The 118853-nt window shown below is 32.8% G+C and overlaps 9 protein-coding genes and 1 long non-coding RNA gene across 20 annotated transcripts; 4 read left to right on the forward strand and 6 right to left on the reverse strand.

Annotated features, from left to right (window-relative positions):
* Positions 1-4230: 4230 nt before the first annotated feature.
* Positions 4231-7522, reverse strand: LOC129800845 (uncharacterized). The gene is made up of 2 exons (XR_008751654.1): positions 7063-7522; positions 4231-6838 (listed from the first exon to the last, which is right to left on the reverse strand). It is a non-coding gene; the product is annotated as an uncharacterized LOC129800845 (long non-coding RNA).
* Positions 7523-14290: 6768 nt separating this feature from the next.
* On the reverse strand, positions 14291-16296 carry LOC129800847 (uncharacterized). Its single transcript, XM_055845540.1, has one exon. It carries the CDS (start codon positions 15055-15057, stop codon positions 14377-14379), a length of 681 nt encoding a protein of 226 aa, XP_055701515.1. The 5' UTR covers positions 15058-16296; the 3' UTR covers positions 14291-14376.
* A 7674-nt stretch (positions 16297-23970) lies between these two features.
* Positions 23971-51280, reverse strand: LOC129800846 (uncharacterized). 3 transcript variants are annotated; one of them, XM_055845537.1, is made up of 11 exons: positions 51119-51280; positions 43657-43969; positions 39239-39397; positions 36492-37264; positions 35067-36320; positions 32276-32993; positions 32009-32210; positions 29769-30006; positions 29101-29361; positions 28781-29009; positions 23971-25002 (listed from the first exon to the last, which is right to left on the reverse strand). In XM_055845537.1, the coding sequence occupies exons 1-11, from the start codon at positions 51134-51136 to the stop codon at positions 24725-24727; spliced, it is 4443 nt and encodes a 1480-aa protein (XP_055701512.1). In that variant the 5' UTR covers positions 51137-51280; the 3' UTR covers positions 23971-24724. The 3 variants fall into 3 exon arrangements, with proteins under 3 accessions (XP_055701512.1, XP_055701514.1, XP_055701513.1); XM_055845539.1 differs by lacking the exon at positions 39239-39397; XM_055845538.1 differs by lacking the exon at positions 39239-39397 and having other exon boundaries at positions 36492-37285.
* A 141-nt stretch (positions 51281-51421) lies between these two features.
* On the reverse strand, positions 51422-52121 carry LOC129800849 (NADH dehydrogenase [ubiquinone] 1 alpha subcomplex subunit 13). The gene is made up of 3 exons (XM_055845543.1): positions 51961-52121; positions 51674-51894; positions 51422-51613 (listed from the first exon to the last, which is right to left on the reverse strand). The coding sequence occupies exons 1-3, from the start codon at positions 52046-52048 to the stop codon at positions 51476-51478; spliced, it is 447 nt and encodes a 148-aa protein (XP_055701518.1). The 5' UTR covers positions 52049-52121; the 3' UTR covers positions 51422-51475.
* Positions 52122-52152: 31 nt separating this feature from the next.
* LOC129800848 (SKI8 subunit of superkiller complex protein) lies at positions 52153-53469 on the forward strand. The gene is made up of 3 exons (XM_055845541.1): positions 52153-52283; positions 52378-52902; positions 52963-53469. Exons 1-3 carry the CDS (start codon positions 52281-52283, stop codon positions 53419-53421), a joined length of 987 nt encoding a protein of 328 aa, XP_055701516.1. The 5' UTR covers positions 52153-52280; the 3' UTR covers positions 53422-53469.
* A 3322-nt stretch (positions 53470-56791) lies between these two features.
* On the forward strand, positions 56792-63971 carry LOC129800852 (uncharacterized). The gene is made up of 4 exons (XM_055845550.1): positions 56792-56979; positions 61785-61939; positions 63273-63551; positions 63617-63971. The coding sequence occupies exons 2-4, from the start codon at positions 61822-61824 to the stop codon at positions 63712-63714; spliced, it is 495 nt and encodes a 164-aa protein (XP_055701525.1). The 5' UTR covers positions 56792-56979; positions 61785-61821; the 3' UTR covers positions 63715-63971.
* Positions 63972-63987: 16 nt separating this feature from the next.
* On the reverse strand, positions 63988-67039 carry LOC129800851 (mesencephalic astrocyte-derived neurotrophic factor homolog). The gene is made up of 5 exons (XM_055845549.1): positions 66878-67039; positions 66632-66733; positions 66446-66570; positions 66239-66380; positions 63988-64377 (listed from the first exon to the last, which is right to left on the reverse strand). The coding sequence occupies exons 2-5, from the start codon at positions 66711-66713 to the stop codon at positions 64211-64213; spliced, it is 516 nt and encodes a 171-aa protein (XP_055701524.1). The 5' UTR covers positions 66714-66733; positions 66878-67039; the 3' UTR covers positions 63988-64210.
* Positions 67040-67136: 97 nt separating this feature from the next.
* Positions 67137-90949, forward strand: LOC129800850 (transmembrane and coiled-coil domains protein 2). 5 transcript variants are annotated; one of them, XM_055845544.1, is made up of 9 exons: positions 67137-67475; positions 79178-79294; positions 80048-80263; positions 80344-80532; positions 83942-84325; positions 87601-87820; positions 90095-90428; positions 90509-90684; positions 90753-90949. In XM_055845544.1, exons 2-9 carry the CDS (start codon positions 79204-79206, stop codon positions 90877-90879), a joined length of 1737 nt encoding a protein of 578 aa, XP_055701519.1. In that variant the 5' UTR covers positions 67137-67475; positions 79178-79203; the 3' UTR covers positions 90880-90949. The 5 variants fall into 5 exon arrangements, with proteins under 5 accessions (XP_055701519.1, XP_055701520.1, XP_055701522.1 ...); XM_055845545.1 differs by having other exon boundaries at positions 67144-67475; positions 87613-87820; XM_055845546.1 differs by lacking the exon at positions 67137-67475 and adding an exon at positions 79447-79647 and having other exon boundaries at positions 79250-79294; positions 79945-80263.
* Positions 90950-97965: 7016 nt separating this feature from the next.
* Positions 97966-102194, reverse strand: LOC129800853 (transmembrane protein 170A). 3 transcript variants are annotated; one of them, XR_008751656.1, is made up of 2 exons: positions 101419-101482; positions 97966-98318 (listed from the first exon to the last, which is right to left on the reverse strand). XR_008751656.1 is itself a non-coding variant. In XM_055845552.1 (2 exons), exons 1-2 carry the CDS (start codon positions 101698-101700, stop codon positions 98636-98638), a joined length of 321 nt encoding a protein of 106 aa, XP_055701527.1. In that variant the 5' UTR covers positions 101701-102194; the 3' UTR covers positions 98423-98635. The 3 variants fall into 3 exon arrangements, 1 of the variants encoding a protein (XP_055701527.1); XR_008751655.1 differs by lacking the exon at positions 97966-98318 and adding an exon at positions 98423-98674 and having other exon boundaries at positions 101153-102194; XM_055845552.1 differs by lacking the exon at positions 97966-98318 and adding an exon at positions 98423-98674 and having other exon boundaries at positions 101419-102194.
* A 4762-nt stretch (positions 102195-106956) lies between these two features.
* On the forward strand, positions 106957-108335 carry LOC129800854 (craniofacial development protein 1). 3 transcript variants are annotated; one of them, XM_055845554.1, is made up of 2 exons: positions 106957-107085; positions 107155-108335. In XM_055845554.1, exon 2 carries the CDS (start codon positions 107194-107196, stop codon positions 107953-107955), a length of 762 nt encoding a protein of 253 aa, XP_055701529.1. In that variant the 5' UTR covers positions 106957-107085; positions 107155-107193; the 3' UTR covers positions 107956-108335. The 3 variants fall into 3 exon arrangements, with proteins under 3 accessions (XP_055701529.1, XP_055701530.1, XP_055701528.1); XM_055845555.1 differs by having other exon boundaries at positions 107161-108335; XM_055845553.1 differs by having other exon boundaries at positions 107183-108335.
* The last annotated feature ends 10518 nt before the right edge of the window (positions 108336-118853 follow it).

The raw sequence follows: 118853 nt of genomic DNA on the forward strand, positions 1-118853 counted from the left end.
GGAAATGAAATATATCTTAACATAAAACATTTATACAAATTATACCTGAAAATAAGTTCTGCGAATGCGGAAGTTTTATCGACGTTTTATTTACATAAATACATTAAAATGCTAATTGGGACATGCATTTTAAAATTGGGAATATAATTGGATAGATTGCCAAAATTTAAAGCAGGGCTGTATTTAGAACATTACCTTTAAATGCTTCTTGGCGTGGTGAGAACAGCTAGTCCTATTTGATAAGACGAATAAACCTTTAATATGATAGACTTACTGATGCAGGAAAAATAATTACCTATCCAAATTTAAAAATAGCATCCTTCCTAGATAAAAAAATATTCTTAATTGAAACAATATTCATCTACCATTTCGTCCATGTATTCTGCAAGAGTTCCATATTAAATTTACATAATTAATAAAGAATAAACGAATTCTTAAATTAATTAAATTAAAAAAAATTATAAAGCTTATGCAGTCTAAAAATATAATATACAATAAAACAATATACAATAGAGGAGACTGGGGCAAAAAGTCAAAAATCGAAAAATTCAAAATTCAATACAGTAGCAGTAGACTCTTCGATATCCAGCACTTCGATATCCGGGTGACAGCTGCCAAACGCTGGCGGTTGATATATTCAAAATTATTTTTACTAAACATGAAGTTTCTCCAGTGTGAATTAAAGTATTATTATCATTGTATCGAAGTTTTTAATACATAATTGTGATAAAAAATGAAACATAAGCACACCATGAAGAAAATTCTCTTTTTCTTTGTCAGACAGAAAATAAATTCACACTGCACAAAATAGAAAAACCGTTGATCATTCAAAAAACCTAAATGTCATTTTGTCCCCCAGTCAGCCGGATATCGAAGAGTCTACTGTATCTTCCAAGGTAAAAAAGATAGCGGCTCAAATTTTTTTCTATAGATAGCCTCCAGAGACCTTCTTCAATGTTGTAAGTTTCTTAGAATTCGAACAAGGAATTTAGAAAATAAAAAATATCGAAATTTTTAGGCCTATTTTTCAAATATTTTCCTTGCAGAAGATAACAATTATTACCTCTTATTTTCCAAAATTGATACACTGGTGAATATTTTCTCAATAATTTGGATTTTTTGAATACGAATCCGCTATCTATTTTAGAATTTCAAGTTCTTTTCTCCTGAAATCCTTTTATTAAAAATGGCCACTTGGGGTAAAAAGTAACAAAAAAAAAGTTTGTGTTTTTTTTTCTAAAATAGCTTGAAAAGCGCTTTTCTCGTTTTCTCACTTTTCTCGCAGAGAAAACTGTGTTTTACAAAGGTGTAGATCAGAGGTGTGCAAGAACCGTTAAAAACCAAATAAACGTCAAAATAAGTTCGTTCTGGTAGCGTTTTGACCATTGACGTACATGTTTCATTTGACGTTTATTCGGTTTCAACGGTTCTTGCACGCCTCTGGTGATCACCAACGGCTTTTTTCCGCATTTTTGAATTTCTGATCAAGTAGCCTTTCCATCCAGGCAGTCACGTGGTCTACATTGGAAATGTCACTGAAAATCTGGCGCAATTGCGCGTCAAGTGTCACATAACCTCAATAAAGTGTGTAAATTGTTTTAACTCCGCGGAAAAGCCGATTTTTGGATGTCAGGTAGGTCAGAGTGGATAAAAATAAGTTCAGAAACCAAGTTCCTTGTTCTCAAATGGTAGCCGGTGTAGCACCCTCCGTGTAGACCATCTTGATTCATGATCTGTTGCCAAAAGTTGAGCATGAAGCTGCAAGCCTGTAGTTATAGATGACTTTATGTAGTGCCTTTGAACATTTTGGGCATTGGAGAATTGCGGGCTAGAACTTCTCATCTAATTGCCAGTGAAGTTGTAACTTCTCTTTTCTAACAAAACATTAATTTCTGTTTTGTCTGGGCTAACTGATAAGGACTTGGAGACTGAGTCGAAAGCTCTGGAAATAATTGATCTTTCCTAGCGTTTAAGTAACCTTGGACTCACGCTTGATAGGTCCTTGACCTGGAAAGCTCACTGTGAGGACACAGCCTTGAAAGCTCTAAAGTTCATAAACATCCTTTATCCTTTCATTAATCGGAAATCCCAATTAAATCCTAAGAATAAATTCCTTATTTTCAACTGTATATTTTCAGACGTCCCCTCTTGCATGAAATGCTGACACAAAAGAAATGCAGATACGACAGAGGTAGACGCAACCGCCGATGGGTTAATTCGTTAATTGTCTATTATCAATTTTGATCTTAATCATCTAGACCAGATGGTTGAATTTATAAAAAAAAGAAATCCAGGGATAAACCCAAATAAGCTTAAGGGGTCTTCAGAATAGAGGTTTAGCCCAGTTTCCGAAGATCTCAAAATTCTAAATAGCAACCAATTTTTTTGATTTTCTGAATTTAATAGGTCATTTTTCCTTAATAATCCAATCCTTAATTAATCCTTAAAGGAAATCCAAATATGGACTAGTGTCTCAAATTTTAAGCTATAAATGAAATTAAAATTTTGCAATAGGGTAAAGCGATATAATTTGGAATTACTGTTACAAGTTGGACAATTCGCCGGTATAAGTTGGACATGGCTGTTTTCTTGATAAATACAGTACAAAATTTGTTTTTAAGCACAAGAAACCAAATTATAAAACTAAAGCATTAAAAATATACAAATAAAAATGAAGTACTAAATTTATCAAAACAAAAAGCCCTGTCCAAATTGTACCATTGTCCAACTTGTAGCCCCCCAACTGTCCAACTTTTACCCTAAAATATTTTTTTTTAATTGGCTAAAAAGGTAATAAAAATTAAAAAAAAAAAATAAAAATAAAGCGCAGTCTTTGATGCTTAGAGTCAAGCATTTTGACAGTACCTGTCATCTGTCGTTGTCTAAAACAATTTAAAGATTTAAAAAGAAATTTATTAACCTCTGTCTTAATTTTTCAGCTATAAATGAATTAAGAATTTGTAATAAAATAATTCTTTTTGATTGCCCAAAATGCTAACATGATTCTAAAAATTAACATTCCCCGATGCCCATACGGAGACAGTTTGACAGCACCTGTCATCCGTCGTTGTCAAAAACAATTTAAGTCTCTAAATTCAATTAATTTAAGGATCCTAGGAAATTCTTGGTGCATAAAACGGTAAATTTTTCCAAAAAATCTTGATTGTTGAACAATTAGAGCAGTTAAGTCGGTTAAGCAAGTTAAGCCATATGACTAAGTCTTAGGTCTGAAGCCCGTATTATAGTAAGGTGCAGTAGACCTCGAAATTCATAAAAATTCGATTGTGAGTTGAATTTCAAGGGAAAAAATCGCATCAAGCCAAATTGTCTTGATGGTAGCAATGGGTAAAATTGTCTCAATGTGATTTTCCATTGTCGCCTGTAAAGCCTCAGCTTCCATAAGATAATCTAGGCTTATCAGTGCTTAAAATAGAACAATCGACCTAGATTTAATTAAAAATAAATAATAATAACAGGGATTTTTGGATTTCAATTATATAAAGCAACTCGGGAAATTAAATCATTCCAAGTCGATCTTCTATATTAGAGTCGACTGTATAGCATTACATGTTTTTAGCTGAAAATTTTATTGATTCAGAATGAGCCAAATGTTGTCTGAAAAATTTAATGATGCCAATTATACTGAGACATTATTATACGTTTTATTTCCAGGAAGTAAATTTAAGACGTAATTAGACCTCATTCGTGTGATTCTGTCCATGGAAACACAAATATAGAATTCATAATGTTGGATTTAGATGAAGGGAAAATATTCTCAAAAGAAAATTCTAATAGAAGATTGTGAAGACGGTGAATGTTGGGGTGGTTACAGAAAGGGCGATAATGAGCAGAAGCGAAAAAGTAACGAAGGGGTGTATAAAGATGGATATATGCAAGAGCAAGATATTAGATTTACATCGCCCTTCTTTTCTCAGGCATCTTTTTCTTTTCCTCCCAAACAGCATAATGCTGCGAATGCGCAACCCCGCGAATCAAATGAAAAGGGGCAAATCTCCTGAGCGTGCTAATGAGAAAGTTTTGTGTGGAACATTTAGGGAAGACATTTTTAAAAAAGCGCGTCTTTCATGGCGACATTTTTATGTTGGCGAAATTAATTTTTAAAAAAAAAATCTGTTTTTCACAGACTAAAAAAAATAGCAATTAAAAATTTTTAAGTTGCAAAAAGGGAAGACTTGGGAGAAGTTGAAGAAAAAATAAAAAAACAACATCTTTTGAGGTTTTTTCTCTCGGACATTTGTCCGGATCTTATATTCATTTATTGATTTTCTCTCATTTTATAATTTTTTTTGTTCAATTTTTCTTCAAGTTCATTGATCTCATAATTATGCTTTTATTACCTTCAGAGCCGACAGCACAAAATGTATACCTAAAAGCATAATCTCTAGTACATTAACATTTTTCAAATTATCATTAATTACAGTGTCTTCTCGTACGAAAAAAAATATATAATTATTTTCTCAACAAAAGGAAATAATGCACGACTATGCGATTAAATAATTATCACCAATTTCGAAAATTTTCCACGCTCCTCTTCACATCTCCTTTGTGTGTCTCTTCTCAAAATACAACGCACACCAAACAATAACCAGATACCATTTAGTGGGATATATTTAAAGAATAAACTCACTCTTGAAAATGCGAGGGCAAATTAGAAGTTTCCGGACTTGATGAAAAAAATATTCCTATCCCAATCATCGTGCCTATCTCTTTTTAGTTTCTTTTTTTCTTTGTCATTCACTGTACAAAAATCAAAAAATTCAATAAATTTCTTTTATCATGTTCTTTTTTCAACAGAAAACATATTTTATCAAAAATAATAAACAAAAAATATATATCGTCAGACTCGAATTTTCATTGTCTTCTTATTTTCTTTTGCATTTTCTTCATTTTTTCTTTTTTTTTCACTACATGTTATCATGAAATTCAACGACTCAAATTTTTTTTCACACATATGTATTTTTCTGTTTACATCTAATTTACTTGTTTTTTTTTCCTTTATTCAATGGATTTTCTGCTCATCTAATTTCACAAATATTTATTTAGTTACTTTTCTGATTTCTTATGTTTTTTTTTATTCATCTTTCTTCAAAATTCACTTTTAATAAGTTTATATATTGTTTTCAAACATTTTAAAATTTTACTTCACAATACTATTTTTATTTTTTTTTACTAGGAACTTTAAGTATTTTTAAATGACATTTTTCATCTTATAGTTTCATTTGGATTTCTTGTTATTTTTTTAATTTTTTTTATCTTAATTTTACTTAGCTTTTTTCATTTTTTTAAGGATTTTTTATAGACTCTTATGTAAATTTTAGCTCAATTCAGTAATTTTTCATAGATCCTGTTTAGACCTATGTCAATTTGCAAATCAAGCAATTTTTTTTCTTTTTTCTGCTTTTTTTTAGGATTTTCTTCATTTTTTTTCTTTTTGATGTTCAATCCATTTATTTGGATTTAAATATTCATGTGTTTCATTTCTTTCTGTTTTTTTTTTGCATTAAAAAGTGCATCATGTGTTATCGTTTAGGTTCCATTGCTCGTAGGAAAACCTAATTTAATAAAAGTGATTTCTAACCGTCGTGTATTAACCATCTCATTCATGAAATTGATCTCAGTTGCACACAATTTTTATACTCAAATCATGAAATCGATTGTTAAATACTTTGAATCAATGTTAAATCTATTTTATTCATGTGTATCTTTTTTTGTTTGTTTATAGCATGTTTTAAGATTTTCTTGCTTAGTCGTGTTGCATTTTTTTTTAATATTGCGAGTACCATATTCTCCATTTCATTTTTTTTTGGGTAAATTTTTTTTTCACCATTGTGTTCGTTAAGTGGATATCTTGGCATGCAAATCGTGTCGGTATCAACAGTCATCGCTACCCACCTACGTCCGCCAAATAGTGGTATTAGGTCGCAAATCAGGCCGTCCCTTACCTTCATTGCGCCCAATTGGAATTCCTAGGTGGTGTTGCCTAATCACCATCCTAGGCCAGTTTCTTTTTTTTTTGTATAAAGCTCATTTGGCTTTAATTTTTCTTCTTTTCAATATTTACCATTTTGTTTTTCTCACCCTTGTAAATCAATCAGTAGCATATATGAATCATTTTTTTCTTTTTCTCAACAAGTTCCTCGTTTCTTTATAAATTTATCCATTGTGTTCATTTGATCATTTGCTGCTGCTATTCAAGTTTCTTTTTTAATATCTCAGCGCATTTTTTTTTTTTTTTGGAAATTTCAACACTATATAAATGATTTTGCATACCTTCGTCGTCATGTAGTACCTTTATAATATTTTTTTATCATGTTTCTTCATTTCAGCATAGTATTTTGCGAATATCAAGTTATAAATTCATTATTCATCAGTAAATATCATTGATCTTACGTATAGTTCATTAAACATTTTGTATAATTCTGAATTATTCGCTCAAATTAATATTTCTACTTTATGCTTTTTTCTCTTGCTCATTATCTCAAATAGCATAGTTTTAATAATTCCCCCAGATAGTCTCATCTCAATAGGGCGGTATCAAATATTTCCTCAAATATACGAAGTATTTTCTACAATAATTTCCAAAAATATATACAATCTAAGTTGCGAGGATTAATTATTGAGAAAGATAATAGCTCAAATTGTACCTCTTCAAATGCAGATGGGGTTGCAAAAAGAGCCACATCTTCTCACTTCGTTCACACTCCAAAAAAAAATCCACCTCTCTGGCCAACGGGAGTTTCTGTTCCTGACGTCATGGGCGTCTTTCAAAATGGCCGTTCAATTGCGCAGTTCTTTGTCTCCGAAGAGTTTTCTCTCTCTTTTGGTGCGATGTCCAGCCAAAAGAAAAAATTAATTTAACTATCTCTATCGTTTTCTTCCTTATCTTATCAATTTTGCCAAATTTTCCGTGCAATGGACTCAGCACAAAGAAAAATATACCAACTCCAAGAGACGTTCAATTTTCATTTTAAGAGAGGGGTAGTGAAAATTGTAGGAGGTGAAGGAGAGAAAGAGACAGAAAAGTCATGAATAAAAACCTACCTTGATCAGTTTTTCTCGAACACTCTGCATTATAACAGCAGAAAAACTCCAATCAGAGCAAATTTTCACAATTAAAGATGGTCTAAGAAAGGTATACGCGTTTTTTTTTTCACCAGACTGCTGACGTGGCCGTTGGCCGGAGAGGGTGCCCCCGCCCCCCAGTTGGGGGCCCTCTGCGATGTTAGTGCACTACGTTGCCACACACACCTATCCAAGACGCCACAGAAACTGAAGCCAAGCGCTCCCGACCACCTGTACATATACCCATATCCCCACCATAACTTATCGACATTGTGGTCATTTTCATGTGGTTCGTGCAATCGGCCAAAATTACCCCACTCTATATAGCACATTGGATGATTCAAATTTTCTCTGAGAAAATTTCCAATGTGTATGACAATGTGAGGGTGTCGGTTTCATTCAAAAAAATGCCGATGGATTTATTATGATGTCATCGGGGAATTTCTTCTTGTTGTGAAATTGCATTAGATACAATAATAATAATTAAAAATAAATTGAGTAAAAATATTGTACACGTATTTTCTCTCTATTTACATCATGTTATGCAATAATAAAAAGGTGATAATTATTACCTGATATTATTATCCGGTGAAGAAGGATCAAATCCTAATCAGACTGTAAATGCATCTCTTATCTCTATTATCACTTATTATCTAAATTGACCACAGGAGGTAAAAAATATATTATATATTTTTTAATTACACTTCACGTTTAAAAAAAATTAACGGAAAATACAAAATGGAGGCGTCGGTCGGTTTAACGGTCCCATGCGGTATCGCCACTACCGCCACTACAATTCTAATCTTATCTAATTTTTAATCAGATTTGATTTATAAATTACTCGATACAACGCCAAAAATAGCTTAAAATAAATATAATCGAATTTCTGATAAAAATTACCTAACCGATTGCAACAGGTTCAGAGTACAGACCTGTTAAAAATTCCAGGACCTTTCCAATGAGCCCAAACATGACCCTATTCGATTAGGTAACATGCTCTTTATAACTTTTTTTTATAATTTGACCTTGAAAAATCGTTAAGGAATCACTCAAAGTTGTTTTCGTATGTCAACGAAATATCCGTCCGGGAAATCTCTAAAAAAGAAAACATAGTTTTGGAGTGGAAGGGGAGGGTTTGAGAAAAATGAAGGACATGATCTTTACGTCGACTTGTACGCGAGTCCCCTGAAGATCCCAAGTCTCTATCTCTAACCGTTTAGCATACACAGATTAATATTAATTGTATCGAGATACTTAATTATGTAATACAATATAATAATTACAATCGTATTGGAAGAATCTGCTAATCATAGATCTCCCAGGAACGCCTTCCCCGTGGTGAATTCTTCTTCTTGTACTGCCTGTACAGGTGCTAACTTACAGACATACATACATTTAAATATGGTTTTAGAGAAGAAGGGAAAGGGTGGGTGGAAAGGTGGAAAATAAGAGGAATTTTAACGGTCACTGGGTCGACTTATGTGGGGATCTCCCGAAGATCTCAAGTCTCTATCTCTAACCGTTTGGCCTGTAGCGGTGATAACGCACACGCAAACGGATGGATGAACGAACAATCACCATGATGTCTGTGATGTTTGAGTATTAGAATGGGCCTCATTTATATAATTAACATCAAAGATAGTTATACGCAATGTGAAAACCTATTAATTTCTAATTTCTAAAAATTCTAATTTTCTAAAATAATGCTTGCTGACCATATTTATTTATCTATTTATCTTTTTAATTATTTTCGTATTAGGCTTTCAAGGGCCCATGCTCAAAAGCAATTAATTAAATTAATCAATTAAACAATTTCTATAGTCACAACATGCATAAAAATTTCATTGTTTTAAAAGTTCTAAATTGAGTGCGCATCAACTTTGGTTTTTTGCTGACCAAGTACTCAATTATGATGTGCTATTTTAAAAAAATGTTCTTTATAAATTAAAAAATATAAAAAACAAGTTTTTTTGTTTCTGATCGAGACTTAGAACTATGTTTATTTTAATTTACTTTTGAATATCTCGTCGCGATGTGGTATGAAAATTAAGAACTATCACTCTAAGAAAGAACTTTAAGTACTTTAAATTATTTTATTTAAGAATCCAATACGTTTTTCATATACCGAGTTGCGATTGTCAGTCTATGGCCTACGGCCCGTAAAATCAAGTGCAATTAAAACTCATTGGATTCGATTTAACAATGTTAATACCGGAAGAACTCTGATATAGTCAAAGGAAGATTCAAATCCAGGACACTTTTTTCATAGAACGAGGGCTCTACTCCTTTGAGTTGAGCCATTTACTTGATTTTTTTCAATAATTTACTTTAACTCCAGAAAGCAGTAAAAAATGTAGTAAAAATTAGTTTGAAAGTTTTCTTCAATTCATTTTCTAGTCATCTTCCGCCTTCTTGGTTCATAAATTCCGAATTAGGTTTTTAAGTTTTAGAAAAGGATTATTTTTCATGGTGTATCTTTTGACTTTTTTGGCGAATTCTTTATTATGCAAATTTAATAAAACCAATTAAATTGGAATTAATTTTTGAATTCGTTTCTAATGTGTAGACTGTAGACCGTGACTCATTCGCCATTAAAGAATTGAAACACTATTTATCATATTTTGTAAAATATAGGTATGATAGAAAAACAAACACATGTGTTCATATCTCAAGTGCATACATTGTTTTTTAGTTTAGAGTATTTATTTAATTCTTATCTATTAATTAGCAAGAAAAATTGTCATGAAAGTCAAGGATGGGCTTGAAGTTTTATAACTTACATAATATTATGAAATGCATTTCTTCAGTATTGTTAATTATTCAGGAATTGTGCAATATTATTTTCTAAAATCCAATTCCCGAATGAAACAAAGAGGATATCAGCAGACTACAGTGCGTATACTTTTGGAGAGAAGTCCTAAAAATAGTTGTGATGCTTGAATCTTTTACATCACTCTTTATTCCTTATAACATTTTATTTTTTTCATTCTGTTTATAGAAACAATTTTTACTCTAACACATATTCTAAAGCTTTTAAACTTCTTTGTATTGTAAAGAAAGAAAGTTCTAAACAGATTAATTAGGAAGTGGAAAGTCCAATTTCACCTTGAAACCCTTCGCATGACTATTGATTAATACTCTATTTAATAAAAGTAGACACACTCCCTTTACTCACGAAAATATTGATTAGTCTATTAGAAGCACTTTTCCACAAATTAATACAGAAAAAAAACATCATTTGCCGACTAATTCAGCCCCCATCTCCTTTAAGTTGATAAAGTCATAATTGAGTAATATAACGCAATAGCAATAATGAACGCTCTAAAAAAAGTATAACAGCAAAAGATTAAGCGTTAGATACCAGTAAAAAGCTCTGATCTAGAACATTGCTTTATTTAAACTTTTATTTATTTTTAAGGATCAAATAGACTCAGGCTGACCCTTGAGAACGTTTAGTCCGTAAAATTTTGTGATAGAGAAGCAGGCAAAGGAAACACATGCGAAGAATCTCTAATTTATTAATTTTTCCTTAATTTTGAGATAAATTTTAATCAAATGTCACAATTTCTTAAGTTTTCTTTATTTTTAAAGCTTGTCGACAAGACTTTTTATATTCAAAAATTTGTGAGGATATTGAAATAGAAGATCGCTATTTCACAATCTACATAAAAAAAAATTCTTCCGGGGAAGCCATGGTCTAATTAGAAACTTAACTAATTTCCAAATACTAAGCAATTTAAATTCAACAAAAAAGCTCGAGGTTTAGTAGCTCAACTCCGACTAATTTAAAACGACGCTTGTGATCGCACCGGAAATTAGTCACTCCAAACTAATGTTTTTTTATCGGAGAAGACCAGTATATGTATAAGATATTTTGGTGGATATGTTTTAATTTTTTATCTGAAAATTCTGGACTAAATAATTGTTGTTTCTGGTGATTGCGCAATGGCAAAAAATAAATGAACAAGATTAAAATTTGTCAGAAAAAAAAATTAATTTGATAATAAAAATGACCGTAAAAATAATCAATTTTGCCAGTATAATAAAAAAAAATTCGGTCAACTATATAATTAAAAATAAGCAGCAAAAATAATGCGTGGTTAGTAAAAAATTAAAATTACGTAGAAGAATATTAGAACACAGCAATGAAAATAATCAATTTGGTCGGTTTAATGGTAAAATCGGTAAAATTAATTTACTTTTTGTTTGCCAAGTTTTTTTTTTGTTGCTTGTTTATTCGATAACTTGTGTAGGGGAAACTGGGAAAGTCATAAACACGGGGCAGTCGTAAATAATGCTTTTTTAATCCTGAGTATTTTCCGACGAATAATTTAGATAATAGTGAACCGGTGAGCGTCGGGGGATGGGGTAGCTTAGAAAAAGACGATTCTTCCCAGAGCTTTCGGCTCGAACTCCAAGCCTTCCTCAGTGGTCAAATCTAGAATTTTCTTGCTTTGTCAATTGATCTGGGGTTTCACAAGGCATGGGGTTTGAAGCTCTGCACTTTGAATTATTCATATTTTCTTTAATTAAAGCTTTTAAAGATTTTTCTTGCTATCTTTGATATGGATTGATAGGGATTTGTAAGTGTCTCGCAAAGAAATCCACATCATAAAACAATAGAAATCTTTAAAAGCTATAATTAAGGAAAATATCAATAATTCAAAGTACAGAACCCCAAAGCCCATATGCCTTGTGAAACCCCAGACCAATTGACAAAGCAAGAAAATTCTAGATTTGACCACTAAGTAATACGGGCTTCAGACCAAAGACTTAGCCATATGGCTTAACTGTTGTAATTCCTTATCAATCCAGATATTTCGAAAAATTTAACTTAAGATTGGATTATTAAGGACAATGACCAATTATCTTCTAAAAAGGCAATAAAATTGGTTGTCATTTAGGATTCTGAGGTCTTCGGGAACTGGGCTAAACCTCTAGTCTGAAGACCGGCTAAGGCTTGGAGTCCGAGCCGAAAGCTTTGGGAAGAATCATCTTTTTCTAAACTACCTCATCCCCCGACACTCATCGGTTCTCTATTATTGTAGAGCTTAAATTTCCCGCCTTATAGCAATAAATGCTCTGCTGAGGCAACCCTAAATATTCGAGACGCAATGTCTCCTTTCTAGGCCAGCGCCTCTGGTGATGGTGGAGACGACTGTAATAGTTTAGTCGGTCGTACGATCTCAGTGAGTACGGACGTGAGTTCGTCTCGAGTCGTACAAGAGATAGGACATAGTGCGGAGAGCTCGCGACAGTCTGGAGCCCACACCAGTCGATTGCATAAGCAGGTCACCTCCTAAGTATATTAGATTTAAGAGTAGATATTGCTTGCCCCCTATATTATCTTTTTTTTTTAATTAAATATTAGACTTTAGAGGGCAAGACCTTATAAATTCATAGATACTCTAGACTTTAGAGATCCTTTTCCACTGAAAAAATAGTCAACATAAAGGCGTCTACACATTGGGAGCAATTTTCGTCAAAAATTGCGTATTTGACAGAAATTTGACGTTTTCCCCTACAACGCTGCAGGGAATTTCCTTCAAAAACGCAATTTTTGACAAAAATTGTTCCCAATGTGTAGAGGCCATAAGTCTTAGTAGAAATTAAACGAATATGGGAAAAATATGAAGAGTGAAACCAGAGTGTGTGCGAAGCCTGGAAGCCTTTCCCTACACAGAAAAAAATATTTTGTTAAAGTTGGTTGTAAATGTTTGTGGATTCCTACTAGGATCTTGAGAAATGCTTGAGAAATGTAAATCGTATAACTCACAAAGGAAGTTTGTAAAAGTTTGTACTTTTTTTTAAAGAAAATTTCCCGTAACATGATAACTCGACGAGCATTTTTGTTTATTTACAAACATTTGTTCGTATAGTCTTGTTTATTTGGCAAAACTTTACGAACATTTACGAACAAATGTTTGTAAAACAACAAAAAATGCTCGTCAAGTGATCATGTTACGAACAATGTTTGTGAAAAAAATTACAAACTTTATCACGAACTTTTTAGTAAGTTATCTTATATACGATTTACGAGAATTTCGAAAATCCCCATAGTAGGAATTCACAGACATTTATGAAATTTTTTTCCATGTTATATCATTGAGAAAAAAAAGAGGGCGTGATTAACATTTTTTCCTCAGAAATTTAACACTTTTTAGGTGTAAAAATATATCAACATTTTTTAATGTTAATTTTACACCTTTTTAAGGGTAAAATTAACATGAAAAGGGTAACTTTAACCCCTAATACACCTAAAAAGGGTAATATTTACACTGATTTCGGATCAATACTGCAGGGGAAAATTAGCATTTCCGGAATATTATTTTAACTTTTCGGATTTCTCTCAGTGTGTATATAGCTAAAAGCTTCTTATCCTGCTCAAAAAAGAAAATTCTCATTTACTACGGCGTTATCACACTTGCACATTAAAATTTTAATGTGATTCACATTAATTGTCGCTTGTGAGCGTCCAAATATGTTATTTGTGTCTTTGAGTCACTTAATATTCGGGGTTTTTCTATTTATTGATAAAGAAGTGGACTTGGCCTGCAAAAATAAATTTGAATTTAACTAAGGCATAAATATTTTTCACATTAAAAAATTAATGCTATAAATCAACAAATAGATCAAATTTTGAATATAAAATGATTCAAACACACAAATTACACATTTGGACTCTCACCAGCGACAATTAATGTGAATCATATTAAAATTTTAATGTGCAAGTGTGATAACACAGAATTGCAACTGAAATTTTTACGAATATATCAATTGATCTGGAATGTAATTCTTTCACAGACTTCTTTGACCGAGACTCAGTTGTAAGTCTGATACATATTGTTATGTATATAGTGCATGTTACATAGAGATTTTGATCTCTCACGAAATTGGGGGGAAATACCCTGTGGAAACCATATGATTCTATAGCTATATGCACTGTATATGTTGCGTGTACATTGTGTGATGTCCCTCAATTCTTCTCAACCCACCCACAATACTTTCCCTGACCATTCTCATGAAATTGCGTGCCAAATGTGAGGAATGGTGCTCTGTGTGGGTATAGGTTTGACCAAAAGGAACAATTGTTCTCCTTCCGCCTCTCTCGTCTCACACTAACCGACTGACCGACTACATCAAGGTCGGTCAAAGTTCTCTTGACCTTGAGCATTCATTCAGCATAAAGTGAGGGAAAAAAACAGAATGACTTATATAAATCTTTATTTTGTTGATTTTGTTCTTTGTTACATATACTTTTGTGTTCTTTTTTTTTTAAAGCTATCTTAAAGTTTAGTTGTCGCCGTTTACTGAACCGGCGCCAGCATTTTCATTTGTATCACAGCCAAAGTTCCTGTTTGAATGGTAGTTACCACGATTTCCACGTCTGCCGCGATTTCCACGGCGATTCTGCTGCCACGTATTGTTTCTGTTCCAACTGTTGTAGCGCCCGTAGGATGGACCGTCCATCACGGAGCTTTCTTTGTTAACAGCGATTTCGACCGCCTTGGGCAGGGGCAAGGTCTCATCTTCCTCACAGAGACGATCGAGGATTAAGGGATTTCGGATGCCACTGATGAAGCGATCCAACAAGATGGATTCCAGATTATCACCGAACTTGCAGTCAACTGATAGGGTTTTAATACGAGCATACCAGGCTGAAACCCCTTCGTAGTCAAACTGCTTAGCCTGGTAGAATTTATTCCTCTCCCTGAAGACTGAGATTTGTGGACCGTATTGCTTCTTCAGGAGATCACAGAGCTCCTCGAAGGGTTTGTCTTTTGGTAGAGTTGGATGACAGAGATCCCTCAGGGTTTTGTATGTCTCATTCCCAATGACACTGATGAGCAGAGCACTTCTCTTCTCATCCGGAATGTCATTTACCAGGAAGAACTGTTCCAATCTCTCCGAATAGACATTCCAATCCTGCTCACTGCCATAAAATTCAGGAATATTTCCAATAAGAGCAGCCATATTTTCACTTAAAATCTCCGGATGACTCACAGAAAAATTAAATAGATAACGGAAATAATTGCAAATTTGTAACCCAGAGACTACCTTGGAACTTGAAGTGTAGTCGTGAGCAACTGCCAAGTCCAAAATATCCCCGCTCTTTTTATATCGAGAAACCGCGCGAAAGAGTACGACATAGTTATGTTGCCGTTGGCATTCGTGACTTTGGCCGAATGCTAAATCGTGTCCACTTTGAAAACTTATCGACACACGAACGTTCGACACACGAATTTCCCCTCCGGAAGTAACCAATGCGATTTGATTGCGATTTCATTGGCCAATTTTTTCGATAATTTGCGCAATTTCTTTAGTTATTCAAATTTTTCCCACTCTCTCGCACGACATAAAATATCAATACTAAATTATGTAAATTCTCTCTCTCATTCTCGCGCACTTGCACATTGTTGTGGCATCGATTAAATGAATGAAACAGACGTAGTCATCCCACATACAAAAGCGAGAATTAAATCATAAGATGAAAAATAAGAAAAGGGCGAAGAAAATCACAAGCCGGTTTTTTTCTCTTTTTTTTCTTTTAAATATCAATTACATTTATTATTTGAATTCTTTCATTTTCATGTATTTCATTTTCTTTTCACTTTATCTTCTCTCCTTCTATATGACTTCTTTGTTTCTATTTTTTCGTTTTAGTTTTTTTCATTTTTTTTTTTAAATTGTAAAAAGCAAAATACAATATAGTTTTTTTTTATACTTTTGATATTATTTCGAAGCAATTTCCATAGTTATTATCTTCAATAATTACTATTTCATATTCCCATCCTCCCATTTATTCAGAAAAAAAACTATTATCTTTTTTTTAAATTTATTAATGCCACCTTACAAACGGAAAGATACATATTTTTAATTGCATTTTTTATATATTCTACCCTCTTTCCTTTTGTGGCATCATATTTGATTACTTTTAATTGTTTTTTTTATAGAAGTAGATTCACTTATATTTTTTCTTTTATTTCTTGAGAATTGTTTTTTTTTAATAATATGTATTAATATGTTTTCTTTATCTCGTTTTCATTTATATAAGTGCACTTATCTATTTATTTTTTTAATAGTAAAATTATTATTATATTTATTATTAATATAATAAGTATTATGTGAATATTTCTGCTTCTATATAATGTGTAATGTATTAAATGATATTTCTTATGTACTTCGACTTCCCTTTTTTACTTCTCATTCTATTTCTTTTTTCTTCAATTGAATTTTATGTGTACCTTAGAGGCGATTGAATTTGGCGCGTTGATAACACTATTGAGAATTTCGCAATATTATGTATAAGTTATTGTATATCGCCTATGCAAAAAAAACTGCAATTTATTAGTGCTATTTTATTCATTATAGATTTTTTTCTTGTATTATTTTCTTCACTTTTTCTTTTTTTATTAATTTATTATAAAATTCCTATTACGCATAATTTTTTTTTGTATCGTTTTTAAACCACCATTTCTCACTTTCATATTCTCACAATATTTTTACACATTAAGTTAGTTTTTTTTTATAAAAATATATATTAAATTTTAATAGTAAATACAATGAACAAGTAACTACTATTCTTTTCTTTTTTACTTCTCCATTTTTTTTATTGTAAATGGCCTATTTGAAAAAATGTGTTGTAGCTTTTTTTCACTATTTAATTGTCTGATAATTTTGTCAGAGGCTAGTTTTTTTTTTCTTAAAAACCTCTAGCATTACTCAGTTGAAAGGTTGCTTCTTCAAATGTTTATTTTTTTCTTTTTGTTTGGAGTTTTACCATAGTTTTATTATTTACAAGTTTTTTTTCCAATTCAACACAATTCTCCATAATTTGCAGGATAATTAATATTGTTCAATTATTCCTTTCTATCATTTTCTTTTTTTTTCTTTTGGAGAAAACAATCATAAATACACAGCCTTGATGTCTCTGCTCATTTTATTACTTTTTTTTTTAGAGATAATCGTATTCACCAAATATAATGTAATTTCAGGTGAAAACCAATTTTGTTTTTAAATATAAATTCTCAACTTTTTTTTTTACTTTCTATTTTTGACTAATTTTACCATACATACAAAACTCAATATTGTTCTTTTTTAACTCATCGAAAGTCTTCAAATTTGGAGGCTAATTTGACTTAGCGATCTTTTTCGCAAATTTGAAAAAAAAATAACTTAAGATGTTTTTAAAAGAAATCATTTGATTTATGCCCAACGCACAATTACTTATGTTTTGTAAACATGTTTTTGACATTTCAGTGAGAGTGAATGAAATCTAGATCTAGTCATCTCGCTCTCTCTCATAGAAAATTTTGAAAACATGTTTACAAACAAAAGTTATTGTGCGCTGGGCATTATAATAAAAAAACAAAAAAAAATCCCGGCTAACTGAAAACGCTTCAGGGCAGAATCACATTGGCAGTAAAATGCTCACCGTATTTCGTTAATTTACGCATTTTTATTGCAATTCTTCCGCAAATTCTCGATTACCGTGTTACCCTATCTCATACTCGGTGGCCCAAAGTAAAAATAATAAAAGAAAATTGAATAAATAAAACGACAATGCGATAAACAGCGAGGAAAAAAACTGTACGAATAATTTCTCTTACAGTTTGTTTTGCTCACCGTTTATCGTATTTTCGTTTTATCTCTTCGATTTTCTTATATTAATTTCACCTAATGCCACCGAGTATGAGAAAAAGGTAATACGGTAATCGAGAATTTGCGTAAGAATTGCAATGAAAATGCGTAAATTAACGAAATACGGTGTGGCTACGGCGAGCATTTTATTGTCAATGTGCTTCTGCCCTTAGTGAGAATTACGTTTTTTACCATTCCTGAACTACTTTGAAAAAAGTTGACAGGTACAAGAAATGTTTGTCGAATGGATGTTCTCCCATACTGAATATGGATAAATTTTGTCAAGTCGATTGCCAACAGCTAAGAGTTTGTCAAAAGGATGTTTTTCCAAGTTAAATGCTAAAGAAAGTTTTGTTAAATAAATAAACATCCTTTGGACAAAATCCATTTTTCCGAAAAAGGACTGAAATTTTAAAATTGGTCAGCAAAATATTAAAGTCGGTCAGTAAAAAATTAAATGTGATCAGTAAAATATTAAATTTTGCTCAACAAAAAACCTAAATGTTCATAAAAAATAGGTCTAATTTATATATTTATGGCTCTGGCACAACTTTAGATCAGGAAAATTTCATGTAATCGAAATCCACCATCCCTTTCTTACTGAAAAACTTTGCACATGCCTATCCCACTCTTTTGGACTCTTCTTCTTCTTCTTTTCAACATCATAAGACGATCAATTTAGTTCAATCTAATTTTGAGACCCAAAAAGTGAGGTAGACTTATGCAAATCTTTTAAGAAGAGAAAGAGACACGAATTTTAATTTCATTAAATTATACCGAGCTAAAAGATGTGCCAGAAGAATTAACATCTACGACGCCTACGACAGTAACTAAGTGAAAATTGCTTGATTTTCACTTTGTCTAAACTTTCATGTACAGTAGACTCTCTCTCAATTGGGCATTTGGAGCAAAATGTCATCCGGTTTATCGATAGATTTGGGCGTAAAAGCCTTTGTAAATTCCACAAAAAACGCTCAATTATAAAGAATCACGATAAAATAGGAAGAACTACAGCAAGGCAAATGATTAACTACCTTCTGAAAAACCAATAAAATAATTGCTATTTAGGATTTTGAAACCTTCGGAAACTGGGTTAAAACCCCTTAGTCTAAAGACCGCTTTATACTCGAAATTTTTAATCGAGATGACAATAAGTCATACGTATACAATTATGAATTTGTTTTTATTTTTTACTGACCGAATTTAACTTTTTACTGTTCACTTGTGCAGCGCCTTACTTTTTGTAGCTTTCTATCAAATAATTGTTAATTTTATGGAAAATTTCCCTTGGTGGTTCCTTTCTCGGATAAAATCTCTTTACCATCTGTTATAATTCCCTCAGGGATGTCTCAGCTAAAATAGAAAGTTCGGCAGATTTTCTATTTTATTTCAGAGCGGTGTGATATTTAAAAAAAAGGCATTGTATTGACAAAAAATTAAATTCACTATACAAGGTAATTGATGATGAACTTGCAGAAGGTATTGCATACAATTTCTTTTTAATTTTATATTACACAGAGTAGTTCTTAATTGTTTCGAATTAATCCTTGTTTCTCACTAGTGCAATTGCGTTGCTAGTTCCTTTACGAAAAAAATGTGTATCTTCGCAATTGAAACGGTCAGAGCAAAAGAGGCCTATCGTATATGCATTTCCGACTGACGTTGGACAGCTTGGTTCAGTAGAAACCCTTTGTGCCCTCATCTTCCCATAATTCATTTATCCGTCTGATCCAATTTATTACAATAACATCCTTGGTGAATGATACGTTATTTCTTACATTAACAATGTAAAGAATATTTGTCCGAAAAGCTTTGAAAAAGCCCATTTTTGAAATAAATAGCCCACTTTTGCCCTGAGTGACATAATTTAGAGTTGCCAGACATTCACCAATTCGACACGAGATTTAACGAGCACATCCCTGATTTATCTATACGTAATTTTGACTTTTTAGAATTTAGAAATTAGATTTATTATGTAAAGGAGCTCAATCCTGCTTCAAAAGTCACGGTTATCGATATTTGTTGACAGTTTGTCAAAAGGATGTCCTTTCATATAAAATATGAAAAAAAGTTTGTCAACCAGGCAAAAGAACATTCTTTTGACAAACTTATACCAAGAAACGTTACAAAATTTCTGTTTTGAAGAAAGTATTATAAACAACAATTGCTTTTGAAATGTAAACATTTTTATAATAAAATAAATGCGTAACCAAAAAACAAAATTTATTAGTTCACACTCTACCGATGAAGATTATCTAGAATCAAAGCGGACCGCTGACGAAAAAGATCGCTAAATTAAAGAAACTCCTTAGTTTACTTTTGTGAAATCATAAAAAATTTAAAAATATGTATATAAATAATAGCTAACACGTGTATATATATGAAAAAACTAATAATCCATTTCCTGTATATCATCTCTTCCTCTACCAGAAGGAAAAATCTAAAATTTTGGATTTTTTTTTTTTGAAAGGGTATTCTGAACTTATCCAATTCTTCCTCAATCTATATACTTTTAAGAAAAAAAAACCTAAAAGCTTATTCTAGCCAAATTTAATTTAGGAAACCTCAAATAGGAGCACTATAAAGGAAAAATAAAATAATTCAACAAAAAGATATCCGATAGAATTTGTCATTAAAACTAACCCAAATACGAACAATGAAACATTCATAATTAAGCTGTATAGAAAAAGCGCAAAAGATGAAGTTAGAGAAATAATGTTATGCCATCCCTTTTGCAAAATAATTATAGAGAATATGCCATATAATTTTTGTTATTGAAATATTCAATGCAATGTCTCCAACTATGTCACACATATCATTTTTTTTTACACCAATCAATTTTCTTTCACATTAACAACGAATAATTAATAAAAATCTATGAAATATATGTATAAGTTTCTAGTCTTTTTCATTTAATTCACGTTATATACAAAATATTACACTCACAGTATCTCTTCATTCGTTTTTAAATGTACAAAAAAAGATGTTCGAAGAAGGAATACTCGTGAGAAAAATTAGTCCTTTTCTGTTTCGTCTTTTTTTTTATTTTAAATATTTTCACTCACTATTCGTCCAAATCCTTTGACATAATTACATTTAAAAAAAACTTTTGCTTTTGGCATCAGAATCGAATCAATCGGCTTCACCACCTTTCATTTCTATACCGCAACGCAACGATGATTTTGGGTCCTGAGGGTTATGCTTTTACTTTTGTTGATTAGCCTTAGAATTTTACAAAGATTCTTAAAATTTTGTAAGGTAAGTGAGGCATGTATCGACTACGAAGGTTGAGTCGTCAATCCAAAATTAATTGAATTATAAAAATTTGGGTAATTGCACCAAATTTCGGCCAGCTTGCAATTTCGGCCACTTCTTCTGTTCCTCAAATGTCCACGAATTAAAAAAAAACACAAAGATGTCACTTCGACGAACGAGATAATGTAAAAAAAAATCCTTAGAATAATTCCGGATGGACAAAGAACAATGAGAATCAAGGTGGCCGAAATATTACTCAAACCTATGCCTATGTTTTTATTCATTTTAAATTGTATTAATAATGATTTTAAAGAAAACAAAGACAATAAACTATTTACAAGGTTCCAAGCAATACTCCTTAAAAAGAATTAACAAAAAATCAATTTTTCAAATTGGAGACTTTGGTGCTTGCATGCAACTATGCCGAAATGTACAGTTAACCTTATTATTTTCAAAGAATCGTTTTATTTTAAGGGGACGATTCCACTTTCACGGCCTATACATTCTTCACTTACTTAATTTATTTACTTTTGCGCCTGTAACAAAGCCAAATTTTTTTGTTTCTTTGGAAGCAAAATTTGGAATTTCAGTTAGCATTGAAAGTCAGACCAATCTGTTGAAAAAGTCGGACACTTTTATAAAAATGATAAAAAAGGTTAGTTACCTTGAAATTTTAGAAACTTTACTTGGTGGGGATGTCTAGAAAATTCTTGGGAACTTAGGATTTCTCAAACGTTACCTACGTGTATTAGTAACGTGCAAGTATTCCATGGAAAAATCTCAATAATTAGTTGTCTATGCATAGCATACAAAAATTTTCCCATTATTAACTATCCAAGACTTTCCAAGTGCTTTGGATCGACTTTTCAAATTTTTGTCCGAATTTTGAGAATGTTCTGTTTTTTCAACTGAATTGAATTTGAACCGAATTAACGAGAATCTAAGGTAAATTAAGCTAATTCAAAACCTGCTCCAAATGGAAATTTTTCGCTACTCCAAATGGAGACGTCATTGTTTTCACGATAAATACAGTACTAAATTATTATATTTATATATTTTCTATACCACAGTTTCATTATTTAGTTAATTTTCCACCAAATAAAGCGAAAATCCATTCATATTCACAAATTTTGATTTGTTAATTTCTCAGAAAAATTAAAAGTGTACCTTGTCACCATTGAATTTTTCATCGATTGACCATGTTTTTCAATGAAAAACACAATGAGGTGACTGTTGTTTATTCGTTTTGTTTAACATTTATATCATATTTCTGGCTAATTTTAGTTAAATTAAGTACTAATCTTCATTGTTAACGGTACGTGAAATTTTCAAATGAAATAATTACCTATTTCGTGAACAAAAAGGGTTTTTCTGAAGTGTCTGCAAATGCTTCAATAGGAAACATCGGGAATATGATTTTTTTGGAGAGATTTTCTTATTGTTTTCGATGGGAAAGGAAAAAAGACCAGGAATAAGAACAAATCCTGCACTCAGGAGCAACTAACGAGGTTTTGGAAGCCTTTCTTCATGGTTCCACTTACACTGTCTCCAATTAGAAACTTTCCCTTGTCTCCATTTGGATTAATTTGTTTCCAATAGAAACATTTTACGCTCGCGTATTTTTCTTGTGTTTAAGAAGTTTTCAAATGATATCTAAAGAATTTTCACTAAACAGTAACATTCTATAAGAGTCAAGGAGCAAATTTATGTAATTTGAAATGGTTTTGAATTAGGACATTTACCCTACTGTACATATTGTTATCGAGATATTCCACCTTGATAGCGAAATAATCCCCGGTTGGTGGATTCCTTTCCCTATACGCGGGAAATACATATTTTACGCCTCTTGCTCCAAGTACGGATTTTTACTGACGGTATAGGTCTGTTTCCCGCCGTGTGGGAGATTGACTGACAGGAGACACTGTCAGTCAGTCAGTAATATTGTCTGTAGGGAAATTCTGTAATAGTATGACAATGTCATATGACAAATTTAATTTTTTTATATGGTGATTCCGGAAGAACTAATCATAAATCCGACAATATCTGCTACTAAGAGCTTCATAGAGCTCTTTGCAAAGGGTATTCGATGCTCACTGGGCTTTAATGTTGTCCTGCCTACAAATTTTACCATAAAACTTTACCATATGACATTGTCATACTGTTACAGAATTCCCCATCTGGAAGAGTTCGAATGGGGACACAGTGCCAAGCAATTGGTCGCGATGAGCCTTGGTCTTCCTAAGAAAACTTCTACCCTAGAGAACTTTGCAAATTATTTCGTAGATTTTATACATTTTGTATAACCAATACCTAAATATATATTTTAGGTAAAAATAAATCGTATCGATAGTAGCACTCTTGAATTTTTCCTAAATATTGTGTATTTAGTAATTAGCATTGGAAGTTCTTGAGTTAACCCCATGTTTTCTGTTATATTTGAGACTACAGCGCCTCTGGTGTCGGTTTTACGAACTTCACAAATTTTAGAGAATCGTCGGCCGTTCAAAGACCTTCAATATTTTCTCTATACTGAATTAAATTTGTTCCATGGATTTAGAGCAATGTTCATCTATTTACCAAAAACTGGCAAAGGTGATTTTGCATAAATTACGGGCGCAAAAGCAAATTAAAATCAAAATTATAACTCTTTTTTGTAAATCACTAAACCCAATAGATCAATAGCATTATCCCCTTGACCGCAAAAAAAACGCAGTGTAAATTATAAAATAAATCATCTACTTATGTAGGTACATAATATTCCTTCATTTAGGAGAAAGTGCCCATGCTTTACACGAACCCAAGCTTTACAATTACTAATTTTTTCCTATGTTTCTGAATAAATACGACTCCACAATATATTTTAAAAACAGGATACTTTCGTCTAGTTTTTAAAATATGAAAGAGATGAGTCACATTTATTGAAAAACATACGTAAAATTTAGTCATTTTAATGCTTGGGACTGTGTAAAGCATGGGCACTTTCCCCTATAGTTTTTTTTTATACATAAATTCATCCAAGTATTTATTTCATAAACATTTTCTTACAGGAGTTACTGGGATGATTCCTTTACATCATTTGTTTTTACTTCAAGTGATTTATTTCGTATGGTACCACATATTTTAAAATAATAAACTTATGACTTGATTTGTAGTTAATTCTAATGTAAATAAAAAAAACAACATAACAATAAATGAATTTTCTCAATCTACAGTGTAATTTAAAAAGTACTACCTAACTTTTAATATTAATTGAATGGTAATATTCTCTGTCAATTCACTTCCCCTTCATATATCCAAATAATTTTTTTTTTCTTTCAACCTCGTATTTTATCGAGGCTATTAACCATATTTTCTTCATTTTAATAATTTTTGTTCCCTCTTTCAAAGCCAAATGAAATATCAAGAAACATACATCGTCCAAAAATTGTGTGTAATTCAACTTTCCAGTAAAGTGTAAAACTCTAACAAAGGTTAATAATATTTACATTACATACACACATATTATTTAGATGTATACTTTAAATTTAGGGCACCACAATTAGATCAAGTATAACGAAAAGAAAAATTTTGTAGGAAAAAGGAAGATTGGAAGGTGAAAAATCAAAATTCACACGGAACTTAATTTAATTTTTTTTTCTTCATTTCACAGAATAATCTTGAAGGTAATTAAAGAATAAGATTTTTTTGTCAATGGAGTTAAGAGGAAGGACAGGAGCTTAATATAATATTTTTTGTTTGTTATTTCTTACTTGGCAGTCGATGTTGACTGACTCTGGGGCCCTATTGTATCACAACGTCTATAGTAGAGCAAATAGGGAACTTTGGGTAGATGCGGATGGAGAACTGTTTGTTCAGAAACAGATCTCACAATGCTGTCATCATATCTGATCCACGATGCGTATCCAATGTTGAAAACATCTGTTATATAGTGTCCTTTAGACGCCTCTTTGCCATCATGATAGACTACAGCAAATAATTTGTATTGGCGCTGTTTCGCCACGCATTTCTTCGATGACAGAATTTCTGCAAATGTCACAACCACCACATAAATTTTAATCCCAATCCCAATAATTACAAAAAAAAAACTATTGAGTGACTTTGAAAAAAATTTTAGCGTTTTATTATTATTAGGGCAGAATCACATTGACAGTAAAATGCTCACCGTCACCGTCAAAGCCCTCACCGTATTTCGTTGATTTACGCATTTTCATTGCAATTCTTATGCAAATTTTCCTTTACGATATTACCTTGTCTCGTACTCGGTAGTACTAAGGTGAAAATAGTATAAGAAAATTGAATAAATAAAGCGAAAATGCGATAAACGGTAAGCAAAAAAAACTGTAGGAATTTTTTGCTACAGTTTTTCGTACAGTTTTTTTACTCACCGTTTATCGCATTTTCGTTTTATTTCTTCAATTTTCTTATATTATTTTCACTTAGTGCCACCGAGTATGAGATAATGTAATACGGTAATTGAGAATTTGTGTAAAAATTACAATGAAAATGCGTAAATCAACGAAATACCGTGAGGGCTTTGACGGTGACGGTGAGCATTTTATTGTCAATGTGATTCTGCCCTTAAACTTTTAAAGCTTTGTCAATATCGCCTTCGGTTTTATGTGCTTAACCCTTTAACGACGAGACACTTTTCACGAACCGAAAATCAACAATAAAAATTTAACCGATAAACAAAACCAATGAAACGTCTAAAATCTGAATTTGGAAAATCTGGAAAACAGATTCTGATTCGGTGTAATTTGTGCTTCTATGAACGATAGGGACAAAACTAGCCCAAAAATTTAAGTAATTTTTCTGACAATACTAATGAATAATAATTTTCAGTCTAATGAAAAATATTATGTAAGAGTATTGTAGTTTCTTTTTCCAAAACGGTTTTGCTTAAAAAAATTGAAAGCATAAAAAATAATTAAAATCATTTTTCAATATGAGAATTTAAAAATTCGTCATCTTTGAGCTTAAAAATTTACTATATAGCAAATCGCTGGAGACTTGCAAAAAATATCCTAGATTCCTCCAACCTTCTACTTTGTAATTACGTACAAACATAAAAAAAGGAACTTCAGGTAATCAGGAAATATTATTTTCTTTATGGGACACCGGTGTTCCAATTGTCCTTAAAGGGTTAATGCGGTTTTTTTTATTTAATGTGTATGTAGAATTTTGATTGACTACATCTACAATGTCCATTATATTTATTTGATTGTTTATTTTACAGTAGACTCTCTCAAATTTGGGCATTTAGGATTGAAATGTCACCCGAATTAGAGAGAAATTCGGGCATCAAACTATTTGAAATGCAACGATTTCTTGCTCATCTGCATACTCATATTAAGTTCACATAATTATTATAACTGGCATTAAAACTTTTTAATAATCTAAAATCACGTCATAACTAAGTCAAAGCATGGCAAATTTGAGCATATTTGCTTCATTCAACAATAATAGTCAAAACCTGAAAAATGTCAACAAACTTATTTTCAAATTTAACTGCCGCCAGAATTAAAAAGTTGCCCGATCTTAAAAGGGCCGACTTAGCGAGAGTCTACTGTATTTTATTAATTTACTTATTTATTTTTAGTTTTATTTTTCGTATAGTTTTAGTATGGACCTTGCGTGACCACAGACCACCCGGTTAACCCGTCGGAGCGGTCTCTGGCTGTATTATTAGTTTTTTGTGTAAGCCGATCTCCATTATGAATTTTATTCAGCGGCATTCTAACGGTCAATCTTGCAAATTGCAATTTGTAAATTAAAAAAATCGTGATCATCCTATGAATGTATGACATATAACAACCTGAGAAGGAGTTTTCCACCGTTTTCACTCCGGAGTAGGTTAGTAACCAATGCTAAAACGTGTCCACTATAAAATTGTTCCAAATGATTTGATATTTTTATGACAGATGTCACTAACTCCGCATTTTCGTTGTATGTAAACATTGTAACACGTCTTTTTACCTTTCTTTTGATGAAACTCTCATCAAATTCTGTTAATTTTTCACTGAGATACGAAATAATAATAGAAAAGAGAAGGGAACTGATCGTGTACACGTATCTAAAAAATCCTGGAATCAATTACGTGGACATTAAAAAACTCACAAATACCTCACGCCAGACCGTCCGGAAGGTGATTATTCGATTTCTCTACAGTAAAACCACTGCCCAGAAACCTGGATGTGGAAAAAATCGTGGTATTGGAGATCGAGATTTGGAGAAAAAGGTGATCATGCGCTACAAGAACAATCCTTCGACATCTGTGAGCGATATGGCTAAAAAACCTTAAATGTTCTCCCAGTCTTGTGTACAAAATCGAACAGAGGAATGGACTGAAAGCTGCACGATAAGATGATGTCTGGCTGTGGGTGCATCTTGATGGATGATGAAACATACGTAAAAGGGGACTTCAAACAATTACCAGGACAGCAATATTACAGCGCAAAGTCTCACATAGGATGTAAGAAAAAGTACAGGTACAAAAATTATGAAAAGTTTCCAAAAAATACGTGGTTTGGATGACGATCTGCTCATGTGGACGTCAGAGCAAGGCGTTCTTAACCCATTCCTTACCATGGTATTATACATCATACGCAAATTGAGTGATTTTAGATGACTTATTCCTGGGCAATTTTTAACAGAATTGCTGTCGGGAATGAATTTTAGTAACTTTAGTTCTTCAATTACTTGGGAAAAATAGTCCGACAGAGATGGAAATGCATTTTGTTGTTCTTTTTTCGCTTCGCGGAAGGTCATGCAAGATTTTTGCTCAAAATGGCGGACAGAAAATGCGACATCCCGTCGAATTTGTTAAAATTGGCCTCTTTCTTCTTTCCTGATTTGAATTCTAATTACCAATTTATATTCTAGGATAGTTATTCTATCTGAAGCAATAGAGTTTGTAATAAATTAATGCACAGAATTTAAATTCAGTGACCGTTAAGACATGTGCTTGACAGGGGCTCCCCGCGCCCCCTTAATGGGTAATTTTTTTTTTTCAAAAAATTCATCTATTAATCTGTAGGAAACTAATCCCAAAATATGAACATTCTATCTCAAGTATTTCTAGTACATTGACTGAATGGGTTAATGCAGGGCAACATGAACTCGTCAATTTACATCACGGGGTGCCTCCAAAAACGCATGTTGCCTCTGTACAGAAGCCATGACATATCCCTGATCTTCTGGCCAGATTTGGCGTCGTGCCATTGCTCAAAAGCAACCAAAGAATGGTACGCGGAAAACAACGTTAGTTATGTACCCAAGGAGATGAATCCGCCAAACACTCCAAATCTCCCTCCAGTTGAAACATATTGGGCTATTATCAAATACGATCTGAAGAAGAAGGCTAAACGCGTCGAGAATATCGAGGACTTCAAGAAAAAATGGAATGAAACAACCAAGAACCGCGGTAATGATTTTGTACAGATCTCGATGAGAGGACTCAAGAAGAAGATTCGAGATTTCGCCAATCATATACTTGAATAAAAAAAACTAATATATCTAATAAATCTATAATGACTTAAAGTTTCAAAAAATATTTTTCTTTTTTTTAATATTATGTAGACTTCATTTTTAAAGCATTATTCTTGGGAACAATTTTATCGTGGACACGCTTTATTGCAATGTCTACCGGTGATTATTATTATTCGTGTCGAGGCTTAAAATTATATATGTTTTTCCAAAAAATGGATCGCCACAAAGACAATTTCTTAACGCAAACAAGGGAGATCAAAATCTGTTTAAAAAAGAATATCGTATATATATATATATAAATAAATAAACTTACTTGTATCAATTCTCAGTTCAATGGGAAATTCCACAGTTTTGAGAATTTTTGTACAGCTGTCCATCTTGAAATCGAACCACTTGAGATGAAGAATCAACACCACTGGCAATTTTTCCAATGTCACTTGCTGCCATGCTGCAACCTCTTGATTTGTCTTTGAACATGTCACACCCTCCAATTGATCCTTCACGACTAGAATTTCAAGGGCCTCCTTCACAGATTCTGCTTTCTGTAAATATTTCACAATTCACAATTCAATTAAAAATATTGGAAACTCTGTAAATTTCAATAAAAATTATGCAATAGAAAGAAATTCTTGCCTCAATATCAAGTTGAAGTGTGAAAAATGGCTGAATAACATCTGTTGAGTGATCACCTTCACGTTGAACACGAGATCTCAGCTGACCACCAAAAATATCACTGATTGGTGTCCTACCGAAATCTGTTGTTCTTGTAACAGTTCCCTTATTCCGATTGCCATAAATCACTTGCCAATCGTCACCACCCTCCTCAGTCTGCACTTCTCCATTTGCCTGCTCACCATTAGACATATTCGATTGCTTATCCACCAATTTCATCAACTGTTAAGTAAACAATTGAAGAAAAAACCAATAAGTCTCAGGTAATCTTAGAAAAATTACGTAAGATTTTTGCACTAAAAAAACGTTTTGAACTCTCCGGTAAAAATTAAAATGACTCGACAGATATCGATGTAACTATCACTCTTTTTCAATGTAAAATTTCATTTCGACTGAATTATATGCTTAAGTGTGTTTTCGTTTTAAGAGTATACTTCAGTCGAGCTGATTTTCATTTGTTTAATTTTACATGGAACATTAAACTAAGCCCCACGGCTCATGGCCTCCGAAGTTGATTCACATTACACATTCACATTGGAATATTTCTGCACTTGAGAACGTCAATAAAATCAAATTCAATTTCACTCCCCTTTGTAAAGCAACAATACAAATTTGTCAAAGAATCTTACCTCAAGCATCTCATCATTTAGTCCGTTGAGAATGAAACCAAGAAATTCTTCAGCATCTTCCTGGCGTCCCTCCACATGAAACTCTGAACGGCTTCCGCTGAGCATTTTGTGAATGACAGTTGGTTCAAAGGCCATATCACACATCAAATCAATTTCATCCTTCCCCTTGGAGCCCTTTTCACGCTTTCCAAGTCGAGCTCCTGGTGGCATTGTTGAAAATTCCGATACAAGTTCAACCCTGAAATTACCAGGAAATACAACATTTTTTTATTATTATTTTCCTTTGTTTTTCTTCAAAGCAGAAACAATAACAAGATATCAATGTTTCTGGATTTTCTTTGATTGTATTCCAAAGACTGATAAAACAATCATACACACACCAGAAGATGCTGTCCCCCTGCGTTGCACACTATCTCAAAAGGAGACCCTCTCAAGGAGGATCATTTGAGAAGCCGGCTTAATGGCAGGGGTTAACCTGGTTCACCCTCTAACCCCTTTTTTAGGGCAAAAAAAAAAGAAGTAGTGAAATAGTTCTTTCCAGGGTAAATATCGTAAATTATGGTCCAATAAACGCAACAAAAAAGGGATAGCAAAGTGCTCGAACTCGTGACTTAGATGCTATACCTCAAAAGAACCTTGGCAAAATTTATCATTTACTGGTTAAAAACCGATTTTAACCAATTCATAAATCACTCACAATATCTCCCAAAATAATTTTAACCCTTTAAGGACGATTGGAACATCGGTGTCCCATAAAAAAAATAATTTTCCTGACTATCTGAAAAATTATTTTATCTGAAGCAAAGTAGAATGTTGAAGGAATCTATGATATTTTTTGCAAGTCTCCAGCTATTTGCTATATAATAAGTATTTAATTTGATTTTGATTTGATTTTGTTTATCGGTTAAATTTTTATTGTTGATTTTCGGTCCGTAAAAAGTGTCTCGATGTTAAAGGGTTAAGAGTAATAGAATTGGTTTTAAGACAAAAATGACTTATCGGTTCATAACCGATTCACTACCGATTTGTACCGATTTGTAAATAATTTTTTTTTAGATAAATTGATTTTCAAATAAAAATCAATTAAAAGTGAGAATCAGTACAATGCACAGACTCTATTTTGAGTTGATAAATTTAACTAAAGACCCAATAGGTATCAATTTGTGATATTGTGAAAGTCACAACGATCATAAAACGGTCTTCATACTAGAGGTTTAGTCCAGTTCCTGAAGGACTCAAAGTCTTATATAGCGAAATTCATAAATTATAAATAATTAGTAAATAATAATTAATAAAATATCGAAATTTTATCGCTTTTTGAGAACCTAAAATGTGCCAAATTTCGACCAGCTTGCAATTGCGGCCACTTTTTTTGTTACTCGAATTTCCATGAATTTTTAGTTTTTGCATACACTAGATATTATACATATACAACGCAAAAAATAACAAAAAAATTTAGCTTCGACAAACGGAATGACGTGAAAAAGACATTGAAATAATTCTCGGAAAGAGAAAAACTATGAGAATGAAGGTGGCCGAAATAGGGCACCAAAGCTATGTCTTAATTTTTATTCAATTTAAAATGTAATATCGCAAAAACACATGGAGAAAGACAAAGAGAAGCCTCTACAGAATTCCCAAAGCAAGTGGAAAAAGACTTGGCCGAATCAGGTATCCAAATCTGCTAAAAAGTTGCATCCGTTTTAAAGCTTCAACTGCTGGACAGCGCGAAGCGTCTGTGAAATTTACAGAACCTCTTTTTTGGTTGGACGTCCAGGAAGTTCTTGGTAATTAGCGTTCCTCAACTGTTAGCCGGACATAAAGGATGGATTAGCATAACCATTAAATGTGCAAGTATACACAGAAAACCCTCAACATTTGATTTTCTACATATTTTGTATGATATTTTGTCATTAATATCACTATGTCCAACTTTCCAAAACATTTTGTCCCGCTTTCCAAAATTTTGTTCATCTTTTCAAAATGTGTTGATTTCTAATTTGATTGAATATTATAATTAATTGGTTGAAAATTCTAATAAAAAGTGTTAAGATTCTGTTAGAATATTTCACAAGGAATCTCATGATACCAAATAAATGAAAATAATAAATATTTATTCGGCTTAAAAATGCATTTGAAATTGAACTTTTTCTTAAGTGTCTCCCTTTCCACAATACACCCTAATCGGTAATTCAGATTCTAGATTTTTTCCAACAATTTGTATAGGTAAAATCACTTACATGGCATCAATGATGGGCGTAATGGTCTTTTGACGAAAGGCTGGCGGTTCCAGTGGTATTTTCTTCATCATGTGATAGAAGGGTGGACAAGCCACAAGAGCTTGCAGAATGGCATTGATGTAGCAGAAATTTGATCGATTTGTCAAACCACGTGGGCAGAGAATAACACTACTATTGTCAATTTGATACTTTGAGAAGAATTCTGCAATGAAAAATGGATAAAATAGAAAAATTGCAAAACTATTCTCTTGGAGTTGTTGAATCTACCTCCCAATTTTAGACTACGATCATCAACTGTGGATTTAGTCGATTTTGCAGTAACTTTAGCTGAAGCTGTCGTCTGCTCTATCGTTGGCAACCCAAGTGCAGATGCAGCTGAGTACGACAATCCACCAATTGGCAGAGTTTGTGTTGGTTCAAATGGTGGCACCTTCGCCACAGGTTTCTTATTCCCACTCAATGATTGTCCTCCACCAGATGCTGATGAATTGCTGTCAGACGAGAAAAGACTCGCCCATGATTTACTTGGTGGTGGTGCTGCAACTACAGCCGGAGCTGTTGTTGTGACTACAGCAGCAGCAACAATTGGCGTTGTTGACGTAGCTACACTATTTGTCTCCAATTTTCCTCCTTTCTCACTTGTCACGACACAATCAACTTGAGGAACACCATTTGTAGTCACTTTTTCACTACTGCTCTCAACAACGTTACTCTGTTGTTGTTGCTGAATCTGAGGTAGAACTTCCACTTGTTTCGATTCAAATGTCGTGACAGCAGCAGTTGGTATTTGTTTCGCATCAACATTTGCTACTGAATGAGCTATTGGAGGAATTGCCTGTACAGTTTTATTCAGCAACGTTGATACTTCAGTCTTTTTATCCGCCGATCCATCGGTCGATGCCACATAATTTTGTTCACTCAGATTCGGTGATTTTGTATTGATTTCACTTACCTTTGGCACTTGTGTTGTGGCATTTGACAAGGCCTAAAATATAAAAAAGAATGTTCCCTATTTATTTAAATACTTCGCTTATTTAATATAACACACTCATAATATTATGTATTTCACAAATAAAATTATGTGAGAAATACCTATGTAGATATCTAAAATTCTCATAATAGCCAATATGTATTTTTATGTTTTTTTTTCTTCAATGTTTCAAATTTTATGAAAAAAATGTCCGTTTCTCTACTAAGATCAATTTTAAGGATGATAAATCATCACGAATTGATCAACTCTCAATGAGAAACTCACACCAAATCAGCTCATTATTCACGGTATCCGAAAACAAAAATAGTTCCCAGAAATTGTGATTGAGACAGAAATGGGATTAATCTTCCACATTTGTAACACTGATTATTCTTCAATTTTTTTTCCACGATGGGAAAAATATAGAATAATCTGCTGACTTGATGTGGAATTGTAGTTTAAGTTATCTCTAATCCCAAGAGGCAGATTAATATATGGTCAAAAGCAGGGGTCTCTCGACATTCATTTTTCCATACATTTTTGCATAGAGGCATTGAAGACTAATGGCAAGTTTTTTTTTCTAAAGAGAATTGACTTATCAGTCTGATATATTTCGAAATTGTTCATTGAAAACTATCTGAAAATACATATTTCATAATGTTTGCCGAAATAATACAAGAAGTACGAGCAAATTTGTTTAACTCTTTCGTCTCCTTTGGGACTCTGGGTACCCATGGAAAAAAGAATTTTTTTAGACTATTTAGAATCGATAAAATTCCGATTCTTGTGGATGATCACAAACTATAAGGATGTCCAAATCTAGGATATTTTTTGCAGGATCCCAATTAACTCCTGAGCTTAGATATTTTTGGTCAAAAATCGTGAATTTTCGATTTTCTGCTTCCTTTCAGATATTGTGACTTTTTTGATATTTCTAGACCAGAATAAGGAAAAACCTCTCGGGGCCAATAAGTATAATAACTAACAATTACAGATTACATAAATTCGAAAAACAATTTTTTCATAAATTTTCAAAAAACTTGTTCAAACTTGATGGGAACTCTCGTCCGCATAAATCTAGAGGTCAAATGTAAGGTTATCCCGCCAATGTCCGCCATTTGCTTTTTGACACCAACCTTGTAAGAAAATTACGATCGGGAGCGAAATTTTTGTCAATATGGCCGATAATTTTGACATTTGGCAGCGAGGGAGATTGCTTTCGAGGAAGTTTTTCCTATTCTTCCAGATTTTGGTGAATTCTGATTGTCCAGGAAGTGTTTTTCTGGCTCTTGAGAAAGCTTAATGTGCCTGCAATAACATCGTGTTGAGAGAAATGTGTGTTAAAGTGTTATTGTGTGAAATATTTTGAGGAATCTGTTGGCAAGCAGGAGCTGGGTGTCCTTTTTAGCACTTCCTGGACATCCCACAAGATACTGGTCAATAATTCACCTTGTTTTAGTTATCAACATTGTAAAGGAGTCCTTTGACACGCAAAAATAATTCACAAAATTGATATTATTGGCTTTTGGAAAATTGAAGTTTGTCTCCTTTTCGTTCTTTTGGGGACGAGAGTACCCATGAGTTTTCCAATTTCCCAGAAGCGGAGAAAATTCTTTCTCTACAAAAGTATCATATTTGACCACTAAGACTTACAATAAAGTGAGTTTTACTGAAATTCGTTCGCTGGATATGTTGTGGTCCGGAAAGAGTTAACAGTCACTGAATTTAAATTCTGTGCATTAATTTATTACAAACTCTATTGCTTTAGATAAAGTGACTATCCAAGAACACAAATTGGCAAATAGAATTCAAATCAGGACAGAGGAAAGAGGCGAATTTTAACAAATTCGACGGGATGTCGTATTTTCCGTCCGCCATTTTGAGCAAAAATTTTGCATGACCTTCCGCGAAGCAAGAAAACAATAACAAAATGTATTTTCATCTCTGTCGGACTATTTTTCTACTAAAAATCTATTCCCGCTAGCAATTCGGATAAAAATTGTCCAGAATAAATCATCAAAAATCACTCAATTTGCGTATGATGTATAATACCATGGTAAGGAATGGGTTAAACAAAAAAAAACTCACCTTAGCGACAGATTTCTGATTGGCAAATGGTGGAGGAGATACTTTGGGTTGTTGTTGTTGTTTGACGTCAGCATTATTGTGTGTTAGTGACGTTGTAATTGGTGTTGATGATGGAAGTGCCGTCACTGAAACACTCGTTGTACTCTTCTTATTCCATACCGGTGGCTTCTGTCCTCGATCATTTTTTATCATCAACTTATCATTTGTCATCTTGGCCAATCGAGTGGTATCCTCTTGCTTCAGAGGCTTCACCACGTTGTTGTTGTTGTTGTTGTTGATTGCAGCAACACTTGGCACATTCTCAGGAACTGTCACATTGCCCAAAAGATTGTTTTGTTCACACGACTGTTGTTGTTGCTGTTGTTGTTGTTGTTGTACTGACTCAATGGTGACTACTGTCTCAATTTTTCCAATGTTGTTGTCGGTATTTTCTTCCCGGCATTCCTCATAGAATGCTACCTGTTGCTGCTGATGATGATGATGATGCATTTCCTGGGACATTTGCTGTTGTTCATCGTTGCTGCTGCATACTACAACTGGGGACTTGGGAGAGGCTGATGGCATCTCCTGAGCTGTCACTGATGCCACTGGGATTGTCTCTGTCACAGGCTGTGGTGACGTCACAGGTTTCACCATTGTTTGATTCTGCACAAAATCCGTTGGTAGCATTTGCTGATGTACCATTTGACTCTGTTGCTGTGCCTGTTGCTCCATCTGTTGCTTCCTCGTGATAAAATTGGCAACATCCGGATTCAGGACATGATGCCCAGTCGTTGGAGCTGGCGATGGTGGTGGTTGTTGCTGAGGTGACATCATAGTTGGCATTATCAAAGCACCGGCTGCAGGATCATCCATCATTTCTGGCTGTACGAGGTATTCTTCCTGTCCTGGCTGCATAACACCGTGATCCAGTGGGAAATCCATTTGGACTTGAGGATGCCACATTGGTCCTATCACACCAACACTACCATCACTCATAACACTCTGATCATCTCCCTTGTCATCCATCATTCCATACTCTGCCGGTGACATCATTGCCGTGTGGTACATCAACATACTCGGATGAGTCTGATAGCCCATCTGATGGCCAGGCGGATACATGGACAGGGCAGGACTCTGAACGTAGAGAGGATGTCCGGCTGCATGTTGAGCTGATAGATGTGGCAGGGCACTGTGGGGCTGATAGTAACTTGGTGGTTGATAGGGATAGTAGAGCTGAGGTGGAGCTGTTGCATACCCTGGAGCACCCATCACCTTGTTGCGAAACAAAAAAATACAATAATGTTATTTATTTTATAAATCCAGAATGGACGTAGCGCGATCGTCATAATTAGGTCATGAAATATTATAAAAGTGATCGCGCCACCGATATTCTGGGGAAGTTACTATGTAGTTGCCGAGTAATAAAGTTCAATCTATTACAACCTGATGCGGTTCCATCATGTGTGGCATCATCTCCTGCGGCTGTGGTACTCCAGCATTATTCTGCTGCTGCTGTTGCTGTTGCTGTCGTTGCTGTTCCTGCCTCTGTTGTTGCTGCTGCAGATCCTGCTGTTGACGCGATGCATAATCCCCTCCACTCCCTCCTCCGCCCCCCCTTCTATGTGATCCCCCTTTGTTGCCCCTGCCACCACGCCTCGGACCACCTCCGCCACCCATTCGCATATTCGGCATATTCACTGGCTGATGGACAGCCGACTGATCGTGTGACGTGGCCACAACAGTCTGCCCGGTCATGTCATTGGGCAGGAAAGGCGGAGCAGTTGGCTGCATATACGGCTGTGGTGGCATCTGAGCACCAAGAAAACTATGAACATTCACATTGGCCGTCATATTGCTCACATAGACATTGCCAGGCATCGACGGTTGCAGCATCTGATGATGATACATCTGTGAGCCCTGTGGTAGATATGCCGTCGACTGCCCATGTCCACCCGATGTATACATTGATGCCAATGTCGTATGCTGTCCCCCTCCTCCGGCTGCATTCTGTCCAGATATCTGCTGATGGCCCGATGTCTGTGACTGTTGATGCTGATGATGCGAATGAGGCGACATTTCCGTATTTGATTGCTGATGATGCTGATGATGTTGTCCTTGATGCGATGGTTGATGATGCACAAATTCCGTATAATCAGTCGCTACAGATGATTCCGTTTCTGTCTCAGATGGTGTCTTTTCGTAATTGTTGCCATTAACTGCAAAAACAAATTTATTGGCTATGGAAATCTTTTATAAAGTTATTAATTATAAAAATTTTTAATTGCATTACATTTGCTAGAAAACGGCAATTTGAATATAAGTGTAAAACAAAATAGATTTAAATAAATAAAAGTGGTTTAAAATTGAATTCTGAATCCTAGATCAATAATAAAATTTGTTTAATATTATTTTTTTTAATAAAATGTTTTTTCTGATGTTGATCTTAATTTTAAGACCAAGATCAAAATGTTTAATATGCCACGGATTAAAATAAAAAATTACTTAGAGCTATCAAAGTAGGGTAAGTGTGCCAAATTCCGTCCAGCTTGCAATTTCGGCCACCTTTTTTGTTCCTCGAATTTTCATGAACTTTTAGATTTTACGTACTCTAGACATTTTTTATTTTATATGTATTTTTTCTATTGTTTCAATGTTTTTCACGCGTTTCAGAAAAGATTATGAATTTCGTTGCAGAAAAGATTATGAATTTTGGAAAAAGTGACATTTCTTTATGTGGGATAATCTTGAAATCTAGATTCTTAACAAAGACACTTCAAGCTCCAAAAAATTCAATAAGCCTAATCTTATATTTTTTACGGTTGCAATTTAGGTCTTGATCTTTTATGGCTTTGCTTCTTCTTCTTCTTTTGAACATCACACCAAATTTAATTTAGTTCAATCCAATTTTGAGATTGAAAGATTGAGATAGACTTATGCAAATTTTTGAGAAAGAAAGAGAAGTGAATTTTGATTTCATGAAATCTTACCGATCTAAGAGGTGTGCCGAAAGCACTAGAATTGAAGCAATTTTAGTCTTCTATTTAAAAAAAAAAACTATATTTTTTTTATTTTATTGGATTCAAAATTCAAGCGAATATTTTATTAAAATTTTTGTATATAAGATCTAATCAGTGTAGTTAGAAAGTTCCCTAAGCAATCGCTAAGCATATGAATGTGCTTAATAAAAAACAAATTAAAAAAATCAAATCCACTGCTCTTATTAGAATGGAAGGACACTTAAGTAAACACTTGTTGTACATTTTTAATTTTGATGACATACTCGATATATTTTGTTCAATTTCCATTAAGCCTTTAAGGGCAATTACGTCACCGGTGATCCATAGACATTTTTTTTCTGATTATGTAGAGTTATTATTTTAAAGAAACTCCACTAAGGATGACGAACACGAGGAAAAGCTTGCAATAAAGCATAAAATTTGTCACCATAAACAATCCTTAGCACAAAAGCCCAAATAAAGTCATGCTCATCGAGTATCTATAGCCTGTAAAATTATACAGTAAATGATAATGTAAAATAAACTTATGTAAATGATCTCTAATCGATGATCCCGAGCTTTGTCTGAGTCTATGTGGGTCTTTAAAATCTTTAAGATCGTTTGTTGGAATCATCAATAAATTTTTTAAACTAATCTACGGCTTGGAATTATGGTGACCTTGAAATAACCTTGAAAGTAACAATTTCAAATATTTTCACAAATCATAGAATAATTATTGGAATTGTTTTCTTTTCAAATATTGTAACTAATGGTATCTACACACTAGAGAAATTTATGTCCATATTGAAGCAAATTGCTTACGCTTGTGTAGGAAAATCTCTTCAATATGGACATAAATTTCTCTAGTGTATAGAGGCCATAAGACAACGAGCTTAAATTAAGAAATTAAGCGAGAAGTCTATGAAAATTGATGGGAAAACGCATAAAATTCTTTGCAGAAAATTAAACAATGCACCACAAATGAGGAATTTGGCTGTTTTAATAGCAAATCGATTAATTCATAAATTTTCTTTTCGCGCAATTGGTAAAAATTAGTGAATTTGAGAAAAAAAAACAAAACACTAAAATAGGTAAAACAAAAAATATAAATCAAGACATTGCATGAAAATCGCAAATTCATTTTCTATCGCTCTTTTTTTTGTTTTTTGCATTTTTTTTATAAGAAAATTTTACCTGCAGCACCCGCAACGGCCGGCATGCTCAAAGGCACAGCTGCCAGGGGAGCCAAGGTGGGTTTCACAATGGCATAAATGGGGAGCGCCGCCGCTGCCGCCAATGGTTGTATCAAACGCGGCATCAAACTGCGTACCAATGGCGTAGCCGTGGCTTGCCCTAACACAACACATTTACATTCATCAATTAGGAATTATATAGAATCTTCCATTTATTAATTTTTATACACACAATGTTAAAAATTGTCAAGTTTCTAAATAATTATTCATTATTTTTCCAAAAGCATAATTTTATGAATAGGATGAAAAAGAATAACAAAATAACAATTTCAGCAAATATCTTTCAATTTTCTTATCGTCATTTTTATTTACACGTTGTGTATAATCTGTATTGCTCTCTATAGATTATGCTTTCTGCATGCCTGATCTTTAATTCCATTCGAAGTCAATCCCATGAGGGGTCATTGATGTGACTTTCTCATAGAGCTACACTAAAATTATTCTCAATGCTTTTTTCTTTCATTTTTTTTTTTTTTTTTGTAATTCGAACTTTGACTTTGTCTTTTTATTTGTCTAACATTTCTTTTAGCGATTGAAGTTTATGGACTAGAAAGTAACAGAAAATATTAATTAGCATTTGTTAAAATTCTCTGCAGTTATCTCTCAAAATTTATTTAAAAATTTAAAATTATTGCAAATTACGAGTAGAATCTAGAGTTAAATAAATAAAATTACATTCACATTGATGCCTAAAGCATCGTGTTATAGTAATTATTTTTACCATTAATCACTCATACATCAGAATAAAGTGGGTGATGGGTGATTAAAATGTCGTGTAACATTTTCTTTTTCTTAAAAAAAAATTAATGGAGTGAAGTGAATACATGAACTTGTCACGATTTCTTTGGCACTTTTCATCTGAGAAATTAAATGAGCTGAGCAATTATTAAAAAAAATGAAGAAAGAGTATTCTGTGATGGTCTATTTTTAAGATATCGATTCTTATTATCAGCCAGTGTTGTATAATTTTTAACAAACATTTCAAAAAAAAAATTGTTTTTTAGACAAAAAGTAGAATAAAATTAATCTATCAAATTCCTACACAATAAAAAAGAGTTAAATTACCAAAAATACAACGAATATTGTACCTAGAATTTCATTCAACAATCCAGAATTGAATTTACAACGATTATCCTTCAAAGTTTTCAAATTTTTAATTGAACATTACAAAGGATTATCATTTTAATTTGGGAATCCCTCTCAGAAATTTCACACGATAATCGTTGGAAATGTTACTATGATTAACGAGTTGCAGCTAATTCATACGATAATCGTAGTAATATTCAACTTGGACCAAATTACTACGATTATAATGTGTATTTCAAGTAATTTTATTGTCGTTGTAATACTTACAACGATTATCGCAACAAAAAGATCATTCTTAGGCTTTCAAGAATTTGATTCAACAGTCCAGAGTTGAATTAATTATCATTTTAATTTTGGGAATCCCACTTAAAAATTTCACACGATAATCGTTGGAAGTATTACTACTATGATTAACGAGTTGCTCCTAATTCATACGATAATCGTAGTAATATTCAACTTGAACCAAATTACTACGATTATAATGTGTAGGGTAAGTGTGCCAAATTCCGGCCAGCTTGCAATTTCGGCCACCTTTTTTGTTCCTAGAATTTTCATGAACTTTTAGATTTTACGTACTCTAGAGATTATACAATGCAAAAGAATAACAAAAAATATAGCTTCGACAAACGAGATGACGGGAAAAAGATATTGGAAGAATACCCGAAGGGCAAAGAAATATGAGAATGAAGGTGGCCGAAATAGGGCACCAAAGCTATTTTTATTCATTTTAAAATGTATTAAGAATGATTTTAGAGTAAATAAAGACAGTAAACTGTATACAATGTTCCAAGCAATACTCCTTAAGAAGAAGGAATAAAAAAATCAATTTGTTTTAAAAATATTACATTTCAAACTTGAGACTTCGGCGCTTGCATGCAACTATGCCGAAATTTGGCACACTTACCCTATTTCAAATAATTTTATTGTCGTTGTAATACTTACAACGATTATCGGAACAAAAAGATCATTCTTAAGCTTTCTTAAAAATTATTATTTCATCTCGTTTTTACTGTGTCAACTAGATTCAAACGATACACTTTGTAAAAATCAAATTTCAGTTGAAAAATGAACACCCTGTTTATAAGCGAATCACTGCCAATACACGTGATAATCGTAGTAATATTCCACTTTGAAACAAATTACTACAATTAACATATGTATTGGGAGTAACTATATTGTCGTTGTAATATTTACAGCAATTTATTAAAGGAAAAAGATCATTTTTAATCCGGAAATTGAATATTACAACGATTAGGTATCATTTTATTTTTGCGTCTACTCAATTCAAACGATAGACTTTACAAAATTGAAATTTCGGTTGGAAATTGAACACCTTGGTACAGGGGGGTGGCATTAGCTCTGAAAAATGCGACCAGTTTTAGTGTAATTTTTTTCCTGTTTCCATACACGTTTCACGAGATATCTCCAAAACTACGTAGGTTGCCAATTTAGGGTTTTTGGTTGCCTTTTTATTATTAAATTGGCTTTTATTTAGTATTAGTATTATTTACTAATTCATTCTACAGCTAATAAACTCAAAAGTTTTTTCGACACGCTAGAAACATGTGGGAAACATTGGAAACGTCATGTCCCTGCCTTGGTACGATAGTCGTTGAAAAAATTACTACGATAATGGGATTATTTCAATTACGATAATCGTAGTATTTTATAACAGCGTACCGTCAATGAACTGCCCACTTTTTTTAAATTTAGAACAAAAGATGATATTGCAGACAATCCGAAAATGCAGGAGAAACAATAAAAATCTTTAAATTCTCCATCAAAGTTACAAAAGTCTGATTTTCGGATTATTTGGGAACTTGAAAAAGTAAAGGGGATTATATCAGCATCAAAGAGTGACTTACAAAAAGAAGTCACTTTGTTCATTTTGGGTGTTCCTAAGAAATTATCAAAGTATTTTGCTTGAATTGTCTGTATCATTTATGTATCATTTATCACTTTTTTTTCCTCGTAACTTTAACACTTTTTATGTGTAAAAATATGTCAATGTTTTTTAATGCAAATTTTACACATTTCAAGGGTAAAATTAACATAGAAAAGGGTAACTTTAACCCCTAATACACTTAAAAACATAATATTTACACCGATTTTGGATCAATACTGCAGGATAAATGTTATTTTAACCTTTTCGGATTTCTCTCAGTGTCCGATAATCGTTGTAAGTATTACAACGACAATCAAATTACTTCCAATACACACGATAATCGTAGTATTATTAATAAGTTTGCAAAAAAAAATACATTTACTTAGAAGGTGAGTAAAAAGTATTTGTGAAATTCTTATCTTGAATTTTGAGATTAAAACCAAAATCAACATCAAGAACAATATTAAAAAATTTTAGTATCCTTAAATCATAAAATCAAGATGTCAAATGCCAAGAAATCTAAATCTTGGATATATTTGACAGCTTTAAATTTTCATCTTGATCTTGATTTCACAATTGAGGCCATTAATAGCCCTAAAAAAAATTTAATGGTAAATAATTATGCTACACAAATTACAAACATTAGAAGTAGTACAAATAGAAGAACTGTACCAAATTTCGGCCAGTTTACAATTTCGTCCAGCTTACAATTTCGTCAACTGCTTTTGTTTCTCAAATTTTCATAAATTTTTATTTTTTTCCTTCTCCAGAGAGATTATACAATCCAAAAAATGTCGCTTTGACGAATGAGATGATGTGAAAAAAACTGGAAGAATTCCGGAAGGAACTATGAGAATCAAGGTGGCCGAAATATTACCCAAAGTCTATGTTTTTATTAAATGTAAAATGTATTAAGAATACTTTTAGAAAAAAAAACAGAGAAGTAAAAAATCAATTTGTATTGAAAATTATTACATATCAAACTTAAGACAGCTTGCAGGAAATGCAGTGAATAAATTAAAATATTTGGAAAATCTTAACGACACTGGCTGATAAAATGGACAATATTTATAGAAAATGCACCGTAGTTTCATTAAATTCGTCTGGCTGCAAAAAAGGGACTTTACCATCGCTTTCATAAAGTTAAAATCTCAGAAAAAAACTTTTAAGCTCATATTCCTGAAAGTTTCTTTCTCACTCTTTCCATCAAAGGCACATCAACTTTCCCTCGCATTTTCTTGCCATTTATAAATAACCATACTCTCATTTCGCTTGGAAAAAGTCTGAGAATTTGTGATATTTGGCCTAGTACTAATAAATCTCTCAAAGAATGGGTCATTTATCAAAGATTCGACAAAACTAGAAAAGAATAAAGAAAATATTCTTACCATATGGAGCTTCGGGCCAACTATTGATCACCGCTGGATCATGTTCGAGCTCCTGGTGACAACTAGCGTCTCCCTGTGGCTGTTGCTGATGCTGTGGGGGCACCCTATTGGTAATAACTTCACTCCCAATATTTGCGACTCCACCAAGTGCGTGTTGATGCTGATATCTGTGTTGTTGCTGTTGCAGGGATTCATGCACCCAGGACACATGTGCTTGTTGTTTCTCGCTTGGATATAAAGTTGTCGCAAGTTGACTTCTTTCGGTATCATTGACATCAGAAAGGTCTAGGAATTCGTAGCACTCCTGTGTCGCCTGAAAAATTACCCACCCAATTACAACAACATTTAGTTTCTTTCAAAAAATACCCCTTTTTCGGGATGATTCTGTTAAATTTTCTCACATTTACTAATTTTATCTTCGGGAAAATTGTTTAAAGTCACAGAGACTTTTTTTTACTACAATGGCATACACCAAATTGAAGAAACTTTTCTCGTCACACTAAATAAGTTAAATTGAAGAGAAAAGTGTCTTTTCTCTCATCAAATTGAGAATTTGTACTCTGATTGGTTTTTTTGCCTATTTAACAACCCAAAAAACAAATCAAAATTAATAAAATAAAAAAATCCAAGTCTCTTCTTGATGCTAAAATGAATGATCATCCGTCCAATAATAATTTTTTCTGTCCTACTGCACATTTATCAAATTATACCCAGTGAAAAATTCAATTGGAAAAGCTTCACAATATTCAATGGCATTTTTATCTTATCATAATAACAGTTATTACGTGACGAAGTAAAATTAAGCGTTTCCTTTCTGCTTTGTGCACCAAACTCCAAAAAATTCTTTTAAAAAAAATATTAACTGTCTCGCAGAATGATAATGCACATGAAAAATTTGATAAACTTTCTTTTTTTTTAGAAAGAACAATACTTTTTCCCCACAATCTCAACAACATTGATAATATTAGTCATTGAATTGATATTATAGGATCTTAGATTAAATCACTAATTGCGTAGGGTGTACGTATTTAACCTAGTACGTTCCATAAAAAAAGCTACATAATTTTTAGTTTAAGAATTAGGGAACAGTAAATATTAAACTGAAGACAAACAATTCACGTTGTGAAACTTCTTTTGAAGCAAGAAAAAATTGCACTCAAAATTCTATTGAACTAAATTGAATTTGTTATGACGTTTAAAAGAAGAAGAAGAGTGTGAAAAGGTGGGATAGACATATGCAAAATGTTTGTGAAAGAAACAGATGTGAATTTTGATTTCATATCAGACACACCAGGAAAATTTCATAAACTCGAAATTCACATCATTTTCTTTCTTCGAAGTTTTGCATATTGCTATCCTACTCTCTCGTACTCTTCTTCTTCTTATTTTGAACATCACACCAAATTAAATTTAGTTCAGGCTAATTTTGAAACCGAAAGAGTTAGATAGGCTTATGCAAATCTTTCGAGAAAGAAAGGAACACGATTTTCGGTTTTGTAAAACTTTACTGATCAAAAAGGTGTAGCGGAGTCAATAGAATAAGATTTCTCAGCTTATGGCTGGACAATTACTTCATTAAGCCATTCTCAGTTTTATAAACATTTTTTTTTATTGTTCCAACATAAATTTCAAATTAAAAATTTTAAAGGTGAATGTTCATCTTTGTTTCAAAATCTTCTATATTTCACATTGCATTCTGTAAGGCTCGACACAATAAAAAAAATATATACTTTGCTTTGCAATCTAGAATCATAAATCATTTTATACTTCCCGACTTTATGATTTGTTCAGCATAAAAATTCTCTAGTGAACTATTTTTTATTTTATCTTTATGCATAAAGTGTTGAAATGAGCAATGCATAAAATTAAATTTATAAAAAATAAATAAAATTAATTGGTATATTAAAGTGTTACACTACTCTATCGATAAAACCAGTATTTTATTGTCTCGATATATTCTTTTATAGTTCAGTTATAGTAAATGCAAAGTATTTCTTTAAAATTATCCTTTTCCAGAAATTTCTTTTTAGAAATTTATTTGTTATTGTCAAATATAAACAAACTCCCCCTTCTAAGTTCTATGAAGAAATAAAAATTGTGTTCTACGTCAAAGTGATAGACCTTATCAAAAAGAAATTTCTTTCTTTGAAAATAATTTGTTAAGAATGCTTGAATTTTACTGGTAAATATGATGTGTGCTTACATTAAATCTAATTGAATCCGTGATTCCCCCCGGTATACAGAATTGAAGACTACCATTGAAATTCCCATAGTTTCCACTGCAGCCTTCTGACTCACAAAGGCAATAAAAAGGCTATCTATATCAATCCATAGTAGCTTCATGGGTGGCTTCAGAGCTTATCACACCACCCACAGAACTAGTTCAGCTTGTGCCAAGTAATAAATGAAAAATGTAAGAAATAATCAGTCCAAAGAGAATCTCTCTAAACTCTCCAAAGATGAAGAGAATTCTTAATCCCCAAGCTGCCCTGTTCTCCCCTATGAAGACTTCTTGTAAGCTTTTATGAAAATTGAACCTAATGTGATCATCGGCAACCAGTGGGGTTTATTTAAAGATTTCGATTAAATCTTTATTTGAAGATTTGAGATAAGAAATCTTTTTACAAACTTTTTTTTTTATTTTGTAAACAAATCATTTAATATTCACTCCAATTTCTCAATTGGTAAATAAAAGTTAAACCTATGAGAACCAGTGGTCGCTAGTGAACAAAATCAATTTCATATTTCATATTTTTTCCTATATTTCTTTAATAAATCTAACCCATCTATGGCAATATCACTATGATATATTTCGAGATCGTGCATTAAAAGCTGTCTAAAAATACATATTTCATAATGTTCGTCGAAATAATACAAGGACTACGAGCAAATTTGTTTAAGTCGCGGTGTAATATCTGCAAAATTTTTACAAGGAAAAGTGAAAAATAGCTTCATTTTTATTAGGCTTGATGGGCCCATGATTCATACGTAACTTTCTCCTTTATATCGCAACTTTATTTAAAAAATAAAACAATTTTATATTGGTCACTACTAAAAAAAAATAAATAAATAAAAATATAAATAAAAATAACTGTAAGCAAGGATGGGTCCTTGCTCACAGTTGTGAGTTCGAGTCCCGTCCGATGCAAGCAACTGGATGTCAAGAAAAAGACATTTTCGCACGGAATAGAATGTAATAAGAAGCATCCCCTTCCTACACTACGGGGAAGACTCTCCTGTAGCGTAATTCTGTAATTTTCGTGGCATTGTCACGCGTGAGTTCGAAATATGACAATACCAATCGAGCTTTTTTTGTCATATCATATGAGTTCGAAAATGCGATTAATTGATTTTTTAATGAAATCCCTTTACTTGATGATTTTATGAAAATACAGTACGTCTTGGTTGATTTGTTTGACAAAATTCATTGTCATTTGAATTGCCAGAAATCTCAAATATGTGACTTCTGACAATGCCATGTGAGCTGAAATGGCAATGTCACGGCTACAGAATCGCATTTTCGAAAAAGCTCTCCTAAGATTCGAACCCAATTTGCCATATGACATTGCCAGAGCGTTACAGAATTCCCCTCCTGGACGGTCTACAAACGGACTTAGCAGATTCTTCCAACACGGGATCAACAACAATATAACCATGATCACATTGTAACAATATAACCCGATACGATTAATACGATTCAAAGTCTGCCGCATACAAAGTCAGATCATTTTCCCCTAAATGTTTATATTTTGAACCATTTTTTTACAAAATAACTTTGACTTCCTTTTTCAAATTTAAAATTTCAATATAAGAAAGTTAAAAAAAAATATTTAGGTATTGAAAATGCCACATGTTGTAAGTCTGTAAAGACCAACTCTCAGGGGTAGTATCGAAAAATTTCCCCTTAATTCTGTTAATAAAATATTTTATTTATTTCGTGCATTAACGTGGTAGTTACTCCAAACGCTGAAAATATGATATTTTTGATGCGTATACATTTGTTGGCACGTGGTGGTCTAGAAAGTTAATTTCACATTACAAATACTTTTTTTTAGATCATTGTAGAAGTCTGAAACCTATAATCCCTAAATAATGATTCCTTTATTCCCTGAACTTTCACAAAACAATTTTTTTTTAGAACGCATGGAGAATTTAAAAAACATTATAAAATTTTAAAATCCACCAATTTCTTATTATTGTTGTGTCTGGGTCTCTTTAATTAAATAAAATTATGTAAAAATAAGTTTTTTCAAAACATTTTGGTAAAAAAAAATCGTACCCTCCGGTCGAATATGACAATGTCATATGACAATTTTAGATTTTTTGTATGTAAGAAGCTCTGCAAAAGTATTCGAAAATTTAACTCGAATAAATAATTGAGATGTTTATTTCATAGAGCTGCTTGTAATGGTCATTTAACATCCAGCGACCTTTAATATTATCATCCTACCCCCGAATTTATCACGAAAATTTGTCATATGACATTGTCATATTGTTAGAGAATTCCCCTACTGAAGGGTAAAATTTTCTGAATACATCCCGAAATGCCAGTTGGTACAATACCTAAAACCTTGTACACCGTCAATTTTTAGAGAGGAGATACGCTTTTTAATTGGATGGCGAGTCTGGTCTCACAGAAAACAGACAGTAGGGGGACTGAGGCAAAAAGTCACAAAACGGATATTTTATTTTTTTACAAGCTACTCGAGCGCTTTAAAAATTTCTAATTAGCGCAGTTTTATAAGAAATTTACCGCTCTACAACTTTGTGAAAGTAATTTTCCTCTATTTTGTAAGGAAATACGTTTATCAAGCCAATTTCTAAAAGGTAATTTTGTGACTATTCTCAAAAATGCTGGGGCAAATAGTACCAGACATTAGGTATTATCATATTTTGATTCGCTTCATTACGGGCTTCTGTAAATTTGAAAAAATACCTAGAGGACATATTTTCATTGAAATTTTTTTTATCTACACCATTGTAAAACACCGTTTTCTCTACAAGTGAGAAAACGAGAAAAGCGCTTTTCAAGCTATTTTAGAAAAATCACACGCAAAAGACTGCAAATCGTTCGACCAATGCAAACAACAAGCGGCGAGACATGATAATGACGTTTCTTTTCGCCATGAGACATCAGAAATTGCTTCGCTTTTTTGTTACTTTTGCTCTATACCTTTTGTTACTTTTTACCCCAAGTGAACATTTTTAATAAAAGGATTTCTGGAGAAAAGAATCTTTGTAAAATTCTAAAATAGATAACGGATTCATATTCAAAGAATCCAAAGCATTTAGGAAATATTCACCATTGCATCAATTTTGCAAAATATGTAGGTACAGTAGACTCTCTCAAATTCGGGCATATGGGACCGAAATGTCAGCCGAATTAGACAGAAATTCGGGCGACAAAGTTTTTGAAATGCAACGATTTATTATTCATGTGTATATAGATATTGAGTTTACACACTCATATATAACGTAAATTGCATGAAAATCCCTCAATATAATGCAAAATCACATCAAAACTAAGACAAACCATATCAAATTTGAACATATGTGATTCATTTGATAATCATAATCAAACTTGAAAAATGACAACAAACTCTTTTCAAACGTAACCGCTGCCCGAATTTAAAAGTAGCCCGATCTTAAAAGAGCCGAATTTGCGAGAGTCTACTATAATAAAATTGATATCTTCTGCAAGGAACATATTTCAAAAATAAGGCTAAAAATTTCGATATTTGTTTATTTTCTAAATTCCTTGTTCGAATTCTAAGAAACTTAGGACATTGAAGAAGGTCCATGGAGACTATCTATAGAAAAAATTTGAGCCGCTATCTTTTTTACCTTGGAAGATATTGAATTTTGAATTTTTTGATTTGTGACTTTTTGCCCCAGTCTCCCCTAACCAGTCCAAATTTTGTCTGGATACTTTCGTGAATTGCCCCTCAGATCTTGCCGATGAAGGCTAAAATAGTACCTAAAGCTGGGTGTTAATTAATGACTCAACACCGGTTCCCCTTACTCTGTGTCAGACGGGTCCTTAAAATTAAGGAAATGTTTTACAGTAGAACCCCGCTATAGCCCGTCGCTCTATAGTCCACAATTTATCGACCCTTTATTTCAAAACACTGATTTTAAGTTAGGTTATGTTATTTAGTACGCGATATGAAATATTGTCATAATTATTTGGTAAACTTTATTGAGTAGTTGTGATAATTGTGATCCATAATGAAGAGAGCGAGGACAAGTACCACAATCGCAAATAAAGTGGAAGCCGTCGAGCAATTTCAATACTAAAAGTCGTAGATAATTTTAAAAAATGACATGGACTATAGTGCGGCCCAAGTGTCAAATCTGGAACCAAATATGGACTATAGCGAGGCTCTACTGTAAATTAAATTTTTATTAAGGGCTTTGTATGGTCAGCCGGGTCAGTCGGATTGACTAATTTTCTAAAAATCTTAAAGTATTCCAATTGAGAGATAGTTTTTTGTCTGCATTGGGATATAATCTCTGTAATTTGACCCTGAAATATGCACAAAAACCTCATGTTTTTATGTTTGAAAATTTTGCACTTCTATAAAAAAAAATACAACAAATATTATATAATTTTGATTGGAATGTGCGAAAGAGAAAGAGGTTGCATAATTTTCATTTGGAAAATATTGTGGTTGAGAGACGAAGAGGCAAAGAAAACAGGAGAAAAATGGTTAAAGTGTTGATCTTCGAGAGATGTGACGTGGGGAAGCTTTTTCATATTCCGTCACAGAACCGCCTCCAACTTCTTTTCACCCGAAAAAAAATCGTCAGAAAATCTAAATATTCCATATTTTCCGTGTTTTCTTCTGGTTTGAAACGAATAAAAGCGTGTCTGTCGCAAGAGTTGGGAAAGTAGAAAAGAATATGAGGTGAAAAAATGAGGTGATTGCTGCGGAATTTTCAAGAAATGTTCCGGGAGAAAGCTCTTTGAGTGGCATTATTTTTTATAGGTTATGAATGATTTGCACATTGAACTACTCTGTGGTCACCGCCCTATCTTATTACCATCTTATCCGCATATCCCCATCGATAGGCCAAACTACCGAGAAGTTGATGATTGAAGGAGGAATATTCGGGAGAATCAGCCAAGGAATTTACTTTCAATTTATCAGCGTGTCACAATTTCTTTGGCATAAGTTCCGCGACTGCCACAATCGATTGAAATTTCTACAATTTTACGGTGTATTTACGGATCTATTTGTCACCATCGGGCACCGCAATCTATTCCATCCGGCTGTATCATGTATTGTGACTTGTGGCGACCATTTTGTGGCCCCTTTCAGCGCCAAAACTTCCACCAAAATGTAAAATAGTGGAGCCCGAAAAAAAATATGGGAATGAAAATTCCTACTAACACATTTTTGCGACAAAATTGTTACATAAAATACGGGTGTAGCATTTTTCTATATTTCCACCAACTCACCGATTTATCCTGATCCATGGCACATTATTTTGGACATTCCTTGTCCGTTATAAACATTTTCTTTACATCAAAATGCCTTGCACTAATTTTTCACAAATTTCTATAGCAATTACACACAGGAAATGAATGAACTTGACGGAAACTCGCACTGACAGACTTGTCGAATCGCCATTTTTGTGTCATCCAGCGGATGTACAGCAGCGCTACCTTGCGGAAAAAACTATCATATTCACCATTGCTCACCATTTTTGTTTCGAAAATGCATTTTGAAGATCTTAAGAAAAAAATAAAAGAAAATGCAAATAACGATTCGTGCTCCTTTATTTAATCAAAATTTCTCTACATTTTTCAGACAATTTAATTCCACAACTTAATATGCGCTCTGTCAGCTGCTGCTTTGTACGTGGTATGTCCGTAGAACTCCTTGAACATTGGAGTGATCAAAGTGTCTTCCGGAAGGGTTTTGTAAATTGGCTCTCCATACCAGGTACCAACCTAGAAATAAGTCAAATAATTCCACTATGTCAAGTAGATTTCCATTTACTATTAATTTACCTCCCATCCGGGAACGTTGGCCATCAATTTGGCTTCTTCGTCACGGTTCCTCCGGAGTTGCTTCAAGAACTCACGATCACGTTCTGCCCGGAGAAGCGGCAGGATTGCATTTCGCGCTGAGCGCATTTCAATCTCCTCTTTCTCAATCTGTTTGTAATTTAAGCCATACAAATAGAAGGCTCCTGCACTGATTCCCAAATAAGCAGCAAATATTGTTGCTCCTGAAAAAGGTGCACGATATGAAAAAAAAACAGAAAACATGAAAACCAATAATTCAGTACACTTACCTTTGAAATAGGTCTTTGGCGGTATTCTCTTGAACGGGATGGGGCCATAGCCCCCTTTGGGGGGCAGATCTTGGGTTCTTGTGGCCATAAATCCGCAGGAATTCTGCACAAAATATTTTTATGTAATCCCACCTTTTGACACTTTACTTTTTCGAACTAAAAAGTCAACTCGAGAATTTCGAAAATGTCACATGCTGTCAGTTGTTTATTTACATTTTTGCTATATACCGCGGCGGAGAGCGTGTTATCATTAATATTTCCTAAAATAAAAAGATTTAAAAGGATTTTGGTGGATATTTTAATCATATTTATTGCACATAATGGTAAGTAGTGAGATTCAGTAATTAGTTTTGCTTTTCCTGCTGTACTTTCAGTGATTAAAATGTTTCTTAACCTTGTTTGTTGTTTTCTTTTCAGTATTCCCTTCTGCATAAGGAAGAAAATGCCCATGAAGTCAATATTTGGTCATGTGCATGGGGCAGGACAAAGACCCCATCGAATCGCATGGATGACGATCCAGACAACAGCCGGGATTCAATGGCAAGCGACGGAGGAGAGCAAATTAGTGATTTTATTGTGACCGGAGGATTGGATGATATTGTCAAAGTCTGGGATCTCACAGACAATCGCCTCCAGTTGCGTCACCAAATGACTGGACACTCCCTCGGAGTGGTATCTGTTGCCGTGAGTTCAGACGGAAAGACAATCGTGAGCAGTTCTCTGGATTCTAGCTTGTGCTTCTGGAATTCAGAAACTGGACAACTTCTCAATCAAGTGGCTCTGGGACCTGTTGATCTCTGGACCCTTGATTTCTCCCCATGCGACAAGTACGTCATCTCAGGCTCTCACGATGGCAAAATCTCTCTGTACAGTGTAGAAACGGGCAGATCGGAACAAGTCCTGGATCCCCAGAATGGAAAATTCACTCTCAGCATAGCCTACGTAAGATTCAAAGACCCTCTTCCCCCAATCCCAGTGATTGACTGTCTCTCCCTCTTTCAGAGTCCGGATGGAAAGTACATCGCCAGTGGAGCAATTGATGGGATTATTAACATCTTCGATGTGGCTGCAGGGAAAGTAGCTCAAACCCTGGAAGGACACGCAATGTCTGTCCGGAGTCTGTGTTTCTCCCCGGACTCTCAGATGCTTCTCACAGCTTCCGACGATGGTCACATGAAGCTCTACGATGTGGCTCATTCGGATGTGGTTGGAACCCTTTCCGGTCATGCGTCCTGGGTACTTTCAGTCTCCTTCTCCGGAGACGGAAGATTCTTCACATCCAGCTCCAGCGACAAATCCGTCAAAATCTGGGAAGTGTCCAACCGAAGCTGCCTGCACACGTTCCGGGATCACGCTGATCAAGTTTGGGGAGTCAAATACAGTCCTGACAGTAACAGAGTCGTTTCTGTGTCTGAGGATAGGAGCATCAATCTCTATGATTGCCCTAAGAACGTGGTGTAACATTTTTGCGCCAAATAAATGATGTGAATAATTTTTAGTTGCATGAAACTTATTTGGTAGTTGCACGCGATTCAATTGGGAGAAATTTTTGGCGCTTTTCTAAAGCGATTTCTCTCGATTTGTCCACTAAAGAATTTTGTACTGATTCTGAGAGATTTCTTTTCAAGAGCAGCACTTGGTGAGATTCTGCCAAAGACTGATTTATTTCTTTCCGGACCATAACGACAGTAACATAATCAGCAAACCAATTACATGATTTTCTGATCAAAAATATTTTAGCTCAGGAATTATAGTGTTATTCCAATGAAAAATCAAACGGAAAAATCTTTTTCCTGAACAGTTTTTAGAACATGACTGTTCTCAACGTTCTCAAGTCCTTCTACAATATCGACTTCTTTATATTGGTTCTTATCACGATTATTTGGTGGTTTTAGGACACGACGAGGGCTAGGGAAAACAGTCGAGACAGGAACCTATCCAAAAAAAAGTCGATAATGCAGAAGAACTTGAGAACAGTCATGTGCTAAAAAAATGTTCAGGAGGATTTCCCTTTTTCATATATCTTTGGAAAAGCACTATTATCCAAGCTCCAACGAAAAATATCCGATTTTTATCAATTCTAAATAAGACAACAAAAATTCGGAAAAATCCATATTTTCCTTTGAGTACTCAGAGTTGTAAATGGGAAAGGATTCTCTTTCGAAATGAAAATTTGCCAAGATGGGTCATGGGGCTATTCCAATGAAATATTGATTTTTGTCTCGACTATTTTCCCCAATCCTCGTCATGTTCTATAACAAGCAAACACTCGTGATAGAAACCTATCCACAGAAAAATCGATCATGTAGAAGCACTTGAGAACAGTAGTGCTAAAAAAAAGTTCATTTTTTGATTGGAATAGCAGAATAATAACTTTTCTTAATTTCCGTCAAGAATTCACTATTTTCGAAGAGCATCTAAATAATAAACAAAGATATTTTATTTCGAAAACTCCATTTAGCAAACAAATCTTCCACTGAGCGCTTTAGTCCGATGCAGTTTTGCCCTTTTTTCTGTTTGTTTGTGCTCGAATATTTAGAGGGCTTCTTAACCCTCTAACGGGTAAGACCGCTTCCAGGAGGTCTTCACAAAACTCACATTTACAGCGACAATAAAGGTTTTATTTATTTAAACATGCTGTAGTGTCCTCGGTAATAGTCTTAAACACATCTTGAAAGCTTGAACTCATTTTGACTCTTCGTTTTGTTGCTATTCTCAGTTTTGTGTGACAGGTCAGAGAAAAAGCAACAAAAAATATTTGTGCATAAAAACTCATATCCAATTTCCATAAAAATACAGATTTAAAGTTATCACTAAAATAAATTTATTTTTTACTGAAAGATATGTCATTCTACTTTGTATATGTTATTTAAAAAATTTGAAGAAACTAAAAATGTGAATTTTAGAAGCAAAAAGAGTTTCAAAAAATTTTATATTTTCTCATCTAGCGCCTAAACTAAAGGAGATAATAAAGAATGGATGGTTTTTTCGACTTTATTGGACCATAATTATTCTAGAAAATATTGTTTTAGAACTTTTTTTCGCATATTAAAGAAAACACCGTTAGAGGGTTAATTTAATTATTTTATAATTGAATAAATATTTTAAAAAATAATACATTTAATCTAATTTAAATATAAAATTTTGTAGCTTTATTCTTTATTTTTAAATTTAAATTTGTTAAAAAAAGCCCATGCGACTGCATTTCAAAGTTTTTAAAAATAGGAAAATATGTCAGATTTTCTATTTTAGCCGGGACACACTTGGAGAGATTATAACATAGAATGATAAATGATGGTCTTGCTTTCTTAAATTTAATTTTTTTTGCATTAAAGTGTTTATGTACGAACCAAAAATTTAATTTTTTATTTTATTTGAAAGTGGTCGCTACAAGTCCAATCTTTGTAAAAATCTCTAATTATAATGAATTTAAGACCTCTAATTTATTGAATTCGGGAAAAGATCCTAATTTTTCTACCAGAACTGCTCAAATTCTGGGTCCATCCTCAGAATGACCATCCCCAAAATTGCCCTGCACAGAGAATTTTCCTGCTTCTTCCTGATTTTTCACTCAGAAATGGTCAGTCTTGTGTCCATCCACATGATGACTATCCCCAGGATTGTTCTAGACAAGGAATTCTTTTGCTTCTTCCCCATTTCTCTTCTAGAACTGGTTAGATCTGAGTCCATCCACATGGTGATCATTGGATCAAGATTCGTGAAATGCAAAATTAAGTGTCCGGAATCCGGAATGCACATTTGCGTGTAGATGTGAGTAGAGATATATCGGGTAGGGATAGTTTGAAACACTCAAAATGGGGTAATACAGAATGATTTCTAATTCGGAATTTTGAGATTTGTTCTTGACTGTACTCTGAAAAAAAATGTCTTGTTAAACGAACAAATGGATTTTGTTGAAATTTTGTTAAAAGTATGTTATTGACCAATTTAACAAAACTTTTTCTTACATTTTATATGGAAAACACCCTTTTTACAAACTTTTAACAAGATTCAGTTGGCCGCCGATTTGATAAAACTTTTCCATATTCTTATTCATAAAACATTTTTTTTCAGAGTAGGGCTGATAGGTCTTATACCTCTTCCTCGTTTTTTACAGGCCCACGGTCCCTCTTTGTTATTGACTATTAACTTTAAATAATTAGTATTTTGCTATTTAACTAGTATAGGGCGATACATATATCTTGGGTTAGTTTTTTTCTTTTGTTTCGCCTATCATTGTGTTTTAAAGAATCTGATAAGTAAACATTTTCAATTTATCGATTAATTATTTAAGATCAGTAATGAATATTTTCAGTAAAACCTATTAAAAGTATATTAAATTACTTTATCAATCCATTTTAATTAAATCGGGTTTTATATTTTAGCCAAATCACACTAGGGGGGTTAAAAGGGTTTATAAGGGATAATGAGGATATTTTCAGAGGTACATCCATTCATGAGACAAATGGGATTGATTTCAAAAGACCCATATTTAAATAGGCCTTAGTAAAATAAAGCACCGTATGTAACTGTTCTACTCACCGTTGAATCTTGGAAAATGAAAATCTCCTTGTGGTTCGTTTCTTTGCTTTCTGTTATAATCTCCTGAGTGTGTCTTGGCTAAAATCCGACAAACCTTCTGTTTCTGAAAGAAGTATTTTTCTTTGAAATAACTAATTGTATAAGACCATTTTGTGTATTTAGTACAGTCGCATGAGATAATTCCATGCGATTTCTCCACACTAAGGCAGTTATTACATCATCGCCAACACAACGAAAAATCTTATGCTCCTCACGCCCCCGTGCCCCGTCGCCAACCAGAGCCAGTTTGCCTTCAGAGTCTTCAAACGGCCACAGTTAGTCCAACGCGAGCATCGGAGTCGTAATAAATAAATGGATTTGCGCGAGTGATTTTCTCCCCCACACACACTCAATCATATCAAATACGAGTTTCCGAGAAAAGGCCACGAATTTAAAAGGATTCAGTGACTTCTAGTGGGAGGATCATTTCATTAAAAGGTAACGATAACCGATAGTACACAAAAAATGAGGATAGTGTTGAGATTCTACGGGCAAAATACCTCAATTATTGGCCATATGGGTGCATCATCTGTAGAATTTAGCTAACGTAATTCATCTAAAAATAAAAGAAATACAAATTCAATCTTATTCCCTCACATGTAATGATTTCTTAGTAATTCCATTGCAATAAAAGCTACATGCTCTTTAAGATAAATTGCTACAAATTGTAGATGGTATTTTGTTAATTGAAAACGCAACGAGTTGACACAGAAAAAAACGCAATAATTCAATTTCAAGTGATGCAACAAGATATTTGTTGATCTACTTTATTTTAGTATAATCGTATTTTTGCGCTGGTTAATCGACTTTATTGCTCTCTGTGAAATTTTGTCATTGTGTTCGTAAGTTCGCCAACTTCTTGGAAGTATATTACATTCATCATATCCACTGGATGATTAGAGATTCAAGAAAGTACAGGAATTGAATGAATAAAATCTTCATTAATATCTTGAGCTTTAAGTGACATTTTCCGCTAGATTAGAAATCTATGTGCGAGGAGGAGGTGATTTAGACACTATATTAGTATTTGTGTGTATTATTGCTTTGGCGGTAAAAATAGGCGCGAGATAAATACGGCCAATATTGGACTCCTCACATTCACATTCTCTGTGGCTTTTGCCATTGAAAAGCCTTAACCATTTCCTGTAAAGAAAAAAAATTGCAGAACTTGGACTCATCCACCCATCCTCCCATACCACTCATCTCTAAAACCACCAACCCAAATGGCTTACACTTCTTATACCTAACTAAATGAAGAATTATCTATAGACTATCTCTTTTCTATATATTAGAATCAGCTGAGGTTCTTTTAGAAAGACTGATATTGTAATGATGCGGTTTTGTTTACCACTTCCGATTGGACTCATATTCATAGAAATATATTTTAAACATCCATGAGGAGGTCAAAGCAAATACACATTTCTAGTTTAGATTAAAATTGGTTACTATCTATTCAATTTTATATAATACGAATTATCTCATACAACATAACATTTTTTCTTTATCCGAGACACATTCACTTATTTCTGAACAGATGTTTTTGTGTGAAAATTTTGTGTGATTTCTCTCATGAATTTGCTTTCTAATAATAAAATATATCAGCCATCAAAATCGATCCGACCGGTCGGTAGTCGGTACCATATTCCACACTTCATGATCAGTTTCAGTAAAAAAAAGATGTCAGTAATCTTATGTAAATCTATTCACGTAAACTTTCTATCTCAACTTTATTTAAAAAATAAACCAATTTTATATTGGTCACTACCAAAAAAAAATTATAAAAAATAGGTGTAAATAGTATGATCGCTATGAATTTAATCAGGTGTGTAACTGATAATTGGTTTTATAAATTAAATGTGAACTAACATAATGCTTCCTTGTTATAAGTTATTTGGTAAAAAGTTCAGAATACAAAATTCACAAACTCTTTTTTAACTTTTTACGTTTTTTTTTAAATATTTATTGGAATACGAATGCATTTCTTAAAGAACTTAAAAAAAAAATACACGCATTTTTTGGGATACATGGGGCAAATAGTAACAAAAAGTTGCAAAAAGTATATTTTATTTTTTCACTAGCTGCTAGAAGATTAGAGATTCCTTATCAGAATATTTATATAGGAAATTTACCGCTCTACAAAATTATTAAGGATAATTTTCCTCTATCTTAAAGATAATATGTTTTTCAATGTAAACTTAGTAATAGACAAAAATGGAAAAAGCTAAGATTGTAAAGAATCTCAGCTAAAAACAGCCCTGTACATCAAAATAAATGAATACAGTGGGACTTTGATAGAGTCAACCTCCGATAGAGTCAATCCCCATTAGAGTCAACAGCTATTTTTTTACTCTACGGACTCTGATAGTGTCAACTTGGACCCAAATTGACTCAGATAGAGTCAACTTTTCTTGAATTATTGAACTAATAATATTATATGATTTTAATATGATCTTTTCAAAATAAAAACCAGTCTTATTATGTATCAACGTAATAACTTTGAACACAAGAAAAAAATATTTATGTAATTTATTTATTTTATGGTAATTTTGTAATAAAATTCGTAGGTATATTAACCGTGTAATCATTTTCGAACAAAATAATAATTTTAATAATGTGATTTTAGTCTTTTTGACTGATTGAAAGTTCTCTTCTCTAATCTTATAATAATAATTCTCTCTTATAACGCCATTTCGCGCGTTTTTACGGTCCCGAAAATGTGCATAATCCCGGAACTGAGTGTATTTACTAATAATAAAAAAAAAACTATTCTTAAAAATCATTCATTAATCTCCAACTTTTGCTTAAACACACGACTTTTTGGGCCAGAGGATTTAGCATTTGTGGTTTAATTTAATGAAATATTCTACTATCGTCTTGAATTTATCAATGATCCAGTAAAAACATAAAATATTGCCCCTTTATATCAAAATTTCACATTTTAATTGATTTTTTCGGATTCCAATAGAGTCAACGAATCCAATAGAGTCAACAGGCCTGAAAATAAATAGTTGACTCTATTGAGGTCCCACTGTAAGACTAACGATAATAATATTTCTTTGCAAACTCTGTTTTAAAAAAAACATGTTTTTTTTGGGGATAAGTTTTAACCCCAAATAGTACTTTTTTTTTGAAAACCGTAAAATAATCAACGCATTCGTAATCAACGTGTCTAAATTATTCTGGATAAACTAACGAGTAAATAATACATCGCTTAAAAAATAGCTCAAAATTTCAATGTTTTTACTTCTTCTGTTCCAAAAATGTCATATATTTCAAATAAAATGTAGTAGGGTAAAGTGATATAATTTTTGGAATTAGTGTTACAAGTTGGACAATTCGCCGGTACAATTTGGACATGGCTTTTTTCTTGATAAATACAGTACAACATTTGTTTTTAAGCACAAGAAACCAAATTATAAAACTAAAGCATTAAAAATATACAAATAAAAATGAAGTACTAAATTTATCAAGACAAAAAGCCCTTTCCAAATTGTACCATTGTCCAACTTGTACCACTTTACCCTAGTAAACGTATGACTTTCTTCGGAACGAAGGGAATATTTCAACATTCATTGTTCGAATCCTTTAAAACTTTGTATGTTTAAAAAGAATTACATATTCTTATCATTGTATAATTTCTCATTTCCTGATTTATCATAGGCATATTGCAAAAACTAAAATCCTGGGATGTCTTTAGAAGATATATAGAATTCTGGAAGTTCTCAGTTTGTTACATTTTGCCCCAATTTAGGTTTTGGACAATTCTCTGTTTTAGAAATTGTTGTAAAATCAATAAACGATCTTCGAAACGGGTTTGGGCCGGAATTCCAAATATTACCTCATATTTTTCAACAACTTTGTAAAATGAATTAACAATGAATCACGTATTCTATAAGATCGAAAAGCTCGTCAGTGACTTTTAGTATACGTTAATAAATGGTGAAAAGACATCTCGGCAACTATTTGAGGCATTTGAGGCGAAGAGGAGTCAAAACATCTTGAAGATGCTAGTAAAGTTTAGAAACAGAGACATAGGAATAAAGTGGTCAAAATCTATTAACACCCAGCACATGTGAATCCAATTGTTATTTTATGTAAATCACATTTGGGAGCATTTCCCGACTCAAGCATTTTTCAACGAAGAAATGGAAAACAGAATGAAGATTCATCTTCTCGTGTGGCCGTGTAGGCTGCAGAATCATCACGACTTTCAGATATTTAAATTGAAATTCCACAATTAACTCAAGATCCTCTTTTTAGCCTTTATGATATGAAATATTTTCTAGCATTTAGTAAATATAGGCAGAGATATTGGTTTTGTGATTTTAAATAAAAAGACATTCCACCTACATCAATTTCTCAATGGTTTGATGCTTCAGAAAACATACTGAGAGAAGGATCGTGACATGCACTGTGATTTTACTTTCACTGGTGTGAAATTTCAAAGATAATACTCACGAACTAGAGAGAAAATTCTCACACATCAATCACCAAACTTTTTGTAGCAAATCCCTATTTTTGTTTTTATTTCTTTAAATTTATATACTATTTATTCTCAATTTTGTTTTTCTTTGTCAATTCTAATCACTCAATGTAATTTCAGGAGATCAAATTCTTATTGTTTTTTTATTAGAAACTTTTCAGAATAGATTTCCTTTCATTTTAATTCACCAAAGACACCAAAAGTATTTGAAGGGTTTACTTTTGTGAAATTGAAGTGGTTCTTCTTTACACATTCGTAAAAAAAAACTTTCCGACTAAATAAATTACTTGGAAATGCACTTATGCTATTGTTGATAAGAATAAGGATTTTTATCAAAGACACCACAAGTATTTGAAAGGTTTTACCTTAAGAAATTGAAGTGCTTCATGTTTATAATCATTGAGAAGTAATTTCTCTGAATATTTGTAGCAAAAATTAGAAGTTTAGTTTTGTATCTTGAACTTTCGTTGAATTTGGCAAGAAATATACCTTGACACTCATTTACAGAGAGACTGATGAAGAAATCCAGTTAAAATGAAAATCCTATGGGAGAGTTAAAATTAGCGCAATATGTTCAAGGGAAGAAATTGTAGCAGTGCGAGAGATACATTCTAGGTTTTTGGGTCTGTATCACACGCACAAAATCCACCAGGAGCAATTGCGCCAGAAGGTCACCCAACTCCCAACTCAGAGTCATCTGATGGCATCAGATGATGAGATTATTTGCAGCACACACTAATGCTTCTTATTCTAATTTTAGCTAAAACACACATCGTCACTTAGGAACGAATTGGAGAATGGCGGGTCCAATACTCAAAACATGCTGCCTGTGCCAGAGTCTGCGGACGGGAAGTATTATCTCTGGCGTCTGCGGGATTCTCCTGGCCATTGCATCACTAATCGTCATGTTTGTTGGTAAGATAAATAGCTATTTTTTTTTTGTTATACATTCTGTAGGAAGATACTTCCTCAGTGAGCTATCGCGATAGTAATTTTAGGCCGCGCCCACCTTCAGAAGATATGACCCATTACAATTAAAACGTACGAAATTCTTATATTTGAATAAATGGTTAAAGCGAAGCATAAGCAAAAACATCACCATAAATTAAATAGTAGGTGAAACCTAGAGGATCCGACACCCTAATTAAAGATAGACCACGCCCCTAATCAGACTAAATATTTTTGGATTTGAGCATGACGTTCTTTGTTTGCCTGATTAAAGGCTTTCAAATCCTGTCCAATCACAGGACACGATGGGATTCAAATATAAAAAGGTTTAAGCAAGGACAAGCACCTACAAAGGCCTTGACTTTGCGACTTGACTAATTCTAAATGTTAATAAAAGTTTTAACTCCTTTCCGGACCGCAGCATATGCTGCAAGCCAATTTCATCATTTTTTAATCAAAAATATCTAAGCTTAGGAATTAATTGAGGTCCTACAAAAAAATATCTTACATTTGGACATCCTTATAGTTTTTAATCATCGACAAGAATCGGTTTTTTATCAATTCTGAATAATTAAAAAAAAACATTGTTTTTCAGAGAATATTCATATGCAGCTTTGGGTACTCAGACTCCCAAAAGATACGAAAGAGTTAAGAGAGTAGTTCCAATTCTAATTTGGTTTCCTTTGAATTCTAAGTATTCCCCTACACAGGGTACAATAAGGTAATTTGGAATAATTTCAGATTCCATATTACCCCAATACAGGGGGTGACATTAGCTCTGAAAAATGCGACCGGTTTTAGTGTATTTTTTTCCTGTTTTCGTACATATTTCACGAGATATCTCCAAAACTACGTAGGTTGCCAATTTGGGGTTTTTGGTTGCCTCTTCGTTATTAAATTGGCTTTTATTTTCTATTAGTATTTTTTGCTTATTCATTCTAAAATGACAGAAAACAGCTAATAAACTCAAAAGTTTTTTCGGCTTGCTAGAAACATATGGGAAACATAGGAAATGTCATGCCACTGCCCCAATAACAACCCAATAAGAGGGTGTGGCTTATTTTTCAAGGGGCAAAACCGCATGATATTGAAACCTCACCTTCAATTGAGTTTGAATGAATGGCTAGTCTCTGAAATGCCCAATCATTTCTTATTAAAAATTTAAGATTCGGAATCTTCAAATTTAAAAGACTATATATTCCAAAGGGGCGTGACTTAAAATTATTTGTGGGCGGGGTTTACTCAAAAAACTAAACGATTTTGTATAAGATCTATGGTAAATTATTTATTTTCTTCCTAGCTCGAGTGGAATTCAAAACAATCGTTATTGATTGGCTGCCGTCATCCGTCGTAAAGATAATCCTGGCTATTAATCTCTGCATGACCATCCTTATTTGCTTGTTGATGATTGTGGGAGTACTTAAAAGGAACCACTATCTCATGCTACCCTGGGTAGTGCTTGGGATCGTACTTGCCGTTGGTCTCCTTGTAAGTGTAATCTATACCTCAGTGGTCTTCTTCATCGATGGATTAGTTCTGGCTGGTGTTCTCTGGCTAATATTTGGCCTCCTGTCAGTTGGTAAGTTAATCCGCCAGTCTCACATCTTCTCCTCTAAAACACTCTGTATATTTGTTTTTCCACAGTCGTCTATGTATACATGTGGCTAGTGACATTCAGCTTCTTCCAAATACTCAAAGAAGATAACGATCGTGGAAGATATTCACAACCATATCGTCGTTGATCAAACACAAAAACAAAAAGAAAATTTTGCAGTGCAAATTTTGTCGGATATGTGAACAATAATCCAACTGACTGTGTGTTATGTGTCTATCGCATCAACTTAATAATTTATTTACTTCTCATCCGTTCTTAATGATGCCACATTAGAAAATAAGTGTTTTTTTGCAAAACATTTCATTATTTTTGTATAATGTAAAAAGAAGAGCCATTAATTGTCTTAGGATAATAAAAATAAATTAACTCTAGACACTAAATAAATTGCTATTTTACTGAATGCATTTTCAGAAAGTTATTATCTTTATTGACGGTAATTTTTGCAAAATATATTCTTTCCCTACGATCATCATCGTACAAATGAAAATATAATTTGATACAATTTGCTAAGATTTTTAATTAATTATTAGACAAAAGAAACATATTTTAATTTAACTTATTGGGCAAAAAAGAATTGATTTGGAATTCCAACTTAAATACGCGAAATAAATGGAAACAGGATTCTACAATTCAGTCCTTGTGTATTGAGGCTTAAGCTCTTCTATCCTGTTGATGTAGTCCGTCTTCTCAAGACAACCATCGCAAGTCTCATCCCAATCTGAAAGTATCTTCTTCAGATCTCTCACTTTGAGCTTCTTCAGATCAACGGTATTCAAGTCAATTTGTTTCTCTGCAAACATTCATTAACTTTTAGCATGCATTTAGGAAGATTTACAACTTATGTTCCTCACAGACCTGAGCCGAGATACGGATTAGCTTAATATTTATTGATTTATTTATGATTTAGATTTTCTATTTAATTGCGTGGTATCCAGTGAGCACTAAAAGCTAAACTTTGCAAAATTTTGCTGAAATTTAGCAAAATCAAGATAAAAATAGTGTTTTGATATGTTTTAGTTGTTGTTCCTTGTTGTGCAGAAAAGGAATATTTTTCATAAAACCGTTTTAGGGTGACTTAATCGGATCCAAGAAACATTGAAAAGTTTCTAGATTTCTAGAAACTTTTAATTAAATCTAGGAAACATGGAAACATTTCCAGGAAAGCGTATATGCATCTAAGAAACACGCGAACGTTTCAGAACCAGAGAAATGTTTCTAATGGCATGGAGCAGAATCCAAGAAATAGAAAAATGTTTATAGAAACTTGAAACTTATATTGAAAAAGCAAGCAAATGTTTCTAGAAGAGTGGAGTTGCATCAAAGAAATACGAAAATGTTTCTAGAAATTTAGTGTTGAAGAATCAAGCAAACACGTTTCTAAAATAACAGAAATGCTTCTAGAAACATAGAGTCGCGTCACAGAAATACGGAAACGTTTCAAGAAACTCAGAATTAAATCGAAAAGACAAGCATACGTCTCTAGAAATGCTTTTAGAATCTTTCTAAAAACTAGAAATTAAATTTAAAAAATAAGAAAATGTTTCTAGGATCACAAAAATGTTGCTAGAAATACTTAGTCGCATCCAAAATGGAAATGTTTCTAAAAACTCGAATTTGAATTGAAAAATCAAGCAAACGTTTCAAGAATCATAGAAATGTGTTTAGAAAGTTTAGAAGCACGAAATTGCATGCGAGAAACATGGAGATGTTTCTAGAAAATCGAAGAAACAAGAAAACGTTTCTAGAATCACAGAAATATTTCTAGAAACACGGAGTCGCGTCCAAGAAACACGGAGATGTTTCTAGAAATTTGAAATTAAATCGAGGAAACAAGAAAATATTTCTAGAAACACAAATATTTCTAAAAGCACACAGTTGCATCCGTTGCATCCAAGAAACACAGAAATGTTTCTAGAAACCGAAATTAAATCCACGAAACAAGAAAATATTTCTGGAATCGTAGAAACATTTCTAGAAACACGGAGATGTATCTAGAAACTTGAAATTAAATCGAGGAAACACGTAAATGTTTCTAAAATCACAGAAATGTTGCTAGAAGCACGGAATCATAATTTCATAATCCAAGAGACACGGAAATGTTTCTAGAAACTCGAAATTGAATCGAAAATAACATAAAAAAAAGTTTCTAGAATCACAGAAATGTTTCTAGAAGCTCGGAAATGTCTCCAAAATGGAAATGCCTCTAGAAACACGCAAATGTTTCGACAAAATAAACACGGAGATGTTTGTAAAAAAGCGTAATCGAAATCACGGCATGCGAAAAGACTTCCAGAATCATAAGAAATGTTTCTAGAAACGCGGAAAAATAACAAAATCGGAGATATGCTATTAAAAACGTTATAATTAGTAATAAATTGTTTTTTTTTTACGTCCGTTCCAGTGAATTATTTACCGTATCTATTTATGAGTATTTTCTACAAATAGGGGCAGATATTCTTTACTGAGTTCTATTCATTATCTTGGAATTCAACAAGCATTTTTTGATTCCGGGAGGAATAATTCAAATTAAGCTCCTGACTTGACTATTCTTTATCTTCTTCCTGTCAATCGCAATAATATATTTCATAAAACCATCTCTCGACTTATCCTAAGGTCTGTTATGGATTTTATATTAGAATCGGAAGACTTACCGTATCGCAAGTCACAGATCTGAGCATCCTTCTTCTTGAGCTTCTCGCAAATCTTGTCAGCTGGCATTGACCAACTCAGAGGCTTCGATAATTCACCGAGAATCCCGGTGGCTGACTCTTCCAGTCCTCCCAAGTAGTAGCACTGAAAGCAAATTAAATAAAAAATCAAATAAAAATACCACGTCAGTATTATAGAGAAATTCTTACGAATCTCTGCTCCTTGTTTTTCTGGCCTTTGCAGAATACTTTGAACTCATCCTCTATTTTCTTCGGATCCTTCTTGACATCATCCGAAAGGGTGTCAGCAAATCTCTGAACAGTTTTAACACAGACTGGAAATTTCAAAATTTTTAAATTATTTTGTGAATTGTTTTGTAGAATTTTTTTTCTTACCTTCGCATTCATCTTCCTTCAGTGCTAGTGATGACGTCCACATCACGGATAAAAGTACTGCATACAAAATGTAAGACTTCATTGTGCCTCTTTTGCCACTTCCTGGGAAATTACCATGAAAATTAAGGAGAAAATTCCGAGAAAAACAAATTAGTTGCAAAAAGCCTTTCGGGATTAAAAGTTCCCATGAGGTTATGTTTAGCACAATTTTGAGTTTATTGCGAAATGTACAGCTATTCAACTTACCTATAGAAAAATAATTAATTTAAGTAAATTGTATATCACAACGTGGGCTTCTTGCACTAACTTGATGACTGTCTTCAGTGATATAAAAAGGATTTCACAAAAAAATGTTCAGTTGAATTTGCTTCTGACACCGGGAAGAACTTGGCGTTTTCTGATTGGTCGGCGAAAAAGCGAAATACTATATTCACCATTTTTCTTTTGGTTTTATTCACCTCATCGATTTCTATTCACCTCGCCGACTGCATTCACCGCCTTCTCCGATCAATTCAATTGTCAAAAGTCGGTCAAGTTGTGTAGAGTGAAAATTTCTTTCTGGTAGTGAAAAACTGAAAATTGTCCAAGTGTTAGCTGTTCAAGAGTAGTTAGTGCAGTCTAATAGTGCTTTAGCTGACATTTTCTGTGTAAATTTACAAAAATATTGTGCTAAAATCAAGCAATTATCCTGGAATTTGGATCTCAAAAAGTGTTGCAAATAACCCAAGTGCTCAATTCACATTTTCTCAAGCTCCACACACAAAAGATTTCCACCCAATAAGTGTACAAGAAGGAAAACAACACATTTCATCAATAATCTTCAATCTCTTCACAAATCTTTAATGTAAGTTTATATTTTTTTAAGATAATCGCATTTTGAGAAGTGAAATTGCAACTTTCTATTCCTAGTTCCATCTGTAAGATAATTATCTCCGTTCAAAATAGGCAGGAAAATCCATTGCGGAAATTTTCCAAATTTTCTCAATTAAAGTTTTTTTTTCGTAATCTGCAAAATTTGCAGGAAAAATAAGACCAATTTCCCAAGAGGCCTTTCTGCGCGTTGCATATCCATTTTCATTTGCACCCTCACGGGTTTTTTTTGTCATAATTTTTCTCTATTTTTATTTATAAAACAGAAACACAATTCATTGGCATCGACTTTTGCATCATTTCCACACTTCTTCTCTTTCTCTCTCTTTCTCCCTGCAACTATTGTACATTATCATTCAATTTACTACGCGACCTATGGTAATTTTAGGTGTTATTTTGCAACTAATTCTTCCCATTTCCCCATTCGAGAACACTAAACTTTTATAGAAATCTCTGAATGTTGTTGCAATAAAAATAAAAATAAAGGAAAATAAAAGTTAAGAATATCTGCTGAACTTTGCTCTTTTGTCGAAGATGCAACATATGCATAATGCGTCTTATGTTCTCGAGCTATACAATTATTTTCCTTTCTATTTTACCCCACCTTTTATTGTGCAATAAACACAAATTACAATCATCCGATCGGGCTAAAAATTTGTATAAAACCTTCCATGCCCGATTGGCCGGCCGGTGTGGGAAGCTTTTTTTTTAATCACGACCGATTTTGATTATTTTAACCGCTATTAAATTAAGCATTTTTAATTTTAAGTCATCTAAGACATTTAAGACTTAATGATTAAATTTAAAAAAGTTGTGTAACATTCAAATACGTGAGCGATTTGTGACGAATGGCGAAAATAAAATGGCACTAGCCTTAACACTAAGTACTTAATTAAGGCCTTTATAAAGTTCTTACGAACTGTCTTCCTAAGGACTTTTGACTAAGCTTTTGTCTCCTTGTCATAATCCATAAATTACTCTAAAAGATATTTTGAACCTTAAGCACACTCTGAGGTAGTTTATTTTTTATTTCCTTTATTATTTTTTCTTGATCTCAAATTTTGTCATATTCCGAGATGTCACATGATGCACTGCACATGTCTTCATAAAACACTGTAGGTCATTTCTAATTGATGTTCAATATGAACTTTGTCAGACGAAAGTCTTCTTGACTGAAATATATTCTTAAAACGAAAACATTTAAGCATATACTTCAGCCGAGATAAAATTTTACATCGAAAAAGAGTAATAATTACAGCGATATATGACGAGATAATTCAACTCGCACATAGAGTAGTTTTAACTTTAATTTAAAACTTTTAGTCGAAAGTTAATTAATTGAGATCTGTGAGCAACATTTAATTTCCGAATTTTAAATTACTGAGATTAAAAAAATGTCCCCATAACTCAGTGGAAGAGCAGTCGCCTAGAAAACCAAAGTTTAACTGAGGATTGGGTGTTCATTTTTGTTTTTTTTTTTTGTCAAAAACTGCCTTTTAAAAAAATATTTCCCCTATCCTTGTGAGCAGAAACGTCAAAATTTTGGACGAAAATTGTTTCTGGTATATAGATATCATAAAACCAAAAATATTAAATAGAGAGCCTTCAGTTAAACTTATAAAATCCAAATATATATCGTAGATTTCACTAATTTTTACATTTAATGGATTTATCACTAAATACGACTAAGATTTTACGTATAAATACATATTTGATTGCATTTAGACGTTAGGTGTTTTTTGACATACCATATTGATTTACCTTCTGTCCAAATGCATGTGTCCATCGCATTCTCTACTCCAGTTTCCACATTTTCCCACCAAATCATCAATTCGATTAGCAACTGAGCTAACTATATTTGATTTTCGTTCACATTCATTGCAAACAACACATCAAAACAAATTTCCTTAATTAAGGACTTAATAACTACTTATTAAGGGCTTACTTTATACATTTGAACAAAACTCTTTATTAAGAACATGAACAACGCTTCTAATTGTAGCATTGCTTTAGTAACAGCTCTCCTTGGGGGGGGGGGGGATGTTAAGCTTTAATTTATTATTGACATTTACTACTCTGGATTGAAATATGTTCAAAAATCTACGGTATTCAAGATCAGGAACTAATTTGGTTATATTAAATAAAAAACAGGAAAATAATATTTTATAAATTAATATCAGAACAAATTTTTTTTGTTAAATAGATTTTGTACCAAAAAAAATCTAAACAAACCCATATTTTTTTAGTATTTAAAGTACTTGGTCACAGTTTTTTCTAATTTTTAATTTTTGTTAAGGAATAAATCTTGCAATACTACAGCGTAATACTTATTTACATACTTGAAGAATTAAGACAGTAGAAAGGATTTATCTCAGGAGCGAAAAACAAAGGGAGATTTACCTAGATTCACCGGTTCATTGCACAGAGCGGTACATTTCTATTCGTCCTATTTAAACGTGCCTTTAAAACGACTAAACCACACAAAGAAAATAAATGCAATGGCAAAATTTACCCGTATTTATAAATATTTAATTGCTTTAAATAAATTAAAGAAAGATTTAAAGCTCTATTTGCTTTTTAAAATGAGGAAATTGACTTAATAATTCATAGGGCCTACTTAATAATCTTTGCATTTGTAAGTTCATTAAATTTTTAGATTTGGAAAAAAGATTCTGTAATTAGGAATCCCTATAAAATTTGTATACAGAAATTTAATTCTTAGTGCGAACAATTGCGCTTTCTGATAAAATCCAGAATGACTCATTTTCCCCACTTTTCACCCAATAATCTAAATCCATTAATCCTTATTGATTTTTTTTGACACGGCAAAAAAGTGTGGGAATGTACATTGTGAGTAAGCAAAAGAATGTCAAACACAATTAACATATTTTTTTTAAAGTAATATGATGTACTTTTAAATGATGGGCTCAATAATTACCTTTAGTACACCTATACATAGGTGAAAATCAATAAGCATTGTGTAGTGTTAGCTTCTACAATTTAATATAAGGTCTTATCAATCTCGGACAAAGGGTTATTTAAAAATTTAACTTTCATGGATTTAGGCATTTTGGTGTAAACCAAAATAAATGCCCTTATTGGTTAGGTCTAAAACAATTACATATTCTAAATAAAAATAAAGTTTTCCAAAAGACCCTTTTATATTAAAGACCAGTGTAATTAAAGGAGAGTAAAAATCAGCCTTTTTAAGCACGAATTTTAATTCTTTAATTTAAAATTTATTTGAAAATTACAAAGAATGATTGTAACATTGATTTCGTTGAATTCTTTTTTGTTATTCTTAAAGAAATGTTATTGAGATACCACAAATTTAAATTGTGAATGTGTTTGGAAAATTTTTGGAAATTATAATGATAAGCTGGTGGCATTAAAAGTCTACATATCTCAGGATAGATTAAATTGCTGGTTCTCTACAATTTGAAGAATTAAGATTGTAAATGGCAAGAACAATCAGGAGGGTGAGAACGTGACATAAGCTTTTATACACGTATAATTGAGTAAAATACCGAGCCCAATTGTATAAGTGATTTAATGAAGACGAGTAATAAAAGCATAAAGATTTACCATAATTAAAAAAAAGTTGTCGTAATCCAGTAAGTAATTGGATAGTCTTTTAGTCCAACGCTCTTTATTATTCTGCACATTAAGCACTGGATATTTAGTAAACAGATGACGAACGGCGCTAATAATGGCAACCAATAGCCAAAAGGGACGTTTAACTCAATTATTGGATTTTCCACTGTTATAACACACAGTAAATTCTAACGCAGTATTCACCTTCAGTTATTATATGGACATACATAATTAAATTGCATACCATGTGTCACAAGGAAAGAATTTAATAACTTGTCGCTTGACATCGTTGTCATTTGTATTAAAATATACGGGTAAATTCAATTTATTGTTCAACTTATGTCTTATAATTCAATATTTCTCATCTTTTTCACAGGAATTACACAACTTTGTCTTTTTCACTCTCTTACAATTCTATTTTCTGACACACTTTACGTATTTGATTAATAAATTAGTGCGGGAGTCAATTGAGGGTGCAGCAGGGCAAGAAAATGTATATAAGAACATAGAAAATGAGAAGTTTTTCCCTGTGTTTATAAATTGTTGAACAAGACGTAGAAATAGATGCCACAAGTATATTTTCAATCAAGCTATTTTTAAAGATATCATATATGTATGTACCTATAATCCACTTAGTGTATTTACTAATCCATTCGTAATATCAGCATATATAAGTATAATTCACTTAAGCTCATAATCTCCATTTGTGTGCAACAAGTCGTCTTCGTGGCTCTAGATTTCATCACATATCCTAAATTCTAAATTTACAATACATTATCTTTTTTTATATAAATGATATTTAATTTGAAAATTGAAGATAAGACGTAATTGAAAATGTCATAAAATCTTTCAAAATAACTTTTTATACTATTGCGCTATTAAAATAAATAAAATGATATTGTTTGTTTTAATTATTTTCAATGCAAAATCTATGGGTCAAATGTTTTAAGGTCACGTGAAATGCACTTTTACAAATACTCTACCATTCTAGCACATCTGGGTCAATTGCTATGCGGAAAATTCAATTTAGATTGAAAAAAAAATAGAAAATGATGACTACATCATATCAATTAAATTAAGCATTTGATGGATATTAAATTTAATAAAAAAGATTCCCATTGATGGTTGTATCACAATTTCCTGTACGACTCTCTATCTCAATATAATTTGACTCTCTCATCCGTATCATTATGCTATTGATAATAAAATTCTCTTCCTCATAACGCACCAGGCACTCGTGAATTTATACATAGGAGTAAATTGCTTATAAAGCATATTTTAAGTGAGTTGATAAAATTCGTCGAAAGTTAGATATTTGTTATATTAGGGAACCCAGAGAACCCCCTTTTACTGACACTATTTTATTGTATAATGAAATTGTTTGTTGTTTATGTTTATATTATTAAGGGTTAGTTTGGATTTTTCCAAAAGTTATTAAGAAAAATTACTACAGCTCTCTTTTTGCTGAAAGTTATTAGCATTTGGGATGTTTTTTGCTTAACTTTTTTAAAATATAAATTCGACTTTGCAACCGTAGACAACAATTTACTGGCACGTATCATTAATGTTCACCGGCTTAAATTTGTCTGAGATCTAAAGACCTTTCAAACTGCTTAAAAAATGGAGTGGCAAGGCGTCCCATACTTTGCGAAATGCTCGAACTTGTGACTTTGATGTTATACCTCAAAAGCACTTTCGCATCATTTACCGTTTATCGATAGTAAACATAAATGAATCGATATTAAAAATAGTTATTGGATCATTACTGGTTCAGAACTGATAAGAACCGGTTCACATGTGTCAGAAATTCCAAGACCTTTCCAACGATCCCCAAATGAACCTCTTATGTTGATAAATACGTTCTCTACCCTTTCTTTAACCTTTACTTGAAAAACTGTTAATGTAAATGGTTCAACGGTTTTTTCGTATATGGATAAAATATCCTTCTAAATAACCTCTAGGTCTAGGTAACGAAATGTCCGTTTGGGTAATTTTTTAAACATATCCAAAATCTTTAGAACACATTGGATCCGTTCAGTAATAACCTTTCGAAGAGACAATGCCACTTAAAAGAGAAGCCAAACCTATTCCAAAATCTACCAAATAATCATGGAAAACAATTCAATGGAAACCAAATCATGGAAAACAATTGAGATTACACGAAGGCTACCCAGAATGAGTAAAACAGTCGATTTCTGCGAATTAAACGAAATTGATAAAGAAGCAGACTTCAACAGTGATGATGAATTCCCTAATTCGTCCTTTAATGTCCCAGATCGTGAAATAAAACCAGAAGATGAGCAATGTATTCCAAAGTATCTTCAAATTATAAAAGGAGGTGACGTTTTCATAGCTAACCTGTGACCTATTCGATAAAAATCAGTATTATTGCCATACCTTGAGCTTCATTAACGTCTAATTTTAAAAATTCTAAACGTTTTTTCCTAAAAATTATGATTTTTTAAATAATCATAGAACATTCATCCATAAAAAAATGTTTAAAATTAATTTATTTTACTATTTATTCACTATTTTTCAATAAAAATATTTCAGTCTTTTAATGCCTTAAAACAGAAATGACCGTCTCCAGTCGGTCTTTACCTTTTCTGACCTGGCGCCCAAACGAAAAGAGAGAATGAAGAACAGATGGCTTTTTTTGAGTTTATTAGACCATTAATTACCCTAGACAAAATAATTTAACTACTTTTTTTGATAATAAAGAAAACACTGTTAGAGGGTTAAATTACATTTTTAACTTTCGAAAAACCCTCTTTAAAATCTTTAAAATTAAAAGAAATCCTCATTTAAGAGCTTTTTGAACATTCAATATTTCTGAGAAGAAAATTATTACACTCACTTATTATCAAAAAATGCGTGAAGAAATTATTTTCACGGATCCTATAACACCTGCTCTGTGAAAACCTCTCTATCAATTTCATGAGTCACTTTTACGCCTTTTTTGATTCGTCATCATCATCATATGCTATAAACTTTTTCTGCTCTTAGCAGCGGTCATTAGCGGCATTTGGGAGGGGTTATACACAGAATCTTGTCTTATGAATTCTAATTAAGAAGGTTTTTAGCTAATCTCCGGGAATTTCACCTGATTACTCTCTGTACCTTAATAATAATCTCTGACCAAGTAGTGCATTGCAAAGTACCTAAGACTATTTCTTGCATTTCTCGTAGATTTTTTTATTAACTGTTGAATGAGTAATTGCAATTTTACTTGTCTCTATGCTTCCTCCTAAAGGCGCGTTATACAAGAAATCATGATTATGCTCTTTATGTGATTCATTCCTGATTTATAAATTACCAGAAGTGTGTGTGATTGAGAGTAAAATCAACTGAAAGTCTACAATTGAATTTCTTATCAAAGAATTTTTCTTCGTCATACATAATTTTTTTTTTGTAATTTTCTTATCCATTGCCATTTTATATATTTCTATTTCTTCCTCATTTAACATGAGTTAGCAGAGGGAAACAAGGCAAATAAAGTCAAAACGTTGACCCAGAGTTGTGAAATGATTATTATTAAGCAAGTGATTAGATGTTTTTTTTTTCAATGTATACGCAATCTGAGAAGTAGGACGTTTTATTGCTTTAATTGAAAAGAGAACAAAATATTAAATTATATTCTTTCATATGTTTTTGTTCTCAGTTCAAGTTAATTTGCTATTTTATCTCTAGTCACAAAGGGGATTTTTTTTTATTTTTGCGATTCTGAATAGGAAATTAGGGGAAGTTTTTCAGGTTTCGCACATTCTCTGGTTTCCAACATTTCATATTTTTCCCATGTTCCTTCAATGAATCTGACCTAACAATTGCAGGAAATATGTGACTTAAGACAGATTAAAGGAATATTTAAAAAAAAAAATGAATTGTTCGAAGCTACCCACAGTGTGTACGAAGCCTTGCAGTATTACTCTAAATCTAAAGTGAAAATAATGAAATACTTTTTTGTCCAAGATGTACTTTAAAAATAGTTCTTTAAATTATCTGTTAATAGGGTACCTCTTTTAATAAGAGAATAGTAATCGCATTATGTTACTAATCTCAATGCGCTCAATCCCGGGAGCCCCAGAATAAGGTATACTGAAAAAGTGTCTCATATTCCTCAATTTCCCATATAAATTTAAAAAAAAACAAAGGCAATATGTAATATAATTTTTTCACATTTTTTATGGTGTAATCATTTTCTCGCTTATCAAATTCTCTGGATTATTGTTGCTATCCAAGTAATAATCGAATTAATGTTTGACAAGCATAGCAATGAGCTCTTTCAAATAAAGTCACGAAACTAGCATGTGAAAATATGTGACATACAATGTATGTATGGTATATTATGTTGATAATCTCTTGCCTAAAATGATTTTACAAATCTCTGTCTCTGTCAATGTTGTAAAGAGAATTGATAAGACACTGACAACAAAAGTATCAATTTCCTGAAGCATACAAAGAAAGATTATAAGTAAATTATGATCTTTCGTCATTTCAAAATCACAAGGTTCTGACAATTTTTCTTTCTATATGATTCATGATGATCATTTTACATTTTATAAAAGAAATAAAATCAATAAAATATTATTTGCAGACACAATTTTATTTTTCCGCATTTATTCAGTATTTTTAAAATGTTATCAACCATAATTCAAATAAATTTCCACTTATTCTTTCTTCTTCGATATCAATATCGGCACATTCCATTCATTCTACAAATAATCCATATATTGTTTTCTATTAAAAGAAGTAGGGTAAACACTTGACCACAGCCTTTACTATAGAGATTCACTTTTAGTACATATGAACTGTAATGAAAGAATCACCAGCTAAAAATCATTGGAGAAAAATGAACATTGCGAAAGTGAAGAATGAACATATTTTGATAGAAATCAGTAATTGTATTTATTGGGTCAACAAGCAAAATGTCGTAAATAAATAAAAATATGGTGGGAAAAATAATATTTGAACCATATTCTTCTTTTTTCCATTATACTGTAGGGTGGACTAACCACTTTTTGGGAATATAATTGAAATAAAATCAATTTTATAACAAGATATACAAGAAATCCGACACTTATTTATTTTATATTCCTTTGCTATAAACGGCAGGATAATGGTAAAGTGCTTCTGAAAAATGATGACTTTTATGCCCCTTCCATACTCTATGAAATATATTGAATTGGTACGCTTACACAGTCGGAGTTTACTTCTACAAAGTGTCTCTGCTAAATGGTAAATGGCACTACATTTGCATAAAATGTTGATATTCGAAAATTTCAAACTCAATTTCGACCTTTTAAACTAAATTTTCGCACAAGGTTGGGAAAATCTATAAACTACCATATTAAGAAGCTTTATTAATAAAGTAAATACAGTAGACTCTCTGAAATTCGGGCATTTGGGACCGAAATGTCAACCGAATTAGAGAGAAATTCGGGCATCACATTGTTTGAAATGCAATGATCTTTTGTTTACCTGCATACTCATACTAAGTTTACATTAATTGTAAATTTCATGAAAGCCCGTCAATCTCTCTCTCTCTCTCTCTCTTGTTTTACGTTTTGGCTGTCAGACTCAATCAGGTCCATATAGCCAACGCCCGTCAATAATGCATAATTCCATCACAACTGACACAAAACATGGCAAATGTGAGCAAATTTGCTTCATTCGATATTCATAATCGAACTTGAAAAATGTCAACAAATTTTTTTCGAATTCAACTGTCGCCCGAATTAAAAAGTAGCCCGATGTTAAAGGAGCCGAATTAGCGAGAGTCTACTGTACTGATACATGTTGATATCGGGACACTTTGAAATTTCGAACAAGAAATACTTCAGATACGACTTCGATGAAACGAGAAGTAAAAATTAAATTTTTTGGTTTCGTAACGGATTTTAGAATGTGTTTTATCTGGAGGAAACTTCAGCTATGAGCATTCGAAAAGGATCAAAGACGAAAACAAAAGAAAAACAATATGAAAGTGAAACCTGCTGCTCATTGAAGCATTTTGGTTATCTAAAAGTTTCTCGGCTGGAAAGGCAAATGATAATCCATTTGAACAAAAAGATCGTTGATGTTCGAAAATTCAAATTTAATTTATATCCAAACGAACAACCAATGCAAAACCGGAGGCTAAAAATTTTGCTTATTTCTGTTGAATTGTAAATCAAATTCGCGATCAGAGGCAAAATCGATGTTTTGTATAATGAAGTTTCGATACTGATCAATTTTTTCGTTGTGCTGCTATCGAGGTAAATTTTAATCATTTAGAACTCATTTATACGAGGGCATGTCGAAATGTACAAAAGTGTGCTATGTACCTGTGCTTGAGAAATTCTCCCTTAGATGTTCGTTTGTCAAATGAAATATCGCTACTGTCTGTAATATTCCTTTCGATTGTGTCTAGACTAAAGTAGCACGTCAGACAGATTTTATATCGAAATTCTTCTAAATTATGTAGAGAAATATTTTCTAAGCATTAAAAAACGTTTTGTAAATGAATGAGATCTGGAGACTGATCAGTAATCCTAAGACGATGATGGAGATAACTAATCTACAAAGATTAATTACACAATTACTTATCTCAACGAAATTGTTCTTTTAGAGTACTATTGATGAAAAAAATTCTATGTAATCATTTTTAAATTTTAAAAGTATAATAAAACTTCAAGTTAAGGAGAGAGATAAAATTGTCGGGAGGTGATGTGCACATTTTTTCCTACATCTCCTACTTGCTACAAACACTTAAGTATAATGGGGTTAATGGCTTTCTAAGTACTATTACCAGTATTTAAAAGAGAATTTTGTATCAAAAGTTGTTTGTTATAATTGTCAATTTACATTTCGATCGTTTCGACTAAAAACATTGAAAATTTAATTTATACATCTTATATTGGCTGTATAAAATAATTTTTCAGCTGGATTTCTGATAGTTCCCTAGGTGAAACTTTGCAATATCAAACTTTAAATTTGAACAAATAAAGTTTTTCGAAAACATTTCGAGCTGTAGAGCTTTTCGGATGAGTTTTTAATGCTCCGATAGGTAGACAATTCAATTTATTCAATTCAATTTATTGGTAACAATAAGACAATCTGTCCTCTATACAATTTATATATACAATATTAGATGATGGCAAAGCTTCTCAATTTCAAAAGACGGATTTGCTTGATTCAAAATTTCGTAGATCGGTTTTTTCTTATTTCGTCCGCATGGTGCCTGAAGTACTTCCTGTAGGGGAATTCTGTAACAGGATAACAATGTCATATGACAAATTTTCATAGTAAATTCGAGAATGGGACTACATTGAAACCCAGTGAGCATTAAAAGCCCATTGCTAAACAGCTCTGTTATGCCCAACGCACAAAGACTTTTGTTTAGTAAACATGTTTTTGACATTTCAGTGAGAGTGAGTGAGATCTAGATCTAGTCATCTCGCTCATTCTCATAGGAACTTTTGAAAACATGTTTACAAACAAAAGTTATTGTGCGTTGGGCATTAGGCTCTAAGTAACTAATATGAGTCGGATATTTAATTAGCTCTTCCGCATTTACAACATAAAAAAATTTAATTTTGTCATATGACATTGTCATACTGTTACAGAATCCCCTATCTGTTATAATTTCGAAGTGTCGAATGTCAGTCTTGAATTTTCTATGAAAAAAAAACAATGATTCTCATAATATTCTCATGCCATTATTATTTCCCAATCTTGTATTCGCAGTACAATTTAAATTCGTCGAACATCAACGACATTTTGTACAGAGTTCCATTTACCTTTTACCTTTTACCATTTACCTTTAATAGATGGAACATTGGAAAAAGCTTGCAAATTGCTGATTTTTTTTTTGTGAATCTTGATGCTTTTCTTTAAGTTTATTGAAGTTTTCTCACTTTACAAAGTCTTTTTCACTAAAACTTTCCAGTTGAGATAGCGGAAAGTGGTTAATCCACTTCTTAAAATATGTCGTACTGTAGTAGTATATTTCAATTAGTACACATAAATTGAATTGTTTGGCACAATGAATAAATCAAAATGAAAATAATTCATTTTTTTATCTATTTTATCACTCTTTTGCAGGTTTCTTAATGAGTTGAAACGACAGAATGGACACATTACAAGTGTGTTCGCAGAGTCAAACAACCGGAAGTAGCAAAACATCTAGTCGAGCCGCATCACCGTGTCGTTCTGACCAAAGTAATAATTAAGGAGAAAAAAAAATTGTGCTATATTACAATACTGTCCTCATCTTGCTTATTTATTATTTTTCTATCTATCGCATTCCTTTCGTGTGCACAGTGAAGACTTGTTATTAAGTTTTTTATTTCCTATACTAAATTCTTGTTTAGATTGAAAACGCAACACGAAAAAAAAGTTCAGTAGCATATAAAGAAATACCCGGTAAATAAATAAATTCTTATTCTAAAGTACCGTGAAGAAGACTGCAAAAATAAATTTATTTTCTTTTTTTTTGTAATTAATTTGTGAAGAAAAAATGGTGTTTGGTTTAACGAGACTAATGCGAGTTGTCTTTAGCTTAAGTGTTTTAGGTATTGTATTTTTTTCTTAATCCTTATGGCTTTCACACAATAATTTTTGTTCTGTAAACAATTCTTGATGAAATGTCAAAGAGATGTTAGCAATAACAAAGGTTATTGTGGGTTCTGCACATTATCATCATCTTTCCCTAAGTTCTTAATTTTGTGTGTTGTGCCAGCATTATGTGTTATACATTATTTTCTTCTTTCTTTTTTTTCCCACCTGCATTTCTCATCTGCTTCAAAACAAAAAACACAAAAAAAAAAAAAAATAAAACACAAACCAAACATCCTAACATAACATACCAGTGGCGAAGAAAAAAACATGAAATAGCCTCCCGCTAACCAAGTGTTAAATTGAGAATAAGAATTTCACTCTTCCCTCGCTCACACTCAATCATCAAATGCAAAGTGTCCAGAGATCGTGACGCCACAGACTCTGCCTCCGGTGGTGGAGGAATGCGCTTCAGGAATCAGAGTCCGTCCACGCACAGGCGCAGCAGAGAAAGAGATCGAGGCGGTGTTGATAAGCAGCAATCACAGCAGAGAGATACAGAAAGTGGTGCTGAAGATCGTAGCAACATGACAGCAGATCATACAGACATTTTTGATGAATCTCGGTTGTCTGGTAATAACGCTAAAAACTTTTTTGCTGCTTAAGATTATTATTAAAGTGTGCACTGTTTTTTTTGTAATTGCAAATTGCAGGAACCGAGGAGATTGGTTACCAGACATTTGCCGGAACAGATGATATCACAGATGGACATCAAATGTCCGGACACAGTGAAGGACGACACCATCACCAGAGAAGTAATAGTTGTCAGGCCTTGGATAGACTCAATACCAAAATTGCCTGTACTAAAGAGTCAATTAGGAAGGAACAGACTGCTAGAGATGGTAAGTCACTTTTTGAGTAATCTGTAATTTGTTATTTGACAATTGAAGCTACCTTTAGATCCCTTGTATCACTCTAATGAACATCAAATGCACTAAAAACTTCTTTATTTGACTTGTATCATTTTGGTTTTGGTCATTTTAAATAATGTTTGAAAAGGCAAAATAAGTTAATATTTTTGACAAAGGGAAATTGAAATACTAAAGCAACCAAACACTGAGAAAAAAAGAGGGTGCGATTAACTTTTTTTCCTCATAACTTTAACACTTTTTAGGTGTAAAAATATATCAACACTTTTTAATGTTAATTTTACACCTTTTTAAGGATAAAATTTACATGAAAAAGGGTTAATTTAACCCCTAATACATCTAAAATGGGTAATATTTACACCGATTTCGGATCAATAATGCAGGGTAAAATTAACATTTCCGGAATGTTATTTTAACTTTTTTGGATTTCTGTGAAGATTTCCCAGAAGAATCACAAAGTCAAAAAGTTTCTCTCAAAGACTTTATTTAACGACTATAGGGTGCCGGCATTACTTATGGCCAGTCTATACTTGTGGCTCCCTAACAGAAATCTTAAATTTTTTCTCATAAATTGATTTCGAGGAACTACAAATTTAGGAATATTTCATGTGCTATCATTAAACGAAACTTTTAAACTCATTTACTTTTATATTCAGGTAGAATATTACTTATATTGCGAAAATCATTTCCGTGATGCGTTCGATGATTAAAAATACGTCAATTCGTTAAGAAAAGTATTAACGATCTTACAATTTTTAATGACTAAATTCTATATCTTCAAATGCAAATATTTAGTTGTATCTTTCAAAATTTCTTTCCTTAGTAAATATATTTCCTACTTTTACTTGATTTTCAAGATTTTTGAAACAATAAATGTTAAATAAAGACAAGGCCATAAGTTATGACGAATTTGATAAGATTACTAACTTGTGGCTGCGACATTTGACGCGTGCTGCCCTCACACGACATGTATCGCAATTTGATTTGGAGAGTTGTCAATCGTATTGTTTTGGTTCAGTGAATTAGTGTTTTCTATCAAAAATCTATCAAAGTTTAAGGTAAGCGTTGAAATCGTATTATAAAATTGCTTATAAATAAGTGTTGTATTTGATCTCATTGTTTTTCCCATGAACTTGCATTTTGCTGTAGATAACCTAACTTTTTCCTCTCTTAGGACAACAATACCAATGAAAAATAAGAGAAAACAACAAAAAAGAGCCCTAAGAGTCCAACTCAGAGGATGCGAGGATAATTGAGAAACATTGAGAATAAATTGACCACAACCAGATTATTCCAGTCCTTCCAGCTGTGCCACATTCCTCACGTAAAACTTTGCAATAAAGTCTCCGGAAAGTTTCTGGAAGAAACTTCATCACGGAGGCTTTCACAGTGTCTTTAGGAAAGGAAACAAATGAGGATATTGTAAGGTGGGCTCTTATGCAGCCAAATATGTTTTTTTTAAATCACGAAAGACGGATTACCGGTCACCGTGAAGAGGAATCACTATTAATAGTACAGTGCTCAATTATGGCGAAAAGCTATGAAAAACTATTATAAAAACCATGTAAATAAATAATAAAAAATATCATATTACTTAAAATTCCTTCCTTTTCTTTTGTACTAAAATTATTTTATTACTAAGTCAGTTTTATATCATTTAAAATTGTGGCCATAAGTTATTCCACGAGTGGCCATAAGTTCGTAAAAGAGGCCACAAGTTATGAATTTCACATGCTCGAAACAATCACATATTTTCCGACGGTTTCCGGATTTTCCTTGTAAATTCATTTGAATATATCGAAAGAAACTACATGAAAGAACCTAAAGTTAAAATTTTGCTTCAATTGATTAAAAAGGTCAGCAGCTATAAGCAGATATGTTCTTAATGTGGCCATATGTAATGCCTGCACCCTACAAGGAGAGACAAAAGGAAGGCGTCAAAAAAGATGGCTTCAGCATGCCCTTGTAGCTTTTATTCTCTGGACAATTGAATGATATTCCAAATCAAACTCGAAAACATAAGAACTCTCACAAGTAACTTTATATATTACGGTTGAGTGTTGTTGGCATGAAGTATACGGATAAGATGAAAATTCACAAAAACAAGATACCTTATTCGTTCCGTGACGACCACCCTGCAGAAATCAGATATATTTCAAAATTAAGCTGAAAATGCTTCATAAGAAAATGAAAATGCTGAAAATACTTCCTGGGTAATCTCTAAAAATATATCCAAAAATAAAAAAAAAATCGCACGACGAGTTTTCGAACAGTCCCAAATCACACGGTTTTGAAAGGGAAGGGGAGGAGTGGGGGAAATTAAGGGCATGTTAACGATCCTTTGATGGACTTATGGGGGGTCCTGTGAAGGTCTCAAGTCGCTATCTCTAACCGTTTGGCCTCTAGGCGCGGTAACAGACAGACAGACAAACAACCTGACGCCATTACTAGAAATCGTCTTAAGGCCTCTACACATTGGGAGCAATTTTCATCAAAAATTGCATTTTTGACAGAATTTTGACGTTTCTGCCTACAGCACTGCAGCCAATTTCCTTCAAAAAAGCAATTTTTGACGAAAATTATTCTCTATGTGTAGACACCTTTAAACATAGAAATGTTGAGATGGAGGTGAGCTCTTATTTTTTATCTATTTGTGAAACCCCATTTCTCCTCACAGGGACATTTTTGTTAGTTTTGATATACTATCCTTCCTTGAGATGCCTGCCCTTGTTTTTCTGCACCGTATGATAACGAGTAGCTGCACAAAATACCTGGCTGCCTTTTTGACGAAAGAGGAACAAGGGAATTCCCTTAGGGTTTGAGGTTTCATAATTCCGAGAGCTTTGGAGGACACTTAAATGCACACTTTTTGTCAGGGGAATATTTTTGTAAATAAATATAAACTCCCTGCTCCGTGAAATTCGTGTAATGTCAACCGGATATTCAGACATTTTCTACATGAGCTTAGTTATTAAACTTTTTTTTAAGGTTAATCATTAGCTTTCGTTTTCTATCTTCCTGTACTTTTTTCTCATTCTTCTGTTTAATCCTTTATTTCCTTTTTCGTCACACTGTCATATGAAGTGTGATCCTTATTATAGTATTTTTTTTTAATAGATTGAATTAATTTTGTTCTCTGAATGATCAAAACTGACAGATCGGAATCAATCACTGTTTCTAAGGAAATGAAGATTGTGAGAAACATAGAAAGAAATCTTGCGAACAAATAAAAACTTATGATATTAAGGTTTTACGCTTAAACCTATACTTCGGGAGGGCAACACATATAATTTTTCCTATAGACCACCTAGTTACATTTAAGCAGGATTAGTTGAGATTATTGCAAAGAAAATCTTATTTAAAAGTATCCCATTGTTTGCAGACAATGTCAATGAGTACCTGAAATTAGCGGCCAATGCAGACAAACAGCAATTGCAGCGAATTAAGGCGGTGTTTGAGAAGAAGAATCAAAAGAGTGCACACACAATATCGCAGCTGCAGAAAAAATTGGAATCGTACAGCAAACGAGTGAAGGATCTGCAGCACAGCCAGAGGACACAACATCAGCAGAGTCATCAGCATCAGAGCCATCGACAGCCGAGAGAAGTTTTGCGGGATGTTGGACAAGGTCTCAAGAATGTTGGTGGAAATATTCGCGATGGTATTACAGGACTCAGTGGTTCTGTCATGTCTAAACCGCGAGAATTTGCCCATTTGATTAAAAACAAATTTGGAAGTGCTGACAATATTAATCAACTATCTTCAAGTAAGTGGTTTTATATAAATGATCTTTTACATTACATCATTTTCACTAATTGGTGATCACTGATTAGTGCATGCCATCACAAGTAGTTTTCTCATTTTAGTGAGAAAAAATCCTGTTTTTTTTTCTTTTTTTTTTTAGCTTAGACTTAGAAAACCATACATCCCATTTGAAACACTTACATTAAAAATATTTATAAAATACTTAGACACATACAGATTTTGTTCAGAATATTCAGTGAAATTTCAATATAGCTCAACCCAAAAAAAACGACATGATGCATGAGATTATTCAGAAAGGTGATGGTTTTCTTTTACACTTTTGATGAAATTGCCTTTCTCGACTTACTTCACACCTAAAATTAATACAAAGTGTACAGCATTATTATTTTTTTACTAAGCACAAATATATTTTTTTGCTTGACGAACAAACAACACAAACAACAAAGACTATTCCGAAAATTACTGATACTACCGAATTAGTAATATTACCCGTAGGGTAAAGCGATATAATTTGGAATTACTGTTACAAGTTGGACAATTCGCCGGTACAAGTTGGACATGGATTTTTTCTTGATAAATACAGCACTAAATTTTTTTTAAGCACAAGGAACCAAATTATAAAACTAAAGTATTAAAAATATACAAATAAAAATGAAGTACTAAATTTATCAAGAAAAAAAGCCCTGTCCAATTTGTACCACTTTACCCTAATATGAAAAAATGCCACTTACTTCAAAAGAACTTTTGATTTTTTTCTACGATTTTTTTTTCTTTTTTGTATTTCGAAAACTTTTTAATAAAATAAAAACATATTTTCACTACCTAGGACTACCGTTTCTAATTCTATATCGTCTTATTAGGAAAACAGCAAAGACTGAAGTCATTATCTTTAACCGTTTGACCTCTCTAGCCTAGTAAATCTAGGGACTTTATTTTTCCAAAATTTCATTCTTATTGAATTTTAAATACTTGACCTCCCAGAATTTCAGAAGTGGAGATACGGAAGTAATCAAAAATCAAAGGATTTTAATGCTCACAAGTACAATTTTTCTGGGGGCACTCAATTTCTGCATTGGAAATCTGCATAGTCTCCATTGTCTCAACAAAAATATTGTTGATTTATCAAGAAACTGTAGAAGTTACAAAGAAAATGGTATGCTCTGCTTAATAAGCATTACTGATTAAACATTTTACATAACTAAAAAGTTGCGAGGAAAAATACAAATTTCTTAAAAATCGCCAAAAGAATGATACAAAAACACGAATTTTAGGTTGACGTTCTGCTTAAAGTTTTCACTTCACTATTATCTACTTATAACACGGCGTCGCAGAATACTTTATTTTATATAAACACTGTGATACAGTTCTGTCTCTCTATATGCACACTCTCTATATGCACAGCTTTTGTGTCGGTTGCATTCAAAATCAATTTGTTTACATTTTGACCAAGTAATAAAGAAAATTATTTTCTTGGTAACTAATTTTTCTCGTTTTTAATTATCTTAATTTTATTTTTTTCTGTCTCATATTATATTTAAAATAACACGGGAAATTCTAGAACAATAAAAAAATAATAATTTATTAAAAGAAGGAGAAAAACCGTTGGGAATTTAAAAAAAGTTGTGCATATTCAGAGAGAGAACTGTCAAAAAAAGTACCTAAACTGTGCATATAGCGAGACAGCACTGTATCACCAAGAATAACTCTATTGAATTTTGCAAACTTCAGTGAAAAACATTCCATCTTTTCTGACACAGCTGCCTGGAAAGTCTGGAATGTAGAAAAATCTACAGAAAATCGGCAAAATATCTACAGAAATTCGTCAGAATATGCACCAGGATTCGTCAGAAAATCTGCAAAAATTTCTGACGAATTTTGTCCCAAGCCCAAATAAAATTCGTAGGAATATCTACAGATTTCTCGGCAGATTTTCGGCAGAGGTGTAGATATTTTCTGCAGAAAATTTAAAGATATCTGACGAAATTATTTGACGGGTAACGATTAACCCTAGGAATTATTTCATTGCGCAAGTAAGCAAAAAGCAGTTTTAAGAAGTATTTTTTTTTAAAACTTAAAATCAAGTTAAGGCCCTGTAACTTCGTATATGAGCGATAAATATTACTGAATCTTTGAATATTAGCATTAATAGTTGTAGCACTACGAACAGTAAAAAAATACTTCCTCTTCAACAATATGTTTACGTTACTAATAGAACCTTATCAAACGTTTTTTTGTTATGGATATTTGGCAATTATCATTAAAAGTTGTTTCGTATATTTTCTACTTAGCGCAAATGGGTTTGAACATTGAACTTACAATCACAAGCTAAACCCTTTGATTAAAGTTTTCCTTCCGTAACTTTCGGAATAGTCTCTTTGTCAAAAAACTTACAGAGGGACTTAAAAATGTTTTTCTTGACCTACATTGGAACACAGTTACGATTTTGGTGTCAATACTGATATGATATATATATTAATCAAAATAAATGTGAAAAAATTAGCAATGAATGTCAATTTATTGCACATTATGATAAATATCACGAGCACACAATCCATATTTATATATAAGCAACTTAAAAATTATATTTATGTCTACTCACTGTCCAACACAAACTCAGTTTTCCTTTTTTTACAATCACTTCTAATTTTTCCCACCTTTTTTTATTGTCTTACACTTGTATAACGTTTTATACTTAATTGTGTGATGTGCTCTATATATGTATATTTATATGTATAATGCGAAAGATATGGGATTTAGTATGTGGGTGACGATTTGTGCTCCTCTCTCGCTTTGGCTTTGTATATTTTCTGTTATTATCAATTAATGAAAGCACCAAAAAGTGTGTAGCGTTATCGCGGGAGAGAGAGGTTTATATCTAAGCGCGAGTTGTGAGAGTGAATTTGGGCAGTGAGGCGGAATTATTGAAGAAATGTCCAAATGGTATCAACGGCGGATGGATCAAATCCTTCCTCGATATTCCAATGTTTTGCTACAAATCTGTGCTGTCCAAAGCATAGTCGAGCAAGTGCCGGTGATACAAGTAAGTTGAGAAATCAAAAAAAAAAAAAAAACAGGCTGAGATGTTCATGGAAGGAGGCAAAAGAAAATCTCACGAATAACCAAAGCAGAAGAATTAATTTTCAATTAACTATCTGCATGGATTAATTTGGGCTGATGAGTAACTACTATCTGCATTGCCAAGTCTTTGTGTGTCTGATATGTTATCATAAAACTAAATCACATAAAAGAATTAATTAGAAGAATATTCAATTAAAGCCTGGTACACAGATCCCGAACTCAACACCCTCAATCTGGCTGGTATGGAGTCGCATTCGCAACACGGAGCTGGTGGTACATCAACACCCAACAATACCATGGTCGTCACAATGCCACCCACGAATCAGGTCATCACGAGTGGCGGAGGAGGCAGTGGGAAATTCAACAGTGAAAATGACAGTGAATGCAGCAGCGTTACCAGTGATAGTCTACCAGCTGGGTAAGTAAACTTTACTAATTTTCTTTAGACAGGGCTCCTGGTTAAGTGGTAGAGCGGTAACTCAATTATCTAATGCCGGCTTCAGATTGGAGGTTTAGCCCGGTTCCCGAAGGTCTCAAAAATCTAAATAACAAGCAATTTTATTGATTTTTCAAAATCTATTGGATCATTTGTCCTTAATATCCAATTCTAAACAACAATTTTCTAAAAAATCGTGCCTGATAAGGAATTAGAGGAGTTAAGCCAGATGGCTAAGCCTTAGGTCTGAAGCCCGTATAAGGGTCCGGGTTCACGAATAACCAGTTTTGGACTTTTCGTGGCATATCGGTCTCAAATTCGTTCAGTGAATTATTCTTATGCCCTAGACACACTTAGGACTTAAGCCGGGAAGTGACTTAGTGGAAAATGATGGAAATGCACTTTAACCATTATTTCTAATATAATTACGCTAAACCGTCTCTCGGCTAATCCTCATGTCTGTCAAGGTCCTACGAAAAAATAAGTTTCCTACATCGATAAGATCAATACACTAAGAAAAAAAACGGGGGTGCGATTAACTTTTTTCTTCATAATTTTAACACTTTTTAGGTGTAAAAATATATCAACCTTTTTTAATGTTAATTTTACACCTTTTTAAGGGTAAAAATATTTTGAAAAAGGGTAACTTTAACCCCTAATACACCTAAAAAGCATAATATTTACACAGATTTCGGATCAATACTGCTGGGTAAAAATAACATTTCCGGAATGTCATTTTAACTTTTTCGGATTTCTCTCAGTGTAAATAATAATTTTTACGACCGAAACGCCCCTAGCGTTAACTTTAAGAACTTCATGTGTACCAAAAAATCACAGTAATTTTGTGAAAACTTTTATTTATGGCTCCGGCACACCTATTCCATCACGAAAATTTCATTAAATCGAACTTCGCATCCCTTTCTTTCTCAAAATGTTCCTTTAAGTCTCATTCTTTCCAACTCCAATTCATTTCGACATTCTATCGTATAGAAGACGCTGTAAAAAAGTTATTAAGTACCACTGCGCTTCAAATAAATTAGATCAGAAAATTGTAGTGGCTTCAAAAATGATAAAATAGGGTCCATAGTGGCGATTTGATGACCATCGCTGTCTTAATGGTGTTTTCTAAGTCTAGGACAAGGACTCTAGGACAATTTAATTAGTCTCTTCGCTAAGAGTAAATTTCAGTGATTTGTAAAATATGATTATACTACCACTTTACCGTATTAAAACGTGAGTTAGGTGCCTTAAAAAAAACTATGATAATCTAATGATTTCCTGTTTTCTAAATTTAAAAAAAATGTATTAGAACACCGGTGGATCACTTTTAAAAAGTAAAAGTACACTCAGCTCTTCGTTATCCGACACTTCGTTATCCGGGTGACAGCTGTCAAACACTGGCGGTTGATGTATTCAAAATTATTTTTACTAAACATGAAGTTTCTCCAGTGTAAATTAAAGTATTATTATCATTGTATCGAAGTTTTTAATACATAATTATGATAAAAAATGAAACATATGCACACCATGAAGAAAATTCTCTTGTTCTTTGTCAGACAGAAAATAAATTTACACTGTTCACACTGCACAAAATATAAAACCGTTGATCATTCAAAAAACCTCAATGTCATTTTGTCCCCCAGTCAGCCGGATAACGAAGAGTCGAGTATCTTAATCGAATACACACTTAGCGGAATGTTAAAGAACTTCAGAAGAACAGCTTTAGTAGTACTTGAGAGTAGTAAAAAAACATCAACAAGAATATTAGGGAACTGTGTAAAATTCCGGACAGCTTGTAATATCGGACACTTCTTTTGTTCGTCAAAATTACATAAATTTTTACTTTTTTCAATTTCTAAATGTTGAACAATGTCAAAAAAAATAAATTAGCCTCTCCTCTACGATCAGGGTTCTGTAGAAAAATCTCTAGAAGGGAAAGGGACTTCGAAGAACTTGGTGTCCAATATAATATGCAAAGCAATATCAATATTTTTATTCATTCTCAAATGTATTAAGAATTATTTTTAGAAAATAGCAACCATAAACTACTTTTAAAGATTTCAAATAACGCTTCTAGAGAAGATTTTTTGGCAGCCGAATGTCCGAAATTTGGCATAGGTCCCCTAGAATAATTTATCAACCTGTTGCCTTTATATTTGTATCTCAGAAATTTGTCACCCAGTGTAATGAATCACACAACTATGGTATTGTTTATTTCAATCACCTATCTATAAACTTATCTTATCGTGTTTATAGATCTGGTAAAAATCAACTAGGAGCCAATACTGTTGTCCTCAAGGCGATCATTGCTGAGTTGCAAGAGCGTCGCGATGAGAGTGACAAATTGCGTGAGAAAATGGAACGTTTTGAGGCGATGCAGAAGGAAATGTCGGATTTGGCATTGGCCCTTGAGTCAGAACGCTATCGGGCTGAGCGCCTGGAGGAGCAAATAAATGATCTGACCGAGTTGCATCAGAATGAAATTGAGAACCTCAAACAGGCCATGGCGGATATGGAGGAAAAGGTTCAATATCAAAGTGATGAAAGACTGAGAGATGTTCATGAGGTCTTAGAAAATTGCCAGACAAGGGTGAGCAGGGTTTTTTTCTTTACTTGGAAATTTATCGTGTTTGGTATATACTAAAATTAGGTGCATTTGTACCTTTGCAGATATCCAAAATGGAACACATGTCCCAACAACAATATGTTACGGTTGAAGGGATTGATAATTCAAATGCCAGAGCACTTGTTGTTAAACTCATTAATGTTGTTCTAACTGTACTCCAAGTGATTCTTCTCTTGGTGGCAACAGCAGCAGGAATAATAATGCCATTCTTGAAAACGAGGTAAAATTTCTTTCTTTCTCGGCAAAAATAGAATGAATATTTACAAGAGGTAAATGAATGAATTGCAGGGTACGTGTTCTCACCACAGTCTTCTTCATTCTAATGACCATTTTTGTGATACGACAATGGCCAGATGTTAGAGACATTGGGTCTCATATGGTGCGGCACTTGAAGGAGTCTCTTGTTGTCAAATAAATCATGATCATTCTTCTGTGATCATTTTAACATTTCCGGGTTTGTAATATAAATAAATATTTTTATTGTCTCTTTTTATTTGCAAAATATATTATAGGTAATTTATTGGATAATTGCAAAAATTTCTGTTACCCTGAAAAGCAGTAATTTGAGCTCCTTCCTGAAGATAATTGGAGAAGTAAATTTTAATTGCAAATCTTGCCATATTTTTTTTCTCTTCAGAGACTCGATTCTGGTTCTTTTGAGAATTTTTTAAAGAATGCAGATTTTTTTTACATAGTGCGTTGATTGAAGTGTAATTTTTCAAGACACTATTTTTATTTCAAATAAATTTTATTGCTGTAAACGAGAAAAAAAGGTCAAAAATTTCAATGTTTGAAAATTTATTTAAAATTTTCGATGTAACCGCCTTTGGCACGGACTACCAATGAACGCCCAATTGTAAGTCTACCAATGATCGCAACGCATTCTGCCCGAACGTGACCTTCCGAAATGTGAACTCATTTACCGCGAAGAGCTAGCTTTAGCTCATTAAACAATTTGGTAGTGTTTAGTCAGGACTCACGAACCCTTTCCAACAAAATGCCCCATACGGAAAAGTCGAGTGAATTTATATCCGACGACCGTGGAGATCAATTTTAAGCATTTCTTCCCGGAATTTTAGTGTGCCCACGGACTCAGAACTCTTTCTAGCAGTGGAATTCTGTAATAATATGACAATGTCCTATGACAAATTTTCATGGAAAATTCGAAAACAGAACAGCATTAACTCTTTCCGGACCGCAGCATATCGTCGGTTGCCTCAGCAACTGTGCTAACTGCATTTGCTTTGTGTCAGCATTCGTTGTAAGCAACGCATCGCTGCGCGGCGTTTGCAGTGAATGCAAACACAAAGCAGATGCACTTAGCACAGTTGCTGAGGCAACCGACGATATGCTGCAAGCCTATTTCATCATTTTTTAACTCTCGTCTCTTTTGGGACTCTGAGTACCCAAAACAGCATATGAATGTTCTGCGAAAAACATTGTTTTTCAATTATTCAGAACTGATAAAAATCCTATTCTTGTTGATGATTAAAAACTATAAGGATGTCCAAATGTAAGATATTTTTTTGTAAGACCTCAATTAATTCCTAAGCTTAGATATTTTTGATTAAAAAATGATGAAATTGGCTTGCAGCATATGCTGCGGTCCGGAAAGAGTTAATCAAAAATATCTAAGCGTAGGAATTAATTGAGGTCCTACAAAAAATTATCTTACATTTGGACATTCTTATAGTTTTTAATCAACAAGAATTGAATTTTTCTCAGTTCTGAATAATTGAAAAACATTGTTTTTCACAGAATATTCATATGCTGCTTTGGGTACTCAGAGTCCCAAAAGAGACGAAAGAGTTAAGGTCCAGTGAGCATCGAATTGCCTTTGCAAGAACTTCTTTGTAACTCTTAGTAAGTGCATAGAGGGAATAGTTGACCATACACATTGTCTTTGGAGATCCAAAGACAATGCCTTACAGCAAATGGACATGGCATGATAAATGAAAGCTTTCAGTTTTAAGTTAAATATTATATTTCAAAATTAAAGATTTCCTATTCACAGCTGAGGCCTAAAGGTGCTCCACATATTACAAGCTTTATTCCTTCGCCACACTTTTAGCTCGGTATAATTTCATGAAGTCAAAATTCACGACCCTTTCTTTCTCAAAATACTTGTGTCCATCCCATTCTTGCGGTCGCAAAATTTGACTGAACTAAATTTAATTTGGTCTGACGTTCAGAAGAAAAAGAAGAGTGCAAAAGAGTGCGATAGATATATACAAAGCTTTTAGGAAAGAAAAGGACGTGAATTTTGACTTTATGAAATTTTCCTAATCTAAACGATGTGCCGGAGTCATTACGGTTTCGGCACACCTTTTAGATCAGAAAAATTTCAAGCAGTCGTAATTCGAATCTCTTTCTTTCTCACACGTTTTGTATATGTCTATCTTATTATTTCGCACTCTTCTTCTTCTTTTAAAAATCACTTCAAATTCAATTTAGCTCAGTCGAATTTGCAGTGTGAAAGAATGAGATAGACATATGCAAAACACGTGAGAAAGAAAAGGATTCCAATTTCGACTTCATGAAATTTTCCTGATCTAAAAGGTGTGTCGGAGCCATTAATAATGATTTTCAGTATTTAAAGGCTTAAAAGGTCCTTACCAAGGACGTAGTCAGAATTTTTAGACAATATATGAAATAAAAGTCGAATTCCTGTTTTTAATATGGCGTTTTAAAAAGTTGCCGTTCAATTGGGTCGTTCTGTATTTGATCGCATTAAATATTTTACTCTCAAAGGGGACCTATGCTCCGTACGATCCTAAGCTTCGTAATAACTAATTTTTTCCTAGTTTTTAAAAAATATGGTTGCGATGAGTCACATTTATTCAGAAACATTAGAAAAATTAGTCAATACGAAGCTTGGGATCGTACGAAGCATGATCACTTTGCTCTAGCGTTTTCTGATAGGCTAAAGCAAGAAGGGCATTCTAAGCTTTAGCCAATGAGTGAACAGCTCCGTTTTTTTTGTTTTTTTTTTTTTGGAAGTGAAAAACTATTCTTGATTCCAGCAATAGTTTGCAACTTCAATTATCTTCACTAGAAGCTACAGTTACATTAAATTAAATTAAAAGCTTTTCAGGGAAATATAAACTTTTTGGCAGGGATCTGATAAAATTTTTCTCTCAACATAAAACCGATTGTTTAATGGGAAAAGTTTAATAGGCAAAATAATATCACGGTGTCGACAAGTGAGAAAAAGAGGGAAAAGTTAATTAGAAATAATTTTACGTAATGTAACGTAGAAGAGAACTATAGTGTTAAAAAAAATATAGCAAGGCTGAAGAAAAAATGGTAAAAAATGTGGGAATTCTTAATAAGAAAAAAAAATATGAAAACATTTACAAAAAATGAGGCTCTCACACCAAAATGGAAAAAATAATAATTTTGTTGCTTTTTATGATATAGTGAAGGGGATCAATTGTTGATTGAATAATTTGTAAGATTTAGAGGAAAAAAAAGTGAAAAAAATTTACGCTCAATTTGACTATATTGACAAGAAAAAATTGATAAAATATATATAATCCTAAATAAAAAGAATATATTGAAATGTGTAATTGTTAAGAAATCAACGAATAAACTTTGAGAAAAAATCTCTAGAGTATTGTAGTTATTTGAAGGAAAAAAAAAAGAATTTTAATTTATGAGCGGGATAAAGTATACATGAAGAGAAAAACCATCCACTACAGAACAATATTCCTCTTTGTATTAGAACAAAAAAAAATTATTTAAGTGTGAGACAGAGAGCAAAAAGTGATATGGCTAAAATATTGATATAAAAATGAAGATAAAAGGTAGAATTTATTGTAAAAAAGGAAATTATGGTAAATATTAGCATCACCATAAAAGTAACATCATGAACAATTGTTTAATTTTATTATTCATAAGAAAATATGCTTTATTCGCGATTCATTAAGAAGTTAAAAAAAGTGTTTAGAATAGGAAAAAAAAGAAACAATACAACAGAGACATTGGAGAAATGCACCAAAAACTTTTCACTTTACTAATTATATTAAAGACAAATCAGCTAGAGAAAAGTAGTTGGAGGCAGTAGAAGGTTATATCGTTAGGTAGAGACGATATAGAACTTGTCATTTGTGACGAAATTAGTGAAAGAAAATTCCAGGAGATTGTTTTGAGAAAAGAATAAAAAATCTTACATTATAGCAAAGCTGTTTATTGTTTTGAGAATTGTTTTTAACGAGGATTTTTTTTTCAGTCTTCAAGAGGGCACGTACATATCTTGCAGATACATGGCCAAGGTAGGTCACTTACTCATCACGGACATTTTGCCAAGGGCTGATTCATAAAAAGAAATGCGTGACAATTGCTTTAGGAATGCGCGGAATCAGAGAAACTAAAAAAGACTTTCAAAAATCCTAGAGAATGACTAAATATAAGTATATTAAGCTGCGGAAACCATGAGTGGCAGATAGTACATTGGCAATCGCATGACTTTGCATAAAGATCAACAGATTGCTGCTTGAGAGAATGATGAACTGAATGGAGTATTGAAACCTTTTGTGTCTCAAGTTTTCTAGATCTGAGATTAACTTAGAATAAATTTTACTAGAAAATTACACTAGACTCTCGCTCAATCGGGCGCAAAATTTTGTTGACAATTTTCACGTTCGATTTTAAATCAAATTTGTTCAAATTCGCTGGAGTTCGTCTTATTTTATCGTGGTTCTTTATATTTGAAGCGCTTTTTGTGGAATTTACAATGATTTTGATGCCCAAATCTCTCGATAATTTGAATGACATTTTGACCCATATGCCCGATTGAGAGAGAGTCTACTGTAAGTTCTATTTTCCACGAGACTGTTAGATTTCGAGAAATCCTCGAGAACTTAGTACTTACGTATTTTCTGATAAATCCTCTAAACCGTGCTATCACACTAGAATTTTTTTAATTTGTAAATTCAATTTAATTTTCAGATGAATTGTTCCTTTGCGTTATTTTGCATTAAAAATTGCATTTGAATTGATCGATTTTCGCTTATTTATTATAAACTAATACTTGGCCCACCAAGGCATGTTTAAACATGCTAAAATAGCATAAATGTGGTTGCTCAATTATATTTGAATTCAGCAACTAAAAATGTTAAAATTGCTCATTAATTTCAATTGTATTGCAGTTAAACAAGTAGCCTTTTGAGCCAAATTGTTCTTTTTAAATTCATTTACTCGTAATTGAGTATTATTTGTGGCAAAAAATAAGTACATTGATAAGTGATAAACTTGTACGCGAGTAAAGCTTCACTATCGGGAGTAATGGCCTCTACACACTAGTAAACATTTCTTTAAAAAATGCCTTTTTAAAGAAAATTTACCCTATCCTTGTAGGCAGAAACGTCAAAATTAAAAAAAAAAACATTTTTTCACGAAAATTGCTTCTAGTGTGTAGACACCATAAGTTGCTGCGTTCCTCCAAAGCAGTTTGAAGAAAATTGTTGTGTCAAGAAATCGCAGTTGGGATGATTTCATACAGATTTTCAAAAAGACTGTGTGAGTGTCTCTTCATGAGCCCCCTTGCCTACAAATCTTCTGGCTTTGGGGATTTTTTGTATAACAGATAAGTGACTTATAAGACATTTTAAGTACTATCACACATTTTCCAAAGTCAGTCATTCACAACCAAAAATGTGTCCTAGCTGTGAGAATTTTCAAGTAAATTCTAGTAATCTTTTAATGCTTAATTGGCTCAATTGAATTTAAAATTATATTGTGGAAATCCTAGTGTGATAGCACCGGGTTTTGTATAAAGTTTCTCTCAAAGAAATTAAAAAGAAATCAACTAAAAACTGGTCGGAATATCTTACCTCTGAGGTTTGGTTTGTCCATTCCTTTTAACTTATTTCTTCTTTTTTGCTATTAGTTCAACAATGAAGTAAATCCTTGAAATCCTTGAAATCGAATTGAAGATTCGAGACTTTGACCCTTTCAGGATTTTGGCGTAATATAACTCAAAATCGAGGGATTATATGTATATCGCTCCTTGGAAATTACAAGGGGTCAACTCACTTTTTTTGCGATTTTGAGATTCTAATGCACTTAGAAAGACAATTTAATAAATTTTCAGATGCGTCATTAAAATTCGTTATTAGAAAAGTTTTTCAAAATTTTAATCTTTTTGATTACTTGCATAATTTTGTTTGAAGTATGGGGGCACAAAATATATTCATCGTTCAAATTTTTGTGAAACAGGCGACTGACTCAAGCAAGTTGATCCCTTGTCATTCTAATTTCAGCAAAATTTGCACATCATTTAGAACGACAAGGAGCTAACTCATTAAAAAAACATATTTTGAGAGGTAAAAATATAAAAGTTTCGATGTTTATATTAGTGCTCATACAAATAGAAAAGAATTAAATTGTTTTTGTTCAATCATTAAATTGAGATACTTATTTACACAAATTTGTATCTTTCATGCTGTCTCCTGAAAACCAAGGAGCGATATACAGTAGACTCTCTCAAATTCGGGCATATAGGACCGAAATGTCAGCCGAATTAGACAGAAATTCGGGCGACATGTGCATATAGATATTGAGTTTACACACTGATATATATCGTAAATTGCATGAAAATCCCTCAATAATGCAAAATCACATCAAAACTAAGACAAACCATGCTAAATTTGAGCATATTTGATTCATTTGATAATCATAATCAAACTTGAAAAATGACAACAAACTTTTTTCAAATGTAACCGCTGCCTGAATTAAAAAGTAGCCCGATCTTAAAAGAGCCGAATTTGCGAGAGTCTACTGTATTACGTATTTTTCGGAGTTTTTCATTATGGAAAATCCCGTTATGCATATTAACCGAGCAAATTCTCGCAAATGAGTCTTTGCTAAATAACAAATTTGATGTAGTTCTTGAAGTCTTAATAATAAATAATTCAATTTAAAACCTTAGTATGATAGCACAGAAATACTCCTTCCTTTGTATAAAGTTTGCTAGACTTTGTATTTTAGCCGGGACATAGTTGGGAGAATTATAACAGATTGTAAGGCGATTTTATCACAGAAATGAATCACAGAGGAAAATTTTCCAAGACACACCGGTACGTTGGGGCCTTGACAGACCTGAGGATTAGCCGAGAGACGGCTTAGCGTAATCATATTCGAAATAATGGTTAAACTACATTTCCATCATTTTCCACTAAGTCGTCTCTCAGCATAAGGCGTAAGTGTGCCTAGGGCATAAGATACACTTCGAAATACCCTCGTTTAAATGGGCCCCTAGAAATTTCCAAGAACGTCCAGAAACAAATTCAAAAGCCTCAGGGTAATATTTAATAACAAAGATTTGAACGAAATTTTTCTCAAATTCTGTATTTACATATTTTACAAATTAAAATTATTTCTATCTCATTACACATGTCACATAATTACACGGTATCAACCAACATTTCATTAATAAATGAAATTCCTAAAGAACATACGCTCTCCTTCTTTTTCGTATGCAAAACAGGAAAGAACTTCAGACAATATATTTTTTTTTAAATATTCTTACTTTCTTTGTCATTATAACAAACAGCAGCACATAACTTTCTTTTGCCTTGACGCCATAATCATACAAAACGCGAGTAGTCAAAGTTTTACAGAAGTACTATTGTTACAATTATAAAAAATTCTAACTAACTTCTTTTTATTTATTTATTTTTTCTTTTGATATGACTGAATTTTAAACTTTCCTTTCATTTTTTCTCTAAATTATTTTCATAAATGTGTAGCCGAGTTTTGTGTTGAAAATAAACCAACAAAACTATTTCCTCTGAATTTAGCCCGCTTTTGTCTACATATCCGTATCAACAGCTTTCTCTCTCTTCTATCAGTCTATTATTAAAAAAAAAACATTATATAGATGCCCTTTTTACAATTGTCTTAATTTTTTTCTATTTCCCGAGTAATATAATACATATTACATAATAGAGTTGATCTGAAACTTTCGTATGAAATTTTGAATGTTTTCCTTTTTTTTATACATTGTAGTAGCAATCGAAAGTGTCCATAGTATAAGTGAAAAATTGTTGAAAAACTAACTTTTTGTGATTTTTTTCACTACCTATTTGAGGAAATATACACGTACTATACATGCAACATTTATGAAAAAAATTATTTTACACAATATCAATAAGGTAGAAATCCCCAATTTACTGCATATCCTTATTGCACATTCTTTGCTGCCTAATCTGATTGATCACAAACGGGAGATATTGAGCTTGATTTTCTTATTTAATTAAGAGGTTATTCAAAAAAAAATCAAGGTAGATTTTTTCAGCAATTATTCTATTTGATCTTCAAAGAACTGAAATTCGATGATTTTCGACTTCAGAACATTTTCCTAATTCTTTTACCCTATTAAAAGAATTCGGGAATAATAAAAATTTTAGAGGCTATATTTTGAGATTTTATTCTGATTTTAACGATAATGTTATAATAATAATATTTTTTTATTCCTTATTTATTTAATTTTGAGAAAAAGGCAGAAAATCAAAACTATAACAAAAGCTAAGGGAAAAGAAAATTTCGTTGTTGCCACGCCTACTTGAAGAAGACCACGCCCATTCGTTCCACTGCCTGTCATATGTCACGCATTAATCATCTTTGTGATTTTTACCTCAATACAAAATCCCAAACGTTAAATTTTATCCTCAATATTTAGATTATAAAGTTGTAACGTATTTTTTAACTCAGTCCCTTTTTGACGCAAATTAAAAAAAGGACTAGCATTATATTGCTGCTCACACACCTTTTCCATTTACTGAAATTCCATCAAGTAAAACAGTAGTTCTTCTGTTGCTCAAATGCCAAATTGGTTTGTCTTTTCTGTTAAATCAAAATTGAAAATTGATTTTTATGGTAAGAAATTTAAGTCTTAATGGCCCCAGCACACCATTTAGATCAGCAAGATTTCATGAAGTCAAAATTCGACTCCTTTCTTCCTCACACGTTTTGCATACATCTATCTCATTCTTTCGCACTCTTCTTCTTTTTTTAAACACCACAACAAATTCAATTTAGATCAATCGAATTTAGAGTGCAGAAGAATGAGATAGACACATGCAAAACGCGTGAGAAAAGGATGTGAATTTTGATTTCATGAAATTTTCCTGATCTAAAAGGTGTGCCGCAGCCATAAAAAAACCTGAAAAAATTATTGGAAACCATAATTCTTTCTTAATAAATTTAGCAAATTCAATGCTGCATGCTGCTTAGCTATATGACCGCATGACGCTCTATTAAAAAAACTTATCTATAGATTCGGCGACAGAGAAAGATAATTTCAATCGATTGAATTCAAGAAAACGGAAAGGTATGCGAGAGGAATAAAAAATGTATTTAAAGTAAAAATGTAAAATTTTATTAAATAGCTCTTCTATCATTCAAAAATCCTTTTCGTGAAAAGAAATTAAAATTTAGCCAGATTTTAATCAAAAACTCAGCAATAAATTCATTTGATTGAAATTTTACCTCTTAACTTCTCAAACTGAAATCTAATTGAATTCTACTGAATTGAAAACATGTATCAGTGCCATGACAACTGAATTTCACTGACTTTAAATTGAAATTATCCAAACCGAAAAGCTGTTCGAGCAATATAAGTAAAAAAAAATGTAAATAATCTCAGATAAAAATGCGATATGATCACAAAATATTGACAAATAAATGATCTAAATGTTTACTGAAATAGGTCGGTTTACTGAATCGAAATTTACATTCTTTCCCTCCGTCTCAAGGCTCGGTAAACATCACAAGTTCAATTTAGATCAAACCAATTTTGAGTGCTAATGACTCCGACACATCTTTGAGAACAGAAAAAATCGAAATTCACATCCTTTTTATTCTCACACATTTTGTATATCTCTATCTCATTCTTTCGCCCTTTCGCACTCCAAATTCGATTGAGCTAAATTGAATTTGTTGTGATAATCAAAAGAAGAAGAAGAGTAAGAAAAAATAAGATAGACATATTCAAAACATGTGAGACAGAAAGTGATTCGAATTTCGACTTCATGAAACATTCTTAATCTAAAAGGTGTGTAGGAGTCATAAGCACTCAAAATTGGTTTGATCTAAATTGAACTTGTTGTGGTGTTTACTGGGCCTTAAGACGGAATTCCTACGGAAAATCTCACAATTTTTTTCACTATAGATGCAAATTCCAATTTTGAACTGTCAAAGTTACATAAAAAACGTGTGACAAGGAAAGGGATTCGAATTTCGATTTCAATAAATTTTCCTGATCCAAAATGTGTGCCGGCAAAAATAAGAATTTTATTAAAAATTAAATTCTCTATTCTCCCTTTATTTTTTCAATTTTTATACTACCGCTTTGTCTTAACATTGGGAAAAAAGTGGATTGATTTTAGATCTTATAATTTAGTTTTAGAATAAAAGTGTAGAGAGGTGTGGTCTGTTTCTTCATGGGCGTGTTTCTTCTACCTCATCTAATAATTCATAGTTATCTTGGTTCATCAAGAAGTGTGACCTAAATTAATTTATAGTCGGGGTTTATTGAAGAGTTCACAAAATACCTTTATCGCTGTTATCATCCAAATTAAACAATTAAAAATTGAGTTTCTTTGTTACCCAAAATTTGCCTTGATTTTTTTTTAAAGATTAGATCTAAATCTAAAGTTCAAAACCACATCACGTTATTAAATAACCTCTTGGCTTAAGTAAGAAAACCCAGGCAATTTATGAATAGATTATACTTCAGGATATTGTAGAAAACAGAGACATTGGGCTATTTATTGATACTTTTATCCCGTTCATTACTTATTTCTAAGATAGTTTACAGAGTGGCAAGAATTCGTGTGAAGCCAATGCAGGCAGACAGAAGAGTCTGTCCTACTCCCCAAATCATTGCATAAATTGGACTCATGTGCAGGCTGGACGCTCGGTGTACGAAGGCAATTGCTGCTGAACTTACCACACCCGAAGTAGCTGGGGATACCACACCCATAATCAGGATGAGGATTGAAAAGAATCGGCCAAATTTGTGCTTTCGCAGTGTCACAAATGCCACCAAAGCAGCTATTGTGTGGACAAATATCGATGAGAAGAGTGCCCACAGGAATATGTGATACCACATCTCCCGGAATGTGTGAAGTGAGCTGTTCTGGGTGAAACTGATCACGTCTTGAATGGAGTCAAATGTGTATTGGTCGTTGGTGGAAATCATCACTTGTCTAGCAATTCTCCTCTCAAACATTGATGGTGCAGGATTCTCCCTGGAATCTCGACAAATACTCCTACAATGCGATTTTGGGAGAGAAGGGATTCAAGGCAGCTTATTTTTTTTCACGTTTGTATCCTCGGATACTCAGTAATATTCTAAAGTTTGACTTAAGTTATCTCTACAGGCAGCATTCCTCATTCTTCTCTTAAATCCCAAACACAGATTGTTTTTATCTCAATCTCTTGTTGTTTTGCTTTCCTGAGAAAATCTCGATGTGTTGACTTCTTGCCAAATCAATAATAGTATGGACAGTCAATGTTGAAATCCTTGAATTTGCCTTCCATTGACTTAATCATCTTCATTCCAACATCCCACTTCCTTTTTATCACGTACTACACAAAACTATCATACAATCAACACTCAATATCCAACAAAGTTAGTGAAAAATCCCATGATAAATAAAGATTCAGGAAGTCCACTTCACAAAAACACACCACAAGCAAATTTTATTTTGACATTATTTTGACGCTCCTTTGTGAGAATTGTGCCCTCTAGCGGGAAAATACCCGGCCGGCTATTCGTACTGACTTTACAGATCCTACTGAGTATATACAGCGTATTTATGTGAGGAAAGTACTAATTTCCATACTTTCTAGGTATATACTATGTATTTACGTGAAAGATATACAAATTTAAATATATAGTCAAGTAATACGTTGTATCTCTACGCAAAAAATACTATGTTGAAGAAGTGCCCGGAATATATCGAGTATAAACTTTGTATTTCTGGTTTGAAGTCCCTATAACTACACAACCTTGCTGTATCGGTGTGCCCTTCGACCATATTTTCTCTCTAGTTGACAAAGTTGTGACGTGTCTGATGGTGAAAGATTTGCGTCGCTCAGTGAAAAAGGGTAAGTTTTCCTTAATTTATTAATTATTTTCAGTTAATTCAATCAAAAGGGACGCCTCTCAGTTCCATTTCACAAAAACAATCTGGAGATAAGTGTGCGCGGTAGTTTTCGTGAACAAATTTGAGGAAAAAAAAGATATGTCATTTTTAGTGAAAAAAAGTGTTCAAGCTTCTTGAGGTTCGTTCCGGAAACCATTCGAATCCAATGTACTTAGCTTTCGCGTTCAGTTAAGCATCTTGATGATAGGGATTAAGACGGAAAACAAATGTCGTATTGTTGATAATCTCTGTTGAAAGATCGTTCTGTGAAACAAGTGTAGGCTGTGCGTGTAGAAAATTCTGCGAGAAATTATAATGATGGTTTTGGAGGATCAAATCATAAACCACATATTGTTAGACAGGGTTCGGTATTTGTTATAAGTGACAGAGATATATTTCAGTATCTGTTGAAAATTTCCCATCTTTCTTATTTTCTTGCGCATAGTAATTTTAAATTAGACTTGAAAAATTGTACGTTATCGTCCTGTTTGTTTACATTTTTTTTCCAGAATATTAAAAGATCGAGATTCTTTGCTGAGACGTATCACGTTTCTGCCAGATCCGCCAGGTTTGTTACATTCCCGGAACTACCATTACACGCAGATCAGTTACCGGAAGTCCTCTGTAATGACGTCTACAAGGTTTACTCTACTATGGATACTTGGTAAAAAATGTATTTTAAAAAAAGTTCAGATAATAAATATTTATAAAAAATAAAAAAAATATAGTATTTACTTAGTATAAATAACCGAAAAATACTAGGTACCACCTCAGTACCAATACACGAAAAATACTTAGTATAAATATTAGAAAAATACACGGAAAATTTGTTGAAAATTAATGAGGGAAATCAAGTAAATACAAAGTAAATGTACTCAGTATATACTCAGTATAAATGTCGACTCACGCACACTAATGATGAGTATTTGGGACATTTCATACAAAATCTACTATGTATTTTATATGGGCATACTAGTTTCCTACTAAGTATTATATTCAGTTTATACTGAGTTTGTACATAGTAGATAGCCGGCCGGGTAGTAAAACTTCTACCCTATAAAAAAATTTTCTTAGTCAGAGGGGTCATGATTTGATTTTCCTTATCTCCTCTGGAAATTTCTTAGTAGAGATTTCGTCAGTTATATCAGCATTTGTCGTATCTTCCTTTATGGCGTCTACGACGGCCTCTAGTTTCTACACTCTAGGACTAGAGAAACTTATGTCCATTGAAGAAATTTTCCTATACAAACATTGTGAATTTGCTTCACTGAACATAAATTACTCCAGTGTGCAGAGGCGGTAGAGGCCATTAAAGAACTATTCAAAAGATAACATTTTAAAATAATAAAAAAAATATAGATAAATTTGAAGTAATAAAAGTATTACTAAACTATACGTTAAATCAGGAAATTAAAGATATCTGTTAGGAAGAAACAATATAGTATCATTTAAACGTAAATTTCATTATTTTAAAGTCGTAACTTTATTGGTAGGGTAAATTAAGCTAATTCAAAACCTGCTCTAAATGGAAATTTTTCGCTACTCCAAATGGAAACGGCATTGTTTTCATGATAAATACAATTAAATTTATATATTTTCTATACCACAGTTTCATTATTTAGTTAATTTTTCTCCAAATAAAGCGAAAATCCATTCCTAATCATAAATTTTAATTTGTTAATTTCTCAGAAAAATTAAAGGTGTACCCTTTCACCATTAAAATTTTTCATCGATCGACCATGTTTTCCAATGTAAAACACAATGAGGTGACTGTTGTTTATTCATTTTGTTTAACATTTATGTCATATTTCTGGCTAATCATATATAAATTAAATGCTAATCTTTATTGTTAACGGAACGTGAAGTTTTCAAATGAAATAATTACCTATTTCGTAAACAAAAAGAGTTTTTCTGAAGTGTCTGCAAATGTTTCAATAGGAAACCTCGGAAATGTCTGATACTTCATCGTGGATACGGGATTCAGAAGGACCGTTAATACCTCTGGAAAATTGAATACATAGAAGAAAAAAATATGATTTTTTTGGAGATACTTTCTTATTGTTTTAGATGGGAAAGGAGAAAAGACCAGGAATAAGAACAAATCCTGCACTCAAAAGCAACTCAACAAGGTTTTGGAAACCTTTCGTCGCGGTTTCACTTACACTGTTTGTTTCCAATTAGAAACTTTCCCTTGTCTCCATTTGGATTAATATGTTTCCAATAGAAGCATTTTACGCTCGCGTATTTTTCTTGTATTTAAAAAGTTTTCAAATTATATCTAAAGAATTTTCACTAAACAGTAACATTCTAGAAGAGTCAAGGAGCAAATTTATGTAATTCTCTTCAGAAAAAATATGAACTTAATGTGTTGAATCTTCTGTCAAAGTTAAAGCGTCTGGAAATGGTTTTGAATTAGGACAATTTACCCTAGTTAAAACAATTTCGCGAACAAAAAAATCAATTTCATAGTATAAATACTACCATATTATCGTATACGTGTTACGACGAGTATCGCTTCAAGGGTATAGTAAATTTATCGTCTTATACAAGGGATGGGATAACTCAGTTTTGCCACTGAAAATTCTATATTGTAAATGCACCTAATCCACCTAATGATTGCAATATTGCAAAACACTTAAAAAGTTGATTGAGGTTAGGATTTTCTTGAAATTCTGATAATGTACTGTAATACAGTTGTCTAGAAATAAATCAACATTCCCGGCCGGCTATCTACTATGTACAAACTCAGTATAAACTGAGTATAATACTTAGTACGAAACAAGTATACCCATACAAAATACATAGTAGATTTTGTATGAAATGTCCCAAATACTCATCATTAGTGTGCGTGAGTCGACATTTATACTGAGTATATACTAAGTACATTTACTTTGTATATACTTGATTTTCCTCATTAATTTTCAACAAATTTTCCGTGTATTTTTCTAATATTTATACTAAGTATTTTTCGTGTATTGGTACTGAGGTGGTACCTAGTATTTTTCGGTTATTTATACTAAGTAAAAACTATATTTTTTTTTTTATTTTCTATAAATATTTATTATCTGAACTTTTTTAAAATACATTTTTTACCAAGTATCCACAGTAGAGTAAACCTTGTAGACATCATTACAGAGGACTTCCGGTAACTGATCTCCGTGTAATGGTAGTTCCGGGACTGTAACAAACCTGGCGGATCTAGCAGAAACGTGATGCGTCTCAGCAAAGAATCTCGATCTTTTAATATTCTAGAAAAGAATGTAAACAAACAGGACGATAACGTACAATTTTTCAAGTCTAATTTAAAATTACTATGCTCAAGAAAATGAGAAAAATGGGAAATTTTCAACAGATTCTTAAATATATCTCTGTATATCACTTTTAACAAATACCGAACCCTGTCTAACAATATGTGGTTTATGATTTGATCCTCCAAAACCATCATTATAATTTCTCGCAGAATTTTCTACACGCACAGAATGATCTTTCAACAGAGATTATCAACAATACGACATTTGTTTTCCGTCTTAATCCCTATCATCAAGATGCTTAACTGAACGCGAAGGCTAAGTACATTGGATTCGAATGGTTTCCAGAACGAACATCAAGAAGCTTGAACACTTTTTTTCACTAAAAATGACATATATTTTTTCCTCTAATTTGTTCACGAAAACTACCGCGCATACTTATCTCCAGATTGTTTTTGTGAAATGGAACTGAGAGGCGTCCCTTTTGATTGAATTAACTGAAAATAACTAATATAAATTAAGGAAAACTTACCTTTTTCCACTGAGCGACGCAAATCTTTCACCATCAGACACGTCACAACTTTGTCAACTAGAGAGAAAATGGTCGACGGACACACCGACACAGCAAGGTTGTGTAGTTGTAGGGACTTTAAACCAGAAATACAAAGTTTATACTCGATATATTCCGGGCACTTCTTCAACATAGTATTTTTTTGCGTAGAGATACAACGTATTACTTGACTATATATTTAAATTTGTATATCTTTCACGTAAATACATAGTATATACCTAGAAAGTATGGAAATTAGTACTTTCCTCACATAACTACGCTGTATATACTAAGTAGGATCTGTAAAGTCAGTACGAATAGCCGGCCGGGTACAGCCTCATCATGAAATATTGTAGAAAACTCAATTTTAATATTTTGCCCTATTTTAATATTTTAATATTAACAAAAAAGAATAGATTTATTAACAGAAGGCATTTTTTCCACTATGCGAAATGCATGCGACAAAGTCGTAAAGATCTTCCGAAAAACATGGAGAATTTCCAACGGAAATCCATTGGGATTTTCCATTGTAATTTTTTTATGGGGTACGCTGCATCGCAGCTGTCAACGTGAGTCCTCCACACGTTCTAAAGCCGGAAAATATTGATTTTCTGCACGAAATTCTTCTACAAAATCCGTGAAAACTTTATCTATTTTATCAGTATTCGGTGAGTCAAGGACTAATTTGTTTAATTCAGTTGCTAAATGTGTTTTTTCCCCGCAAATGCGTAAAATAGTGATAGCTTTTTGTTGTGAAATTTTCAGCCAGGAGAACAATGTCAAAATCTGAAGAACGAGACTATTCTGAATCAAGTGACGATGAAGACTACAAGCCTGAGAATGAGGAAAATTGTGCTGGAAGTGAGGATGATTCAGATGTACCAGAAGATGGGAGTGATAGTTCAGATGATGAGAAATCTAAACGCAGAAGCTCGGGAAAAAAGCCACGAAAGAAGAGAAGAAAGAAGGCATCAGTTAAAGAGGATTCTGATGGTGATGAGAATGAAAATTCCCTGACGGCTGAGGAAGAGAAACGGCGTTCTGATCAGCTATGGGCAGACTTCCTGAGTGATGTAGATCCACCACCAGCAAAAGTAGAAAACACTAGGACATCTCCAACTCCCAAAATATCCAAACCCGAAAGTCCTGAAGAATCCAAGACAACGGAGGAGCAGCAGAAGGAGCAAAAGTTACCAATTGTGGAAGAAATTTTTAATTTTGCCGGGGAGGAAGTTAAGGTTCCAGTGAAAAACGCCCAAAAGCCGGCAAAACGACCAGTATTTCCAGCCGTTGGTCGTTCCAGTGGAGTTTCCTCCATTCTTGGAAGCCTTGGGAAAAAGCCCAAGATAAGCACTCTGGAAAAGACTAAACTCGATTGGAATCGCTTCAAGGAATCCGAAGGAATCAACGAGGAACTCGAGAGGTTCAACAAGGGCAAAGATGGCTACTTGGAGCGTCAAGACTTCCTGGAACGTACGGACTATCGCCAATTTGACTTAGAGCGAGACATGAGACAGAAGAAACGTAGCTCGAGATAAAGTCCACAAAAGCTGATGACGAATACCCCACGCGCCCTATCACCTATCAAAGTTTTAAGATCACCTGTACTTAGCCAGCTGAGGATTGGGAAATCCACGAGAAAAAAAAACACAGGATGAGAAATACTCAATAAAGACGTCTAATATCACGTGATAACCATTTCCATCGTCATTTGCCTCCCGAAACACCTTAAATATTGATTCAAGTGTATCCAAAATTAATGAGTAGCTTTTATTAATTAATGAGAAGCTCCAAAGTAATCAGCAAAATATTTTCTATTAGGAAGGACGCAGGAAAACAGCATCTTTCGCTTCCACTTTTATGACGAAATAAAAATCACTGAATAAAGTACGAAGTATGAAAAATGAGTAAATAACAATATTTTGTGTTTTTGATCTTGCTGACAAAATACGCAATTACTTCTGAGGTTTTTCTAGGATGATTAATTTCTGTGACGTCGCTGACCTGAATGATATTCCCAATTTCTTTGATTAATTTTTTTATAAAATTACTTTTGCATTCATCAAAAAATTTCAGTCTCTGATCAGACTCAAACTTTGACAAAGCAATTCTTTTGACTCTATGGTTGACTAGCTAAAAAACTTAAGGGGTTACGTTAATATTGAAGAAAAAAGCATATAAAAGTATAACATTTAAACAATATATCGTCAGTTAAATCAGCATTTGTCGTAACTTCCTTTTAACAACTTTTCAGGAGACAAAATTTTCAGTTCAGCTTTATTTTCCTTAAAAATGAGCCCCGAATGCGATACTTTTGATTCTAAATAATAAAAGTGGTACTAATAAACTGTAAGTTAACTCTAGAAAATCTTTATAAAATGATTTAAAAGCTGAGATATTGACATATATGCCCGATGAAACACAATAAGATTTTATCGTAATTTCCATCGTTTATAAAGCCGTAACTTCCAATATATGGAAATCTTAGAAGTTACGACAATTTTCAAAAATGCATTATATCAATTTCATTTACTCTTGTGATAATAAGCATCTTTATTTGACTAGATTAATTAATTAAACTGTTATTCCTCCTATCTCTAAAAAAATTTATTTCATAAATTTTATTGAATAAATTTTGTGCGCCGCGTTGTGTATTTTGCTCTGAATCAATGACAGATGGGCAGAGATTTTTACTCACTTTTTTCTCACAAATATTGAATTAAAATGATTTAATATCGTATGATTAGCACTGTCTTTGAATATTTGGAAAAGTATGTGAACGTTTTGTTGAGAAATATTACAATTTTGCTGCAAATTGCAAGCCACACAAATGAGCAAAAAATGGGCAAATGCTGATTAATGAAAATTTTGCATAAAAATTTGTCGTAACTTCCCCAAAAATTAATTAAATTTATTCACTTTATTTTTTATTTATTTTTTTGCTGAAGAGTAAAACATATCAAGAACATTTTCTTAAGTCATTCGGAATAAAACATTCTCTCTAAATCAAATTATTGATTGAAAAATATTTTTTTTAAACTTCTTTTAAGGTTTTGGGTATTAAAATCCAGAATCCACTAATCCAGAATGGAGTTTGAGACTCTTTTAGGTTTGATATCCGTATCTATTTATATTCTATTTGCACAGTCTTTTGTATATTCTTCCGCGTAACCTGGAAAAAATGTATGGGCTCCCCCTGTTTCCCGTGGGTTGTTCCTTGATCAAATTGGCTAGAGTTCCTCGAAATTAGTTTTAGCCTCTACATCAGGGGTGTGCAAAAACCGTTTGAAACCGAATAAACGTCAAAATAAGTTTGTTCAGGTAGCGTTTTGATCATTGTCGTACAAGTTTCATTTGACGTTTGTTCGGTTTCAAACAGTTCTTGCACACCTTTGCTCTACATACTAGAGAAATTTATGTCCATATTTGACAGTTTTTCTGTCAAACTGTAAAAAAAAACTTTTAAAAGTTTTAACGAGTGCCAGAGGGAGAGGAAGGACGTGGTAGGCGCGAATACGGTGAGTGCTTATGAAATTCAGAGCGTAAGGAAAATTGATATACGGATAAAAATTAGAGCTGTAAAATTCAAATTGAACGTCCAAATCGCATTTTGAAATAGAAGGATTAAATTATAATAGAAACTACGCAAAGAAATTTGATTCAGAGGGAAAAAGCAATCAGAAGAAGTGAAATTGAGGTTAAAAACGACGGCGTCCCTATGAATCCATTCAAGAGCAGGCAGCAAAAGCCCCCACCGGCGAGAAATGTTGCAAACTTTCCGATGTGGGGCCAGCCAGAGGATATCGGAAGAGAATTAGAAGGAGCAGCGAACTGGGAGCATGAAGTAATCAAAAGAGGAAGGAAATATTTGATGGCAAAGTCCGTAGAAGGAGAGTCGTTGGCACGAGCGCCTCCATATCTGGTAGAGGAAGCATTTAATCATGTAGGAGAGGTGGAAAAAATCGTTCGTAGAGAAAACGGGAGCATCTTGATCACTGCCAAAACAGCTCAGCAAGCTGAGGAACTTAAAAAAATTACAAAAATTGGGAACATGACAGTGAAAATAGAAGAATATGGAGCATGGAATCAATGTAAGGCTCTGGTTAGAGATGAGTACATGATATATTGGGACAAAAAAGAGCTGCTTGAAAAACTTGCGAGCCAGGGAGTAGTGGAAATTGAGAACATCAAGAAAAAGAGAGCGCCAATACAAAATAGAACAGATAATGTGCAAGGGTCGGAGAACCAGGAAGAAATGGAGGCAACCCCACTCTTCCTGTTAACCTTCAACACACCGGAGAGACCATCTCATATAAAAGTAGGATATCTTAACCTACCAACCCGAGAATTCATCCCGAACCCTCTCCGATGCTTTAAATGTCAGAAATTTGGGCACAAAGGCTCGGGATGCAGAGGGATCGCAAGGTGCTTTCGATGTGGGGAACCCGGACATAGTGAGAGATGCATCGGTCCAATCAAGTGTGCAAACTGCGGAAACGGGCACTTCGCGTCATCCACACAATGCCCGATTTACCAGGAGGAGATGATAATCCAGAGAATCAGTGTGAGGGAGAGAATCACCCACAGAATGGCAAAATACATGTACATGGAACAGAAAAATGAGAAAAGTTATTCAAATACAACAGCAAACGACACGACAAGCCATGGACAAGAACCAGAGCACAACCCAAATAGCATCAACAGAGAACAAAATGAAAAGACTGACCACAACGACAATCAAGGTGCAATGCAAACTTCTGAGCGCATAGATATAGTGAGGGAAGAAGGCGAGGAGCAACAAATTGAGAGCATGCAATCTCTAAATCCGGAAGATGCAAGAACTGATACAGAAGAGCAGGAAACTGAAAGGGAGGACAAGGCAGACAATACTGATGCAAATATATCAAACTCCTCTGAGTTCGAAGGTTTTGCAACATCCGAAGAATTTCTTGACAACACTCTGGAGAAGGAAACAGAAGAACAGCCACGGTCTGCTGAACAGTACGGAGTTACAACAAGAAATGCTGCCAAGGCAAAGAAGGAAGTCAAAAAAACCAGTGGAAATCGCGTGAAAAAAATAACAAAGAAGAAGTAATGATGATTTTAGTGCAAATAAATATAAGAAGTTTGCGTCATAATAAGGACATTTTAGAACACTACCTAAATGAAATTAAAGCAGATATAGCGATTTTAAGTGAAATATGGACTAAAAGTGATGAAAAAATTAAGATCTCAGGCTACTCAGTATTTTTAAATCCAAGGGATGAAGGACATGGAGGAACTGGAATTTTAGTTAGAGACAACTACAATGTTAAGAGATTAGACAACACGGACTGTTTTCCCATAGAGACATGTGAGGTGAGTGTGAATTTTGAGAACAAGACTTTAAACATAATATCTTGCTATATAAGTCCTGAGAGAACCCCAAAAACAGTAGAAGAAAATCTAGTGAAACTAATAAATAAGTATGATAGGAAATGTAATGTGATTATAGGGGGAGATTTCAATGCACATAATGAATTATGGGAGAACAAATCAAAAAACGATAGAAGAGGAAAAATAGTATCAGATTTAATATTAGACTCGAATTTTACTTGTCTAAATAACGGAGAAAGCACATACCTAAATTTACAAAGAGATATAAATTCAGCCATAGATTTAACTTTTGTATCTCAAGACCTTTTAACTAATACATTTTGGAGCGTAGATAAAGAGAATTTAATTACCGATCACTACCCAATAAAAATAGAAATAATATCAAATGAATTTGTAGGATATAAAAAAGTAAGGAACAAAATTAATTATAAAAAAATAGAAGAAAAAATCAAAAAAATAAATTCAGAAGAAATTCATGATATAGCAACCGTTGAGAAAATCCTAGAGAATATAATAGAAGAGAGCACTATAGTAATAGATGAAAGTAATAACAAGTACAAACCGAAAGCATGGTGGAATGAAACTATTGAAAAACTTTGGAAAATAAAAAAAGGAAAAAAGAAAATTTATAATAAAACTAAGAACACTTTCACACGAAATGAACTCAAAAAAGTATCTTGTAAACTCAAAATCGAAATAAGAAAAGCGAAAAGACAGGCATGGGATAAGTTTGTACAAAATTTAGATCTGTCCATGCCCGCCAGACAGTTATGGGAAAATATTAATAAATTCAACAAAAAAAGATCCAAGAAAAGAAATAACCTATTTGAAGTAAGAGAAAAAGGAAAAGAATTTTTGGAAAAGAATTTTAAAGCAGAAAATGAAGTGGATTATAACGTACACAATGAAATTATTGTTACTGAAGAATTCTGTGATCTAAATGAAATAATAGATACAATCAAAAGTAGTAAAGATAACGCACCGGGAATTAACAAAATATCTAACAAGATTCTAAAGCTAATGCCCAAAGAAATTCTAGAGAGTATAGTTAAAAGTTTCAATGATCTATGGAGAAGTCAAAAGCTACCTGAAAATTGGAAAAAAATTAAAGTAGTACCTATACCAAAGCCTTTTAAAGACCATACTTGTATTGAGAACTTTAGACCTATATCTTTAATCAACAATATAGCAAAACTATTCCATGCGATACTAAAAAAGAAAATTGAAAAATTTGTGAACGATAAGAAACTGCTACATGATAATGTGTATGGATTTAGGAAAAATACAGGAGTAAATGACTATTTGTTAAACCTAGTGGAATTTGTTAACAAGAATAGAAGTAAAAATATGAAGACAATTTCTATAGCTACAGATCTAAGTAAAGCATTTGACAGAGTAGATACTAGAATACTAATAAGAACATTAAAAAAAAATGAATTTTCCGCCAGAATACACAAACTGGATAAAACAATTCTTATTAAACAGGAAAGTACACATAGTAGGGAACGAATACACAGAATTTATTAATACAAATTCAGGATTACCTCAAGGTAGTAAATTGAGTCCCTTGCTTTTCAACTTATATACTACCAAGGTGCACAAGTTAAATTCAGAACATTGTAAAGTAATGCAATTCGCAGATGATATCACCTTACTAATAGCAGGGAGGAATGATGAAGAACTAATAAGTAATGCGAAAATTTACTTAGAAGAATTTACAAAGATAATTGACAAACTCAAATTAGAAATAAACACAGCAAAATGTAATTATATGATTTTTGGGAACTTTAAAGATAATGATAACATAGAAATTAAAATCAATGAGAGAGCTATAGAAAAAGTTAATGTACAAAAGATATTAGGAGTTATTATAGATAAAAGACTAAATTTCAAGGCTCATATAAGAAAAATTAAGGAAGAATGTAAACCGTATCTAAACCTGTTAAAGATATTTAGTAACATGAATGGGGGAGCGCATCCTAAAAGAATGTTGGAAGTATACAATGCACTGGTTAAATCGAGAATAATCTATGGAGCACCAGTAATACAATATGCAGTACCAGAAGAAAAGTTAGGCAACCAACTGCAGATAATCGCGAACCAGGCACTAAGAACAATCCTTGGTTTTGTCAAGTCGACGCCAGTAAACACTATACTAGCAGAGAGCGCAGAATTACCTATAGCAATGGAACTTGAAAATACTACAGCTAGATATATAGCTAAAAAGAAAATGATGGACCTTCGAATCCCCGAGACAAGAACAACATTAGAAATTATGAGATCGCATGAATACATACAAGACATCGCAAGGGACAGAAAGAGTGAAAGAATGCCAGACAACCTAACAATCAAAGAAGAGTTAGTTAATAAAGTGAGCAATAAAAAGGATACTAGCATAGAAGAATTGAGAGCTTACGCATATGAAACTATAAACCAATATAAGGATCAAGAGCGAATATTCACGGATGGATCCATCATTGACGAAGACACAGGAATTGGAATATTTTTCGAAAAAACGGAAGAAGTGTTAAAGTGCAAAATAAAACAAAAAATATCGATCAAAGAAACAGAACTCATCGCAATATTTATTGCAATCAAACTCAGTGTTGCAAAAAAGGCGGAAGAGATAGTCATATTAACAGACTCCAAGAGCGCATGTTTATCACTTTTAAAAGAGAGTAAAAAAATATACGAAAACAAAATTAAAGAAATTGTGAGCGCTAATAAAAATACAAAAGTTACCATACAATGGATCCCTGGGCATATAAATATTAAAGGAAACGAGAGAGCTGACAAAGCAGCTAAGGAAGCAACGAAGGATGGGATATGCATCGAATGTAGCTTAAGTAGAAAAGAGGTGGACAGAACAAGAAAAGAATTTATGTGGAAAAAATGGACAAATTTGTGGAAAAAAAATTGTGAAACTAAAGGAAAATTCAACCATGACATCAGACAGGGAATATTAGAAAAAAAACTATGGTTCAAAAATATTAATTTAAGAAGTGATCAAATAAAAATAATCCAAAGGATTAGAAGTGGACATTGCTGTGACAAAAAGTTCCTAAAACTAATAAAAAAAGAGGACACAGAATTATGCGATAAGTGCGAAACCGTGGAAGATATAAATCACATAGTGATCCAATGCAGAAAATTTAATAAGATAAGAGAAAACTATAAGTGCATTAATAATGAAAAAGTGAGCATAAAAAATATTCTTAAAATAGCAAATGAAAAAACATATAAAGAGATCTACAAATATATCAAAGAAATAAAAGTGAGCATATAATAATTCAAAAACTGTGATCGTATAACAACAATAAGTGATATAATAATAATAAGTGATATAAAAAAAGAGTGATAATAAACAAGAGACAAATAAATTAAAAATACAAATAAAATAGTGAAATTAGTGAAGTACATGGGATAACGGAAAACCTAAATTTGAACTAAGTGAACAAAAGTGGCTATATGGACCCGAGTGAGTCCGACAGCCTTACATAAAACAGAAGAAGAAGAAGAAAAGTTTTAACAAATTTAGGAACCTCTAGGAAGCCTTTAAAACACTATAGAATTTCCAGATATCCGAGTCACGAGGCAAATAGACACTCCACTGACGAAAATTTACTTAAGATTCCTTATGGTGCTGGCATACCTTTTTTTAGATTATGAAAATTTCATGAAATCGAAATTTAAATATTTTCCCTTCTTAAATTGTTTAGATAAGTTTATCCTACTCTTTCACACTCTTCTTCTTTTGAACATCACACCAAATTTAATTTAGTTTCGTCCAATTTTGGGTTCGCAAGACTGGGATACACTTATGCAAATCTTTTGAGAAAGAATGGGTCGCGAATTTTGATTTCAATTCAATTCAATTTCAATTTCAATTCAATTTATTAGATTACCAAATAGGACAAACTGTCCTCTGTACAATAATTGTCCCTATACAATTAATTGTCTGTGATTTAAGGAGTGCGTGGCAGTCACAAATTTCATGAAATTTGATAATTTCATGAAATTTTTTTGTTTTAAAAGGTATTCGGGAGCCATTAGATTTGGATTGTAAAAATACCTAACGTCTGAAAGGCACTTTTAGAGAATTTTATAAGTTTCTTTAAATCTTTGTGCTCCTTCTATCCAGGAAATTTGGGAAAATTTTGATAGAATATTAGCAAACTAAAGGTATTATTATGAGGCAAGGGAGCACATTAAAAGAAACTTATTGTTCCTTGTACTCCTGTACTAACCACATCTAAGTCGCTAGTCGAACAATTTGAATTGAATTGAATTTACATTTAAGAACATTCTTCAAAATATTTCCGTGGGAAGTATGTTTAAATATTTAAAAAAATAAAATTTAAAAAGCAAAAGAAAAATTGTACAAAATAATTGCATGGGCCACATTAAGAATCTCACCAACAGTAAACTACTATAGGCTTTATCACTAAAGTAAAAAAAAATTAAAGCATTGACTCATTTTTAATTTAAATCTTTAGTGTCTTAAAATATATTTGAGTCTCATCGTGTTATTTTATTGGCTAAAACTTTGAATGCAAAGTGATAAAATAGTCATTTACTTTACATGTCACTCGCTCCTTCTAAATTACAAGGTACTAACTTTTAAACTTTAGTGGACTTGGTCTGAAACACGTTAAAAATTTATCACTCTACTGCAAAAAGCAGAAAAACTCAATTAAAAAGAAGACAATAAAAACAGTAATAAACAATTCATCAATTTTCCTCAAAGTATATCAGGGTCTAAAAGTTAGCCCCATATGATTTCCATGGAGTGATGGAAACAGTACAATCTTACGACGACGTAAAATTCAAAATATTTTTTAGAGAATTTGAGAATTCTGAAATGGATTACATTGGAAATCTCATATGCCATAAGCTAAAGCAAGCTTTATAGTAGTTGTGCTTAGAAGTTGAAATAAATAATAAAGATTTTGTGTATATAAACAAGAAAAAAGCTGAATGAAACAAGTAACTAATATAGAGATAGAGTCAGTGACCCGAACTCAATCCACTTTTCTGTACCAACTACATAAGATCAATCCGAATGACCATAGAAATAATCTTGTCATAGGTAGCAAGAGATGATAGAGATAAATTTTGTGATAAGATGTGACTCGTTGTTGGGGAGCAAAATTAATCAACCAAATTTATAATCACAGTATTGATGGATTGATTTGTTGTTATTTGGGGCATTTATGGTACAAACAGCAACAAGTGTATGATTAATAATTAGATTTTGACGATTTGGTCGCGCGGTAAATATCTTTATCATAATTTTGCACATGTTTTCCTCTATCATTGTGATAGAGGCAGCAATTGCTTCAAAAACAAACACACGCCTTCCAACTTCGTGGAAAAATTGCGAGAAAAATATAAAGTAGAAACACTAGAGGCTCGTCACATTAATCAATGAAATCTAAAAAGATTCATTATGTCTCTGGGGATGCAAAGGTATTTTTCCACTCTTATCTACTCTTGATAGATCATTTTCCCTCGCCACAAAGTAGAGTAACCTTAACAACAAGCAAAAGAAAATTTGCTGGTATAACTTGTTTTTCCTTAATGGACTTTTAAAAAATGGTGCCAATTATAGACTGTTTTCCAGCTAAATTGCTATCTTGCAAATTAAAACATACATCATACAATTAATACATGTACCTCTTTTTGAATCAATCTCATACATGTAAAAATAATTAGAATATATTGCTAAGCTTTTACAAAAATATATTTTAATTTGATATTGCAAAATCAAATGATATGTCAAATACAAATTGATTGTTGATTGATGATCAATCTTTTAAAAATATTTCTGCAACAAAGCAGTAAAGCTGTTAGTGATGAGCTTGTTTTAGCTTTTAAAAGCTGTGAATAATACTTAAACTTCGCAGATAACAGTTTCTCTGGGTATCGGATCAAAAATAGACATCACTCTGTTCGATGGTGGGCTAAACGGTTTGGGTTAAACACTTGCACATTAAAATTTTAATGTGATTCACATTAATTGTCGCTTGTGAGCGTCCAAATATGTTATTTGTGTCTTTGAGTCACTTGATATTTGGGGTTTTTCTATTTATTGATAAAAAAGTGGACTTGGACTGCAAAAATAAGTTTAAATTTACCTAAAGCATAAATATTTTTCACATTAAAAAATTAATGAGAAAATCGCATTAATTTTTCGCATTAATGCTATAAATCAATTTATATCAAATTTTGCGGGTCAAGTCTTTTATCAACAAATAGATCAAATTTTCAATATAAAATGATTCAAACACACAAATTACACATTTGGACTCTCACCAGCGACAATTAATGTGAATCATATTAAAATTTTAATGTGCAAGTGTGATAACACAGTAAGATAACGACTTGTGATCTACGAGGAACCCCCTTTCTTCCAGATATCAAAAACATTCCTATTTTTTTTTATGAAACCACTTTTTGACATCTTGATTGATAATTGCTTAAGGACGATGTTTCATTTTCCCACGACAAAGACTTTCAATCACTTCTTCTAAGGGTTTTTCAAGGTCAAACTTAAAATAATTTACTTTAACTAGTTTACGATTTTTATACGTATAAAAATACCTTCCATATATTTTTTTAATAGGGTAAAATGAGGTAATTTAGAACCATTTAGAATTTGGGACATTTGAGATTTTCTCATTGTTTCAGATGAGCAAAGAGAAAATAAAGACCGCGAAATAGAAGAAAAAGACGATTAAGAAGAAAAGGAACAGCTTCTATTCCTTTTGAATCTCTAAAACAGTGCGAAAATCTAAATGTCCCAAATTTTAAATGGTTCCAAATTACCTCATTTTACCCTACATGCCTAAAAGAATTAGAACATTTATGATAAAGTATAATTAATTATTATGAAAATAAATGGTGATAGTGATAGAATTCGCCAAAAACCCAAAGCAAAGGGGAAGATTGATAACACATTTTTCTACACCATGTATGAGAATAACAAAATTAAAAAAATCACGAGTTTTAAGAAAAGGAACAAGACAAAAATTGTCTTTAAAAATGCTGACAAATTGTG

This window comes from Phlebotomus papatasi, chromosome 2 (assembly GCF_024763615.1).
Source record: "Phlebotomus papatasi isolate M1 chromosome 2, Ppap_2.1, whole genome shotgun sequence".
In the NCBI taxonomy this organism is placed as follows: Eukaryota; Metazoa; Arthropoda; class Insecta; order Diptera; family Psychodidae; genus Phlebotomus; species Phlebotomus papatasi.

Coding starts and splice junctions, on each gene's coding strand:
- LOC129800847 (XM_055845540.1), bottom strand. CDS start 15,057: ATGGCTGCTCTTATTGGAAATATTCCTGAATTTTATGGCAGTGAGCAG.
- LOC129800846 (XM_055845537.1), bottom strand. Junction 36,321..36,491: donor ACATGATGGAACCGCATCAG/GTTGTAATAGAT, acceptor TTTCGCAACAAG/GTGATGGGTGCTCCAGGGTA. Junction 32,994..35,066: donor ATCAGAAATCTGTCGCTAAG/GTGAGTTTTTTT, acceptor TTTATATTTTAG/GCCTTGTCAAATGCCACAAC.
- LOC129800849 (XM_055845543.1), bottom strand. CDS start 52,048: ATGGCCACAAGAACCCAAGATCTGCCCCCCAAAGGGGGCTATGGCCCC. Junction 51,895..51,960: donor GCCAAAGACCTATTTCAAAG/GTAAGTGTACTG, acceptor CACCTTTTTCAG/GAGCAACAATATTTGCTGCT. Junction 51,614..51,673: donor CCAACGTTCCCGGATGGGAG/GTAAATTAATAG, acceptor ACTTATTTCTAG/GTTGGTACCTGGTATGGAGA.
- LOC129800848 (XM_055845541.1), top strand. Junction 52,903..52,962: donor TCACTCTCAGCATAGCCTAC/GTAAGATTCAAA, acceptor TCCCTCTTTCAG/AGTCCGGATGGAAAGTACAT.
- LOC129800852 (XM_055845550.1), top strand. CDS start 61,822: ATGGCGGGTCCAATACTCAAAACATGCTGCCTGTGCCAGAGTCTGCGG. Junction 61,940..63,272: donor ACTAATCGTCATGTTTGTTG/GTAAGATAAATA, acceptor TTTTCTTCCTAG/CTCGAGTGGAATTCAAAACA. Junction 63,552..63,616: donor ATTTGGCCTCCTGTCAGTTG/GTAAGTTAATCC, acceptor GTTTTTCCACAG/TCGTCTATGTATACATGTGG.
- LOC129800851 (XM_055845549.1), bottom strand. CDS start 66,713: ATGAAGTCTTACATTTTGTATGCAGTACTTTTATCCGTGATGTGGACG. Junction 66,381..66,445: donor AAAACAAGGAGCAGAGATTC/GTAAGAATTTCT, acceptor ATTTGCTTTCAG/TGCTACTACTTGGGAGGACT. Junction 64,378..66,238: donor GATCTGTGACTTGCGATACG/GTAAGTCTTCCG, acceptor GAATGTTTGCAG/AGAAACAAATTGACTTGAAT.
- LOC129800850 (XM_055845544.1), top strand. CDS start 79,204: ATGGACACATTACAAGTGTGTTCGCAGAGTCAAACAACCGGAAGTAGC. Junction 80,533..83,941: donor GGAACAGACTGCTAGAGATG/GTAAGTCACTTT, acceptor CATTGTTTGCAG/ACAATGTCAATGAGTACCTG. Junction 90,685..90,752: donor ATGCCATTCTTGAAAACGAG/GTAAAATTTCTT, acceptor AATGAATTGCAG/GGTACGTGTTCTCACCACAG.
- LOC129800853 (XM_055845552.1), bottom strand. CDS start 101,700: ATGTTTGAGAGGAGAATTGCTAGACAAGTGATGATTTCCACCAACGAC. Junction 98,675..101,418: donor CCCCAGCTACTTCGGGTGTG/GTAAGTTCAGCA, acceptor GTGATCAATCAG/ATTAGGCAGCAAAGAATGTG.
- LOC129800854 (XM_055845554.1), top strand. CDS start 107,194: ATGTCAAAATCTGAAGAACGAGACTATTCTGAATCAAGTGACGATGAA.